The following is a 144,179-nucleotide window of genomic DNA, read 5'->3' as shown; positions in this document are numbered from 1 at the left end:
TGTAGCCTTCAGAGTAGGTCTCATCTTCTTTTGCTAATAAGTCTTTGCATTACTAGATTCTACAAGTATGACAAGATACATTATTATATAAGTGTACTGCACTCATCCTAGTTGGATGATTGGAAGACCTTCTATTAGACTGGTTCAATCTTCTTATCAGAGCCATGCTTGTTGGTCTTGTAGGAGCATCTCTCCTTTGGGCATAGCTATTATGCCAACTACAATATGCATGAAATATCTTCTTCCTACACTCATTACTTCTATGGACAAATCCATTGTAGTTATAACATATATAATTTACATTTCTTGAGATAGCAAGTGGACTTTGGTTAGCATAACTGGGGGTGGGCTTATGCATGTTTCTACATTTTGATGTTCTATTCCCAATTGCATTACATCTTCTACAAACAAAATCGCTATTCCTAGTAAGAACACCTTTTCTATTCATAGGCATCTTTTTGCATTCCTCTGCCCTATGTCCATATCCTTTATTTGCAAAACAATAACCAAAAAATGGAGACATATTACTTACAAATTCATTTTGCCAAACATGATGTAATCTAACCGGTTTGGCTTCTCCACTTCTACTTCTTTGGGGTGTTGCATCTCTTTGTCTTCCACCAGTGGGGATTCTCCTGGGCTACCTTCTTGCATTCTTGTTTTTGGTGAACTTATCTTCTACCAGCATCCTTTTTCCTTGAGGATCTACATTATTTCTTCTTGTTGCATCGGTCTTCATTTTTAGCCTTAAGTCCTCACTGGTTGTAGCTAGGTCAACCTTCTTTCTTGGTACACTTCATACTGTGAAGATCTGACCCTTGTTATCTCCATTAGAGGAGACAAACTAAGTGTCCTTGTGAGAGACATCCTCACTTGTGGAGCATTCACCGACAACATATCCTAATCCTTCGGTATCCTTGGTGTGTTTTTGTTTACTCAACATTTTCTCCAAGCCCTCAGTGCTTCCTATTGGCATTGTGTTGTCACTTATGTCAACCGGTATAGAAGAATGCCACTAGTATGATAGATTGTTGGTGCTACTATCATTTTTGTCAATTGGTGTAGTAGGATAACTAGTATAGAAAGAAGAGTTGATGTGTTGTCATTGGTGATCATCGGTATGTAGAAGGATGAATTGATATGCTAGTGGTGCAGTTAAGAGACTAGTGAGTAAAAGTTTGTTGACATAGTGATGCATACAAGTGACATGAAAGATAAGGCATACTGGGAGGTTAATTGTGATGAAGAGGTGGAATTTTATTTGCATCACATCAACACCAAAGGTGATTTGTGCAGGCCACTAGATTGCTAGTATGATGTTAACTAGCATAACTCCCACTAGATGAAGAAGCTATCATAGGTTATGTGATAGGTTGATAGAGTACGATGCTTCTATGAGAAAGATAACATATGGAAAGATACTAAGATATATGTCAAGTTGAAGATGTATCCTCCCCTCATTGAAGTCATACTTGTACCAGAAGAATGATTCCTTGAGATAGGCTGGTGATTGAATCTAGTGACTGGATGAACAAGTGGAAGATGAGAAAGCCTCCAGAGCATGAGATTAGAAATACACACTAGAAAAGAAAGTAAAAACAAAGTATGCTACTAGGACAATGGAGGAAGAATTAGGATTTGAGATGGTGTGTTTGTCATCTTCACAAACCAGTTGAGAGGAGAACTAGTTAGATGAACAAGGACACTAGTGAGTCTATAGGAACATACATGGTGATACTAGGATGCAAATGAAGGCTAGTGCAGACATAAAGGTTTCACTGACATGAAGGAAAGGATATGTTGTCAATTAGGAGAAGATGTGCATGATGTTGCTACAAAAATGAACATAGGTATACATTGGCAGGATAGAAAAGATGATGGCATGAAGGTTAGTCGATAAAGTATGATATACCAACAGGGTTATAGTATAGGCAGGTTTGGAGAATCGGTAGATCTACACTAGTAATGCATGAAGATCGGTGATATTGTCTGAACTGATCCAGATGAATCAGCTAAGGTGGATACCAATAGTGATTCTACATGCACGTGAAGTGGTGAACTTTCATAGGTCAGTGTAGAGTGATGATGAGGTAGTTGGTAGTTCATCCAACATTAATGGTGAGTGTGAATCTCGAGGGATGATTGCAGAGGGGTTGCTACTCGAGGCAAGATGAATCTGACCATATCCATGGCATGCACTAATCAATGCAGATTTTCTAGATATAGATCAAAGTTATTGAAACAATCCATCGAGCCATTAATGGTGATTGACCAAGAGGTGTGCCAATATATTGATTGTAGGTTGCTGAAAAAGGAAGGTGTGTTCTGAAAGCGTGAAGATAGCAGAAATGTGTAGGCTGACCATCATTGAGTCAAGATCCAATTAGATCTCATTAGATTATGTGTATCTCATTATCTATGAAGAAAATCCTAAGGCACCAAGCTTGAATATAGCTTTTGGTGAGAAGACGGGGCTATAAATATGGAAACCAAAGATATTGTTAAGTGCTCCTGGATGGGAGAAAATATAGCTGATGCATGAGAGAGTTATATCAGTCAGAGTGAAAATAGCAGAAGAAAATAGGGACTGAATGAGTGAAAGCTAAATTGATGATAGGGTTTAACAGAGGGTTTAACCAGTAGGTGGTTGTATTGGCAGGAAGACAACAGAGTGTGATGAAGTGCAGAATAGTGAAGAAGAGATCTGGCAAAGGAGACATAGAGCAAGGTAACCGGTACAGTGTAAACTAGTAAAGAAGTAGTAGAGAGAGGTGAACCAGTGTAGTAGAGAAGGTGTCTCACCAATAGAGTGAAGGATATGAAATGGTTACAAGATTCACTTTTAATAGTATGAATACTTTTCTATTTGATGCTATCATTGTGATTATAGAGATGTAGCTTATTGTAGGGGTTGTAGCTCCTTTAGGTTGATGCCCATAAACTAGAAGGGGTTGTATCTCCTTTGGGTTATAGCCCATAAATCAGTTAGGGGTTGGTGCTCTTTGGGTTGGTGTTCTTTGGGTTGGTGCTCTTTGGGTTGGTGCCCTAAATCAAGGGTTGTAGCTCCTTAGGTTGGTGCCCTAAACTTTGTAATAGATTTCACTATGAGGCTGGATTGGAGCAGTATACTCCAACAACATTGCTCACCGATGGCTTTCTCATCTTGGGTTTTCCTCATACATATTGGTGTTATGTGATGTCCCTTTGTGTGTGTTTGCATTTTTGTCATGCCCTTCTCTAACCAATAAGTATACATTGAGTTAGATCTATTAATCGGTATACAGACACAGGGATAATTAAAGGGAAAAATTTTAGAACCATTGATTCACCCCCACTCTCAGTGGTGCATTATGTCTAGCAATTGGTATCAGAGCCTAGGTAACCTATTTTTCAAGCTTTCTCTCACTTGGGTAGATCCTGTATAGGACACAATAGTTTGTTTAGTATCAATCCTTATTCTAGTTTTTGATGGTTCAAACTATTCCATCTGGAGTTATAAAATGGAAGTCTACTTGTCCTCTCTAGGGTTTGGTGTATCAATGTCAGTAGTTAATTGTCTCCCAAGGAATGTCTATCCTCCCACCAGCTCAAAAGAAGAAATAAGATGCATATGCAATGAAGAAGCCATGAAGGCTATATTCAATGGGATCACCGATGATGTCTCCTCATAGGTGGATAAGTGCAGATCGACAAAAAGTCTATGGGATAGACTACAAAAGCTTTATGGAAATGACCCATGCACTGCTAAATTGGATTGTGGAAGCATGAAGAACAACAGAGTAGACACATGTGGAAGTGTTGATAGCAGATTAGTCAAGTGTTGCGATGAAGAGGAAAATCATCTCTTCATGGCTCAAGAATTAGAAGATGGATCAGGGATCATTGAAGTAACTCCGTAGCCTAGATGGATGAGTTTATGTCTTAGATGATATTGGAAAGGACCTAAATGACATGTGTTGGTCTGGTAGCTGACCTTATGTGCATACATATTTATGGTTCAACCGGTTGGATATGTGACCTGCAATTGGCATTTTGATCATGATGGTAGATGTCACAGGTATAGATATGAGTCCTAGTTTAAAGCCTAACTGAATAGATGAAGATCAAAGGTTTGTGTTTTAGGGGTAGTTCAGGGTCATATTTTCAGATTGATATCGGATATACTGAACACAAAAGAAGATCAAGAATATTCTTGATAATACTAGAAAATAAACTGCTCGTCTGACTATTGGTCATCTGTTGAAAGTAAGAGAAGTCTGCCAAACCAATAGGACCACATGCACAAGAGAAAAAATTCATTTCCTCAACTCATTCTGAGAAAAAGTAGGAGAGAGACTGGTGTATGTTGTTAAGGGTTGTTTGGTACCTAAGCTTTCCATCTCAAGTGTTGATGATACAGATGATGTTGTGCATAATCTTCAAAAAGGGAGATGCACCCTATAAAAAGGGGGAGAAAGAAAGTTGTATCATACTCGATGTCATAGATGCTTTGTCATTATTGTGAAAGGGGGAGAAGGATACTATAGTATACCAGATACTATATGTGTTGACATCAATGCCAAAGGCAAATATTGTTGGCATTGTTTTGTCATTGATGTCAACTGGTATAGAAGAATGCAATTGGTATGATATATTGTTGGTATTGCTATCATTAATTTCAACTAGTATAGGAAGAAGAGTTGATGTGTTGTCATTGGTGATCATTGGTATGCAGAGGGATGAACCTATATACTAGTGGTGCAATTAAGAGAGCAGTGAGTAAAAGGTTGTTGAAATAGTCATGCATAGAATCAGCATGAAAGAGAAGGCATATTGGGAGGTTAATTATGATGAAGAGGTAGAATGTCATTTTCATCACATCAACACTGGGGGTGATTTGTGCAGGTCACTAGATTGTTAGTATGATGTTAACTAGCAAAACTCCCACCGAATGAAGAAGCTATCACATGTTATGTGATAGGTTGACAGAGTATGATGCTTCTGTGAGCAAGATGACATATGGAATGATACCAGGGAATATGTCAAGTTGAAGATGTATCCTCCCCTCGGTGAATTCACACTTGTACCAATATAATGATTCTCTGAGGTAGGCAGGTGATTGAATGCAGAGACTAGATGAACAAGTAGAAGATGAGAAAGGATAAAGAGCATGAGATCATAAATACACACTAGAAAAGAAAGTAAAAACAAGGTGTTCTACCAAGACAGTGAAGGAAGAATTAGGAGTTGAGATGGTGTGTTTGTCATCTTGACAAACCAATTGAGAGGAGAACCAGCTAGATGAAGAAGGATACTAGTGAGTTTGCAGGAATATACATGGTGATACTAGGATGCAGATGAAGGTTAGTGCAAACATAAAGGTTTCGCCGACATGAAGGAAAGGATATGTTGTTGATCAAGAGAAGATGTGCATGATGCTTCTATAAAAATGAACAAAGGTATACACTGGTAGGATAGAAAAGGTGATGGCATGAAGGTCAACTAGTAAAGTATGATATACCGGTAGGGTTATTGTACTAGTGGGTTTGGTGAACCAGTAGATTTGCATCGATAATGCATGAAGGTCAAAAATCTTGTTTGAATTGATGTAGATGACTCAGCAAAGGTGGATACCAATAGTGATGCCATGTGGAGGTAAAGTGGTGAACTTGCATAGGTCAAAGTAGAGTGATGATGAGATACTTGGGAGTTGGTTTGACATTAATGGTGACTGCGAAGCTCGAGGGATGATAGTAGAGGGGTTGCGGATCAACGCTACACAAATCTGATAATATCCATGTTGTGCACTGATTGATGCAAATTGTCTGGATGTAGATCAAATTTGTTGATGCAATCCATTGAACCATTAATGGTGATTGACTAAGAGGTGTGTCGATAGATTGATTGTAGGGTGCTGAAAAAGGAAGGCAAGTTTTGAAAGATGTGAAGATGGAAGAAATGTGTAGGCTAGCCATCATTGAGTCAAGATCCAATTAGATCTGATTGGATTCTGTGTGTCTCATGATATATGAAGAAAATCCTAAGGTGCCAAGTTTGAATATAGCTTTTGGTGGGAAGACTAGGCTATAAATTTGGAAACCAAAGATATTGGTAAGTGCTACTAGATGGGAGAAAATATAGCTAATGCATGAGAGAGTTAGATCAGTCAGAGTGAAAATAGAAAAAGATAATAGGGACTAAGTGAGTGAAAGTTAAACTGGTGATAGGGTTTAACAAAGGGTTTAACTGGTTGGTGATTGTACTAGCCAGAAGACAACAAAGTGTGCTGAAGTGCAAAACAATGATGGAGAGATCCAATGAAGCAGATGTAGAGCAAGGTAACTAGTAGAGTGAAAATCGGTAAAGAAGAAACAAAGAGAGGTGAACTAGTGTAGCAGAGAAGGTGTCTCACTGATAGAGTTAAGTATATGCATGGTTACAATATTCACTTGTAACAGTATGACTACTTTTGTATTTGATGCTATCATTCTGATCACTGAGTTGTAGCTCGGTGCAAGGGTTGTAGCTCATTTTGGTTGATGCGTATAAACTAGCAAAGGTTGTATATCCTTTGGGTTCTAGCCCATAAATTAGTTAGGGGTTGGGTCTCCTTGGGTTGGTTCCCTAAATTAGGGGTTGTAGCTCATTGGGTTAGTGCCCTAAACTTTGTAATAGATTTTGTTATGAGGTTGGATTGGAGCAATAGACTCCACTAGCATTGAGCTCACTGAGGTTTTTCCCATCTTGGGTTTTCCTTGTACATACTAGTGTTATGCGATGTCCCTTTGTGTGTGTTTTCATTTGTGGTGGTCTCTTATCTAGCCAGTAAGTCTGCATTGAGTTAGATCTATTAATCAGTATACTCACATAAGGATAGTTAAAGGGAAAAGTTTGAAAACTATTGATTCATGCCCCCTCTCAATGGTGAATTGTGTCTAACACTGCCATCATACCATATCGTTACCTTGAGCTCATTTTGACACTTCTCAAGATATTTCCTAATGTTTTGCATTTCTCCTTTTAGGTTCTAACATTATTTGTCCTCTATCTCCACTTCTAGTTGGAGTTCCTCACATCTTCTTTCCTTAGCATCAAGGATTGATTTCAATCCACCAGTTAATCCTTTTTCCTCTTCTAGTTGAGATGTCAATATGCAGATATTATTATTTGATTCTTCAAGGCATATTCTCAACCGACTGCTTTCTTCATGAACTGAATCTTTGTATCTCTTAAATTCATTTCTAACATCTGGCATCTCTTCTAGTGCACTTACCAGGTCACATTCAAGATCAACTTCAGCTTCATCTTTATCATCACTCCCAAACACATCTTGACGATAAGAGTGATCTACATGATTACTCTTTGATGTGTGGCTCTCATCTTTTGATTCTTGAGCCATAAAGAGGTGAGTTTCCTCTTCATCATTTATGTCAATGCTAATGGATCTACCTTCATCATCTACAAACACACGTGCTACATTCCTTTTCTTGTTTCCACAATCCAATTTTGTAGTGCAAGGTTCATTGCCATAAAATTTTTTCAATCTATCCTATAGTTTTAGCAGATCTGCATCTGCCCACCTATGAGGAGACATTATCGAATAGCCCATTGAGTATGTCCTCCACAACTTCATCATTACATTTTTTTCTCCTTTCTTCTTTAGGACTAGTGGGAGGACTGAATTTACTAGGGAATCCATTTAATAATGACATCCATACATCAAACCCTAGGGAGGACAAGTAGACTTCCATTCTATGACTCCAGATGGAGTAATTTGACCCATCAAATACTAAACCTAGGATTGACACTAAACAAACCATTGTGTCCTAATACCATAATCTACCCAAGCTAGAGAAAGCTTGTCTAATTAGGAACCTATACTCAAAAACTAATTGTTAGACACAATGTACCATTGAGAGGGTGGTGAATTAGTTGTTTTCAATCCTTTTCCCTTTTAACCCCAAAAGAAGATACCAGTAAGTAACTCAAGTACTAAATAATATACTAGTAGGATAAGGAAAAGTGACATAATGCAATCACATAAAGACACATCACATAACACCAGTATATACGAGGAAAACCCAAGATGGGAAATTCTCTGATGAGAAAATTTGTTGGAGTCTACTGCTCCAATCTAGCCTCATAATGAAATTGATTACAAAGTTTAGGGCATGAACCCAAGGAGCACCAACCCCTGATTTAGGGCACCAACCCAAGAAGCACCAACTCCTAATTTAGGGAACCTACCCAAGGAGTACAAACCCCTGCACTGAGCTACAACTCAGTGATCTATAATGTATATCATCAATTACAAAAGTAATATTTTTTTACAAGTGAATCTTGCAACCACTTCATACATTTGGCCTTGCCAATATAACTCCTTTTCTTCTTTACCAAATCTTTCCTCTTCCTATCACTTTGCCTCTCTACAACTCTCTACCCATTCTCTATCTTTTGTAATCTTCTACACTCTTCTGCTGCTCCCTTACTGGTTCTTCTCTACTGGTTACTTTCACTTTGTTTCTTCTCTACTAGTTCACCTTTATCTCATCAACTTCCATCTTTCACTATCGGTTCACTACCTTTTCTTCTTCACCATTCAACTGGCATTCATGCTGAAATACTTTTTTACTTGTAGCCTTGACCTTACCGGTTAGTTCCCTCTCACTAGTTACATATACAACACACAGTTTATATGATCTTGTTGGTATTTTGGTATGGTTTTGTCATTGATGTCAACACCTACTAAAACTCTAGCACTTTAGAGATCCAACAACATTCACCAGCAAGAAAGTGACTTTTGCATAGTCACCGGTATATGGTACACTGGTAGGATGTAATGATCACTGACACTTGTAGTGGCATGGAAAACACTTGGTAATGTCAAAGACATTGTTTGGACATCTTATCTTGGAGAATTGTTTATTAGCATATTCATATTTGCATATTTGCCTGTTACCAGCAAATAGGTCCAGGTTACACCGGTAGGTTTATCTTTTCTAGATCAGCACAACATGCTATGGAGATGATTATTTATTATTGTAAATGCATTAAGCCGACATGTTGAATCGGTTATTACATCGGATATTGTATTGTTTGTAAAATGTTTTTATTGTAATATCTTGTAGAGATGACCTACTAAAATTGGTCTTAGGTTATGGTATAAATGTAAGGTCTTAATTGTAAGACTAGGTGTGGAATGCAAAAAAGGAATTGTGTGAAGGTATATGCAAGATTAAGTAGAGCTATACACGCAAACATCATTTGAAGGTGAAGCTAGGTTTTTGTGAAAGCATATCATAACTACACCAGTACTGAATCCAGCATATGAAGATGCTATTTTTAATAGTACATTCTTATTGGATTTAACCATCCAATTGTAGTTAGTGTGACTCCCATTGTGTTTGAGTAGTGAGCTCTAGGCGCTTGGCCTTTTTGCATGTGGAGACCCCATTTATGTACACTTACTATCTGTAGTAGTATCATTTGATTGTGGGTAAGCTTTCCCACTATGGTTTTTCCCCTTATAGGGTTTCCACGCAAAAATATTGGTGTTATGTGTTATGGATGACTTTGTCTTTTTGTTTCACACGTTAATCTTTATCAGTATTGCAATTATCTGTTAATCTGTCCACCAGTATAACAAACTGGTTCATTGGTATTAAGCAATAAAATTGTTAAGTTGTTTTTGGTTTAAGTTTATGTGACAACTGATTCACCCCCCCTTCTCAGTTGCCTTAAGGACCTAACAGGTCTTTGATGAAGTCACTAAATGGTTGGCTCTCTGCTACTATTTCACACTCCACTCTTCAACATTTGACATGCAGTAGCATCATCTCCTGGTCTCTGGTCTGCATACATATATCCAAGTTTTCCTGCCAAAACACAAATTCAAACACTAGCATGATTAGGGTTTCTTCTTTGACAAATGAGACATACCATAAGGGGATAAAATCTCCTCAAATTATGTGTTAGAGATGATTGCTTGTACATCACTACCAACATTGTGCCTTCCAGTGCATGCCTTCCATCTTTAGCAATCCATATTCAATCTCTTGGCTCATCTTTTGGTCAATCACCATAAATGGTTCGATGGGTTACTTCACCTACTTTTATCTATATCCATACATCTTGCATCATTTAGTGCACTCCATGGATCTGATCTGATACATGATGCCTTGAGCTACAACCCCTCTAAAACTCAACCCATAATAGTCATAGTCAATATTAAATGTCGAATAACTGCAACAATCTCATCATCACGACACTTCACAAACCTCTACAAGCTTTCCACTTCATCTACATGTGGTATCCTGTTGATAACTATCTTAGCTTAGACCTCTATGTCAGTTCAGATAGGATCACCGGCCAAATACTCAATTGGTACACATCTACTAGACATCTAACCCTACACGTTCTCTACTAGCCCTACTGGTACATCTTCTCTTATCACCTTTGTCGACATCCATCGTAGCTCACTATGTCGAACCAATATGGTCTCAGACCAATATCACACAAATGGTGTATGCTGTAGGTCCTAGAGACAACTGAGAGGGGGGGGGTGAATTAGTTGTCTAATAAGTTCAAACCAAAAACTTATTAACCAACTTAATGCTTAATACCGGTAAATTAGTTAAGTATGCCGGTAGACAGTGTTAATAGTAAATTGCTATACCGGTAAGAATTAATGCATGAAACATAAGCACAAAGTCACCCACAACACATGACACCAATATTTGTACATGGAAACCCTGTAAGAGAAAAACCATGGTGGGAAACCTTACCCACAATTAGATGATACTACTGCAGATAGTAAGTGTACAAGAGGGTTCTGCACATGCAAAAAGGCTAATAGCCTAGAGCTCACTGCTCAATCACAAATGGGAGTCACACTTACTATAGTTGGATGGTTAAATCCAATAAGAATGTATTGCACAAAATTGCATCTTCATATGCTGAATTCAGTACCGGTGTAATACTGATATGCTTCTAGAAAACCTAACTTCACCTTCAAATGATGTCTTCATGTATGCCTCTGCTTTATCTCACATATACTTTCACTTAAATCTTTTTCGCATTTCACACTTGATCTTACAAATAAGATCTTACATTTATACCATACCCTAAGACCAATTTTAGTAGGCCATCTCTACAAGATATTACAATAAAAACATTTTACAAACAATACAATATACAATGCAATAACTGATTGAACATGTCAGCTTAATGCATTTACAACAATAATAAATCATCTCCATAGCATGCCATGCTGATCTGGAAAAGATAAACCTACCGGTGTAACCCTAGATAACCTGGACCTATTTGCCGGTAAAAGAAAATATGCAAATAAGATTATACCAATGATTATTACTTCAAAATAAAGTGTCCACATGATGTCTTCGACATTACCAAGTGTCTTCCATGTCATTCTAGGTATTGGTGAATCATTATATCCTGCCAGTTAATCATATACCAGTAACTATTGCACAATTTACTATTTGTCGGTGAATGTTGTTGGATCTCCAAAGTAGGTGTATTTAGTAGGTGTTGGCATCAGTGACAAAACCATACCAAAATACCAACATATGCTTCATACTACTGGTCCCTCTTTGCCTATCAGTTAACCTTCTTGCCTTCTCCTTCCCTGTGTCGATGGATATTTTCGGCCTGGTCATCAACCATGCCGGTCTTCAACAAAAATCTTGGATGACGCATCATGTGCATCTTCATCAGATTGAGAGAACTTCACCTTTGTCTCTTTGTCCACTTGGTTGTATGTCAGTATCCTCCTTGTTTACCAATTTGCATATTTTTGCCTTCATAATAGTAGTGTGCATGATATCTTCATGCCAACTATCTCCATCTATTATCCATCTATGGCAACACCACTTTCCATCTACAAACTAGTAACTCTATGTGTGCAACTTTAGAGCCTCATTTTCATTTGACTGGTTCTCTTGTCAACTGGTTTGCCAAGGCAAACTCACCATCTTAACACTTATTTCTCTACCTTCGGAGCACATCATGTCTTCACATGCTGACTTGGTTAACATCTCCAATCTCAACCTCAAAGGGTTTCCTCATCTTCTACATTAGTCATCCACTCTATGCATCCAATTACCTCTCTTTTCTTTCTCTATATTATCTCGGAGAGTCATAATGCATTCCATGTATGTTAGGAGATAAGCCAAATAATTACCACTTACCCATAGAAGTGAATCCTTGTCTCCTGCAGGCCAATGATAGAAGAGAATTAGTTATCAACATATTGTGCTCATCTTCCAGTGTTGCACTAATATGACCTCATTGTGTGAGTAGCTACATCTCCTACACATAATCTGATAGACATCCCCTTTGTCTACTTTACTAACTTGTAGCAGTCCAAACTCTGTTGATCATGTCACTATCCTTTTATGACCTAGTCTTCCAGTGGGAATCCTATAGTTTCACATCCAACATACCAATTTTGCACTTTATCATTAGCTCACCATACTAGCTTTCTAGACACATTCGTACCATTTGGCAACATCTCAAATCCAACATATTACTTTACCGGTTATCATACCATATGGTCTTCAATACTTGTCATCAACACAAGTCAACACTAACTTGTGTACCGATGATCTGCAATACACTTCAACCTCCCATACCGATTACCATATAGTATCGGCTCACATCAATGAAAACACAATACCAACAAGACATCAATAGAAAAGGAACATATTTGAAGCACAAAACTCACATCTAAACAACTAAACCACAATACTAACTACTTGTTCTAAGTAGCGGCCACCACTCATCAATCTGCATCACAAAATAGATCTATGAAATCCATCAGACTGATGCAAATCCATGAATATTAGTTCTTATCATGAGGGGAAGTCACACTTGAATTTTCTCTAAGATACTCAAAAGTATCATTAGGCAAAGGCTTTGTGAAGATATCTGCAATTTATTCCTTTGTGGATACATACTCCAATCTAGTGTCCTTCTCATTAACCTTGTCTCTAAGAAAATGAAACTTGATAGATATATGCCTAGTCCTAGAAAGTGTAATGTGGGGGAAACGTGAATGATGGGGAGATCATGAGGAAATGTTTTCTTCCCTCCAAGGAGAGATGAAAGTTTCACTATGGAATTCCCTTCAATCACATCATGCACATTACATTTAAAAGAGGAGAGAGAATTCACTAGATCCAATCTTTTAGGAAAGAGACTAAATACTAATTGAATTGATAATGGTGTGAAAATGACAAGCTAGCCCCTCTTTTAGAATGGAAATATTGTTGTTTTTGTTAAGTGTTTGAAGACTAAGCATAAAAGTAACAAATAATTTATTATAACTTGGGATGGAAGTGTGGGATGAAGTTGTGCACCGCGATCTAGTTATAATATGTTGAGATGAAGCTGCCCTACAAATTTGAGGAAAAGTTGTCGGGACCGTGTTGAAAGTGTGCATGGTCCTCTAAAAAATCCATGAAACAAAAAGGGTTTTTTTCACCTATGCAAATGGAGTCCAAATCTTTAAGAACAATTGGACACTTGCAACATACACATAGAAAAGAGAGGGAAAGGGGTTGGGATTGGGGGTTTACCTTCAAGTCAAACCCCAGTTTTAGAATTAACCAAATGATGAAAGAAAGTACTTGCAAGTAAATATAAATGAAAGACTGAAATGTAAAACACCTCAAGGGAGGATGCAATAGAGATGTAGGTAGATTTTCTTGCGTGAAATTGAATGCTGAAAGAGATCTCCTCTTCAATGGTTGAATCCTTGACTTGAATGAAACACCTAGCCTTGAAGGGAGACTTTAGGATGCTCAATTAGTAGAAGGATGCTTGAATTCTTGAAATTATCCCCACTTTTCACTTTTTTGAACTTCTCTAAATGAGAGGACAAATGCAACTTATATATTTGTCAATTAAGGTTATTGGACTGATTTTTTGCCATAGGCTGGCATAAGGAAGGTTTCCCACTTTAATTGCAAAGCTCAATGCAAAGAAAGGATAGAGGTTGCCCCAAATAGGGTAGGGACAAGGGTGCCACACCCCTCACCTACCCTTATACATAAAGAAAGTTTTGGGTAGTGAAAAGTGTGGAAAATGTTTAGTTTTGAGTCTTCGATTAGGCTTGGGGATTTGATCGATAAATGTGAAGACGCTAATGTGGTTGAAAATTACAAGGGTCACAAATTTATGACACTGTATTTAGCCCCGACTTTAGTAGGAGTATAAGTGTATGCCAATACTATTGATAAAGTACAAGGAAACAAGATTGAAAGACTTCCACCACATCAAGGAGGAAAGATGCACCATGCCCCCAGTGGACCAATGATCTTACGAATTCGATTGACAAAGTAAAAGGGAAGATCAAGAAGGGAGAACCATGACTGCAAGTAGCAAGGTTTCCCTCAATATCATTCATGAAAAGAAAGGATACCAAAATTACAAAGCAAATCCAAGTTCACTAAGTAACTTTAAATATCCAGAAGGAAAATATGAGTGGAGTGTATACCCCCACATTAAAGCAATCATGCATGCCTTATCGAGAGCGATTGCTTTAAGGTAGGATACACCCAAGAGAGAGAAAGAGAGGGAGCATGTTATTGCAAGCATTTCTCCCCCAGTCGAGGAATAAACCCAAGGCTAATGAACACAAAACATGAGCTAGTTTCTCTTTCCTCGAGCTCAGTATGTTGTATGATAACTCATGTATATCATATATGTATGCATATAATAATCATCATTCCCTATAGAAAGGAAACTTCCTTGCAAAAAAGGGAACACAAGTGTCTTTTGAGGTAACATGAAAGAGACCAAAAGAGATCTCAATGCTTTGTATCATCCTCAAGTAGACATTAAGGGAAAAATAGAAGAATAGGGATATACATAGAAGCATGGTCACAAGAGAGGAAGAAATGAGAGAGGGAGAAGATCTATGGTGCTAATGTTACTAATCTTGCATGACATCCACCTCCTGATCTTGCTGATCACTATTTTAGGAAGGTGGGAAACACACTAGAGGAGAGACATTGAGCAAACAATATGGAGCTATCACACAATCCAAACAAGGACTATGCACATGTGGTAAGTCACTTTGTTCGACTCTAGGAGCTAGGATTAGGGCTTTTGAAAATTCAGCTGATAAATGCTTGTCAACATCAACATATTCATATTCACTATCAAAAGAATTAGGAGTTGTATTATAGCATGAATAACATTTTCACCTATTTCTTCTTCAATATTTATAGAAAGAGGACATCACATAGGAATAAAAGTAAAACCATCGCATGTTTTTTGCAATTTACGATTTGGAGATTTAGGTTCAACATCTTTCTTAGGAGAAAATGGAATCATGTCAACTATTGGAGTTCTAGGAGATTGAATATTTTAAGGAAATACTTCATGAGCTCAAGCACAACATCTTCGTTAGTGGTGTCTCGCATGACAATTTTAACATCTTAGTGGAAGGCTAAGAAGAAGGAGGAATATTTGTTGAAGGATGAATATTCTCTTCTTTGATAGTTGAAGGTTTAGGTTGAGGTCTTCTAGGTTGAACAAGAGATGCAGGCCTCTTCTCTCTATAAGAAGAAGGAGGTGGAACTGCACCATATAAAAGGGGAATATTAGGTGTAGGAAGGAGACTAGGTCCATCAAGAGGAGGTGGTACATGTCTAACCTTAGAAGGAATATTGTTGTTCTTCTTAGGAGAAAGCATAGCTACATACATAGGAATAGGGTGAAGATCTTCCTTAGGAGGAAGATTAGTTCTATCCATTAGGAGAAGAACTTCATCTTCAAGAATGATAGGAATGTCAAGTGTTGGGGATCTAGGTTGACTTAAGGATAAGATCATATCTCTCTTACATTTTTTGATAAAATTGGAACCGAGCATCACTTCTTGGTGGAAGATATTGAAATTATTTAGGCCAAAAGAAATCAATAGGAATACCTAGGCTTCTTTCAGATGGTCGAAATAAGCTATGGTTAACATTTATAATTTCTCCATTGTGGGGAAATTTTAAACAGTTATGAATTGGAGAAGCAATAGCCAAGGGTAGGCCAACTTCACATAGAATTTCTCAAAAGAAGGAATGATAAAAAAATTGACATCCATTGATTTAGTGTGAACTTCAATAGGAAGGATGATAAAACCAATGGTAGGACAAGAGAATCAATCAAATAACTTCACAACCACATTGGTATTATCATAAATTGGTTTATGCAAATGTAAAGTTAAAAGATACTCCTCAGTGATGATATTAACCATGCAAGAGCGATGAACAAGAACACCACGGCAAGGTATGTCCTTAACCTTCACAACTATGTATAAAAGGCTTTCGGGTGCTTTAATGGTCTCACTAGGGTCAAATGTAATACAAGGATCCTTAGGTGTCTCTTGTTTCTCTACCATATTTACTAAATTCAAAGTTGTGGTAGTAAGATCAAAAGGAGAGAAAGAGGTATGTTCATTCTAAATCACATTAGAGGTATGAGAAGGAAAAGGATGACTGAAAATATTAAGATTTTGATTAGGAGGAGCTAATGATTTGTTTCCCTTATCATTCACACTATCCACAGATATAGTATTATTATCAATCAAATCTTGACTCTTACTTTCTAATGCAAAACATTTCCCAGTATCATGATCAAGATAATAATGAAATTGACAAAAGGAATTGTTATCAAAATAAGGGGATGCTAGCTTAGACAGATCAATTGGTTTTATAGCAGGAAGTTTGATAACATTTCTTTATAATAACTAAGACATAATACTATGTAAAGATTCATTCATAGGAGTAAATTGTCTTTCTTTTTAAAAAAAATTATATATAGGAGGTACACCTATTGTAGCATTCACCTTGTTGTTGTTGATTGTATCATTGAACTTGATGAAGCCTTTTATTGGTTTTATCTTCACAAATGGTTTTTTAACACTCTCTCCCTTATCACTTGGAGCCATAGGAGTGGATTTCTCCATTTGACTCACATCGAGTTGATAATTGTGGAGTGTTGCGCAGAACTATGGAAAGGAAGTAAACTCGGATAAAAGAAGATTTTTCCTAATTGTTTTTGCAGTTTAGAAATGAAAATTCTTTGAATATCATTATCAGGTACACAAAAAGAAAATTGAGCACACAAATTCTTATATCTACCAATGAAATCAGTCACTTTTTCTTTAACACCTTGTTACAATGCATTAAATCAGTCAAAGTGATTTTAGGATCAATGTTGTTTTGAATTTGTTGAATGAAAGTGTATGTTAATTGTTGAAAAGAAGTGATAGAATAAGAAGGCAAAGAGAAATACCATTGTAAATCCTTATCTCTTAATGTTCTTGTAAACAGTTTTGCAAGCAATCTTTAATCATAAGCAAAATCAATACACAAGGTTTGAAATGTTTTGACATGCGTTAGAGGATCACCTTTTCTATTATAGATTTCCAATTGAGGGACCTCAACATGCTTAGGTGGCACGACTTTAACAATAACAAGAGAAAGTGGGCTCACAACATCAAATGTGGGCACACTAAACTTGGATTCACTCATGGAAGCAATTTGTTGTTGCAAGGAAGACACAGTTTGAGCAAGATTGTTAATGGTCACTTTGGTATAAGAATTGATGTTAGAGATGATTGATTGAGAAGGTGGTGTGATATTATTGAAGGAAGGCATGGATTGAGAATATGGTGGTGGGAACAAAGTTTTCAAAATTTGAATAATGCAAAAATTTAAACAAATAATGATTAGACAATTTGAACTTTGTTGAAAGGAAAAATGACACAATTTCCAAAAAATATTTTATGATGAATGAAAGGAAATTGGAATTTTAAAATTAGGGCCAATGGGATACCACTTAATTTTAAAATTGACAAAATTAGAATTTTTTAAATTAGGGCAGATTATAACTAGCCACTTAATTTTAAAAAAAGTCTTGAAATTTGAAATGTTAAATTTTGAAGGTATTTTTTTGTTTTAGAGGGATCAAAAATTGACAAAATTGGCCAATTTTCTCGATTTAAGCTATTAAATGAAATCATAACAGTATCTCAAAATTTTGAGAAAAAAGTTGTGGACCGTGTTGAAAGTGCACACGGTCCTCCCAAATTTTTTGGAAATTTTCAGGGATGAAAGTTTTGATGATTTTAAAGCTGACCCATTGATTTTACGATCTCTAGATATGCAAAATAAAGGTTTGAATGTGAAAATAGGACCCTATTAGGGTTTTAAGAAAAAAAAGGAATTAAATTGCAAATTTCAAAAGGGTCCAACCTAATGGATAGGGACTCCTTGAAAAATGTTTAGAAAGATAAAATTCATTTAAATTGATTGAAATTTACACAAAATCCAATTAAATTTGAAAATTAGGGTTTTAGGACCTAACCACTTAATTTTTGAAATTTTGAATTTTGAAAAATGAGGGAAATTGAAAATTTGAATTTTAGGAAAGAGGATAAATCTGAAAATAGTCATAAATTTGAAAATTAAATGGAAATTCAATGTTTGCACAATTTCAAGATGATTTTTGAAAATTAGGGTTTTGACAATTAACAACTTAATTTTATGAATTTGATTTGCAAATTGAATGTTAGACACAATGTACCATTGTGAGGGGGAGGGGGTGAATCAATGGTTCTTAAAATTTTCCTTCAAGCTATCCTATGTAAGCATATCAGTTAGTGAGGAGATCAACTAAAAAACAACCACATACATAGAGGCATCTCATAACATGAGGATGTACAAGGAAAACCCAAGATGGGAAAAATCTCGGTGAACAATGTTGCTGGAGACTACTGCTCCAATCCAGCCTCACAATGAAACTCTATTACAATGTTTAGGACACCAACCCAAGGAGGTATTGTTGACCTTAAAATTTGCTCTGGAAACAAACAACCTTATGGGAAATTCAGTGTTGGGGGACCAATTTGTGTAGGAGACACTGAATGACCTCTAGGATTACGAAGCTGACTCTTCTTTGGGTTTTGAGGAAAGGGGAAGGAAACAAATACCTTTTAAAAGTGATGCTAAAATACTTAGGTGATACACCAGATCATTAAGAGATAATGAACTAATAGAAATTAAGAAACATATATAACTTTTGTAAGTCCATTCAGCAATCTACAAATCCGGATCGAGAACATAATCAAAAGCTACAACCAAATTTGCTTGAAAACATAAGGGAAACATTCATCATGCACTCACTAGATAACAAGTATAGAAACATAGTTTAATCAGTGAAGTCTTGGATAAAATACTCCCAAAGTAGGCCAAAAGAGACATCATAAAGGCCATGGGCACAATCTGAATAATCTTCTTATAGCAAGACCAAAATAGTTTTTTAAGGGTGGAAACAAAAGAAAACTCCTACTTAGTAAACTAGACTGTTCTTTTTTTTTCTGTGTTCTCCAAACTTTTCTCCTTTTTTGGGCAGAAAAGAACACTGCATTTAAATAGGCCACAACCCCTAAAATTAGCTTCCCAAAATGCCAAAATGGTAGAACCCCCATTGAATAGAAAACATGGCGTGTCACTATGGAGGCCGCACCCAGCAAAACAAACCCTGCAACTCAACTTTTTACCCACAATGGACTAGAGGTTACCAAGAACTAAAAAGATTTTGCCAAAAGAGAACGGACTATGGAAAAGGGCACAACCACAAGAAACTACTTGCATACTGCACTAATGAGTGTGCCCACCAAGAAGAATAGTCGCCAAGCATTGCCATTTGTCACCCCTATGCTGCTTCAAAAACTGGATGCCAAAGACAAAATGAGGGAGCAACGTCGGGCCACCAAGTGTTCCACACGCTCTGCCCTGCTAGCAAAAAAAAGGTGATCACAACCAGGCCTGCCGAAAATCTTAAATCAGGGGAAAATAAAGGTGAACATTTCCTAGAAACTAACAAGGGTGATTCTGCCTGCGGAATAGAAGAACCCAAAATTACTGGTTTCATAGACCAGACTTCAAGCCACAATAGGATGGAAAATATCAAAAGCTTGTTGCAAAGGCAGCCACTCATCTTCAGAGAGCGTAACTTGCGCTTACAAATCTTGGAAATATTTCTCTAGGAAAATTACTTCATCCAAGGGTAGAGGTATAGGCTCTTCTTGGACCTGGTTCAGGAGGGCGAAGAGCTAGGCTAGAGGATGCAAAAGACATTCCACCTCATTTACTGAAATAGGGCTTCCCAACCATGATAGGAAAATTCTATCCTGCTACACGTTCTTGATCTACTACAATACTTTATCAATCTGTAGCATAGAACCATCCATAGGGAAAGAAGAAGGTAAGCCTAGAGAAACAAATTTCTTGACACGTTGTTTAATATCTGGTACTAAAAATTGCAAAAGCGATAGAGTAGCTAACACTTGCATAATTATTCTGTGGTAGTTTATGACGACATTAGTCTTTTTGATTAATTGTCAGTGATCTGCAATCCCTCTATCCCTAAGCTCCTCCTCTTGAGTGGAATAAAGCAACTGAATAAGATTCTGGGCTATTGGGAACTTCGGACCAATGATAAGCATAGAATTATTAATAAGGTGCCCAGCTTCGACATAGAGGGACTACACATCACTAAGAAATCTTAACACCAGCTACAAGGATGAGCAGTACTATTTTACTTTTTCCCAATGGGAAACATATAGCTCTGTCAGCATGGTAGAAAAGTTTGGAGCAATTGGCTGTGGGGGTGGGAGAGTCATCAATCGAGATATCTCATTATCTTTCTCAATTGTCTCTTACTGGAGCTACTGGATTTTGCTTTGCTCAATAGCCACTTGATTTTCCAAGGCTAAGATTTTTGCTTCCCCAGTCTTGATGGCCTATTGCAACTGCAATGTATGATTCTGCTCCTACTGCAGAAGAGTCTCCAATTCTAAAACACGTTTGCTAGATTGTTCAAGGCTAGTTTCTCTTGCTTTTAGTTTGGCTCCAAAATTCATCTTCTTGTCTGACCGTGATACCTGGGCTTCACTCAGTTGATAGGCATAACCTTCTTTGAGAAGGATTTCTTTGCGCAATTGCATTTGAACCTGGGCAACATCCCTAGAAGTAGCTTTCAATCATTGTATCTCAAAGTCTTTATCTTGTAATTCCTTCAGGGTTACATTTCTTGTCACTTCTTGACCTTTTAGCTAGGAACCTACGCTATTAAGGGCCAACTACAACTTTCCTTTCTCTGAATTAGCTTGAGTTAGCAGGCTCTATAGATGATTGATCTCTAATACCTGAGCCTTATCTTCCTTCCTTTGCTAGGAAAAGGAATCATGGAGGCTAACGTTTTCTGCTTGGAGCTTTTCTAAATGACGACTCTTCTTAATAAAGTCCATGGACACTGCTTTAGAAGTTTCTTCCATCATTCTGACCTTGTTAGATGTCGTGGTGCTTGGGAGACTAATGCCCATTGCCTGTAGCTCATAATCATCAGGTCTCATCTAAGATTTGGGCTTGTCAACCTTGGGAACTAGATTTTCAAAGTAAAGGCAATTTCTTTGCTTGCTGAAATGGGTCTGTAGGTGAGTGTGAGCATGATGAGCACCTTCTTTCTCCTTCCGCTTATTGGCTTTATTTGAATTGATGGTTCTATCATAAACAACCTACTGCTAGAAATTATCCAGATGATCAATGGCTTGACCTATAAAAACTGCACTAGGAGGGATAGCAAAAGGGAAATGCGAAAAAGGGGCAGCGAAAGAAGATTGGATCAGATGAGTCACTGCCAATGAGAAAAATAACGGGACAAAAAGGGAGCCCACTAATGGGAAGGAACTGGCAAACGCTGTAGCCATACTCTGGGGGTAAGACTCTTCAAAACCTAGCCTATGTGACATAAGGACTATTTCTAATGTGGGCAACTAAAAAGTTGTAGATATGGGGATCGCGCTCGAGAAAGGAACAGAAGCCTGTGTGAGTATGTCTTGGGGATTAACTGTCATACCTGTCGGGGCCAAAGTAAGAGCAGTAGGGACTGAGGTTTGCATGATGGGTGCAAGGGTAGTTGTAAGAACATCTAGAGAATGAGAAGAGGGGAAAAGGGGTGTACCTGATGAGTCGAAGGATGCAGCGGTTCAAGATCTGTAGATGTTGTCGTTGATGTATTAGGTGCAACCTCTTCTGACCCACTGAGATATGACTTCTTCTTCGGGGGGCCCTCAGAAGACTGCTTCTCAGACTGCCTCTTACTAGACTTCAAATGAGGTCTGTAGGTTGCACTATCTAAAGAAAGAGGGATTTTTGGCTCTGGCTCATGCCCTTCGATATTTATAATCCCAACTTCCTGCTGAGCAGCTATCTTGGGAGATGAGTCCTTGCATGAGGAACTATCACCTGTCTTATCATTAGATTTATTTATCTTACTTCATTCCTGCTTGAAACACTCATCCAAGGGTGCATTCCCAAGGCTAGCTCTAAGCTAATTTACTTCCTGATGATAGACCCAAAAAAATTTCCTTTTCCTTCTAGGTCAGGATAAAGTTTTCATGCTCTCCAACAATGCTCGAGGAATAGGCTTCATAGGGTTGAACCTTTGTACTGGGGTATAAAATTTTAACCACGAGGGGCGATCCAAAATAGGAAAATTATCAGGACCCACATATTTGCTTGGGTCATCAACCTGGGGGTTTGTATGTTCCACCCATGAGTCTCGAGGCTCATGCCTCATAGCATTTTTCCTTTTGCTTAAGAAACCATCAAGGTCATAACTCCAAGAGTCATCAATTACCATGAAACCCAGTTGCACCATCTTTGAAGTCAAGGTTTCCTCAGCTACTTTTCTTTTTATTAGGGTAATTGGGCCAATGGCCTTGTTATCTTCTGTAATGGAGGTATCATGCTTCCCAACACCAATCGCTTGCTCAAATCTTGCCAACTACCTTGTCATTTTCAGAGCTAAGATTCTGTTAGTCATGTAAGTAGGTAGCCAGAACGGCTCCTCAGAGAAACCATGCATGTAGATGAAAGAGAAATTAGGGCCCACGAACTAGTCACAAGGAGGGCATTCATTCTACATCCAGCTCATTTGAACCTATGAGAAACGGGCTAGAGGTTCGTAGGGAATCACTCAAAATCCTTGAGCACGGGAGCCAAGAACAAATCTGAAAACTGGTAAGAATCATAAGAGGCCAGTAACAGAGGCATTCAACAAGACACTAGCATTACATCTCCCGCCTCATCGAAAGTGGCCAAGCACATGAACTATGCAAAGAAAGCTTCATTTTGATGCAGAAGCAGATGCACCAATATTGAAGAGAACCTAAAACATTGCAACTATTGAAACTTGGATAACTGCTTGACCATGGCCTTTGCTTCCTGCATTTAAAAGGAAAGCCCATCATGGAAGCTATGATATCCTAGTCATTATCATGACCACACAGCCATGCCAGGGTAGATGAGATATCTCTAAGCTCATCTTGTTTTAGATCATTGTAAGACAAAGGGAACCTTGGAAACCTTGCTGACAAACTTCAATTGAAAGCATTTTGACAAAAAGTTAATGCATCTCTCCTAGTGCTCCAGAATTCCTCCATGGATTTTTCTAAGAAAACCTCAGTATTTTCAAAGATTGGGGAGCATAGCATTTCCCTAATGGCCTCTAGAGATATGATCAATTTCAGGTGCGAGCCACTGATAGAAAATAAGATGGGGTCAAAAACCTCCACACAGGTGGCCATGAGCTCAGGACAGTAGGGGACTACGGGGACCAAAGATTGGAGAGCATCACTCTTCTAGAAACGCACCGCAACAGAATGAGGATCATTTTTGTGATACAACATCCTTGAACAAGCAGCCTCTCTAAGGTTTTTGGGCTGCTTTCGGACCTCAGGCTCATAGATATTTTCTAAGGAATCCAAAACAACCGATGAGTTCCGGGTTGTCATTTTCTTTATGGCCTTCATCTTTGGATACTCCTTCTTTGGTGGAATGGCATGAGAGGAGTAAGATAGTTCCTCAAAAATATTAAACTAGAAACCTTTGGGAGCAGCTTTTGTGGACGAAGCCTTAGAATGCATCAAGACAGACAATCGTCATTCCCTGTTTTGCTAGCAAACTAGAGATAACAGATGGAAACCTGCACATCTTCCTTTGGCCTCACTCCTTGGCAACAAAATGAACAAATTGATGGCCAGGAGAACCTTTGAACTTTTAAATGCATGACATGCCTTGTTTCTCACAAAAGCTAAGGCTCGGCTTGCACACGTGGCAACTCAAAATGCTGCAGTGATCAACCTCCACAAATGAGGGGAGCCGTCATTCCCACTTTCCTAAAAAACTACTTGGTTGATTTGGCATTCCTCAGGAAAAGTTCTTTAGGCAAAATATTTCTTTAATTGAGAAGATTAGTTAGGAATAATGGCCACGTGAGCTGAAACAAGCTGGTGGAGCTTTCACATTTAAGGGTGACGTACCTGAAAGTATGTATGGCTCTTTGTTTCCATCCATTCCTCTTTTCGAGGTGACTGACAAGATGTTGATATCTTGAAAATAACCTCATTCACGTGACTCAAATTAATAGAGGTGTGACAGAGACATTGAAATGAGAAAAGGGTAAGCTCAAGTTGCCAATTGCTTACCTGCCAAGATTTTTGCTATAAATATGTCTTTTTAGACATTCTTTTATCACTACGCGAGCTATAACGGTGAAGTTTCTAAAGAAATGGATACTCCAGTTTGGCTCGTCAGCAGAAGGGTGCAAGTCACTTTCCTGGGGAACATATTAGACTGGAGGCTGCAAGGGATGACATAAAGGAAGAATCCATTAATAATTTTTGCTATCAAATGGATACTTGGGGAAGATTTCATTGGCAATCCAGACCGATACTGGGTGAATACAGATATTTGCTCATGCTTCGTGGCTTCTCTGCTAGATTGCAGCTAGTCTAGGTTATTGACAATGCAACTGACTGAAGCACTCTTTCCTTTAGACTACCTAGGAGGCCTTGAAGATGTAGTCATGTATCATGTACCTTTCCTAGGACTCCCTATGGCATCTAACTTAGAGCGTTTCATCTTACAAAATGAAGAAGTGAAGTGGCATCCACTTATCAATGGCTTGAAAACCATGTCATTGTCTTACCATAGGTACCACGCTGAGCTAGCTGCAGTGTTTCTCCTGCAAGTACATATGATGGTCCCCATTCTGGAAGGCACGGACTGGTGCACTGGGTTCAAGGACTATATCTTCCCAAGCATCTTGATGCCAAATCAGCCTCCTAACCTGGTGGTTATATTCATGCATGGGGAGCCTGAGATTTATTCTTATTTGAAATGGCTAGGAGAAGAAGGGGACTCCAACATTGAGGAGGAAGATACTGAAGCCAGCCTCTGAAAAGGGTGGCAAAGCATGACTTGCACTTGAAACTATAAGATGTAAACAAGAGAGAGGCCGAGGGCCTACACATTTTGTAACAACATATGAGAAAGACTTAATATAATGATTTTACTTTTGTCTTTATCTAGTCTCTCTTTCTTGATGCTTGTTGAGCTAGAAATAATTAAAATAAATACACACCACACATATGCACATAGTATACACTATTTACATGGAAAAGGGGAAGGAGGTCTTAATAATAAGGCTTAACATGAAAACCATTAACCGGGATGGAGAAGGATTCTCCATTCATGTCCTCTAACTCAAAAGCATTGAAATCCTTACATCATATGATGTGGAAAGGACCCTCCCATAGGCAGTCAAACTTGGTGTGCTGACCTGGCTTTGCCATCCTCTCATTGTACTTTAGAACAAGGTCTCTGAGGGCGAATATCACATCAAAACTCTTTTTACTATCAAACCACCTTTCTACGATTTCTTGCCTATCCTAGAGAGTTGTGAAGGCGGCCTCTCTTGCTTCTTCTAACTCCATAATCTCCACTAGCCTTATGACCATTGGGCCATTTTTGGTGATATCCATAGATTTTAGCAACCATAACATTGGAATTTCTAGTGACAGAGGAAAAAATGCATCTTTCCCGTATACCAGCTTGTATGGGGAGGTTTTGAGAATCTTCTTGGGTGTCATGTGGTCAGCCCATAATGCACTCCTTAGGTGATGGTGCCACTCCCTCTTATATTCTATGCCTATCCTCTTTATAAGTTGGACCAGGTTCTTGTTAGTAGATTCTGCCAGACCATTCCCTTGGGGGTAGTAGTTAGAGGAGGTTTTGAGATAAATACCTCTGCTAAGAGAGAACTATGTGATTCGCAAGCCCGTGAAGGCATACATGCTATCTGATATAATGGTTTTTGGGGGGCCGTACCAACAAGTCAGTTCTTCTAGGAAAGCTAGCACTTCATTTTCAGATGAATTCCATAGGGGAATGACTTCAAACCATCCGGTGAAATAGTCAGTGGTGGTCAGGATCCATTTATGTTTGGTTGAACTTGGAGGGTTGATCATCCCAACAAAATCGAGGCCCCATTGAGAAAAGGGCTTTTCCACTGACACAGGCCTGAGCAGCATGGCCACTTTCTTACCCCTCCCCATATAATATTGGCATTCTTTACATCCTCTTACTAGAGCATGTACATCTTTGAACATGGATGGCCAAAAGTATCCAACTTGAGTAATTTTGATCGTGGTTGTAGGTGCGGAGAAATGGCCTCCTGAGGGGCTGTAGTGAAATTCTTGGAGAATTTTATCAGCCTAGCCTCAGTCCACACATCAAAGTAGAACTCCATCGAAATTTCTTTTAAAAATAATTTTATTTATGAGGTGAAAACCATTGTTTTGGAGTCGATAGAATCTCCTCTTGGCTGAGGGAAGATTTTTGGGAAAGGTCCCTGTCTTCAAAACAAAATTTATTTTGTCAATCCAACTTTCGTTGGAGGTGTCGGGCATAAACATAACCATTTCTTCTGAGGTGGCTTCAAAACTATGGGGTTCACTATCCTACACTATATACTCACATAAACCTCTCCCGCAAACTAGCTTTGTGGGCTTGATGTCAACATCATATTCTAGGATCTTGGTGATCCAATTCACTCTTTTTTCTGTGATGTCGCCCTCCATGATGTACTCTCTTACTGTGGGATGAGCTACATACACTGTGGTCTTGTTGCAGGCAATGAAATGTCTGAATTTCTTCAGTCCTTTTATAGCAGCTAAGGCTTGCTTTTCTAAAAAGTTATAGCGGAGCTCATAATCTTTGAGAGTTTTTGAATGGAAAGCTATAGGGTGCTCTCCTCCCTTTTGGGTGTCCTTTTGAGTTAACACCATGGTGATACTATGCTAATCGGAATAGACATACATTATGAAATCCTTTAACATGTCTGGATTAGATAACACTAGAGCTAAGTAGATGGCATGCTTTATTTGGTCGAAGGCATTTTTGGCTTCAGCAGTCCATTTAAAATGTATATATTTCTTAAGCATGAGGGTGATAGGTCTTATTATCCTAGCGAAGTCGAAGATGAAACGACTGACAAAATTGACCTATCCCAAGAAAGATTGCACTCCCTTTTTGTTGACTAGAAGGGGGAGCTCTTTAATAGCCTTGACTCAGTTTGGATCAATAGAGATGCCTTCTTTAGAAACTATTTGCCCCAGCAGCTTCCCCTAAGGAACCCCAAAAATACATTTTTTTGGGTTCAAGGAGATCTCAAATTCAAGACATTTTTGTAGGACTAACTCAAGATGATCAAAATGATCCTCCCAGTGTTTAGAAAACATGGTTAGGTCATCTAAATATATCAAGATAATCTTATTTATTAGCTCTTTGAAAGCCAAATCCATGTCCCTTTGGAAAGTGGCCCCAGCATTTAACAAGCCTAAAGGCATCTTTTGATACGCAAATGTTCCCCACTTGGTGGTGAAAGTGGTCTTGTGTTGATCCTCCATTTTGACACTTACCTGATTATATCTTGAGAAACCATCGAACATAGGGAACATTTTTGATCCAGCTACAGTGTTAATAATTGCTCCATTGATGGCAAGGGATAATGATCTTTGAGCGATGCTCGATTTAGGTCTCGGAAGTTGACACAGAGTCGAATATCTCCATTCTTTTTTCTCACAAGGACCAAATTTGACACCCATGTATTGTGCTTTAAAGGGTAAATAATCCTTGACTTGATCAGTTTCTTCAACTCCTGAGCCATGAGGGATTCGATTTTGGGATTAACAAGTCTCTATTTTTGTCAGACTAGCTTAGCTTCATTTGTGAACTCGATGGTGTGTTGAATGATGCTAGGATCATAACCTTTTAAATCATCATAAGACCAAGCCATGACACCTCCATACTTATCATAGTATTGAGCCAATTTCTCCTTGCCTTCAGAGGAAACACCTTTACCCACCTTGAGGATTCTTCTTCTTCCGACTGACATTTTCGTGTAATCTCCTTTGTCTACCATGAGCTTCCTCTTATCCTTCTTAACATCCTCATGATCAAAAAAATTCTCTAAGGTGATCAAACCATTAGGGAGCTTGTTGGATTTTAACTGAATAATCTAGTTTCTGTAAGCTTCTTTAACCTTGGGTTGCAGGTGGTCGGCAAACTCTCCCAAGCTTCGAATAAATAGAGCAATCTGCTCATCACTTTCAAAAACTTACCAATATGTATCATTATCAAAACAGTCAGATGGACCACCATGCTGACTGCTAGGTGACCGACTAAGAGGTCTACAGCTGGATCAAAATGAGCTTCTATGGTCGCCATGTGATCTGCTTCAGTATTTAGTGTTTGGGGAATGCTTGTGATATTGAAGGCATCAAAACTTTCTATTAAATCCCAAACTCTGGAGCGGTAGGATCTCATACGGACATGTTTGGCATTGGATATTCCTCAAACTTGGTGTACTACCAATTCAGAATCACCAAAGACTTTAAGCTTCTTGATGCCCATTTTTTCTACCATGTTCAGACCTTGAATTAGCCCTTCATACTCTACTTCATTATTCAAACACGTGAACTACAGTTGGAAAGACCTTCGTATTTGATCGTCCATAGGAGGGGTGAGACAAACTCTAGCTCTAGAGCCCATTTTGCATTTGGCACCATCGAAGTGTAGGGTCCATAGTGTCGAAGATAACTGATCTTTGGAGAACGGATCCTTGGCGATTTTTAGGATCAACTAATCCTCTTCAAAAATGCAATAAGTTCCTAGGCTAGTGGCATGGTAATTAGGGAAGGGATCAGAGTCTATGAACTCATTTAGGAAAGCTTCTTGTTCGGGTGGGATTTCCCTGGTTACTTCTTCATCTTCTAAAAGTTCTACCATGTTTCGCTCATCATGGGTTATAGAGGTGTGAGTAGGCTCAAAATTGATTAAGGCTTCATTAGCTATATGCTCAGCGTGAAGGGGTTCTGAAAGGATCTTCATCTTAACGCTGTGTCGGGTATGGAGAATCAGGTGGGACCAATCCAGGGACATATATCCTCCTATTTTAGCGGTGAATTCTCAGGACAGACAGAGCCCAAAGACGGGAGGGATGTCGATGACCACTACTTCTTGGGATACCGTTATACTTGGATATGAAAATAAGGTCAAAGGGAGGCTTTTGATGAGACCTATCATCTAGACTTTATTCCCATTGAGCTGCATTACCCCCTTACTTAAAGGGTCACACTTAATGTTTAATACTTCAGCAATTTGCTTGGGCATGATCATGGTACTAGCACCAGAATCTATCATGGAGTTATGCAAAAGTTTATTTCCAACCATAAGGGTAAGGTAAAAAGGATTCGGCTTAGGTTTACCTTATCCTTGTGTAGTGGAGGGTGAGCCTTCATTCATCAAAGTAGCAAAGGGATGTGCCTTGCTAACTACTGGGTGGTGATCCATTCCATTCGTCTGAGAGAGTGGTGGAGCTACCGCACTTGTATCCTTTTGATCATGGGACAATACCTCCCTTAGCCAGCTTTTCTATTCTGGTATACTCAAGAGATCCTAGAGAGAGACATGAGCTGGAGCTTTCTTCAATTGCTCTACTACATCCAGCACTGAGGGCATGAAAACCTTAGGCTCTTTCAGTTTGTAAGGGATGAACTCCTTCCTAGGATAGGCAGAAATGATGACTGGTGGTTCTGAGGGCCTATTCATGGGTACTAACCTTATATTGCTGGCATCCTCCCCAGTCAAACGCCTTTTAGAGTGAAGGTTGTAGTCTGAATGCACCATAGAGGCTCCATCTTTCAGAGTTCCTCCACCAATAGTTAGCACTGTATCATCATCCTCCATCCATGAAAAAAGCATTTGATTAGGGATAATTTTTGCTTCTTGTTGTAATGGCATTCCTTGCATGTGAGCAACAAAAGTCGCATTATCCATGCCTGAGGATATATACACGGATTCATCCGCTATTATACCTGAGTTCCTTTGTTCCATGACCTTTTATTGCAAATTCCCCCTTAGAAAATTCCTTGGGGCATGAGCATTGTTGCATGGAAAACACCAAGAATTGGTATCATCCGCCAAATTATTCTGACCTACAGTCAATTCTCTACCACCGTTTGTGTGGATGGCCTGTAATGGATTAGGGACGGGGACTATTTGGCTATTCGGCGGGGGATTTTTCTCAACCCGATAATTAGGATGTTGATAGGGAGGTCGATTTCCTTGGAAGTTTTGCTAAAAAGGAGGCTTGGTAGGAGAGACCTTGGCCCTTTTTAGGTTGACAATTTCATTAGAGAAGGAACTTAAGAGATTTTTCATATCATTGACCTTAGCAGCCAGAGAGGTGGTTTGGGGAGTAGCTTGAGGAGTGGGGAATGAATACATAGACTATGGAGAAGAGGTCCTTGGGGTGGCTTCCTCCATTACTTGGGTAGATATTTTAGGGAACACTAGCATTGTAGGGTGAGGTGCGAGCTTTCCAGCATCGATAAGGTTATTTTCAACTTGAACAGCTAAGTCAAACGCTTTTGGAAGAGTGGTACCCCCTAAGGATTGAATCATTACTGATATGTCAGAATTGAAAGATTTTAGATAAAATACGAAAGCCATATTCGTCAGGGGGTGGGCGGACAATGGTATCCTTTGCCAGGTTCACTGGAATCTTAGGTTGAAATTAGTTAATGCCTCTATAGGAGCTCTTTTGATCATAATGAGTTGGTGCATTAGGGATGATCTATCAGCTTTGTCTGAGAATCTCTAAAGAAAGTGGTCTCCCAACTGATCCCAGTCCCCTATAGTACTAGGGCCTAGTAATCCAAACCAATCCAGAGCTTTTCCTTTGAAAAATGCTATGAGTAACTGCAAAGCCACATTCTGCTCGGTGATGCCATGTACAGTACAAACACTAGCCACGTCCTGTAGATGTTCTCTAGGGGTTTTATGACAATCTCCCATGAATTTAGGAATGGCCTTTAGCACAGTTGGCAGAATGGCTCCCCAAACTACGGGTGGAACTAGAGGAATGAGAAGGCTACCATTGTCCCATGTCACAAAAATTTGTGGAGGGACTTGTGCTATTCCAGCGTGTATGATAGTGGGGAGACCCTGTGGAGGTGAAACTAAGGTACAATGGATGGTCACCAATGGAGGAAAAAGAAGATGAGGATGTAGGGCCGTTTGACTCCTGGTAACGGGCCTATGACTCATAAACTAGCTGGGATGTGGTTTTTTTTTTTTAAAATAATGTCCCACTGAGCGTGCCACAAAAAGAATTGTTGACCTTAAAATTTTCTTTGGAAACAAACAGCCTTATGGGAAATTCAGTGTTGGGGGACCAATTTGCGCAAGAGACATTGAATAACCTCTGAGATTAAGAAGTCGACTCTTCTTTGGGTTTTGAGGAAAGGGGAAGGAAACACATACCTTTTAAAAGTGATGCTAAAATACATAGGTGATATGCCAGATCATTAAGAGATAATTAACTAACATAAATTAAGAGACGTATATAGCTTCTATAAGTCCATTCATCAATCTACAAATCCGGATTGAGAACATAATCAAAAGCTACAAACAAATTTGCTTGAAAACATAAGGGAAACATTCATCACGCATTCACTAGATAACAAGTATAAAAACATAGTTTAATCAGTGAAGTCTTGGATAAAATACTCCCAAAGTTTATCAGAATTTTCAACAACAATAGCACAAAAAACACTATTAATAGTAGGCCAAAAGAGACATCATAAAGGCTATAGGCACAATCTGAATAATCTTCTTATAGCAAGACCAAAATAGTTTTTTAAGGCTGGAAATAAAAGAAAACTCCTACTTAGTAAACTGGACTGTTCTTTTTTTTTCTGTGTTCTCCAAACTTTTCTCCTTTTTTGCGTAGAAAAGAACACTGCATTTAAATAGGCCACTACCCCTAAAAACAGCTTCCCAAAATGCCAAAATGGCACAACCCTCATTGAACAGAGAACATGGCGTGTTGCTATAGAGGCTGCACCCAGCAAAACAAACCCTATAACTCAACTTTTTACCTGCAACAGACTAGAGGTTACCAAGAACTGAAAAGATTCTGCCGAAAGAGAACGGATTGTAGAAAAGGGCACAACCACAAGAAACCACTCGCATATTGTGCTAACGAGTGGGCCTACCAAAAAAAATAGTCAACAAGCATTTCCATTTCTCACCCCCATGCTGCTTCAAAAACTAGATGCCAAAGATGAAACGAGGGAGCAACGCTGGGCCACCAATTGTCCCATTCACTCTGCCCTGCTGGCAAAAAAAGGCGATCACAACCAGGCCCATTGAAAAACTTAAATTGGGGGAAAGTAAAGTTGAACAGGTACAACCCCTACCTTGTTTATGGGCTACAATCCAAAGGAACTACAATCCTTGATTTAGGGAACCAAGCCAAGGAGCTACAACTCAGTGGTCACAATGAAAACATTAAATACATAAGTAGTAATCTAGTTACAAGTGAATCTTGTAACAACTCAAAACAAACTTTCTTACTGGTAAGGTATCTCCTCAGCCTTACTAGTTCTTTGCTCACTCTGACTAAATCTCTCTTCTCACTACTACTACTTACTGGTTCATCTTCCACTCTATTGGTTTTCACTTCCTTCAGCTACTTAGCTACACTCCATCGATACTACACTCAATCGGTTCTATGTGTGCCTTCTCTGCAATGCATTTTTTCTTCTCTACCAGTATGAACACTACCAGTTCTTCATTTCTACTAGTTGAACTTGTCAACCTGGTCCTCCCTCACACTTGGCCTTTTCTCTATCTTCTTGATGAGCACTTCTCTGATCTGTATTTAGTGACACAATCTTCTTTTGTTCAGTAGCAACATAACTATGTCTTTGGCCTTCATGTTTATAACTTTTTTTTCCTACCAAAAGTCCATTCAAATTATAGGTGGTTAGGATTTTCTCCACTGATCATGAGGCACACCAAATCCAATCAAATTTGATCAGATCACAACTCAGGGATGTCTATTTGTACATATCCATCATTTTTGTGCCTTCCAAAATATGCCTTCCTACTTCAACAACCTGTAATCAATCTTTTGACTTTTCTCATTCAATCGCCATAAATGACATCATGGATTTCTTCAACTACAACAAACTACCCAATTAGTGTATCCTTGATCCTCTTTTGTCCATTTTAATCTCGATTCACGCACCTCTGCAACTCCACCTCAAGCTTTGTAGTCACCAGTAAGGTCAGACCAGTCACAACTACCTCACCAACCTCACACCACCAAATCGTGCATGTTTCATCTACCACTTCATGCAAGTTTTCCACTTCATCTTCATGTAGAATCACTATCCATATCCACCTCATCACAATACTCTGCCGGTTCAGCATGGTCACCATCCTCACACATAGTCAGTACACCCATACCGGTTTACTAACCCCTACCGACACTAACCACTTTACTGATTATCCTTCCTTCCATGACCTTTTCTAATCTATCAGTGTAACCCTTTCTCTATACTTCATTGCTCTTCTGATGTCTCACACTCTACCGGTTTTCTCCTCATGTCTGGTCTGCACTAAACTACTAGTGGAACACTCAAACCGGTCTTCAAACATGTCAATCCAAAACATGCACATTCTTATCACATAGAGGTCTTCTGCACCTACACCTTGTCCATATTACCAGTTGACTTACATACTAGTAGCCACTCTTGATGACACCATGTCATCAACCTTCAACAAAATCTATCTTTATTAGGTGAGAATCTTATCTTCCTTGTCTCCTCTCTGAAGTTTCACCGGTTGACATAACATCTCAACAATCACCAATGCAGATTCAAGTACATGTGTCTACCAGTGGAAAACATACTTTCCTTCTTTTCGATGAGACACATTGATGACACCAAGTCATCACGCTCCAACTGCACTGCATCAAACTTCCTTCAACATCCTGGTATCCCATGTATATTTCTATAGACATACAACATTTTTCTTCCATCAAGTGGTTCTCCTTTCATCTAGTTTGTCAAGATAACAAACACACCATCTCAACTCTTCAATCTTCCTTCACTATCCTAGCAGCACACCTTGCTTATCTGATGTGTATTTTTGATCTCATACTCTAGAGGCTTCCTTATCTTCCACTTGTACAACCAGTCTCTTCATTCAAACATCTTCCTATCTCAAGAAATTATTCTTTCGGTACAAGTGTGACTTTGCTAAGTGGAGGATACATCATCCACATGATATATGTCATACTACACATACTTTATCAAACTATCACCAAGCCTATGATAGCTTCTTCATCTAGTTTACCAGACAGTATTCTACCACTTTAGCATGACCAATGTTCATCATGTAATCTCTTCATCCCAGTTGTATGCAACACCATAACAATATTCCTTTTTTAGAATGGTCACATTATTGCCCATCAATCATATCGGTACATGTCGGTTCTTCCTTGTGCATGAGGATGATCACCTGGTTGTCACCAATGACAACATATCAACACTTTTCCCATATCGGTCCATCTTCTATTCCAGTTGTATGCCAACAACCTCATGTTTATTATTTGACATCAATGTTAGTGATACTGATAACATCAATGACAACACAATGCCAACAATCTCTCCCTTTGGCATTGATGTCAACACATGTAGTATGTCAAATATTATAGTAACTTTCTCCCCCTTTGACAACAATGGCAAAGGGCACTATCAGGATAACTTTTCTTTGTGTATATACCTAGCACTGATAGGAATTGTTCTCTCCTTATTACCGGGTGCATTTCCCTCTTTGAAGATTATGCACAACATCATCTCAATCACCAACATTTGAGATGGAAAGATCTAGTGCATAGCAACCCTTATCAGCATACATCGGTCTCTCTCCTGTTGTTCACCAAATCTGGGTCACCCAAGTACACCTATGATCCTTCTATGAAATGGCCAATTTCAGTCTATGAAACACATCAGGACTTAGACAACATAACATAGGACCCTAATTGATCCTCCTGCACTTTAGGTTCTACTAGACCTAGGTGGGGACACCCTTTTGATGCATAGAATTAACTCATTACACACTTATGACAACATCAAACAATAAGCAGATAGATCATTTCACAGGCTCAACAAGTTAGGAAACACTACAGATTGGCTAGATCTATACAAACAATAGATGAAATAGAGCTTAGAATGAATGGAATACAACCCCTAAACATAAAGGGAAAATAGATTTTTCTTTAAATTTGTAAATCTGAAAGTATCCCCAAATCCTTCAAAGACTAGTGCCTTCTTCATTGGGCAACAGAGTCACACACAGAATTGCAAAATGCAAATCATAGCTGCAAATTTTTTTTCCTTACAAGATATTCCTGCATCAATACCTTATACTAATGCATTACTCAATTCCTTCACAAAATTATCAGATCTTGGATACATATTCCATTATTTATGACTGATTGCAAAATTTAAAACCTTCAATGAAAGATACATACAAACAGTCATAACAATCTCCTAGAAATTGGCAAATTCCATCATCCTTAAGGATTCAATTTATAACAATGAAGTACATGCCTGACACAAGTAAAACTTGCAAGTAGAAAACAATCTACATTACTACAATGAAACCATGAAATCTGGAGCACTTCCTCCAAAATTCTGGAACCCTTACAATTGAGAATAAAATGAGAATAAGAAGGAGGAGGGAAAATGATTAGGTTTGTAACAGAAATTGCCAAGTGCATTCCTTCCCCAACTAAAAAATATTCCTTCTTCTTTCCCATTGAAACTTCTCTCAAAATATTAGAGATCCTCTAAAACAAACTTCATGACTACATTCCTCATTCCGAGGGCTTTCTAACGGTATACAATACTTGTCATATCGGCTAAAAAATACCCTCTAGGCGAATTAATCTTGAATATGTGCCCCATCATTTAAATTTTTTGATTTTTCTCTATAGTCAAGACTATGCAATTAACTTTGAATTTTCATCATTTTACTCCTGATGCCCTACCATGTGGCGACTTGCAATTTGCTAACAGGGTCCACTTTTCACCACCTCACTCATCTGCCACTTGTCCACCTCGTCACTGCCACTGGACTGCCACTTGTCGACCACATCATTGCCACCTCAACAGGACCTGTAAGATCACCTGCCACTGGACCTACTACGTCACTTTTCGCCATTTCGTGATGGTTAATGGGTGAGCAAATTTGGATGGCGAAACAATGCCGACTGTTTGATCTCCTCAACTTGCACGATCTTTACCATTTCACCATTTCGTGAAGACTATCTTTCGAGCATCTTTGGCTTGTGAAACTGCGATGATCGTTGGATCTTCTTCAACCTGCGCAATCTTTACCATTTTTCCATTTCGCAAAGGCTATCTTTTGATCATCTTTGGCTTGTGAAACAACACTAGTCATCCGATCATGATGAACCTACTCACTCGTTAATCCGTTCTTTCTCTGCAAAACCCGCTTACCTTGGGATTCATGTATACGCAAGGTCCACCTAGTCACTTGCTATCTCTTCAGCCACCTTGGGAGTCATGCATGCATGTGTGGGGTCCACTGGGCACCCAACCGACACCTTGCATCAAAAGCCTTCAAGGCTTAGACACTATGGCTATGTGGGCCTTTGCTTTTAAATATCAAAATTTTCCCACACCTAGCCAATGTGGGATAATGTCTTTATACCTGGAACTGTATTTTTCTTAAGGTTTTAATGGCGCCTTTGTTGCATTGAAACCTTTTGTTTCCTTCTTCAAAACACCATGCAGGGGGATTGCAATTGCTTTGCTTGATAATTTACCCATTACATTTGCCACGCCAAAGGAAAGAAACACCTGAAGGTTGCATTTTCTTTAAAAGTTTAATAACCACCTGTGTCTGCAACGTTGCCTCCTAGGAGGGATGAAGTTTGCTTTAAACCTGCAACTGCATTTACTTAAGACTTTTCAATGCCCCCCTTTCATTACTACTACATAGGAGAGGATGTTGGCATTTCAATTGCTAAATTTTTTAATGAAAAACCTTCCCCATTTCCATGCACAACAGGGAGAATTGGCAAAGGTTGTGGAATTGCGTTTACATCTGCCAAGTGCATTTGCTTAATGGTTTCTATTGCCTCCCAAACACCACGCAGAGGAATTTGACCTGCAGATTCCATTTGTTTGAAGGTTAATAAAAAATTTTCAGTCCTCACATGGTAGGGACTTTTGGCATTACACCTGCCAATTGCAATTTGTTGTTGAAAGTTATAAATGCCCCCTACTAGGCATGTTGTAGATCTAGAATTCTCTCTACCTTTAACAATGTTTCACATGAAGATGAGGGGAAATCATTTTGCAATTGGTTTTAGCAAGCAAGGGAAGATTGGTGTTATGCATTTGCCAATTTGCATTTGATTTCTACGATCTCTTCAATCACCATGTTGCCTACACCTTCCAGTTCGCCTTCTGCTCAAAGCTTTAATGCCCTTGCATTAGCTTTAAGTTTCTTTGTCTCCTCTCAAACTCCATGCCATCTACCAGGGAGAAGGAACTGGCTTTATCCCTACTAATACACTTTCTTGGGGTTTAAATTCCTTTCCTTTATAGTTAAATCATATAAAAATATGATTGCAAAATAACAATTTAAACTTTCCCTGAAAAGACACATGAAGTGGCAAGTCAGGTCGGGCCCCAAAGTGGTTCTGGCTAAAAAAAAAATCATTTTCATGCAATTGACCTTCAAAATACCTCAAGAACTTTAAACATACCTCTGGAATCGATCGACACCATTTTCAGATCACCAAACTGAGTTTCGCAACTTTCAGGCGCTTGCGCCACATTTTCGCATTTAATTGCAAAGATGTAATTTTCAAACTGGTCAAAACACCTTTTTGGACTTCGCCAACTAACAAGTATGTACTCTAATATACAAACATGAACACTACCAAGTGGTATCTCAAGATGAATCCCGACTGACGAAATTTTAATGGTCAAAGATTACCAACTGACTTTGTCAGCACTACGGACCTGATAAAGTCAATGCGCATTGGAACTCATGATGCCTTTCTTAAAAATATCAAATGATCTCCGTAGACCCTCAAATTTGAGGCATAGGTACCTTGAAGTATAGATCAAATCTTAGAATAATCAGTTTGATTGGGAAGCTTATAGGGTACAAATAGTGTGCTTATGAAAATAGCCACTTTAACTGATGTAGCAATGAAAATACTAAACACTAAAAAAGGTGGCTCAAGAAATCCTTTTGAAAACTGATCAAACGGATTGGCGGGAGCTTGAAATTTGAAACATAGCTTTTCTTTTATACTAGAAATAGCTCAAAAGAAAAACTCCGACATGACATTCACCTAGGCAACTTTTAGACTTATGCAAAGCGAGGCTTTGACTAGCTGTCGAAATAGGGAATTGTGCAAACCATACAAACTACAAATGGATTGAGCTTACCAAACTGAGCAAATCAATTCATAGGGATGTGAAATTTTGCATGTTGACTCACACTTATGCATATAATTTAGTGCACTTATAATTTCACCATGAAGATCAACAGGACAAAAGATATAGGCGCTCAAAGTAGGCCACTGAATAAAATCTGCATATGTGCCTAAAATGCACTTTCAGCTCACCCCTTGAAATGGGTACTTGATAAACTGATCCAAACTGAAATCTGAAAGTTGTAACACACTTCATAGGCCAAATGAAAGGTGTAGGAAACATTTCAAAGATTTACCTCTTGATGATTAACTGAGTCCATTTTACCCTCTCTCTAACTAGGCCATTCAAACTGACTCATTCAATGATAATTTGGAAATGTAGAGAAAATTTTTGTAATGGGCCTCTCAAATTCACTCAAATTTAATGAGTCCCAACATATCCTTCTTTGAGAATCTATTTGATCTACTTCTGTGTACATTATATCTGATATCAATCTGAGGATATAGCTCTGAACTCCCCCTGAACCTTAGATCTCTGGTCTTCATTTCTCATCTTCCATGTTTCAAAATAGTACTCACCTTAGTACCTGTAACTTCTACCATCATGATCACAATGCCAACTATAGATCATCTATCCAACTGGTTGACTCATAAAGATGCGTCTACAAGTGATCAGCTACCGGGCCACCATGAGTCATTCAGTTCCTTTTCAATATCACTTGAGATGTAACCTCATCTATCCAGGCTATTGGAGTTTCTGCAATGATCCCTCAACATCATTGACTTACATAACCTGCAACACTGATCAACATCCATGCCGGTAATATGCTTCGCATGCTAGTCTCTTGTCTATATTGGGTCACTTTCCTGTTTACCTTTGTTTCCCGATTTCATTTTCCTCTGCTACCATTCATTTCACCTATAGCAGTAGACCATCTTCCATGTGTAGTCAAGGCAGTAACTACACACACACACACTGCCATCTTATATTCTTCCTCTTACCAGTAGCAACTTGTTCATCTCCTTGACTACTTTCAACTAAGGGGTGAATGATCTAATCAATATGTAACTCTCCCTAAGTCCTACATCTCCCTTAAACTATAGGAGATATAATTTGTGCATTAAATTCACAATGTTGATCCATGTTCCTCTTTTCCTTCTTCTTCCTCCGTGCTTGTTTGGTCTCACTCTTCTTCCCCTTTTCAGCCTAGGGAGCAAGTTTCATCTTCTCCTACTGATCAACACTTACATGTCTATATTCAACACCAAGATAGGAGGTAGTGTTGTAGAAGCACATAATGTCCATGCGAACCTCATGACATGGGAACCTTCTATTGTACTAGTTCTCTCTTCTTCTTCTTCTTATCATGTCATTGTAGCCATTTGTCAATCTTCGTGGATACCCTACTTGAGTAAGAACACCACTCACCTTGTTCCAAGCTGGTCTATGCTGCTCATATCCCCTGTAACTGCTCCCATACTAAGCATGATTGATCCTCTAGTTTCCATAGGAATGCATATACTTTTTCCTGCATTCATAACTTCTATGTCTGAGTCTATTGTAGTTATGACATACAACATTAACAATATCAAGAGAGGGGGTATGCATTCTTCTACTCCTAGATAAATTATGCTCATATGCATACAATCTATTGCCATCTGATTTATTATGCCTAGGAAGAACACTCTTTCTATTCCTAGACCTCATTTTACACTCTTCTTCCCTATGGCCATAAAATTTACAACCAAAACAATAACCTAAGAAAGGAGGCTTATTACTTATATATTTATTCTACCAAACATGAGACAATCTTACGAGTTTGGTCTCTCCATTTCTCCTTCTCTGGGGATGGACTCTATGTTATCCATTCTCTGTAGATTTTCCATCTAATCTCCTCTTCTGCCATGCTTGGTTTTTGTCGGTATGAAGACTTTTCCTATGTCGTCTTCTCATGTTCTTGCTTCCAATGAAGCTGTCTTCTCTTATTTTCCCTTTTCCTTTCAGATTTGCATTGTTTCTCCATGCAACACCATTCTTTATTCTTAGCTTCATGTCCTCACCAGTTGTAGTCAAATCTAACCTTTTCTTTTGAGCATTTCTGACTGTGAGGGTCTGGCTTTTTCCAATTTCATTTGAGGAGATAGATTGGATATAATTGTGGGAGGTCTCCTTGCTTGTAGATCTTATGATTAATGAAAGTCCCAAAGATACTAAGGGGGAGGTGGTGAATCAGTATCTAATTGGTTTACTGAATATTCAACCTTATTAAGTATTTTGCATTCCAAAATAGTGTACTAGTAAATAAGAGTTAATGCAATAAATAGAAACAATAAAGACAACATAGAAAACACACCATAACACAAGATATTTAATGAGGAAACTCAGTGTGGGAAAAATATTGGTGGGATTTGTGATGCATAATATTTACTCACTGGCCAATGAATGTATATTACTTACAATGTGGTGCCCGCACATGCAGGAAGGCCAATTTCCTATAGCTCACTGCTCAAACATAAAAGTCTCACTGACTTACAAAATGGATTATGAGAATCCAATATAATGTACTGCCTTAATTCAGCATATGCTATGCTAGGTTCAGTACTGGTTTAAGCTCATACTATAACCATAAACTTTACACAAAATCTGCCTTATTCATTCACATATATCGTCCTTAATATTCACTCATTCCATCTATATATCTCATATATAAAATGATTCACAAGATCTCATACATATATGAGTCTATTACAATATGTCATGCCAACTTTACAAAAGATAATTACAATTTAATACAATAAATAAAAGTTTGTTCTTGGTGGTTGGGGTGCCGGTATGCATAGTTTCTGTTGTCGGTGAAGTGCCTGTTGGTGGTTTACCAAATGAATGCCACAAGGTTTCCTGAAGGTTGCCACAAGGTTGCCATCAATAAAAAAGCCATCAATTCTCATTAGAGTGTATAATGTCAACAATCTCCCCCTTTGGCATTGATGGCAACACTTATGAGAAAAATCCAAAACTGTTCCAAAAAGTGAAGTCCAAAAATTTACCAAAAATATGTATCAAAAATATGTGCTCCCCCTGAGTAGATGATTTCCTCTAAATAGCCATTTTTCTCTGACCACTACTCCCTCTTTGACATCAATGACAAAGGTTGTCAAAAATTGTCAAATGAGTACATAATTTCACCTTGAAGTTTGTAACTAGTGGGTTTCAATCTGAAATATATCAACAAAAACCAAGTTTAAACTCTATATGAATCTATTGTTGTCCTTCATGGCTACCTCAGTTTGTTGGATCGTGTCAGTGAGATGATGCATATGCTCCTCCAGTGACCTTTCTCCTTGAATTAATGCCTCAAATATCTCTTTTCTCAAAGAGATAAGGTTATCCAATTTAGGACTGAGTTTATACTTAAGCTCTCTGGCATTTGCCTTGATCCTTGCTTTTGCTTTCTTTAATTTCTCCAACTTTTCCTCAAATCCTACTATTTCTTGCTCAATAACTGATATAGGTTCAAACGAACCAATAATATTATCAGCTATATCATCTATCTCCTTTTGTACTCTACTTATTTCCTTTTCAATGTCTCATGTCAATAGATGTGGCTTGCATGTATCCTTGTATAGTTCATTGTATTCCAAAATTGTTGTGTTTAGTGTCGGTAAAAGTGTGTCAATGTGTTCAGTGCACTTCTTTATTGTTTCCTCAAAGAAGTTTTCTTTTTCTTTTTCCATTTTCTCTTTGAATGTTTCCTCATTTATTTGATCAACCATTATTACATTTCCAGCAATAAATTTAGACAATATGTCTAAGCGACGTAAATAATCCTTTATATGATCTATATTGCATTTAGGTGAAATTGATGTAGAGGTATGGTTCAAATAACTTGGAAATGCTCCAAGTTATTTGATCCATACCTCTACATCAATTGGTATTAGAACAAGTGTGATCCTTAGGAGAAGGATTGTTTCAATTTAGCCATGTCAGGGGAAGAAGATGAGGGTGACTTGTCCTCAAGGATGACTAATACACAGATAGTAATGTTTTTGAAGGATCAAAACATGGTTCACAAGATTGATTCCTTGCAAAAGGAGGTTGATAGACTTAATGGGGAACTTCATAAGAAAAGTGGTGGAAACTATGATGTTGTTGAAGAGGGGAGTGATGAGGAACCCCTTGAGCAGAGTGATAAAGAAGAAGTGCCTACTGATCAGAGACTACTTGTGAAGACCCTGAAGGCCATGAAGAGAAGGACCATGGATGTTAGGTTGGACCTACCTTCCTATGATGGAAACTTGAATCCAAATGTTGTTGTGGATTGGATTGATGTCCTCACAAGCTTCTTTGAATGTGAAGACATACCTAAATGTTAGAGAGTTAAGATTTATAAGTCCAAGTTGAAGGGATCAACCCTTACATGGTGGAATTTCAATCAAGATGATAGGGTGAAGGAGAAGAAGAATCCAATGACCACTTGGAAGAAGATGGTTGCATTGATTAGGGATGCATATGTTCTTGATGATTATGAAGTCCAACTTCATAAGAGGATAATGAGTTAGAGACAAAAGGAGATGAGTGTCTCAGATTATACTCAAGAGTTCCATAAATTAGTGATGAAGTCCAATGTAGTGGAGCCTGAATGTGTGAAGCTTTCAAGATACTTGCAAGGGTTGAGAGTTACCATTCAAGATGAACTCTATCTAAGTATCCCTCCCACAGTCCAAAAAATTTTTCAACTTGCTTTGAAGGGTGAAGAAAAACTCAAGAGAAAGAGTGATCAAGGTGGAAGAGGGAGAGGACAAAAAGACTTTGGAAATAGGGGTAGAAGTATGCCTCAAGGAAGAGGAAAAGGTTCCAAAGACCTTGGTGAATCAAGCCAAGGAAGTGAACAAGGGGAAGGAAGCTCTAGAGGATCTTTCAGAGGAAAGAGAGGAAACTTTAGAGGAAGAGGTGGTGGAAGAGGCCTAGAAGGCATAAAATGCTATAGGTGTCATCAAATGGGGCATGTTGCATCCAAATGTCCAAAGAAGGCAAACAAACAAGGTGAAAGGAGAGAAAATTTGGTGATAGATGTAGACACACAGAGTGTTCACTCTCATGGATCCTTTGTGTAGCCTAAACAAGGAGAGATCATGATGATGAGAAGGACATTGATCAAAGCAACTAGTCCACTAGAGCCACCCCAAAGGAAGGCACTTTTCAAGACTACTTGTAGAAGTGGTGACAAAGTATGTATTATTGTGATTGATTTAGGTTCTACTGATAATTTGTTGTCAATTAAGGTAGTAGAGAAACTAAAATTGAAGAGGATTAAACATCTGAGACCCTACAAGATATCATGGCTCAAAAAGGGGTAGCATATCGTCATAGAAGAGCAAGCATGGGTGGAGTTTTCTATTAGCAAGTACAAGGACAAGGTACGTTCTGACATTGTGCCAATGGATACATGCCATTTGCTGCTTGGAAGGGCATGGCAATATGGCATGAAGTCAAAACATGATGGTGAGAAGAACACATACATCATTTGGTACAAAGGTGAGAAAGTAGCACTACTACCCCTCCCTCATAATGGTGAAGAAGAAAAAGACTCTAAGTTTTTGTTTGTATGAGAGAAAGAGTTTTTAGAATGTTTGAAGAAGAAGGATACTCCTTATTATGCTTTGGTTGTATTGTGAAAATAGGAAGAAAGAAAGGTGCACAAGAAAAAGGAAGAACCTAGGAGGATAGGACCAAAAGAGTTGGTAGATTTGCTTGAGACCTATAAGGACATTGTAACCAAAGAGTTGCTTGATACCCTACCTCCAATCAGAGAGATTAGCCATAATATTTATCTAATCCCAGGGGTTACACTCCCAAATAAGGCTGCCTATAAGTTAACACCCCAACAAAATGAGGAAATGGCAAGACAAATCTAGGAACTCTTAGATAAGGGTTTGATTTCTAAAAGTTTGAGTCTATGTGTTGTTCCTGCCATGCTAGCACCTAAGAAAGAAGGTACATGGAGGTTATGTATGGACTCAAGGGCCATTAACAGGATCACTATCAACTATAGGTTCCTTATACCTAGGATTGAGGACTTGTTGGATCATCTAGGGGTGCAAGGTGGTATTCAAAGGTGGATTTGAAGAGTTGGTACCATCAAATCAGAATAAGGGCTGAAGATGAATGGAAGATGGTCTTTAAGACTAATGAAGGCATTTATGAGTGTAGAGTGATGCCATTTGGCTTGCCCAATGCACCTAGTACATTCATGAGACTTGTGAATGAAGTTCTAAAACCTTTCCTTGGTAAATTTTTTATTGTTTAATTGGATGATATTCTTAGTTTTAGTAAGAATAGAGATGAACATATGCAACATTTGAATTTGGTCCTTAAGAGATTGTAGGAAGAAAAGCTCCTAATCAATGTGGACAAGTGTCTTTTTATGCAGGAAGAATTGGTGTATCTTGGTTTTATAGTTTTAGGTGCAAGCATCAAGATGGATCTTGAGAAGGTGGAAAAAATCTTGAATTGGCCTTCTCCAAGGTCAATGATTGAAGTTAGAAGCTTTCATGGCTAGGCTTCCTTTTACAGGAAATTTATAAGAGGTTTTAGCCAAGTTTGTACACCTATCTTGGAAACAATCAAAGGGGGGAAGAAGTGCAAGTTTGTGTTGACCAAGGAGGCTGAGGAGGATTTTCAAAGTCTCAAACAAAATATAGAAAAGCAACCTATACTTATTTTTCCAGATTTCCAAAAGGTTTTTACAATTGAGTGTGATGCATCTAATGTTGCAATAGGAGTTGTTTTGAGCCAAGAGAGTAGGCCCATTGCATTTTTTAGTGATAAACTCAATGAGGAAAAGAGAAAGTATTCCTCATATGATTTGGAAATGTATGCCTTAGTTCAAGCTTTGAAAAAGTGGAGGCATTGTCTCCTTCCAAAAGAATTTGTTGTTTTTACTAACAATCAGGCACTTAGCTTCTTGAATAGCCAGGAGAAGTTGAGTCACAAGCATATGAAATGGGTAGAATCTATCCAAGCATATACCTTTAAAATAAAACACAAAAAGGGAGTTGAAAACAAGGTGGCAGATGCCTTGAGTAGAAGATCCTTGACAGTGCAAGAGGTGAAGTTGCAAAGTGTGCGGATTGACTCCTTGAAAGGTATGTATGAAGGTGATGAAGACTTTCATGAAATTTATAAAGTTTGTTCTAACTTTTTTGAAGCATACCATGTTGAATATGTTGATTACTTGATCCAAGATGGTTTATTATTCAAAGCACATCAACTATGCATTCCTAGGTGTTCAATGAGGGAGACTATTGTGAAAGAAAAGCATTGTGGAAGCATGAGTGGACATTTTAGGTTGGATAAAACCTTTGAGTAGGTAACAAGACACTACTATTGGCATAAGATTCAAAGTGATGTGAGAAGATTTGTTGAAACATGCACTATTTGTCAAAAGGCCAAAGGTACTTCCACCAATGCAGGTTTGTATCAACCATTACCCATACCTACAAGGCCTTGGGAAAGTTGTAGTATGGATTTTGTAATGGGATTTCCTAGGACTCAAAAAGTATTTGATAGCATCTTTGTTATTGTAGATAGGTTTAGTAAGATGGCACATTTATTTCCATGTAAGAGTACAAGTGATGCAACCTATGTACCAAATTTGTTTTTCAAAGATATTGTAAGGATACATGGACTTCCTCTAACAATTGTGTCTGATAGGGATGTGAAATTCATTGGCCATTTTTGGAGAACCTTATGGAAGAGGTTGGGAACAAACTTGAACTTTAGTTCAGCCTACCATCAACAAACAGATGGGAAAACTAAAGTTGTGAATAGGTCCTTGGGAAACCTATTGAGATGCTTGACAAAGAAATATGTAGAGAAGTGGGATGTTGTACTTCCACAAGCTAAATTTGCATTCAATGATTCTGTGAATAGGAGTACAAGAAGGAGTCCATTTCAGATTATGTATGGGTAGAATCCAAGAGGCATCTTGGATTTGAGAGACCTTCCACATGATGGGCAAACAAGTGCTCATGGTGAAAAATTTGTTGATAGCATGAAAGAAGTGCATGATCAAGTAAGGCTAGCCCTCCAAAAGAGTTCACAAAAGTACAAGGAACTTGCTGAAAAGAAGAGGAGGGATGTACAATTTTAGATTGGTAATATGGTGTGGGTGTACCTAAGGAAAGAAATATTACCAAAGGGGAAGCATACAAAGTTACTCATGAAGAAAGTGGATCCTTGCAAGGTTTTGAAGAAACATGGGTTGAATGCCTATGAGATATCTCTTCCCTCTAACCTTGGTATTTATCCTATCTTTAATTTATGTGATCTAATACCCTATAAAGGGTATGTTGTTGCAGGTACACACTTTCATGTTGAGGAGATTCAAGAGGACATTGTTGATAGACCTCCTCATGCACCAAAGAAGCCTGAAAAGATCATTGATGAAAGGGTCATCAAGAAGACCAAAAATAGAGAATACAAAAAATACCTTGTGAAATGGGTAGGACACCCTGTTGAAGAGGTAGTATGGATGGATGATGCAAAAATTCTGAAGCATGGCACTTCATTGGACTAACTTATCTCATGTGGAAATGAGATCAGCACACCTTGGGAGTATGGTGTAGGGGCACAAGACTCAATTTCATAATTTATTGATTGAAAACTTCATATTTTTTATAAAAAGGTGTTGGTAAGGATCAAAGAATCCTTTGTTTATGTTTTGTTTTGTAATAAGGTCCTAATTTTCCATTTTGTAAGCCCTAGTGGCCTAGGGTGCATTATAAACCCTATGGTCAACTATGGTCAAAGGGACTTAGGATGAGTATAATTACAAAGTCAAGGTTTTTTTGGTATATATAGATCCATTTCAATGTGTTTAGGTCCCTAGGTTGATAATAAAATTAGTTTGAATGGCAAAATGCAAAAAATGTCAAAAATTGACAAAGTTGTCAATTTGTAAAGCAACTTTTCAAAAAGTTGTTGTAATTGGTTTCCCAATGTTCATAACCATATAAAATAAGTTTTAACATGTTTGGAAAAATATAAAATGCCTCAAAAAACTCATGTGGGGGTTGTTCGGGTGGAATTTGTAAACTTGATATTTGAAATCAATAAAATACTACATTTTTCCAGAAAATTCGTTGTTCTTTCGGTTGGTACGGAATTTAACGACCTCAAAAATGAAAAATTATTTTATTGGGAGTTAGAGGGGTGAAATAAATTTATTTTTAATCCAAAAAAAGGTCTATAGGTGGAGTATTTAGGGAGAAAAGTTGTAACAGATCCAAACAACCCGTGAAAGTGCCCTTTCCTAGGGTTTCAACTTCAATTTCCCATTTCCTCCAAATTCACAATGGGAAAATTATAAAACTTAGTTAAATGGAGGATTTTGGAGTGTATTTTAATATATGAAAGGTTTTAGACCAAAAGGATGTAGTTTGGGTGAGATTTTGTTAAAATTTGGCCAGGCATCTCTATGTGACTGGTTGTGGGAATTGAATAAAATTCATGAACAATCCCCATTACTTTAGTTTTAATGAAAAATAGAAGCTATAACTTGGTATTTGGTGATTATTTGGATACCCCAAGGTGATACAATAGTTAATTTCATGGAGTTGCAGGTTTGGGGGGTAGTTCCTTTGTTAAGTGCTTAAATTAGCCTTATTAGCCTAGATGAGGGTTTAATAGAAATGGTACTTGCAAGAAGTTTCAGAACTTTTCCTTTCATAGAAAGTACTACCCCAGGTTGGTGTTCAATAAAATAAAACAATATTGGCATGTCCTTTGGATTTTTTTGGTGGGAAGCCAAAAAGTGAGTTTTGTGGGCTATTAGGTCTAAAGAACCACATTGCACTTTGTGACTTTTGGGACTTGAACAACCAAATCAGAGGGATTTTTGGCATCATTTGAGTTTTTAGGAACCTATTTAACCTATATTGAGCCTTTTTAGGCCTATTAAATCATTTGGGGGGGTTGTGAGCAATTTGAGCCATTTTGAGCATTTTTGCCTGTGGGGTTTGAAACCAAATATTGATAACCTTGCATACTATCCCATTGTGGAGTTATGGGGATGGAAATCAGAGATATGTGATGTTTAATTAATTCTCTTAAAGGTGTGAGGCTTGGTTGGAGTGAATCCTTGAATGGAGGGTTTTGTTGCTTGGTTGAGCAAGTGAGCAACTTGGAGCATTTTCAAGTTGTTTGAACCATACCTCTACAATGGAGGGTTTTGTTGCTTGGTTGAGCAAGTGAGAAACTTGGATAATTTTCAATTTGTTTGAACCATACCTCTACATCAGAAATAATCTTAAGAATAGGTATAGTATCATGAATTGCCTTATAGGCCAATGCATTACAATCAGTTATCTTCTTAATTGAGTCCAGAAGTACCTGTGTCACATTTGTAGGTCTGAATTCACTTAGTGAAGTATTAGATGTTTGACCAATTGCCTTTACTATCTCAATGCTTCCAGTATTAGTAACCAATTTGTTTGTATCGACCTCTAGTGGATCAATCTATGTTTGCATTTCAACTAGCAATGGTTTGGGTTTCTCAATGATTACCAATTTCACTAACTCAACATGTACCTATTCCTCTATCAGTTTCTCTATTAGTTTCTCTGTGTTATCTACTGCTGGTATCTCTGTCACTATCTATGTGGGTTTTTTAGTGCCAACATTAATACTATCAGTATTCATTCCACTATCCAAGGGTTGTTTTGAATGCTCTTTTTTCTCTGTTTGTATTTCAACCTCAACATTTTTTATCAGTTGTTCAACAATGTTTCCAATGTTAGCAATATCTTTCATTGCCTTAGTGTTATCCCTATCCACAACAATGTTCACTTCTTAAGTGTCAATATTCATGGTGAATAAATTTTTTGATTCAGGATTAGTGTCATCATGTGTTGTGTCTACATTTTCAATTGTCGGTATGTCATCAGTCTATGCCAGTGTAGTATCCAAGAGTGGTGGTAAGCTATCAGTTATTTTTATGTTTGGTATTCCACCAACTTTACCTTTCCCTTTGTCTTTGTCCTTCTGATATACTTTGAAATTTTTCTTGGGTTTGTTCAATTCTTCCTATTTTTCCTTTTCTACAAAAAATATATCCCATTTGTCAGTTGTTTCCTTTGCAATTTCATTAACTCTTCTAGCCATTAAGCTTACATGTCAGTGACCACTAGCAAAAACTGATCTATTAGCTTCACTAATTAGTTCATCAATCTCTTCTTTAGAGCCAACTGGATGTACAACTAGAAGTTTTTCAATCTTAAGTTTCTTATCTGGCTTCATTACTACAATCCTTTTTGCATCTAACCTTCTATACAATTCATTTGGTAAGTCATCTACAACTTCTATTAACACTTTCTTGTAAATGTCGAGATGTAGAATTATGGTGTTCTTAATACTTTCCTTCTTAGAATCAGTGAATGTATTATACAGTTTGCTCACATTTGCTAAGTTACCATCATCAGTGATTTCACTCGGTAAGTTATCCAAAGGTGGTATAACCTATTTTTGTTTCTTCTTTGGTGTTAACTTCTTTGTCGGTTGTCTTACTACATGTTGCTTCTTTCTTGTTTTCTTGGGTGAAGGAGAGGGTATCAGTGAGGGTTTTCTCTTCCTATCAACTCTCTTGAATTCAGCAGGTAAGTCACTATCAGATGATGTACCAACTGGTGAAATGTGTGCCTTCGATTGTAATCCTTCCAATTCACTTTCCTTAATTCCAATAATGTTCGCGATATTTTCTTTGATTTCCTTTACTTGTTTTGTTGCACTCCTTATGTACTTTTCTCTTTTTTTTCTTTGTTTCATTGTCTGTACATTGCTCTCAATTGTTTTTGCATTCCCAAAAACCTCTTTTGTGGGTTCTCTAGGTGCTTCTAACAGGGCTTTAGCATAAGTTTCAATAATATTTACATCTTCCTCATACCCCATTTCAGTTACCCGTATAGTTCTAGGAAGAACTGCATCCATCTATATTTCATCCTTTTTAATCACAAAACATATTTCTTTGTCATATTTGTCTACCATACTCTATGCTAGCCTCTCTTTGGTTTTCATTTTAGCTTGGAAGGCTTTGAAATACTCTGTTATATTGTCTTCTTTAGCAGTACCCATGCCAGTGAAAGCTTCTTGCAGTTGCTTGCCTACCAGTATGTCATACTCCAAAATCTTTTCTTCTAATACCAGAAATTTATTTTAAGAAATACAACATAAGGGATACCAAAAGGTTACCAAAATGAAATGTCCCTTTATTATCACCTTTTATCTTTTTCAGGTTGTCTATTATTTCATCCTTTAGCCATTCACACACATCTATTTTTGCATCATTATTTACCATATCATAAGCACTTTTAATGCAAATACTAGAAACTAAATTAAGTCAGTTCGCATGTGTGGTTTTGTAGCCTAAAATCATACTTATGAATTTGACATTGATATCCTTGATGTCATTTACTCTCAGAGATCTACTATCAGATGTTGCTCTAGTTAAGGTCATGATTATGTTGTTAGGTACCTTCTTTGTCTTGTCTAGCCTGCTACTAGTTGAGGGTAAACTAGTCACTGCCCTAATTGCTTCCTTGGCCAGTTTCCAAACTCAATCTAGCCAAAGAAATTCTCCATGTACCCTGCTAAGGACGATTCTCACTACCTCTGGAAATTCAGGGATATCCAAGATTTCCATAAAACCTAAAGTCTCAATAATTTTGTGCTCAGGTTTAACATTACCATTTTCATCACACATTATGGTTCTAAACATCTTTAATAGTTCATCAGAACCTAATTCTTCAATATTGCCGTGAATATAAATTCTAGGGTCTTCAGCATAAGCTACACCTTTAGGAATTTTTGAAAATGCGCCACAACAACCACATGAAAAACACACCATAACACAATATTTTAACGAGGAAACCTAGTGTGGGAAAAACCTTGGTGGGATTTGTGACCCACAATATTCACTTACTAGCCAATAAGAGAATATTACTACTACAAAAGGGGCCTGCACATGCAGGAAGGCCAAGTGCCTAGAGCTCACTGCTCAATTACAAAAATGGAAAGTCTCACTGACTTACAAAATGGATTATATAAATCCAATGTCTTGTACTGCTTCAAAATAACATCTACTATGCCAGATCTAGTACCAGTTTATAGCTCTGCTTCTTACATAAACCCTTAACCTATAATTCACATAATAGGTTTGCCTTGTTTCACCTATATTTTTCCTTTTATCTATTACATAAATGTTCTACAATGATCTCTTATATATGTGAGTCATTTTACAACTTGCCAAGTTAGCTTTCAATGATTTTACAATAATTAACAAAATTCATTACAAACAAAATTCCTATTAGCTTTTGTGTCAGTATGGTTCCTTTCACTGTCGGTGGTCTCTGTGCTGGTGTAGAGTCTGTCTTTGCTGGTGCTGGTAAATTGTCTTGCCGGTGTCATAGGATTGCAAGGTTTCCATCAATGAAAAAACCTTCAATCACCTACAATGTCTCATTGGAGTGTGCATTTGCCAACAATCTCCCCCTTTGGCATTGATGGCAACACTCATGAGAAAAATCCAAAAACTATTATCCAAAAAGAATCTGTTAGGATTACCAAAATTTGTGTACCAAAAGAATATGTGCTCCCCTTGAGCTGATAAGCCAATTGTTGATTATTTTTCTCATACCACTACTCCCCCTTTGGCATCAATGAGAAAGGTTGTCAAAGTGTTGATAAGTGTGGTTTCCTATTTCATCCTTGTAACCGGTTGGTTACAATCTGAAATAGATATGCCAAAATCAGATTCAGACACTCAATGAACTTTTTGTTGTCTTCTATTGCAGCCTCAGTCCTCTAAACTGTACCAGTTAGGTGTTGCATTTTCTCTACCGATGTTTTTTGTCCTCGAATCAAGGCATCAGATATTTATTTTCTTAAGGAGGCGAGGTAGTCCAATTTTTGACTGTCTCCATTTAAGATCTTTAGCCTTACCTTTTATTCTTTTTTTTTGTCTTTCCAACTTTAATAGTTCTTCCTCAAAACCTGTTATCTTCTTCTAAAAAACTAATAATGAATCAGATGAATTAATGAAACTATCTGCTAGTTGATTTATTTCATCTTGTATCTTGTTGATCTTCTTGTCTATATCAACTGTCAAAAAGTTAGTTTTACAAGTATCCCTGTACAAAATTTTGAATTCCTTCAGTGTACTACACAGTTCCGGTAAAAGAGTGTCAAATTTCCTTGTACACTTCTTTATTTCTTCCTCAAAGAATTTGTGCTTTTCTTTCTCTAATCTCTCCTTGAGTGCTTCCTCTTTTATTTGTTCAACTGTCACACTGTTGTCAGTAATATACTTCGACAAAGTGTCAAGTTGACCTAAAGAATCTTTATTGTCCACATTACATTTAGGGGCTATCATTTTCAAAATTGGAATTGTGTCGTCAATTGCCTTGTAAGCTTGTGAGCTACACTCTGTTATCTTCTTGATAGAATCTAGAAGAACTTCTGTCACATTATTTGATGAACCAACAATCTGTATTCCGCCAATGGGAGCAATTTCCTTGCTTGTGGTGACCTTTGGTAGGTCAGTTTGTGTTTCGATTTCTTTAAGAAAATGTTTGGATTGCTTGGCTAATGCCAGTGGCACTATCTCTATGTGAACCTGTTGCTGTGATGGAGCCTATTGCTCTGTCTGTTGTTCAATGTTATCATCTATCAATTTACCTTTTGTACCATCTATTACCGATGGCTCATTAGCCATATCTATTTTTCATGTTGAGTCCTTATCTACTACAATATTGACCTTCTGAGTGTCAATGTCAACTGTATATAACACCTTAGAATTTGGGTTTGAGTCCTCTTGTGGTATGTCCATACTCTCACTAGCCGGTTGACTGTCTGTGGTAACTACCAGTGGAGTATCTAGGGATGGTGGGGATAAGTTATCTCTTATTTTTATGCTAGGTGGTCAACCAACCTTTCCTTTACCCTTATCCTTATCCTTCTGATATACTTTGATGGGTTTAGGGTTTCTATATTCTTCCTTCTTTTCCTTCTGTACAAGGAATATGTCCCATGCATTAGTTGTTTCCTCTGCAACCTCATTTACTCTACCAACCATAAGTGCTACATACTGGTGTGCAGTTGAAAATACTGACTGGTTAGCCTCAAAGATCAGATCATCTATCTCTTTTGGTGAGTTAACTAGAAATACAACAAGAAGTTTTTCAATTTTTATTTTCTTGTCAAGCTCTACAACAACTTGCCTTCTAGCTTCAAGTCTTTTGAACAGTTCTGCCGGTAATTCATCTACAACTTGCATTAGAAATTTCTTTTAGATGTCCAAGTGTAGGATTACACTATTTTCAACCTTTTCCTTGTCATCAATTGATAATGAATCATACAATTTATTGATATTTTTCAACTTTTTGTCCTCTATTATTTCATCTAGTAGTTCGTCAATTGGAGCAATGTTTTGTTGAGTCTTCTTCTTGGGTGTTAACTTCTTCTTTGGAGTTAACTTCCTAGTTGAGGGCTTTACTACCTATTGTTTCTATGTGGTTTTTCTAGGTGAAGGTGTAGATATTGGTGAAGGTTTCCTTTTTCTCACAACTCTTTTAAATTCTGCCGGTATATCACTTTCAGAAGAAGTTGCAACTGGTGAAAGGTGAGTTTCCAATTGGAGTGCTTCTAACTCATCTTTTGTAATACTAGTTCTCTTGAGTACATCTTCCTTTATAGATTTTGCTTACCGAGATCCTCTTCTTACTGTTGCTTCAACCTTTTTGACATTTTTCTTAGATTGGATTTGTTTTTCAATGGTCTCAGCACTACCAAATACCTCTTCTTTAGGTTCCTTGGGTGCTTCTAGGAGGGCATTTGCATATGTTTCAATTATGTGATCATCAGTTTCATACCCCATTTCAGTAACCCAAATAGTTCTTGGGATAGCTACCTCCATCCAAATTTCATCCTTTTTAATAACAAAGCATATTTCTTCTTTATACTTATCAACAATTGCTTGTGATAATCTGACTCTTGTCTTCATCTGAGCCTTTAATGCTTGAAAGTACTCATTTATATTCTTTTCTCTATTTCCTCCCATGTTACTTAGTAAATTAGACAGTTGATTTCCTACCGGTATATCAAAACCTAGATTTTTGTTACCGATATTGGGCACCTGTGTTGTTATGTGCAGTATTAAACAGACAAGTAGGTTTCCAAATCTAAATGTCCCCTTTTTGTCTTTCTTAATCTTTCCCAAGTTGTCAATTAGCTCATCTTTCAACCATTCACACACATTTATTTTTGCATTTTCATTAACCATGTCATGGGCACTCTTTATGCATAGGCTAGAGACTGAGTTTAACCTATTTACATGTGTGGTTTTGTAGCCTAAAATCATGCTAATGAATCTGACATTGATGTCAGTTACATCATTTACTCTCAAGGATCTTTTATCAGATGTTGCACCCGTTAGATTAATCACTAGGTCGTTTGAGACCTTCTTTGTCTTATCAGGTCTATTACCAGTGGAAGGTAACCCCGTCACAGCTTTTACTGCCTCTTTAGTTATTTTGTGGATTGAGTCCAACCAGAAAATTTCACCATGTACCCTGCTTCATACTATCCTTATAACATCTTTAGGAAAATCCAATATACTGAGAATTTCAGTGAAACCTAGGGTTTCCACTATCTTGTGTTCAGCCTTAACATTATCGGTTTCATCATAGATTACCGATTGATACATGTTCTTGATTTCCTCATCACCTAATTCTTCTATGTGACAATGTATGTACATTCTAGGGTCTTCAGCAAAAACTACTCCTTTGGGAATTTGAGAAAACGCACCAACATTATCATCTTTCTTGGTGATCTCGGGAACTAACTGGAATATGAGTCTAGGGTGTTTAATCACTTCAACTATAGTAGGGTTTGCTATGAATTCAGGAATAGATGAAGAAGCCATGGATATAAATAACTTTATCTGCCTTAGGGATGATTTGCTTGATGAATTTATTTTCTTCTTTGCTTGGAATGCCTTTGCTCAAGAATTTGCATGCTCTCAAAGATTTGAATGCTTAGTGAAATGAAATTGGAGCCAAAACACTTGTTTTATAATGTCAAATTTGCCAACTACCACATTTAATGCTTGCTGATTAAGTAATGGCTTAACTTATCTGTCTGTATAGAAGTAATTTCAACTTCTCACCATCAACTGAGGGAATAATAGCATGTTTCACATTTGATTTCAAAACCCTCAAATGAATTTTCTTCAGTTAGATGAAGAGTCTCCTGTCGGTGGGGTGTTACTCTATTTTGCTAGTGGAGGAGTATTCCTATCAACATTTAGATCTGACTTTTTGATCCATTATTTTGAGAATTCTTACTTTACCTCTTCAACCTTTTCTTTACCTTTCAAACTAGCACCATTGTTACTTGTCGGTGAGGACTTGCTTCTACAAAATTTTGCAGTATGTCCAATCCTGTTATAGGCATAACAAGTCACATTATTTTTTTGAATAACTTTCCCATATCCTATGCCGGTTTGTGTTCTGTATTGATTAGATAAGTGTCCAAATATTCCACAAACATAACATCTTACATTCATTATGCAATTCTCTGAATTATGACCAACTTTGTTGCATTTAGAACATTGACTGGTGGGTGTATTGGTATTCTGGTAATTTCTAGATCTACATTGATTTTCTCTATGACCATACTTGTTACAATTAAAGTATTTGCCATTGAATTTATAAGTATTTGGTTGTCTTACCGATTTTCTATGATCATGTGTGTTTGCAGTACCAAAGCTTTCACCAACTTCAAAGCCAAGGCCATTAGTGTCACCATTTGGTTTTTGATTCTTCAGCAAGTCACCAAGTTCTTCTGAGCTTTTCTTGATTTTTTCTTTATGTTGATTTGCAGCAGCCATTTCTCCTTCCAAGATACCATTTTGTCTCATGAGTTCATTTGAGTGATTCTGTGCAGCCTTTAGATCATCTTCAAGTTTGATATTTTTCAATTTCTCTGCATCATAGTCTAAGAGAGATCCTTCTAATTGCTTCATCAGGTTTTCCATGTCTACCAGTGTCAAGATCTTCCTCAAGCTATTAGGCTTTTGAAATAGAGGACCAGGCTCTAATACCAATTGTTAGGATTCCCACAGATACTGAGAGGGGTGGGTGAATTAGTATCTAACCGGTTATAAGATTTTCTTAACTTAAAACATGTAAATCATATCAATACTGTATACCGGTAAACAGAAAGTAATGCAATAAATAGAGATAACAACAACCACATGAAAAACACACCATAACATAGTAGTTTAACGAGGAAACCCGATGTGGGAAAAACCTTAGTGGGATTTGTGACCCACAATATTCACTTACTGGCCAATAAGAGAATATTACTTCTACAAAAGAGGCCTGCACATGCAGGAAGGCCAAGTGCCTAGAGCTTACTACTCAATTACAAAAATGGGAAGTCTCACTGACTTACAAAATGGATTATATAAATCCAATATCTTGTACTACTTCAAAATAGCATCTACTATGCCAGATCAAGTACCGGTTTATAGCTCTACTTTGTACACAAACCCTTAACCTATAATTCACATAATAGGTCTACCTTATTTTGCCTATATTTTTCCTTTTATCTATTACATAAATGTTCTACAATGATCTCTTATATATATGATTCATTTTACAACTTGCCAAGTCGGCTTTCAATGATTTTACAATAATTAACAGAATTCATTACAAACAAAATTCTTGTTGGCTTCTATTCTGATATACTTCCTTTCACTACTGGTGGTCTCTATGCCAGTGTAGAGTCTGTCTTTGCTGGTGCTGGTAAATTGTCTTGCCAGTGTCACAAGATTGCAAGGTTGCCATCAATGACAAAACCTTCAATCACCTACAATGTCTCATTGGAGTGTGCATTTGCCAACAAATCTGCCTTATGCATTCGCATATATCTTCCTTAATATTCACTCATTCCATCTATATATCTCCTATATAAAATTATTCACAAGATCTCATACATATATGAGTCTATTACAATATCCCATGTCAGCTTTACAAAAGATAATTACAATTAAAAACAAGAAACAAAAGTTTGTTACTGTCGGTTGGGGTGTTGGTATGCATAGTTGTCATTGTTGGTGAAATGCTTATCGGTGCCAATGCCTATCGGTGGTTTACAAAATGAATGCCACAAAGGTTTCTTGAAGGTTTCCACAAGGTTGCCAACAATGACAACACCATCAATTCTTATTAGAGTATATAATGCCAACAGTAGAGCATTCATCGGTAGCATATCGTAATCCTCTGGTATCCTTGGTGTGTTTTTGTTTGCTTAACATTTTGTCCAAGGCATCAGTACTACTACCATACCGAATCCTTACCTTGATTTCATTTTTGCACTTCTCGAGATCTTTCCTTAGATTCTGCATCTCTTCTTTCATCTTCTGACATTCTTTGTCCTTTGTTTCCACTTCTAGCTAGAGATCCTTACATATTCTCTCCTTATCATCAAAGAATGACTTCAACTCACTAGTCAATCCTTTTGCCTCTTCAAGTTGAGATTTGAATATGCAAAATTTGTTATTTGACTCCTCAAGACATATTCTCAACTAGCAACATTCATCATGAACTAAATCTTTGTAATTTTAAAAATACTTTCTAACACTTTGCAGCTCATCTAGTGCGCTTACCTGTTCACATTCAAGATCTACTTCAGCTTCATCTTCATCATCACTCCCAAGCACATCTTTCTAGTGGGATCTATCAGCCTTGTCACACTCTAATGTGTGTGCATCACTTTGTGTCTCTTGTGCCATGAAGAGATGAGTTTCCTCTTCATCAAAACTACAATAGTGACTGATCTATTGTCAACACTTCCACATCTATCTACATTGTTTTCCATCATGCTTCCATAATCCAATTTAGGAGTGCATGACTCATTTCCATAAAGCTTCTTCAGCCTAACACATAGACTCTTTGTTGTTTTTCACTTTTCCACCTATGGGAGAACATCACTAGTGAGCCCACTGAATATAGCCTTCATGGCTTCTTCATTGCATATACATCTTCTTTCTTCTTCAGTGCCATCAGAAGAACATATATTTCTAGGGAGACCATTACCAATTGTCATCCATACATCATATCCTAGGGAGGACAGAAAGACTTCCATTCTGTAACTCTAAATAAGATAGTTTAATCCATTAAACACTAGAGCAGGGATTGACACTAAACATACCACTGTGTCCTTAATCTAGAATCTACCAAAGTTGGAGAAATCTCATCTAACTGGGAACCTAGGCTCTAATACAAATTGCTAGACACAATGCACCACTAAGAGGGGGAGGGGGTGAATCAGTGGTTCTTAAAGTTTTCCTTCAAGCTATCCTATGTGAGCATACCGAGTAGTGAGGAGATCAAATAAAAAACTACACACATAGAGGCATCTCATAACACCAAGATGTACAAGGAAAACCAAAGATGGGAAAAACCTCGGTGAGCAATGTTGTTGGAGACTACTACTCCAATCCAGCCTCACAATCAAAGTTTGTTACAATGTTTAGGGCACCAACTTAAGGAGCTACAACCCCTACCTTGTTTATGTGATACAACCCAAAGGAACTATAATCCCTAATTTAGGGCACCTACCAAAGGAGCTACAACCCCAACACTGAGCTACAACTTAGTGATCACAATGAAAACATTAAATACACAAGTAGTAACCTAGTTACAAGTGAATCTTGTAATAAATCAAATCAAACTTCCTTGTCGGTAAGGTATCTCCTCAACCTTACCAGTTCTTTGCTCGCTCTAACTAAATCTCTCTTCTCACTACTGTTGCTTACTAGTTCATCTTCCACTCTGTTGGTTTTCACTTCGTTCGATTGCTCTGCTACACTCCACCGGTATTGCACTTAGTTGGTTGTATGCCTACCTTCTCTGCAATTCTTTTCTTCTTCTCGACCGGTTCTGCACTTCTACCAGTTGAACTCCTCAACCTGGTCCTCCCTCACACTCAGTATTTTTTCTATCTTCTTGATGAGCACTTCTTTGATCTATATGAAATGATACAATCTTCTCTTGTTCAGCATCGACATAACTAAGTCTTTGGCCTTCATATTTATAGATTCATTTTCCCACCAAAATCACATTCAAATCATAGGTGGTTAGGGTTTTCTCCACTGATCACGAGCCACACTGAATCTAATAAAATATGATCGGATGACAACTTAGGAATATCTATCTGTACATATCCACCATTTTTCATGCCTTCTAGAACATGCCTTCCTACTTTAGCAACTTGTGATTAATCTTTCAACTTTACCCAGTCAATCACCATAAATGGCATGATGGATTTCTTCAACTACTTTGAACTACTCGATTAGTCTATCCTTGAGCCTCTCTTGTCCATTGTAATCTCAAGCTGCACACCTCTACAACTACACCTTAAGCTTTGCAGTCATCAATAAGGTTGGACCAACCACAACTACCTCACCAATCTCACATCACCGACCTGTAGATGTTTCATCTACCAGTTGATGCAAGTTTTCCACTTCATCTTCATGTGGCATCACTATCAATATCCACCTCATCACACTACTCTATCGGTTCAGCATGGTCACCATCCTCACATATAGTCAATACCCCCACACTGATTTACTAACTCCTACTAGCACTAACCACTTTGTCAGTTATCCTTCCTATCATGATCTTTTCTAATTTGTCAGTGTAACCCTTTGTCTATACTTCACTGCTCTGCCAGTGTCTCACACTCTACCAGTTTTCTCCTCATGTCTACTTTATGCTAAACTACTAGTGGAACACTCTAACCGGTATTCAAACATGTCAATCCAAAATGTGCACATTCTTATCACGTAGAGGTCTTCTGTACCTACACCTTGTCCATATTACTAGTTGACTTACGTACTGGTAACCACTCTTGATGACACCATGTCATTAGTCTTCAACAAACTCCATCTTTATCAGGTGAGAACCTTATCTTCCTTGTCTCCTCTTTGAAGTTTCACCGGTTGACATAACATGTCAATAATCATCAATGTAGATTCAGGTAGGTGTGTCTATTGGTGGAAAACATACTTTCCTTCTTTCCGGTGAGACACATTGATGACACCAAGTCATCACGCTCCAACTGCTCTGCATCTACCTTCCTTCAGCATCCTGATATCCCATGTATATTTTTGTAGACATACAACATTTTTCTTTCATCAACTAATTCTCCTTTCATCTAGTTTGTCAAGATGACAAACACACCATCTCAACTCCTCAATCTTCCTTCATTGTCATGGTAGCACACCTTGCTTATCCGGTGTGTATTTTTGATCTGATACTTTGGAGCCTTCCTTATCTTCTACTTGCACAATCGACCGCTTCATTCAAACATCTGCCTATCTCAGGAAATTATTATTTTGGTACAAGTGTGACTTTACTGAGTGGAGGATACATCATCCACATGATATATGTCATACTGCACATACTTTGTCAACCTATTGCGAAGCCTGTGATAGCTTCTTCATCTGGTGTACCAAACAGTATTCTACCACTTTAGCATGACCAATGTTCATCATGTAATTTATTCATCTTAGTTGTATGCAACACCATAACAATAGTCCTTTTTTAGAATGGTCGCATAATTGCCCATCAATCATATTGGTACATGTCAGTTCTTCCTTCTACATGAGGATGATCACCTGGTTGTCACCAATGACAACATATCAACACTTTTACGATATCGATCCATCCTCTATTGTAGTTGTATGTCAACAACCTCATGTTTATTATTTGACATCAATGTCAGTGATACTGATAACATCCTATATTGGTTGACATCAATGACAACACAATGCCAACATTGAACAAGACAATGAGGAAATTGAATTTGACAAACAAAGAAATTTTTACAAAACACAAGTTCAATTTTAATTTTAAAAACTAGGGTTTATAATGAATTAACTGTAGATCCTGGGGACAACTGAGAGTGGGGGGGGGGGGGGGGGGTGAATCAATTGTCTAATAAATTCAAACCAAAATCTTATTAACCAACTTATTGCTTAATACCAATAAGACAGTTAATTGTACCGGTAAACACTGTTAACAAGAAATGCTATACTGGTAAGAATTAATGCATGAAACATAAGCACAAAGTCAACCACAACACATGACACAAATATTTGTACGTGGAAACCCTGTAAGGGGAAAAACCATGGTCAGAAACCTTACCCACAATCAGATGATACTACTACAGATAGTAAGTGTACAAAGAGGGGACTGAACATGTAAGAAGGCCAACAGCTTAGAGCTCACTGCTCCAACACAAATGGGAGTCACACTGACTACAGTTGGATGGTTAAATCCAATGAGAATGTACTGCACAAAATAACATCTTCATATGCTAGATTCAGTACCGCTGTAATGCTGATATGCTTCTACGAAAACCTAACTTCACCTTCAAATGATGTCTTCGTGTATATCTCTACTTGATCTCACCTATATCCTTCCTTAAATCTTTTTCGCATTCGACATTTGATCTTACAAATAAGATCTTACATTTATACCATACCCTAAGACCAATTTTAGTAGGTTGGCTCTACAAGCTATTACAATAAAACATTTTACAAATAATACAATATCTGATGCAATAACTAATTGAACATGTCGGCTTAATGCTTTTATAACAATAATAAATCATGTCCATAGCGTGCCATGCTGATCTGGAAAAGATAAACCTGCTCGTGTAACCCTAGATAACTTGGACCTATTTGCTGATAAAAGCAAATATGCAATAAGAATATACCAATGATATTACTTCAAGGAAAAATGTCCACATGATGTCTTCGACATTACCAAGTGTCTTCCATGTCATTACAGGTACCGGTGAACATTATATCCTATCGGTTAACCATATATCGGTGATTGTTTGAACAGTTTATTGATTGCAAGTGAATGTTGCTGGATCTCCAAAGTAGGTGTATTTAGTAGGTGTTGACATTAATGACAAAACCATACCAAAATACCAACAATCTCCCCCTTTGGCATTGATGGCAACACAAGATGGAAAAATGATCAAAGTGACAAAATAGAAATGCCAAGTACAAAAACCAATTCTCCCCCTGGGAGTAATATGTGTTTATACAAAGATTTATTTACAATACCAATCTCTCCTCAAAAAGATAATACATGTTTCCATATATTTTTCTTAATGTTTTTTCATATATCTCTCCCCCTTTGACATCAAATGCCAAAGTCACAAAAAGGTCAAGTTCATACAAAATACCGACCAATTCAATATACCAACTACTCCCCCTGAGAAGTAGCTTCCTCATCAAATACCAGAATAAAAGTTTTGTCCATTTAATTATGCCAGTTGATGACAATCATCAACTGTCTAAGTCTCTACAGGTGGAGGTAAGACTCCGAGCTGATCTCTGAGATACTCAAAAGTTTCCTTAGGCAAAGGTTTTGTAAAAATATCTGCAAGCTATTCTTTAGTATTCACATAAACTAGTTTTATTTCCTTTTCTTCAACTTTTTCCCTTAGAAAATTCAGTTTGATAGAAACATGTTTTGTTTTAGAATGTAATACTGGATTCTTAGCTATATCAATTGCTATAGTGTTATCACAATATATAGTAATAGGTTCCTTGCATTTTACCTTTATGTCTTTCAACATTTGCTTAAGCCAAAGTACCTGTGTACAGTTTGTTGTCGTTGCAACCTATTCTGATTTTGTTATTGATAAAGATGTACAACTCTATTTCTTACTTAACAAAGAAACTAATCTCTTTCCAAGAAAGAATGCTCCTCCAATGGTGCTCTTTCTATCATCCACATCTCCTGCCCAATTTGCATCTGTGTATGCATATAGATCAAAATTTTCATCTTTAAGATACCATAATCCAAGATTTGTTGTGCCTTGTAAGTATCGAAAAATCCTTTTTACTGCTAATTCATGATTTTCCTTGGGATTACTCTGAAATCTAGAAACTATACATACTACATTCATAATATCAGGTCTAGTTTGTGTCAAATACAGTAAACCTACTATCATAGATTTGTATCTAGTTGGATTAACAAGTGTAGATTAATCCCTTTGAGATAATTTGTCATTTGTAGTCATAGGTGTGTTTACTGGTTTAGAGTTCTCCATCCCAAATTTCTTGAGTAGTTCTTTCAAGTACTTAGATTGACTCAAAAATATGCCTTTATCAGTTTGTAAAATCTGCAATCCTAAAAAGAATTTTATTTCTCCAATCATAGACATTTCAAATTCATGTTGCATTTTAAGAGAAAATTCTTTGCATAATCCATCTTCTCCTCCAAAGATTATATCATCAACAAATACTTCCATAATCAAAATGTCATCATTAGTTACTTTGCAATATAAATTGCTATCTGCATTTCCTTTAGTAAAACCAATTTTTAAAAGATACTTATCCAATCTTGCATACCAGGCTCTTGGAGCTTGTTTTAGTCCATACAGAGCTTTTCTTAATCTACAAACCATATCATTATTATCTATCAAAGAGAATCATTCAAGTTGTTCAATATAGACTTCCTCTTCAAGATCTCCATTAAAAAATGCACATTTAATATCAATTTGATAAACTTTGTAATCCTTGTGAGTTACAAAGGCCAAGAATAATCTAACTACCTCAATTCTGGCTACCGGTGCAAAGGTTTCATTGTAATCAACTCCTCCATTCTAAGAATATCCCTTACACACTAGTCTTGCTTTATTCCTGACAACCTTACCATCTTCATTGAGTTTATTTCTAAATACCCATTTGGTTCCAATTACATTTTTATTTTCAGGCCGAGGAACTAATGTCCAAGTATTATTTTTCTCAAATTGTCCTAATTCTTCTTCCATAGCTTTAATCCAAAATTTATCTTCACATGCCTCATTGATGGATAATGGTTCAATTTGAGAAATAAGACATACCTCTTCATTTTCCAATCTTCCTCTTGTCATGACTCCTTTAAATTTGCTTCCAATTATCTGATCTTCAGAATGATTCAGTCTTATATACCAGGGTCTCTTAGTCTATTGTTTTTCTTCAGTTACTATGGTATCATTTGATGATACCGGAGTAACTGGATCATCATTCTGTACCGATGGATTTGCTGTTGGTTCATTTGTTATAATTTCTGTTACCAGTTCAGAGCCTATATATCTTGAAGCTCCTCTAAATTTTTCATCAATCTTTACATTTGTACTCTCAACAATTTTCTGTAATCTTTTATTAAAGCATCTATAAGATTTACTCTTAGAGGAATAACCAAGAAATATTCCTTCATCACTGCTAGGATCAAACTTGACAATATACTCATCTCTTCTAATATAACATTTACTTCCAAAAATTCTGAAATACTTAAGAGTAGGAGTATTACCAAACCATAGTTCATGAGGGGTCTTACTAGTTTCACCTTTGATGTGAACTTTGTTGAATGTATAGACAACAGTGCTTACTGCCTCTCTCTAGTACACATGTGGTAGATTTTCTTCTGATAACATACCTCTTGTTGCATCCAAAATAGTTCTATTTTTCCTTTCAACAACTCCATTCTGTTGTGGTGTTCGAGGTGCTGATAACTGTCTTTTGATTCCATTTACTTCACAAAATGTATCAAAATCTCTAGGTGTGAATTCTCCTCCTTGATCCGATCTTAAACATTTAATTTTCTTACCGGTTTCATTTTCAACCATTGCTTTGAATAGCTTGAACTTCCCAAGTGCTTCTGATTTTTCTCCGAGAAAAGTAACCTAACACATTCTAGAATAATCATCAATAATTAACATGAAATATCTATCACCTTGTAAGCTTTTAGTTCTAGCTGGACCACATAAATCAGTGTGAATTAAATCAAGAGCATTATTGGATTTTTCTGGAATACTTTTGAAACTAGTTCTAACTTGTTTTCCTAATTGACATTCCTTGCAAATTGTATTCTGAGGTTTCACAATTTTAGGTAGATCTCTAACTTCCTTAGAAGTACTAATTTTTACCATGCAATCAAAATTTACATGACATAGTCTTTTATGGCATAGCCAACTTTCATCTATATGTGCAATTAAGCATGTCTTTTCACTTTTATTCAAATGAAAGATATTACCTCTAGTATAATTACCGGTTGCAATTTCAAAACCAGTTCTATTCATGATTTTACATTTTCCATTTTTAAATTGTAATTGAAAACCTTTCTCAACTAATTGACCAACACTTAAAAGATTATGTTTTAATCCTTCAACATAGTAAACATTGTCAATGTTATGTTTACCATCAAGAGATATTGAACCCTTACCTTTGATTGAACAGGGTTTGTCATCTCCAAATCTTACTAAAACTCCATTGTATTCTTGAAAGTTCAAGAATTTGCCTTTATCTCCAGTCATGTGATGTGAGCATCCTGAGTCAATAATCCATTTGTAGCGTCGTAAATTGTACGCACTCGCTAGGGTGGTACAATTTCGCACCTAGTTTAGCACCCGCCTTAGTGCATTTTGCATTCTGCATTGCATTTCTCCTTAAGCACTTAATTAATCAAATTAATTAGGTCTAAGGCCCTATTTCATCATTTTCTACATCATAAAGTTGGGCCCTTTCACTAAAGTGTGCCCTTCGCATTTTATTCTTCCAATACACCACTTAATCAAAAACCCTAATTAAGTCCTATTTCAAACTTGGGGGCTTGGTTTTGGGGTCTAAACATCTCGAAATCACCTGTAACTTCGGGATTCTCTCTAAAATCATCATATCCGACGGCCCTGAAAATTTGGTGAAAAGTTGTCGGGACCATGGCGCCCGTGCAACATGGTCCCGGACATTTTTCCCAAAATTTTGGGAGCACGATCCAATCATAAAATAAAGCTTAACCCCAAGAAATTGGCGGGATATTCAATCTCTAGGTCGGCCAAAATACGAATTTACGACCTAGGGTTTCATACATAAGAGCTCTCTTTCCTCATTTGGAAGGATCGGATTTTTGTTTCCAGGAACTTCATATGCAGCGAAAGAGCATATCTTTGAGGACTTCAACAACACTCAACATCATTTTATCAAGCATCTATCAAATTCATTCATCCACTTAGGGCTTGGAAGACATTGAAGAACAATAGGAGATTACCGACTGAAGATTGGCTTGTACTCCTCCCTTGAGGGTTGGGTATGATTTCATATTGTTTTCATGTCTTTGCATAAGCTTTGATACATCATTTATTCATGCTTTAGATCACATTGCATCTTGATTTAGAGCATTTACATTATCATTTACAAGCAATTAGGGTTTACTTTCTAGGTTGCTCTAGTTTGCTTTCTTGCATTTTGGACCTTGCACACACACTAGGTCTGCACACACAATACATTTTACAAAACAACTTGGCTATTCATGGAGGTGGAAATCACCGAAGCGGGGGTTTGACTAAGGCAAAACCCTATATAGCCGCCCCTCCCCCTTTTTAGATATTATTGCAGGTTTCGGGATTCGGACGACGCCGCGGGACACAGATCCGGAGAGAGAAGGCTGAGGCAGAACCCTGTGTGAAATTGCAGCTCAGAAGACCGGGACAGGGGCACTGGGTGCCCTATTCTTGCCAGGACAGGGGCATTGGGCGCCCTGGTCCCTGGGACAGAGGCGCTGGGCGCCCTGGTCCTCCGGATAGATAGTTTTCCGACAACTTTCCGGTAGTGTTTCAGGGTGCAGAACAGTGGTGTCTGGTGCAGTTTTCAGGACAGTGGCGCCCGCACCCCCGTCCTGAACATTTTCAGTCTGATTTCGACTCCAGGTACATATCTGTATTCTTATTTTATCCTTACACTTACAGGTGTTCATTGTTTAATCTCAATTCTGCAATCTTGTTATTAGTTCATACTTGCATTTTGAGATTAGGGTTTGAACTTGCATTACTTGATCTTACAATTTCAACAAGGGAATAGAAATCCTAATAGATATCCCATGGTTCTCTCTTTCACCAAAATAAGTAGCCAATTGTGCAATATCTCTAGGCTCTTTCATATTCCGTAATGTGTGTCAAAAGGTAGGATTAGGGCATGATTAACCTAGTCTCACTTTTTTCCCCTACACATTTTGGTGAACCCGACGTGAATCTATCATTGCTTCCTCTTGCATTGCATGTGTTAGATCTAGATCTAGATTTAGTGTGTTTTCATTTCATTTCATTAAAAGAGAAAAAGAAAAAAAAAAGAGAGAGAGAACTTGTGTTTCTTTGCATTGTGTGTTTAAATTTTATGCAATCTTTTCAAAATGTCAGATTTTTATTTGCAAAATGTTCATGCATTTGATGATTATTATGAGTATATCCAAGATGAATTAGATGAAGCTTTAGATGAGTTTTTAAACCCTAAGGATGCTAAACCTTCATTTTACCAAAAACTCATAAACCTTGTTACTATGCCATTTAGGTGTGATGAGAAAGATAAGTCGAATGATTCCTCTCAAGGATACATTCCTATCCACTCTTCCCCTAAATCTAGTAACATGGTTGTTTTCAATAATCCCCTCTATGAGGAGATGTCTCCTTTTGAATCAAAAGACAAACCTTTTAATCGATATGATCATGCTTTCTTGGATGATGCTCTTAATGACTTTGTGGCTTTGTCGAAACCTTTAAACAAAAACAAGACCTCTAAATTGGTTAACATGATAAATTTGAATGAATATAACAAACCTCTCTTTGAAGTCCAAGGTGCTTATCCTTCTCCCACCTTTCAAATTCCTAAGACTCCTCTCCTTACTATCCAAGGGAGGTATGATCATGATTCCTTTTGTACTCCGAATAAACCAATCATCACCGTACAAGGAAGAAAACCTATAAGTCCTTACAATTATGCTAAGCAAATAACTAGAGAGAGTTATCATGTGGTTGCCCATACCTACCATACCAGAAATAATAGGCAACCTAATCCTCCTCCTGTTATTCTAGTCTCTCTTCCTAATCCTCAACCAATTCTCCCTCAAGCTCCCCGTATTTCGCAAGTTATGGGTAAGGAATATGATCTCATAGAACAACTCAAAGCTACCCCTGCTAAGATATCCCTTTGGGATTTGATTCAAACTTCTTCCGCTTATCATGGAATGTTACAAGATGCCTTGGAAGATTTGAATGTTCCTCCACCGAATACATCTAGTAATATAGCATCTTTTGTTAACTCCGTGATGAATCCTAAACCTCAAATTGTGTTTACGCAAGATGAGTTGCCTATTGGTGAAGTCCAACAACAATATGATCCCTTGATGATTGTGGTTGTCATGAAAGACACTGCTATAAGACGAACACTAGTAGATAATGGCTCTGGCCTTAATGTATGTAGCATCAATCTATTGCATAAGATGAATGTGGATACATCTCTTATGGAGCCTGACTCTCGTTCCATTCGTGGCTTTGATAATGTGGCTAAGACTTCATTGGGTATCATCACCTTACCTCTCACAATAGGACCTGTTACTTTGCCTACTCCTATCCATGTTATGCCAGGAAATTTAACATACAACTTGTTATTAGGGAGGCCTTGGATTCACAGCATGCAAGCTGTCCCCTCTACATTGCATAGACAAGTTAAATTCATTTATAACAATAAGACATATACTTTGATGGGAGATACTAATTTTCAAGCTTGTCTACAAACATCTAATTCCAGAGGAGATTCTTCTAAGCCATCCTCATCTAGTGATGACTCTTTAAACAAGAAACCTATCGATGAGTCTTCGCTTTCCGATGATCAAAATCCTTTGGATGAATTCGGATCTCCTGAAGAAAATCCTTCTCGACTTGAAACTACACATAAAAAGGATTTTGATCCTGAGAAGGTTCTCGCAGAAGATGATTGGGGATCTCTTGATTTTAATCCTACCTTTGTGGGTGAATATAAGATTCCTTCTAGAGAACTTAAAGTTGAAAAGAAGGAAGAAGCTAAAAATCACAAAGTTGAAAAGAAAGAAGAAACTAAAAAACAATCAACCTTACCTGAATCTATGAGTAATAATTTTGTGGCCGCTTCTCAAACTTCTTCTCCTCACATCTATAATTATGAAGAGTTTGATTCTTTGTCTTATGAAAAACCACCTTCTCTTCCTGAAATGGCTGATCATTATGGTCGTGGTTTTCGCATTTTTGCTAAGCATGGGTATCATGGAAAAGGTTGTGGTGCTAATGAACAAGGGATTAGAGTTCCCCTAGAGATGAATTTTCAACATTATGCCTTTGGACTTGGTTATAATCCCTGCAGACGTACTAAAGCCTCTAAAAGACCATGCATTAGTGTTAATGCTATCTCTACATCTTTATCAATACAACACCCTGAGTATATTGATGAGGATTCTTCGAGTGATTATGCTCTAGATATCTTCCCTACCGACGATGCTTTAGCTAAGTTCTTGGGAGCCTATGACACTCTTCCTCGTTATCATCACAATAGGGGACTTCCTTATTGTTTGAACACTGAAGCCTATTTTGGAAAAGAGATTGATAATGACGAGATTGTGAAAGAATTCCCTTAGTTAAAGGATACTCCTCAACAAAGTAATCTCCTCATAAGTGACACCACTGATGTTAAGATGGATCCTTGCAATAAAGAGAAAGTCATTAAAATTGGAAAATGTTTGGATGAAGAGGAACAGAAACAATATGAAGAATTATTGCATGAATTCCCTGAGATCTTTGCTTGGGCATATTCTGACATGTCTGGTATAGATCCTAAGATCGTTACTCATAATATTGTCTTAGTTCCTGATGCTAAGCCTGTGAAACAAAAGATTCAAAAAATGAATCCTAAGATAGCTCTGCTTGTTAAAGCTGAGATTGAAAAATTATTGGAGGCTGGATTTATCCGCCCTATTGACTATTTCCCATGGATTTCAAACATTGTCACTGTGGCTAAACTAGATAACAAAATAAGAATGTGTACCGACTTTCGGGATCTAAATAAGGCTTCTTTAAAAGATGATTTCCCTCTTCCAAACATTGACATGATAGTTGATTCTACGGCAGGACATGCCCTCTTATCCTTCATGGATGGTTTTTCAGGCTACAATCAAATTTTCATTAACCCTCAAGATCAATTCAAAACCGCTTTTACCACTCCTTGGGGTACGTTTTGTTGGATAATGATGCCTTTTGGACTTAAAAACGTTGGTGCAACTTATCAACGAGCGATGACCCTTATCTTTCATGATTATATGCATAAGATTTTAGAGGATTATGTTGATGATATTCTAGCCAAATCTTTTCTTCGCATGGATCATGTTAAAATCCTTCGACAAATTTTTGAAAGAATTCGTAAATATCACATGCGCTTGAATCCCCGAAAATGTGTTTTTGGTGTGGATAGTGGAAAACTATTAGGATTTATAGTTTCGCATCGTGGGATTGAGGTGGATACTAAGAAAATAGATGCTATTGTTAACATGCCACCTCCTCGAAATGTATCTCAACTTAAAAGCTTACAAGGAAAGATTCAAGCTATTCGTAGGTTTGTGTCTCAACTTGCGGATCGTACCTTTCCTTTTACTCAACTTCTTAAAAAGGATATCACTTTTCAGTGGAATGAGGATTGCCAGCAAGCATTTGAAGATTTAAAAGTGTATTTGGCTAGTCCTCCTATTCTTCAACCTGCCGAACCTTCTAAACCCTTTATCCTGTATACAGCTGCTTCTTCTCATGCTCTCGCAGCATTGTTAGCACAACATGATAAAGATGGTAAGGAGTGTCTGGTGTATTACATAAGTCGTACTTTACTCGATTATGAGACCCGATATTCTGTGATAGAAAGACAATGCTTGGCCGTGGTGTTTGCGACTCAGAAATTGAGACATTATCTTTTAAATTCAGAAGTCCACGTCATGGTTAAGTTTGATCCATTGAAGCATCTTTTCTCTAAAACTGATTTATCAGGATGTCTCGCTAAGTGGGTTATGATGTTAACTGAATTTGACCTTAAATTTGTTTCACAAAGAGCAATTAAAGGACAAGCGTTGACCGATCACTTAGTTGAGGCCCCTTCACCTTTTTCATTCCCTAACCCTAAGTCCTTTCCTGATGACTTCATTCTTTCTATAGAGAAAGATGAAACTTGGGAGTTATACTTTGATGGCTCTAAGTGTTGTACGGGATCGGGGGCAGGTGTTGTTCTAGTTTCTCCTACAAAGAAACCTATTCCCTTGTCATATCGTCTAAATTTCCTGTGTACCAATAACATTGCTGAGTATGAGGCTCTTATAGCAGGAATAAAAGCAGCCTTAGCTCTTAATATAAAACACATACATATCTATGGAGATTCGCAATTGATTGTAAGACAAGTAACAGGAATATATCAAGCAAAACAGGACAAATTATCACAATATAAAGACCTAGCTATCTCTTTATTACAAAATTTCGATTCTTATACCATGGAACCTGTTCCTCGAAAAGATAATCGACATGCGGATGCGATGGCATGTGTGGCTTCGTTAGTATCTTTAGAGGACCCTATGGTCGATCTTAACTTCGTTATTCACAATCTTATTTCTGTAGCTATTGAAGATGATTCTAGCTTGGTAACATGTTGTGACTTTGTAGACTCAGATGAATGGTTCTCGCATATTGTAAGATATTTGACCAATGGTACCTTCCCTAATTCTGCTAATAGGAACACTAGGGCTAGAATCCGCAAGTTGTCTGCTAGATATATCATCCTTTCTAATGTCCTTTATCGAAGGGGTTATGATGGTCTTCTCCTTCGTTGTCTTAACAAGTCAGAAATCCCTATTGCCCTTGAAGAGGCACATTCAGGTGCCTGTGGGGGGCATTTTGGGGGCAAATCCCTGGTTCATAGGTTGCTTCGTATGGGATACTATTGGCAAACTATGCAGAAGGATTCATTTTCATTTGTTAAAAAATGTCATCAATGTCAACAACACAATAACCTGATTCATGCTCCTGCCCAAGAACTCCGCTCTCAAGTAGCTTCTTGGCCCTTCTCCGTATGGGGTTTGGATCTTATTGGAAAAATATCTCCTCCTTCATCTCAAGGGCACACCTTCATTATAACTGCAATAGATTACTTTACGAAGTGGGTAGAAGCTATTCCTCTTCGCTCTACTACTGCTGAAGTGATTTGTCAATTTCTTCTAGAAAACATTATTTCTCGATTTGGGATACCTTCCACTATTATCTCAAATAATGGAACTTCGTTTAAGAACAAGGACGTGAAGAAATTCCTCGAGAAGTATCATATCAAACATTGATTTTCTACACCGTATTACCCTCAGTCAAATGGTCAAGCCGAATCATCCAATAAGATAATTGAGCAAATTCTTCGTAAAACCGTAAATAAGCATGGTAAGGATTGGAGTAACCAGCTAATCTACGCTCTTTGGGCCTACCGAATGAGTGTACGAATTGCTACGGGAACTACTCCTTATAATCTTGTTTATGGTGCTGATGCTATTATGCCCTTAGAGTTAGAAATTCCATCACTTAGGGTTTCTCTTAAAGGTATAATAGATGATAACTCTTATAGAGAACAACGACTTCAACAGCTTGAGATGCTTGATGAACAACGTATAAACGCTCTTTAGCATATCCAAGCATATCACAAAACTCTACAGCGAAGCTATAATGATAAGGTTATTCAACATTCCTTCTCAGTAGGTGATTTAGTCCTTTATGAGAATCAGCGCAATGTGAATGCCTTGCCGGCCGAAAAGGGAAAATTTAGTCCTAATTGGCTTGGACCATATATCGTCATTGAGGATTATGGATCAGGTGCTTACAAAATAGCGGATGTAGACGGTACACCTCTTAAAGAACCTATCAATGCTATGCACTTGCATAGATATTATGCTTAAATTCTTCATTTCTTATCTATCTTCTTTTCAAATTTGAACATTGGATAGTATGTTAGTGTTTCTTAATTAAAGAAAAATAGAATTCAATGTTATATTGTTTAATCTATATTGCTTCGTTCCTGACAAGCGTGCCTTCTTACTTTATAGTTTGTCTTGAATTCATTTATGTAAATTGTGAAAGATTTACATTTCCATTATGCTAGCATATTATACAGTGTTTTTATGTGTGTTAAGTAGAATCGTATCATGTTGTGTTTAAGTTCAAAATTAAATCACATTAGTTATATGATTCTTAGACTTAATGCATATTTCTTCCTTATCATCAATGTTGTACTTGATTAAAAATTTTAATTAAGTCACACATGTATCAGTTTAATCATGGAGCATTGAGAAATCAATCACATAGAAATTAAATCCTGAACATACATGTACATTTACCAAATGTATTAGATTTAACCAAAACAAAATATACATTGTTTTAGGCATTAAAGATAACACATTTGAGACAAAAACAAGAAGCATGTATATATACATATATATGTGTGGATCGTATACAAACATAGGTCACTGTATATCCAAAATGTGATCTCTCTCCTACATCATACAATCATCTCCTATCCCTAGGGCTAGTGGCTGGAGAGTGTCGACTAGATGCTCCCTCCTGATCTGGCCGCGGAGGTGGACCCATGGGTGTGTAGCGTGATATAGATCGTGAGTGACTCCGAGAGGAACTCCTACGATCCCTATCCATAAGGATTGCACGATAGGTGGTAGCCTCGGTCTGGGCTACTACTAGATCTCGCCGCACCTGCTGGAGGTCCTCTGATAGGACTCTCTCTCTCTGCCGCGCTTTCTGGAGGTCCTCTGATAGGACTCTCTCTCTCTGTCGTGCCTGCTGGAGGTCCTCTGATAGGACTCTCTCTCTCTCCCTTCCTATATCTACCTGTAATCGGAATGGGAAAAACAAATCCTCATGCCGACCTGCATTCCCCTGAGGCTTGTAGGTAATCTGTGAGGAACTAGGGATCTGTGCTATCATGGAGACGTCTGTCATTGCCTGCTGAATCAAGGAACGCCATTCCTGCACATTAGCTGTGGCAGTAGAACAGATTTTTGTTAGTACCATTCTATATCATCAAAGCATTAACTAATCAATATAAACCTACTATACCTGGATCTCCCTCACGCCAATAGGGATCATGATATGGTAGCATCTGTGACTGGGAACTGCTCGACTCCCCTCGCTCACATACTCTATCCACGATGGGTGTAGGCTGGACGGTACTAGTGACAGGTCTCCGTATCGCCTCCTGTTCCCCCTGTTGGGGAATAAGAGGTGGATCCAGAGCTATGGTATCATCTCCTGAATGGTGGGGAGCTGCATCTGACTCCTCCTCATCATCTCTATCATCCTCCTCGTCGTCCTCCTCATGGCGAGGGGTTACAAGGCGAGCATACGATCACAAGAAAGTCAACATGCGAAAAATCAAAAGTCAAACATTCAGTCAACTCACCTCGTCCAGTGGCTCGTCGTCGATCACAGCCTAGCGCAGGATCTCGATCCTCATGGGATGCTCTGGTCGTCGTGAAGGCATGGTGATGGCTAGGTGGGCTCCGCTGCACTGAATAGTATCCTGAAATCGACAAAGTGATGAATACAAGTGTCACTTTCGAAGTATATACTCTCGTTTGTTTATTATTACTTCTTGAAACCCTAATTTTTCTTCTATCATTCATTTTATCATAACTTGAGTTTGGGAGATGCGATTTTTGAGCCATTTGTTGCGTTGGAATCATACTTTCCTTCTCCTACTCTCAGGATGTTCCAAAAAGTGCTCTGATGAAGCCTATTTAGTGAACACCCCTCATCAATACTCTATTACACAATTTGTCGCAAGTAAACATGCTACCTTGTTTCACCTCCCTAAATAAGCAAGTCGAAACAGGGGGGGCATATAGCTACTCACATATTTCATCACTTTCCCTAGTAAGAATTAGGTGATTTTGTGATCTAACGTTTGTTTTGTAGGGTGCGGTTCCTAACTGTGTATTGCAGATACCGCTGGGGGCTTCGTCCGACGACTTATGGATATATCCTTTTTCATATAATGTTTACTTTTCTGTACCTTAGCTTGCATATGCACGTAGAACTCATATGACCACTAAAGTGAGGGCTAAATGTAGCATCGTAAATTGTACGCACTCGCTAGGGTGGTACAATTTCGCACCTAGTTTAGCACCCGCCTTAGTGCATTTTGCATTCTGCATTGCATTTCTCCTTAAGCACTTAATTAATCAAATTAATTAGGTCTAAGGCCCTATTTCATCATTTTCTACATCATAAAGTTGGGCCCTTTCACTAAAGCGTGCCCTTCGCATTTTATTCTTCCAATACACCACTTAATCAAAAACCCTAATTAAGTCCTATTTCAATCTTGGGGGCTTGGTTTTGGGGTCTAAACATCTTGAAATCACCTGTAACTTCGGGATTCTCTCTAAAATCATCATATCCGATGGCCCTGAAAATTTGGTGAAAAGTTGTCGAGACCATGGCGCCCGTGCAACATGGTCTCGGACATTTTTCCCGAAATTTTGGGAGCATGATCCAATCATAAAATAAAGCTTAACCCCAAGAAATTGGCGGGATATTCAATCTCTAGGTCGGCCAAAATACGAATTTACGACCTAGGGTTTCATACATAAGAGCTCTCTTTCCTCATTTGGAAGGATCGGATTTTTGTTTCCAGGAACTTCATATGCAGCGAAAGAGCAGATCTTTGAGGACTTCAACAACACTCAACATCATTTTATCAAGCATCTATCAAATTCATTCATCCACTTAGGGCTTGGAAGACATTGAAGAACAATAGGAGATTACCGACTGAAGATTGGCTTGTACTCCTCCCTTGAGGGTTGGGTATGATTTCATATTGTTTTCATGTCTTTGCATAAGCTTTGATACATCATTTATTCATGCTTTAGATCACATTGCATCTTGATTTAGAGCATTTACATTATCATTTACAAGCAATTAGGGTTTACTTTCTAGGTTGCTCTAGTTTGCTTCCTTGCATTTTGGACCTTGCACACACACTAGGTCTGCACACACAATACATTTTACAAAACAACTTGGCTATTCATGGAGGTGGAAATCACTGAAGCGGGGGTTTGACTAAGGAAAAACCCTATATAGCCGCCCCTCCCCCTTTTCCGATATTATTGTAGGTTTCAGGATTCGGACGACGTCGCGGGACACAGATCCGGAGAGAGAAGGCTGAGGCAGAACCCTGTGTGAAATTGCAGCTCAGAAGACCGGGACAGGGGCGCTGGGCGCCCTGGTCCTGCTAGGACAGGGGCGCTGGGTGCCCTGGTCCTTGGGACAGAGGCGCTGGGTGCCCTGGTCCTCCGGACAGACAGTTTTCTGACAACTTTCTAACAGTGTTTCAAGGTGCAGAACAGTGGTGTCTGGTGCAGTTTTCAGGACAGTGGCGCCCGCGCCCCTGTCCCGAACATTTTCAGTCCGATTTCAACTCCGGGTACATATCTGCATTCTTATTTTATCCTTACACTTACAGCTGTTCATTGTTTAATCTCAATTCTGCAATCTTGTTATTAGTTCATACTTGCATTTTGAGATTAGGGTTTGAACTTGCATTACTTGATCTTACAATTTCAACAAGGGAATAGAAATCCTAATAGATATCCCGTGGCTCTCTCTTTCACCAAAAGAAGTAGCCAATTGTGCGATATCTCTAGGCTCTTTCGTATTCCGTAATGTGTGTCAAAAGGTAGGATTAGGGCATGATTAACCTAGTCTCGCTTTTTTCCCCTACACACCATTCATCCTTTGATTCAACTTTAGCTACTAGGGCTTGTTCTACTGGTGGAGAAATAGGTACCAGTTGATCTCAACTCATTAATAGCAGTAACCTTCATTTTATATGCCAGTGGCAAACCTCTTAAGATTTTTGAAACAATCTCATCTTCACTCAAGGTTCCTCCACAACATTTGATACCTAAAACAATTTCATTTACTCTTTCCATAAAAGCAGAAATTCTTTCATCTTCTTCCATTTTTAGATGTTCATACCTGACTCGGAAGCTTTCAAGTTTTGCAATTTTGACTGTGGAATCCACTTCATTCAGTGTTTCCAAATGATCCCAAATAGCTTTTGTAGTAGATCTATCTGATAATCCCATGATTTGTTGATCTGATAATGCGCTCAAAAGTGCTTCTCTTGCTTTGCAATCATTTTCTTCATCTTTAGCTAAAGTAATAGGAGCAGGCTGACCAACTATAGCAGTAGTATAACCATTCTTAGTAACTTCCCAGATGTCTTTACCAATGCAATTTAGATGTGTCTCCATTCTGATTTTCCATATTCCATAGTTGGTTCCATCAAGTTTAGGACTATCCTTTCTAAAATAATTAGTAGACATTGGATCTCCTCAAGTTGTTAAACTTTCACAAAAAGAGGACTAGGCTCTGATACCAATTGTAGGTCCTGAGGACAACTAAGAAGGGGGGGGGGGTGAATCAGTTATCTAATAATTTCAAACCAAAATTTTATTAACCAACTTATTGCTTAATACTGGTAAGATAGTTAATTGTGTCGGTAAATAGCATTAATAGGAAATGTTGTACTGGTAAGAATTAATGCATGAAACATAAGCACAAAGTCAACCACAACACATGATAGAAATATTTGTACATGGAAACCCTTTAAGGGGAAAAACCACGGTCAGAAACCTTACCCACAGTCAGATGATACTACTGCAGATAGTAAGTGTACAAAGAGGGGTCTGCACATGCAGAAAGGCCAACAGCCTAGAGCTCACTACTCCAACACAAATGGAAGTCACACTGACTATATTTGGATGGTTAAATCCAATGAGAATGTATTGCACAAAATAACATCTTCATATGCTGGATTCAGTACCGGTGTAATGCTGATATGCTTCTACAAAAACCTAACTTCACCTTCAAATGATGTCTTCATGTATATCTCTGCGTGATCTCACATATATCCTTCCTTAAATCTTTTTTGCATTCCACATTTGATCTTACAAATAAGATCTTACATTTATACCATATGCTAAGACCAATTTTAGTAGGTCGGCTCTACAAGATATTACAATAAAACATTTTACAAATAATACAATATCCGATGCAATAACTGATTGAACATGTCAGCTTAATGCTTTTATAACAATAATAAATCATCTCCATAGCATGCCATGCTGATCTGGAAAAGATAAACCTACCAGCGTAACCCTAGATAACCTGGACCTATTTGTCGGTAAAAGCAAATATGCAAATAAGAATATACCAATGATATTACTTCAAGGAAAAGTGTCCACATGATGTCTTCGACATTACCAAGTGTCTTCCATGTCATTGCAAGTACTGGTGAACATTATATCCTACCGGTTAACCATATACCGATGATTGTTTGAACAGTTTACTAATTGCCGGTGAATGTTGCTGGATCTCCAAAGTAGGTGTATTTAGCAGGTGTTGACATCAATGAGAAAACCATACCAAAATATTGACATTAACCACTAAGTTTGTAGAATAATTAAACTTATAAATTAAAAATATGCAATGATTTTCAAAGGAAAGCATGTAAGAAGTCAAGTTCACCAAAATGTAATGTGGTGAAAAAGTGAATGATGGGAGATCAAGAGGAAAGATTTTATTTTCACTAAGGAGAGATGTAAGTTTCACTGTGGATTTCTCTTCAATCACCTCATGCACATTACATTTAAAAGAGGGGTGAAAATTCACTAGATCTAATATTTTAGGAAAGAGACTAAATACTAAATGAATTTATAATGGTTTGAAAATGACAAGCTAACCCCTCTTTTAGAATGAAAAGATTGTTGCTTGTGTTAAGTGTTTCAAGACTAAGTGTAATAGTAGCAAAGAACTGATTATAGCTTGGAATGGAAGCATGGGATGAAGTTGTGTACCTCAATCTAGTGATAATATGTCGAGACAAAGCTGCCCTGTGAATTTGAGGAAAAGTTGTCAGGACTGTGTTAAAAGTGCATGTGAATTTGAGGAAAAGTTGTCAGGACTATGTTAAAAGTGCACATGGTCCTCCAAAAAATCCGTGAAATAAAATGGATTTTTCCACCTCTGCAAATGGAGTCCAAATATGTAAGAATAGTTGTGCACCTAGAACCTACATACAAAAAAGAGAGGAAAGGAGGTTGGGATTGGGGGTTTGCCTTAAGGTCAAACCCCAGTTTTTGAATTAACCAAATGATGAAAGAAAGTACTTGCAAGTAAATGTAAATTAAAGACTAAAATTTAATCACCTCAAGGGAGGATACAATAGAGATGTACGTAGATTTTCTTGTGTCAAATTGAATGATGAAAGAGATCTCTTTTTCAATGGTTGAATCCTTGACTTGAATGCAACACCTAGCCTTGAAGGGAGACTTGAGAATGCTCAATTCTTAGAAGGATTCTTGAATGCTTGAAAGCTTGAATGCTTGAGCTTATGCCCACTTTTTTCTTTTTTGAACTTTCTCAAATGAGAGAACAAATGTGACTTATATATTCATCAACTAGGGTTATTGGACTGATTTTTCATCATAGGTTGACATAGGGAAGGTTTTCCCACTTCAATTTTAAAGCTCAATGCAAAGATAGGACATAGGGGGGCCCAAAATAGGGTAGGGACGGGGGCACCATGCCCTTTTCCTAGGAGGAGAGGGGCACCACGCCTCTTTCCTGCCCTTATCCAGGACAAAAAATAGATTCTAGTTACTAGAGAGTGCAAAAAAAGTGTTGGTTTTTGGGATTGAGCAAGTCTTGGGTCTCCAATTAGGCTTGGGGATTGGACCCACAAATGCGAAGACCCTAATGTGGTAAAAAATTGCAAGGGTTGTAGTTGTCTGACACTACAAAAAGTAACACCAAATTCTTAGAAATATTAATAGCACTTGAATTATAATAGTAGATAACAATAGGAGTATTATAAATAGCTCCAGTATCCTTCAACATATGCTTCATCCATACTACCTGAGTATAATTGCTAGAAGCATCAATGTATTATGCCTTTGCAGTAGATAAAGAAATGGAATTCTACTTTTTACTCAACTATGAAACGAACCTCTTGCCAAAGAAACATGCACCACCACTAGTACTCTTCTGGTCATCAACATCACCTACATACCCAATCAACATCTATAAACACACTCAAAGTAAAATCATCATCCGTAGGGTACTATAAACCAAAATCAATAGTCTCTTTCAAATATTTAGAAATCTTTTTCACAACGAAAACATGAGATTGCTTAGGATCAGCTTGAAATGTAGCAACAAGACACACAACATTCATAATATTACGTCTAGTCTAAGTCAAATACAACAATCCACCAATCATAGATCTATATCTAGTCTGATTTTCTTTTGGAGAGTAATCATCTTTTCTCAACTTAACATTTGGTCACCATAGGTGTACCAACTGGCTTTGCATCATCTAAACCAAATTTCTTTAACAATTCCTCCACATACTTGGACTGAGATATGAAAATCCCTTTTTCTGACTGTGTAATTTTCAATCCCAGAAAGAATTTCATTTACCAATCATAGACATCTCAAATTCATTCTGCATCTCTTCAGCAAATTTCTTACACAAACTCGGCATGGAGCTATGTCACACTTTGGACCAACTAAGGGTAGTCTAGTCAGACTACCCCCGGGCTGTGTGGTGCCTTCATGGCACTAGGAGTTCGATTGGATTGAGTTCGGCCAAACTCCCTTAGTTCAAATTCTTTCATTCAAAATTTTTATTTATTTTTAAATGTTAGAACTAAGGTTAGTCCGACTAGACTAAGTTTGCCTAGACTAGCCTATATGTCATGTGATGTGGCACAAAAAGGGTGAAAAACTCTGTATTTCTGAAACTTCTCATTTCTGCTCAATTTTTTTCAAGCAAAATATTTTTTACAAAAATAAAAAAAATACCCTTTTGTAGAGCTCGAAGTCACAAATCTAGACATATAATTTTTTAAGTATTTTGATTAATTTTAATATTTTTTATTAATTAAACATTGCAATTAGTTTTTTAAACTTAAAAAAGAGGTTGATTAGAAAATTAAAAAAAATAAAAAATGATATTAAAAAACAAATTTAAAAATATTTTTCACTAGATGAGAGAATCTTCTTAAAAAGGGTATTTTTACTTGTTTTGGTTAATGATAAATTCAATAGTCAAAAGGTGATGCCAAATGAAAATTGTTAAATTTAACTATGTTGGACTTCTATAACGAGAAAAATATAGATCAAAATTAATTTTATTTATTTAATACTGCATATATATGTTCTATATGGAAAAAAAATCATAAAAAATAAAGTTCGTTTGCATTTTTTTTGCTAACGCCGACTGAACCCCTGATTTTCAGGACTTTTCAACAATGAAAAAAATGTCTTCGAATTTATAAAAAAAAATATCAAACTTTTTTTTTTTAAATTAAAAAATAATAGACCTAAATTTCATGAATATTTCTACATTTGATCAATTTACACCATTTAAAAATTCAATTTAGAAAGGCCACTTTTATGCGGTTGAAGTTAAATAATTTTAGTTGTGTTGGTTGGCTTCTTTATAAAAGTGTGACACAGGTTTGTGCTTTTACCTATCATTTCTTCCAAAAAAAAATGTCATTAATATAAAAATCAACAATCAAAATGTTATCATTATCAATCTTGAAACACAAATTACTATTTAGCAGTATCTTTGTTGAATCCAGGATTCATTAAATACTTATCCAATCTGGCATACTAGGCTCTAGGTGCTTGCTTCAATCCATATAATGCTTTCCTCAACTTGCAAACCATATTCTTTTCATCACTCAATTGAAATCTATATGGTTGCTCAATGTATACTTCTTCCAACCTACCATGAAGAAAATATGTCTTCACATCCACTTGATAAACTTTGAAATCTTTGTAAGCAACATAAGAAAGAAATAATCTAACAACTCTAATTCTACCTACTAGAGAAAATTTTTCCTCATAGTCAATACCTTCCATCTATGAATATATTTTACAAATAAGTCTTGCTTTATTTCTAAAAACTTCACCTTGTTCATTCAACTTATTTTGGAAGACCCATTTAATTCTAATTATACTTTTATCCTTAGATCTAGGAATAAGATCCCATGTATTATTTTTTTCAATCTGATTCAATTCTTCTTCCATGGTTTTAATCCAATTTTCATCTTTACAAGCTTCATCAACATCTTTAGGTTCAATCTTAGAAATCAAATAATATTCTTCAATAATTATTCTCCTAGTAATCACACCATTATTCTTATCTCCTATAATCTGATTTTCTAAATTATGAAGAATCTCAGATACCTAGGAGTCTTAGGATTTTCTTGATTTTTAGGCTATTGATCCCTTTCAACTGCATTAGTCCCTCCTTTATTCTCTATCTTTTCCAGAATAGTATGAGTTTGATTTTGGGTCTGCACTTGCTTTCCTTTATTTGATCCGTCATCTTGATCATCAAACCCATATTCATGAGATCCGATCTATCTCACATTGCCTTCATTAACTCTCACATTTCCTTCATTAACTCTCACATTAAAACCTTTAACTATCTTCCTCAATCTCTTATTATAACATCGATAGGCCTTTCTCTTGTTAGAATAAGCAAGAAAGATTCCTTCATCACTTCTAGCATCAAACTTCTGTAGATCTTCACCTCTTTTGATATAGTATTTACTTCAAAAAATTCTAAACTACCTAACTGTAGTAACATGACCAAACCATAACTCATAAGGAGTCTTATTGGTATCATCTTTGATATGCACCCAGTTAAGAGTGTATACAAAAATACTCATAATATCTCTCCAATAGATATGTAGAACATTTACTTCTAACATCTTGGTTCTTGCAGCTTCCTAAACTATTCTATTCTTCCTCTCCACAACACTATTCTACTAAGGAGTTCTAGGTGTAGATAACCATCTCTTCACTCCATGCTCTTCAAAAAAAAGTATTAAACTCATCAGAAGTGAATTCATTAACTTTGTCAAATCTCAAGCATTTCAGCTTCAGACATGTTTCAGTCTTAGTCATAGCTTTGAAAATCTTGAACTTATCCAAGGCTATAGACTTATCACTTAAGAAAGTAACCCACATCATCCTTGAATAGTCATCAATCAGCAACATGAAACACTTATCTCCTTATAAACTTCTCACTCTAGAAGGACCACATAAAAAAATATTCACAAGATCCAATAATCCTTTAAAACTATATGATTTTCTTTTAAAAGTAACTCTTGTCTTCTTCCCTAACTAGCATTCCTTACATACCGGATGAGTAGGCTTTACCAACTTAGGAATATCTCTCACTTCTTGAGTAGAACTTATCTTAATCATGAAATCAAAATTCACATGACACATCCTTCTATGCCATAACCAACTTTCATCAATCTAAGCAATCAAACAACTTTTACAATTGACATTCAAGTGAAAGATATGACCTAAATTAGTCTTTTTACCTGATGCAATCTCGACTCTAGAGTTACTTACGATCTTACATTTTCCATTCTTGAATTGTAAATCATAACCCTTTTCAATCATCTATCTAACACTCAAAAGATTGTGCTTTAGACCTTCTACAAAGAAGACATCATTAGTATTATGCTTACCATCAAGAGAAATATAACCTCTACCATGGATTACACTAATTGTGTTATCACCAAATCTTACTACAAAACCATCATAATTTTCCATATTCACAAACTTACTCTTATAATCTATCATATGATGAGAGCAACCACTGTCAATAACCCATTCATTTTTTCTTCAACTTTAGCAGCCAAAGATTTCTCCTCATTAATGCAACTAGTAGAATCAATGGACAGTAGATCATATTCCTTAATAGCAATAAATACCCATTCATCATCTGTCACACTTTCATCAGCAACATAATAGCACTTCTTCTGATATTTAGGCTTGTAAGGTTTGTAAGGCTTCTTAGTATTAGGAACTCTTTACGAACACCTTGAAGAAAAATGTCCTAACTTAATAGAAGAAAAACATTTAAGAGGTAACTTTCCTTCATATTTATCGACATTTTTAGGTAATCTTCTGACAAAAAGTGCATTAAGCTCCTTGAGCTCTTTTTATCTTCAATCTTTGTCATCTCCTTTTCATATCTGGATACTATTCTTGTACTTTCTCTTGGATCGTATCTCTACTTCCTAGAAATAGTAGCTTTGAATGCATATTTTATCTTAGGAAGAGAGTCACCAAATTCACCCAATTAAAAACCAACAAGTTTACCAATTAGCATGTCTCTAGTCACATTTGTCATAGTTTGGATCTTCTTAATAGTAGCAACCTTATGCTTGTAAGTAGGAAGGAAGGATCTCAACACTTTAGAAACAATCTTTGGTTCATCCAATAGTACATCGACACGTATCATAAACAAGCTCATTTACTTTCTACATAAAAGAGGTAATGTTCTCATCTTCACCCATCTTCAATAATTCATACTTTTCCTTCAAACTCTAAAACTTACCAATCTTCACATGACTATCACCTTCATACAGATTTCTAACATCTTTGAGATCTCATGAGAAGTCTGCAAATCTAACACATTTTTCATTTCAAAATCATTCAAGGCACTCTGATGGACTTGAAAATAACTGAGAGGGGTGGGGAGGGGGGGTAAATTGGTGACACCAAGAATAAAACTACTTTAAACACTGACCGATAGATATACTTTAGAAGTTTGTTATAAACTATGCATGCAATCTAAAATGATATAAAAGCATCCACAACAAGTAAGACATCCACCATAACATAAGTGTTTATACATGGAAAACCCAAATGGAAAAAACCATGGTGAGATGGGAATCACAAGTTAACTATCTACAGAAATAGATAATTGACTGGTTAGGGTCTACAAAGTGCTTTGCAAGGAGTGAATCCTATTAAAGATTCCAAAGATTAGTTAAAAACTATACCCTGTAAAAGGTAGAACCCTGTTAGGAGTAACCTGGGTAGAGGATTTCAAAATCCAAACTAATGGATCTTCTTGTTAGAGGATTTGAATAGTGAAGCTTATTAGAGCTTACTTGGTTAGGGGATTTGACTGTTGCAGTGATTAGAAAACAACAGGTAGTGTGATCTAGTAATGGCACAACTTGCTTGTATAGATCCTCTTCTATGCACTGAACACTTCTTTACCAACATACTTTGTAACTTAATTCTTTTGCCTTCGTTCATAACATATCTCCTTCGCTTCTCATAAAATAATTCATTGTGATGTCAATATATAGACATTTAGATTTCATGTCAGCCTCTAGAAGTCATAACACAATTTCCTATGTGTAGTGTATCTAGTCAAATAATCATATCTCATCACAAAACACCACCAAAAATTCTCGGTGAGGATAACTCATCACGACTATTGATAACTCATCACATAATTAATGAGTACCGGTTGAAACAACAATACCAATCAGAGTTAAGCATATAAACTATTTAACCTTTGATGCTCCTATGAAAGTCTTTGTTGGATCCCTTCTTGGATATGTTGCCATCGATGTCGAGTTATGAATCTCCACTAGTTGTCTCCATGCATATACCAACTGTCACCATGTACTGGTTAGATATAAACCTTTAGTATACTGATTATAGTATAAACAACTTTGAAATCACACTGGTAGACAATATGTGTTAGGTCCCAGAGACAACTAAGAGGGGGGAGGGGGGGGGTGAATCAGTTGTCAAACAAATTCAAACCAAAAACAACTTAACCAACTTAATGCTTAATACCAGTAAATCAATTTTTTATACCGGTAGACAGTTTTATCAGTTAATTGCAATACCGGTAAAGATTAATGCATGAAACAAAAAGGAAAAGTCCTCCAAAACACATAACACCAATATTTGTACATGGAAACCCTATAAGGGCAAAAATCATTGTGGGAAACCTTGCCCACAATCAGATAATACTACTACAGATAGTAATTGTATACAAATGGGGTCTACACATGCAGAAAGGCCAATCGCCTAGAGGTCACTACTCAAACACAAAATAGGAGTCACACTGACTACAATTGGATGGTTAAATCCAATAAGGATGTACTACTCAAATTAGCATCTTTCTATGCTGGATTCAGTACTAGTGTAGTTCTGATTTATCTTCACAAAACCCTCTTTCAACCTTCAAATGATGTCTGCGTGTATTTCTTTGCTTATTCTCACATACACCTTCACACAATCCATTTTCGCATTCAACACATTTGATCTTACAAATAAGATCTTACATTTATACCATAACCTAAGACCAATTTTAGTAGGTCGACTCTAAAGGATATTACAATAAAATCAATTTACAATTAAAAAAATATCCGATGCAATAACTGATTCAACATGTCAGTTTGATTCATTTACAACAATAATAAAAACATCTCCATAGTGTCTCATGCTGATTTGGAAAAGATAAACCTGTAGGTGTGTAACCTGGACTTGTTTTCCAGTAACAACAAATATGCAAATACGAATATGCCAATAAACAAATATTCAATACAAAGTGTCCAAATGACATAACCAAGTGTTTTCCATGCCATTCCAAGTGCCGGTGAACATTATATCCTACCGGTGTACCAGATACCGATGACTTGTGCATAAGTCATTTGCTTGCCGGTGAATGTTGTTGATTCTCCAAAGTGCTAGAGTTGATAAGTGTTAGTAGGTGTTGACATCAATGACAAAACCATACAAAAATACCAATAATCTCCCCCTTTGGCATTGATGGCAACACAAGATGGAAAAACCATCAAAGTGCCAAAACAAAACTACCAAATACCAAAAGCCAACAATCTCCCAAAAGAGATCATAAGTAGAAATCAAAATTTAGATATAAATAATCTCTCCCCAAAGTAACAATCTCTCCCCCTGAGAGTGACATGTGTCTTTCTTGTGTTTTTCCATATACCAATCTCTCCCCCTTTGACATCAAATGCCAAAGTAGAATGAAAGACCATTTTTTTCAGATACAAAATACCAACCAATTTAGTATACCAACTTCTCCCCTGAGAAGTAGCTTCCTCATCAAAGTTGGAGTAAAAGATTTCTCTGTTAATTTTGCCTGTTGATGACAAACATCAACTTTCTAAGTCTCTACCGGTGGGGGTATGACCCCAAGCTGATCTCTGAGATATTTGAAAGTCTCCTTAGGTAGAGGTTTAATCAAAATATCTACAATCTGCTCTTTAATATTCACATAAACCAGTTTTATTTCTTTTGCTTCAACTTTTCCCCTTAGAAAATTCAGTTTGATAGAAACATGTTTGGTTTTAGAATGCAATTCCAGATTTTTAGATATATCATTTGCTGTAGTGTTATCACAATAGATAGTAATAGGTTCCTTGCACTTTACCTTTGTGTCCTTCAACATTTTCTTAAGCCATAATACCTGTGTACAGTTAGTTGCTGCTGCAACATATTCGGATTCTGCTATTGATAAAGATGTACAACTTTGTTTCTTACTCAACCAAGAAATTAATCTGCTTCTAAGAAAAAATGCTCCGCCGGTGGTGCTTTTTCTATCATCCAAAACTCCTACCCAATTTGCATCTGTATATGCACATAATTCAAAGTTTTCATTTCTAGGATACCATAATCCAAGATTTGTAGTTCCTTGTAAGTACCAGAAAATCCTTTTTACAGTTGATTCATGATTTTCTCTAGGATTACTCTAAAATATTGAAACAATACATACTACATTCATGATATCAGGTCTAGTTTGTGTCAAATACAATAAACCTCCTATCATAGATTTGTACCTAGTCGGATTAATAGGTGTAGATTCATCCCTTAGTGATAATTTGTCATTTGTAATCATAGGTGTACTTACCGGTTTAGAGTTCTCCATCCCAAATTTCTTTAGTGACTCTTTCAAGTACTTGGATTTACTCAAGAATATACCTTTATTAGTTTGAGAAATCTGCAATCCTAAAAAAGAATTTTATTTCTCCAATCATAGACATTTCAAATTCTTGTTGCATTTCAATAGAAAAGTCTTTACATAATCCATCTTCTCCTCCAAAGATTATATCATCGACAAAAACTTCTATAACTAAGATGTCATCATTAGTCACTTTATAATATAAGTTGTTGTCAGCATTACCTTTAGAAAAAACAATTTTCAAAAGATGCTTATCCAATCTTGCATACCAAGCTCTTGGGGCTTGCTTCAACCCATACAAAGCTTCCCTTAACCTGCAAACCATATATTTGTTATCTATCAAAGAAAATCCATCAGGTTGGTCAATGTAAACTTCTTCTTCAAGATCTCCATTCAAAAATGCACATTTAATATCTATTTGATATACTTTGTAATTCTTGTGCGCTGCAAAAGCCAAAAATAATCTAACTACCTTAATTATAGCTACCGATGCAAAGGTTTCATTGTAATCAATTCCTTCTTTCTGAGAATATCCCTTACACACTAGTCTTTCTTTATTTCTGATTACCTTGCCATCTTTATTAAGTTTGTTTCTGAATACCCATTTGGTTCCATTAACATTTTTGTCTTTAGGCCGGGGAACTAATGTCCAAGTGTTATTCCTCTCAATTTGCTCTAATTCTTCTTCCATACCTTTAATCTAGTGTTTATCTTCACATGCCTCATTAATAGATGATGGTTCAATTTGAGAAATAAGACATACCTTTTCATTTTCCAACCTTCCTCTTGTCATAACTCCTTTATACTTATTTTCAATTATCTAATCTTTAGAATGATTCAGTCTTGCATACCAAGGTGTCTTTGTTTCCTATTGTTCCTCAGTTACAATGGAATTTTTAGATGATACTGGGGTAAATGGATCTTCATTCTATACTGGTGGATTCAGTGTAGGTTCATTTGTTGGAATTTTTGTTGCCGGTTCAGAGTCTATATACTTTGAAGTTCCTCTAAATTGTTCATCAATCTTCACATTTGTACTTTCAACAATTTTCTGCAATCTTTTGTTAAAACATCTATATGCCTTACTCTTAGATAAATAACCAAGAAATATTCCTTAATCACTTCTAGGATCAAATTTACCAATATACTCATCTCTTCTGATATAACATTTGCTTCCAAATATTCTGAAATATTTAAGTGTAGGAGTAATACCAAACCATAGTTCATGAGGGGTCTTACCAGTTTCACCTTTGATGTGAACTTTTTTGAATGTATAGACTGATATACTTACTGCTTCTCTCCAATATACATGTGGTAGATTTTCTTTTGATAACATACTTCTGGCTGCATCCAAGATAGTTCTATTTTTCCTTTCTACAACTCCATTTTGCTGTGGTGTTTGAGGTGCTGATAGTTGTCTTCTGATTCCATTCACTTCACAGAATTCATTATATTCCTTAGATGTAAATTCTCCTCCTTGATCTGATCTTAGACATTTTATTTTCTTACCAGTTTCATTTTCTACCATTGCTTTGAATAGATTGAACTTCCCAAGTGCTTCTGATTTTTCTCTGAGAAAAGTAACCCAACACATTCTAGAATAGTCATCAATGTATAACATGAAATGTCTATCACCTTGTAAACTTTTAGTTCTAGCTAGACCACATAAATTAGTGTGAATTAAGTCAAGAGCATTATTGGATTTTTCTGGAATACTTTTGAAAGTAGCTCTAACTTTTTTTCTAAATTGACATTCCTTACATACCGAATTGTGAGGCTTAACAATCTTAGGTAGATCTCTAACTCCCTTAGTAGTAATGATTTTTACCATGCAATCAAAATTTACATGACAGAGTCTCTTATGCCATAGCCAACTTTCATCAATATGTGCAATCAAGCATGTCTTTTCACTGTTATTCAAATGAAAGATGCTACCTCTAGTTTGACTACTGGTTGCAATTTCCAAACCAGTTCTATTCATGATTTTGCATTTTCCATTTTTGAATTGTAACTGAAATCCTTCCTCAACTAATTGACCAACACTCAAAAGATTATGCTTTAAACCTTCAACATAGTAAACATTGTCAATCTTATTCTTACCATCAAGAGATATTGTACCTTTACCTTTGATCAAACAAGCTTTATCATCTCCAAATCTCACTAGACCTCCATTATATACTTGAAAAGTCAAGAATTTACTTTTATCACCAGTCGTATGATGTGAGCATCCTGAATCAATTATCCATTCATCCTTAACTTCAATTTTTCCTGCCAAGGCCTGTTCTACTGATTGAATAGTAGGTGTCGGTTGATATTCTATTATAGCAACAAAACCCCATCTATTGTCTACTAGATCCTCATCAGAATCATCAGTCACTCCTTCATCAGCAAGATAATAGGATTTGTCTTTATTCTTCTTAAACTTGTATCTCTGATATTTAGGGTTAGGCTTGTATGTTCTTCTATCTTCTTCTCTTAGTCTAGCATGTCTATTAGGGCATCTTGAAGCCATATGACCAATCTTATTATAGTTAAAACATTTAAAGGGTGCTTTACCTTCATACTTACTTCCAACTGGACCTTTAGGCATTTTTCTTGCAAATAGTTCTTCAAGTTCTTCAAGTTCTTCATCTCTCCCACTTTCTTCAAGTTCTCTTGCATAAAAGGCTTTCCAATTAGACTTGTCAAATGATGGTACAGATTATGTTGATGGTTTAAAAGATAAATCTATCTTTATAGTAGAAACAAGACCAAATTCCTTAATTTCAAAAGCTGGAAGTTTTCCAATCAATGTATCACTAGTTACTGATGTATTAGGCATTGTTCTTAACTCATTTATAGTAGTGAGTTTCATTTTATATGACGGTGGCAATCCTCTTAAAATTTTTGAAATAATTTCATCTACACTTAAATTTCCTCCACAATATTTAATACCCAAAATAATTTCATTTACTCTTTCCATAAAAGCAGAAATCCTTTCATCTTCTTCCATTTTGAGATTTTCATACTTGACCCGGAAGCTTTCAAGTTTTGCAATTTTGACTGTGGAATCTCCTTCATTCAGTGTTTCCAAATGATCCCAAATAGCTTTAGCTGTAGACCTATCTAATAATCCCATGATTTGCTGATCTGATAATGTGCTCAAAAGTGCTTCTCTTGCTTTGCAATCATTTTCCTCATCTTTAGTCAAGTTAGGTGGATTAGGCTGATTCTCAGTAGGAGCAGTATAGCCATTCTTTGTAACATCCCAGATGTCCTTTGCACTGCAATTTAAATGTGTCTCCATTCTAATCTTCCACATGCCACAGTTGGTTCCATCAAGTTTAGGATTGTCCTTCCTGAATTAGTTAGTAGACATTGGATCTCCTCAAGCTGTTAAATTTCTGCAAAAGAGGACTAGGCTCTGATACCAATTGTTAGGTCCCAGAGACAACTGAGATTGGGGGGGTGAATCAGTTGTCAAACAAATTCAAACCAAAAACAACTTAACCAACTTAGTGCTTAATACCGGTAAACCAATTTTTTTATACTGGTAGACAGTTTTATCAATTAATTGCAATATTGGTAAATATTAATACATGAAACAAAAAGGCAAAGTCCTCCACAACACATAACACCTATATTTGTACATGGAAACCCTGTAAGGGGAAAAACCATGGTGGGAAACCTTACCGACAATCAGATGATACTACTGCAGAGAGTAAATGCATACAAATGGGGTCTGCACATGCAGAAAGGCCAAGCGCTTAGAGCTCATTGCTCAAACATAAAATATGAATCACACTGACTACAATTGGATGGTTAAATCCAATAAGTATGTACTGCTCAAATTAGCATCTTTCTATGCTGGATTCAGTACTGGTGTAGTTCTAATTTGTCTTCACAAAACCCTCCTTCAACCTTCAAATGATGTCTGTGTGTATAGCTATGCTTATTCTCGCATATACCTTCACACAATCCTTTTTTGCATTCCACACATTCTATCTTACAAATAAGATCTTACATTTATACCATAACCTAAGACCAATTTTAGTAGGTCGGCTCTAAAGGATATTACAATAAAATCAATTTACAATAATATCCGATACAATAACCGATTCAACATGTCAGCTTGATGCATTTACAACAATAAAAAAAACATCTCCATAGTGTCTCGTGCTGATCTAGAAAAGATAAACCTCTCAGTGTGTAACTTGGACCTATTTGCCGGTAATAGCAAATATGCAAATACGAATATGCCAATAAACAAATCTTCAAGACAAAGTGTCCAAATGATGTCTTCGACATAACCAAGTGTTTTCCATGCCTTTCCAAGTGTTGATGAACATTGTATCCTATCGATGTACCAGATACCGGTGACTTGTGCATAAGTCATTTGTTTGCTAGTGAATGTTGCTGGTTCACCAAAGTGCCAGAGTTGATAAGTGTTAGTAGCTGTTGACATCAATGACAAAACCATACCAAAATAACAACAATATGAACATATGTGTGTTTATGTGTTTCATAAATGATAACATATGGTGAATATAATCATTACAATCACGATGAAACCAACAATCTCCCCCTTTAGCACTGATGGCAACACTTAGAAAATTTTATAGTAATACCGCTAAGTGTGCATACAAAAAAAATAATTATATACACATACTCCCCCTTACTACATACATCATATAAAATTTTCAAGACACACATACATATTTCTACTCCCCCTTTGACAACAATGCCAAATTGAAAAAGCAATATATATATATATAATTTGTAGCAAAGTGTTTTTCAGATACAACAACTTGAAAAAGTGAATTAGGATTCATGCATTTGCAATCCTTAGAAAAATGTTACTAAAATTCCTCTTCAACTGAGATAAAGCATGTTCCCATGTCTCCAATAAGTTCTCTGTGAACTCAAGTGTAGACATAATCAGAGTATGGAACTCTTCCATTGAATCAAGTGAATAGGTTTCTAGAGTATCCAAAATAGTTATTACATTCGTGTAGGCTCTTTTTAGTATGTCCACTTCGGATGTGAGTTGAGTCTTCAATTACTTCAATGACTGGAGTCTTTTTTCTTTCTCAAGATCATAGGTATCTAACCTATTGTGCAAATCATCCACAAACTTGCTAAAAGAAAAAACAAAGTCTTGAAGTGGTACATATGCATTGCATATCTTTTCTAGCTCCTACTCAGTTTCAGTTTGCCTATTATTGATATCAGAAAAAAATAATGAAACATTAGAAGTACATGCAAGGTATTTCCCTCCTATTTCAATAGCTTGCCTTAATAAATCTTTATTAAGAGATAGAGCAAGTTTTCCTGTATCAATCTCTTTCATAAGTTGCTCTCCATGCTTCTTACTATAACTCTTCTCAGCATAAATTTGCATTGCTTATTCAAGGGACTTAATTTGGTTAGATGCATTAACAACCAATTGACCAAGTTTTCTAAAAGGTGTTGTCAGATGCCTTGTAGTTGTTTCTAGTAGTAGACTTGTTAGAATATCTACAACATTCTGAATGGTTTCTGCTTCCATTCTTTGTTCTTTAAGTCTCTTCTTTTATGCCCTAGATTGCATGATAGTGGCAATCTTCATCATTTCAAATGAACTCATATTATCAACAATTAAAGGCCCTGAGATGCCTAGTGAGTCATCTTCATCTTCATCAGTCTACGATATGACTAATGATGTTACCGATTCAGAGGTTGTTACCTTAACAATCTTTCCTTTCTCTTGTTCTTTCTCCATTTCCTGCTCAGAAATATGTGTATCAAATTTTGCATCAGATTCCTTCTGAATGTCCTGTGAAATGGGTGGTAGTTGGGATTTCTATGGTTGTTCCTTTATAGGTGGAATATCCACTCCTAGTTGAGTTGTTGGTTTCTCATCTAAAGTAACTTGTGAGTCGGTGATTTCAGGTGGCTACATATCAGGTGCAGTTATGTCACTAGATAAGTCTATTGAGTCCTGAATATCATCATGAAGTATGACTCATTGGATAATAGTGTCATCCTTGACAGGATATACCATGTCAACTTGCACAATCTCTTCCTCATCCATTTCAGGTCAATCAACAATATCTTTCTCATTGTTGGAAGAATAAATAATGTCTTCCATCTGTTTGATGGTGCAAGCAATTTGATGAGTCTCAATCTCAACAATTTTCACCTTTCCACTTAGTAACTTCAATATTCTTGCTTTGAAAGCAAATTGAGCTTTGTACTTATCAACCAATACATTTATTTCATCCTTCAAAAAATTAGGAAAATATTGTACAAATATATCATCTGTAATTCCTTTTTCCTTCTTTACATCTTCCTCCCATTTATTCAAAACAATAGTATACAAGGAATTAGAGATATCTTTTACAAGATCATGAGGTAATCTATTGCAATTGCACAAATAATTGATTACCTGTTGAATAATTTGTTCCTTTTCATCTTCATTGAATGAATCAAAATGTTACTTGACATTATCAAATATGTTTCTTCCTAGTGTCCTCATTATTCTCTCAAAGATAGTCTTCAGTTTGGAGGTTGAAACATCAATAGGAATAGTTGCCTTTGGCACATTCTTTACTAGTTTGGCTATTTTACCAGCTACTTTCATCTTCTTGGGTTCCTCCTCAATATTAGTGCCTTCAAATTCTTCTTGGAGAATCAGTTTTCGACCTCTCTTCTTCGACGTTGTCTCCATTTTCATGTAATCCTTAGGTTTTGATTCCTTTTTGGTTTGGAAACTTCATGTCACTCTTGTACTTTTTATCATTGGAGGTGCTTGCTCAGCCTTCTTTTTCTTACCTTTACCACTTATGGTAGAAAAACTACTCATTTCAGCTTGTGCGGTCTGAACTTCAACTGTTTCCAATTTTTCCTTCTTTTTATCCACTAGAGATGCCAACAGGTTATTGGCATAACTAATCAATAATTCATAGTTGACTTCATCGCTCATATCCTTCATTTCTTATTCTTTAGGCTCAATGGACTTCATTAAATAAAAATTAGTGGTAACTGTAAAAATGAAGTCCTTAGCAGAGTGTTTTACCACATCCTCAGGCAATCTTACTCTCATACTAATTTTCTTCTGAAATCCATTGAACTATTTATTCATTGGAACAGATATGGTATTCCTCATAGCCTTGTGTTGGGACTCATTAAATTTGAGTCAAGTTTGGAGACCCATTTCAAATTTTTTCTCTGCATTTCCAAATGATCATAAAATCAGTCAGTTTGAATGGCCTAGTTAGAGAGAGGGTAAAATGGAGCCAGTTGATTTTCAAGGGGTAAGGCTCGAGAAAAATGTCCTACACCTTTCATTTGGCCTAGTTAGTGATGTGCAAATTTTAGAATTCAATTTGGATAAGTTTATCAAGTACCCATTTCAAGGGGTAAGCTGAAAGTGCATTTTAGGTGCAAATGCAAATTTTACTAAGTAGCCTACTTTGAGTGCTTATATCTTTTGCCCTGTTGATAAAATGAAGAAATTAAAAATGGATTGAATTGTATGCTTAAATGTGAGTTAGCATGAAAAATTTCAAGTCTTCATGAATCCATTTTCTCATTTTACCAAGCTCGAACTATTTGCAGTTTGTATGTTTTGACAAGTCCCTGTTTCAGGACCTAGTCGGAGCCCTGTTTTGCATAAGTGTAAAAGTTACCTTAGTGAATGTCATGTCAGAATTTTTTTTGGGCTATTACTAGTATAAATGAAAAACTATGTTTCAAATTTCAAGCCCCTGCCAATCCGTTTGATCGGTTCTGAAAAGGGTTTCTTGAGGCATCTTTTTCAAGGATCCATACTTTCATTGCCATATCAATTAAAATTGCTATTTTCATGAGCGTACCATTCGCACCCAGTCAGTATTTTGGTCAAATTGAGTGTTATAAGATTTGATATATACTTCAAGGTACCTATGTCTCAGATTTGAGGGTCTACGGAGGTCATTTGATATTTTTAGGAAAGGCATCATGTGTTGCGTGAGCATTGACTTCATCAGGTCCACAGTGCCGACAAAGCCAGTTGGGCATTTTTGAAAATTAATATCTCATCCCTCGGGATTTGTCTTGAAAAAAAATTTGGCAGAGTTTATCCTTGTATATCAGAGTACACGCCTGTCAGATGGCGAGGTCCAGAAAGGTGTTTTGGCCGGTTTGAAAATTACGTCTTCGCAATTAAATGCAAATATGTGGCGTAAGTGCCTGAAAGTTGCAAAACTCAGTCTGATGATCCGAAAATGGTGCCGATCGAATCGAGAGGTGTGTTTAAGGTTCCTAAAGCATTTCAAAGGTTAGTTTCATGAAAACAAAAAAAATTTTAGTCGGACCCAATTTGGGGCCAGACCTGGCTCATGCCTGTGCATCATTTTTATGGCAAAATGGTCAAAAAAGAAAAGCATGTATCTTCCAAAGCCAAGAGGGAAATAAGCTTTGACATTGAGGTCTAGTGTCCTAATAGTAAGGTTTCAAATAAAAAGAATCCTTCAAGTAACCAAATTGACAGCATTGAAAACCAATGGCAAATGTTCAGCAGTTGAAAATATTTAAAAGCAAATTGCAATTGGCATAAAAGCCAATCTTCCCTGCTGTGGCATGAGTGGTGGAGAAGTTTAATAAAGATTTCAATATAAATGCAGAATGGGCATGTATATTGCTGGTATCCTCCACGTATGAGTTGGAGTGGGAATTTTAAACTTCAACAAAATCCATGGCTGCCAAAGCCAATGTCCTCCACAGGCACGTAAAAATGAGATAATGGGCAACTTTGAAGTTTATACCAATGCAATTGATAGGAATTAAACCAAACTTAGTAGCCAATAAATGAATTTTTCTGGAGCTACATTGAAGATGGAGTGTAGTGTTGTGAAAGGCATTGAAACTTATCAAATTCCCTATGCAATGTGGCATGGTTGAATGCCATTTTAATTTTCAAGCAAATACAGAAAGTGATTATATTGCCCAGTCACCCCCACGTGGTTGAGCAGCAGCATAAAATTTCAAATCAATGCAGCCCCTGCATGGTCTATTGTTTGGAAGGGTCAAGGTAGAAACTCTCAAGCAAATGAATCTCTGCCAAACCCTCCCCTCCCCACGTGGTAGCAGTCAGCCCAGAAAATCAAAAATCAAGTGAATGCAAATTGGTAAATGTAGTTGCCAACATCTCTCCTCTGTCTTGTGTGGAAGTGGCTGGGCAAAGAGGCCATTTTAAAACTTTCAAAGAAAATTTAATTAGCAGGTGAATGCCAAATTCCCCCATTTTGGCATGGAGAAAGCCAATGCCCAAATTCCCCCACGTGGAAATCAGTAATGGCTGAATGCCATTCTAAACTCTCAAGCATAATGTAATTCATGAGCTTTTTAAAAAATGAATCCCTGTGTGTGGTGAATGAGGAAGAGGAGCCATGAAGTCTTAAAAATTGCTTCAAAAAATTGCAGTCCCAAGCTAAGCATTTATCCCACATTGGCTGGGGAATGGGAATATTTGACATTTAAAAGTAAAGCTCCACTCATTCATAGTGTCGAAAGCTTTGGGATTTTGATGCAAGGTGTCATTTGGGTGCCCAAGTGGACCCCATGCGTGTGGGTGCACTTCCCAAGGTGACCAAGGAGGCTGACAAGTGGCGTTCAGGTGGACCCCACGTAGGCACGGATCCCAAGGCAAGTGAAGTTTGCAGAGAAAGAGCGGATTAACTAGTGAGCAAGTTGTCAAAGATCTACGATGCACATGGATTCATGAAGGGAAGATGCATGCCAAATAACTATCGTGAAATGGCAAAAAGCACATGCTCAAATGGTGAAGGTTAAAGAGTGAGCAAGTTGAAATGATCCAACGACCCACGTGACTTTGTGACCTAAAGATGCTCGTGCATTAACCTCTGTGAAATGGTGAAAGAAAGGTGGCAGGTCCAGGTGGAAAGATAGCTCGTGGGTCCCGCTAACATGACAATGACGTGGCACTAAGGTGGCAACGATGTGGCCAACAAGCAAGCAGATGGGTGGTGTACAGTGGCAGTGACAAGGCGATCCATGTGGCTAATCATGCGAGGTGGCACCCATTGGACCCCATCAGCCAATCAAAGGTTGCCACATGGCAGGGCATGAAGAGCCAAAAATTGGTAAAAATTAAAGTTAAATATATAGCTGAAAACTATATAAAAAATTGAAAAATTTAAATGATTGTGCATACATGAAGAATTAATTCACCCAAAGGTCCATTTTTGCACAAAATGTCAGGAATTATATATTGCCGGAAAGCTCTCGGGATAAGGAATCCAATCAGGTAGTTATTTTTAACAAATTTTGGATATTTTGGGAGCAATTTCCATGGGAAAGAGTAAGGAAAGTGAAATTCAGTTGGAAAAAGAGAAGACACTTGGCAATTTCGGTTGCAGACCTAATGTTTTTCCCTCTCCTTCTTATTCCCATTTTCTTCTCATTGTAAGGGTTCCAGAATTTTGGAGGAAGTGCTCTAGAATTCATGGCTTCCAATTCTGATTATTCTTCAAGATTGTACAGGGCAGTGCTTCTCTTGCAGTAATAGAGTATCTTCTTGTTGTAAATGTTTTTGTTGCAGGTCATGTATGTGAAGGCATATACACAGTTTATTAGATTGTCTCTAAGAATTCTCTATTTTCAATAAATCTAGTCTTCAAGGGAGTTTGGGTTTGTCCTCTCAAAGTGGGAGTGTAAGGGTTGTTTTTAGGTACTCTTCAAGTAAGAGTTTAAATTCTATGAGCAATCCTTTTGGATTCAGGATAATGTTTGGATAATTATTATCCTTTGTATGAGTTTAGAATGTATTAATGTCAGGCGTTAATACAGGGATACCTTTATTAAATAAATTGGACTTGCAATAAGGGTTTTCATTTTCAGTTTAATGTATTACTCTCTTGCCCTTGGATAAGGCACTGATCTTATAGATTTTGGGGTTTTCTTGGGGATTTAAAATAAAAAATCAGAATATCTACCTTTAATTTTATGTTTCTAATATTAAGTTTGTTCTATCCATCTCATGATTCAAACAATGTTGAGTTGCAAGTTTGGATCTAGCCCATCTGCAACAACCTCCTAGTTTTTTGAACCTTTTGAGATCCATTTGCTTTTATTGATGTAGTCTTGTGTGTAATGGGTCTAATTAAATGCATCACGAGTACACCCACCTAGGTTTTGCAGATCCTGAAGAGTAGAAAGATTTAGGTCCTTGTTAGTTTGTCCAAGCCTTGAGGTTATTCATAGATTGAATTGGCTACTTCATAGATCAATTGCAGGTGTTCTTGGGTTAACCAGATTTGGCGAACAACAAAAATGGTGACTCTGCCAGGGAAGCTGAATAGAAATTGCCTAATTTCATCCAGTTAGTCAGTCCATTGTGTATGCACAAAGTTTGAAATTGATTTTATGATGAAGAGAATGTTCCTTATTCTGGATCTGTAGAATGATATGTTTGTCATGTCATATTTTATAAAAGAGTAATAGTAAATTCATGTTGCTGAGTTGTGAGCAAGTCCTCGTAGTTTTATGCAAACTTTTCCCCAATTCCTTATTGGGTGGTGACTCTATGGTTCATACCAGTGTTGAATGTCCTTGCAATTAGTATTGCACAAGGTTTTATGGTTTTATATATAGTGCAGAGATATGAGTTATCACTGCTAATGCTTAGACATGGTGCTTTCATCATAAAAGTTTTATAGAGAAGTCTAGTAAAAGATTTCAAATCATATATAAATCTGATGTATTTTTTCGATTTGTGTTTATAGCCTAGAGTGTTGGTTGTAGAGAGATTGAAGGAGAAACAAAGAATTAAATTTGTGTTGAATGGTATCCTACTATTCAAAATGTCCTCTATGCAAGAGGTGGCGACTCCGAGGTAAAAGACAGTGCTGAAAGTGGAAGTTAATCTTTAGATCTACATGAGTTTATAGCTGCAATCACCCAGGTATTTTCAGAAGTTTCAATGCAAGATGTTTGTTCTGAAAATTTGAGTGGGTAATGTAGTTTTCCCATTAAGTGAACAACACTAGTAAAGGGGGAAGAAAAAGGGATCACAAATTAATTTGCATATCCATTCTGCTAAAATGTCCAGTGTATATGTTCTTCCATAGTATGCAAATTTGGAAAAATTCATGTCAAGAAATGTTATGAAAAGATTTGAAAAGGATATGTGCTTGAAGTGTTTCATTCTTTTATCCAAGGTTGTATAATCATTTGTGGGAGTAAGAAGAAATGAGTAGTTAAGTTTTTCAGCCTTGTGTATTGCCATATATGACCATGTCCAGTAAATTAGAACAACCATGTAATAGGAAAAGTTTCAGTATGAACCATTATGCTACTCTAAATTTTGAAGATATTTTGGGTTACCCAAATCCCATACCCATAGAAATTAGAAAATATTTGTCAATATTCAGTGGGAAGAAATCAGAATCAACATGTCAACATGTGAAAAGATTTTCAGATTTGATGGGAGAGTTTGAAATTTGTCAAGAAGACGTGTGTATGAAGTTGTTTGTTCAATCACTGAAAGAAGATGCAAGGGATTGGTTTTCCTTCTTGCCGACATATTGTATTTCCTCATGGGAAGAATTAGTTTCAGATTTCATAGACCAATTTGCTAAAAGAGTTCACATATATACAAATCAGGGAAGATGAATTGGTACCAACATTTAATATCAGGTTTTCACAAGCATTGTCTAAAATTTTGAGGAAGTATAAGTTTGATGATAAAGTATGTCTGGATATTTATATGAGTGCTTTTGGTAAGAAGATAGGTTTCCTATTGAGAAACAAAGAACCCAAGACTTTGTATGAAGCTTTTAACACAACTAGGGACATTGAAAATAATTTGAAATTTCGGATAGACAAGAGGTTTGTGTCTGATGTTGTTTCTTGCCAAAATACCTTCAATGGTGAAATACCATGTGAAGCTGAACAAATCATTCCTTGTCCAAAGATGTTAAGCTTTACTTATCCTAGTAGTTTTGTTGATATATGTGATTCAAAGTTAAATGAGAGTCAAGAATCTATGCTGTCAATGTTGATTGTCTCTCACAATAATGATGGAATGATTAGTGGGAAATGTTGTGATAATGTTTTTTCAAAGATAGATATATATATAAAGGATATGTACCATTTGATTTGTATGTTAGTTATGCCGATTATGTGACTGCAAATTATGAAGTAAATCATGTATCTCCCAAGGGTAATAATAATGAAATTAATGAGGATGATGGCCATCAATTTTTAAATGATGCTGATGTATTTGATGTTGAAGTACCAAATACTAAGGGATGACCAAATGTTGCTGATTATGACAGTGAAGATGTGCAATATGATGTAAATCAGGTTTTGATTAAGTCTAATAAAACTGAAAATGAAATTGTGGATGATGTTGATAGTGTTTTCAATGCAAGTATACCCAGTGATGAATGTGTTTCAGAATGGAGCGGTGCTACTAATTATGAGGATACTGAGTTCGATTTTCAACACCTTGAAGGTATACAAATGAACAATGAAGATCATTTTCAGAATGAGAGTGATCTTGGCACGAGTTATTCACTTTCTTATGATCAGCAAATGAATGTCAGTTATGCAGTTGAGGATGGTTATGAGAATTCTTATTATTCATCTTGTGAAGACGATATAAGAAGAGACCAAGTTATATATTTCAGTCATGAATCTGAAAATGAAAGTGTTTTTGAAGATAAAAATGTATGTGATAGTGCGGATAATGTTTTATTTTCAGATTTAAATGAGCCCATATTTGAATGCTTTCAGAATTTGAACTACCATGAGGAGAATGTGAATGTTGATAGTATGCTTGAACCAGATATGGAGTTCTTTGCCTTTGATACTAATGTTCATGGTGTCAATTTCATTATGGAAAATGCTGAAGTTTCCCCCAGTGTTGAACAAGTTTGTAATGCTGATGTATTTCCAAACAGCAGTAGCATGTGTTGCAAAAATTTACTTCATGATGAAGATAAGAGGCATGGGTTGTGTGATGACTACTTCAGACCACAAGGAGAAAGACCTAGCTAAGGATTTGCTTCAGCTAGAGGTATGCATTCATTTCCATGAATGGGATATTGAGGACGCGGATGTATTGAGTGTGATCAGCATAGTGAAGTATCACATCTGAACCAAAGTATTTATGTTCCTTGTTTGCATCAATTGGTTATCAATGTCCCTCATTCTATGAATGAAAATGATAGAAAGGTGAGTGTTGATAAGAACTATAGTAGTGAGATTGAATGCTTTATTTTTGAAGTTCAGCATGATGATGCATTTGTGAATGATAGAATTGATTAGGATAGTGAAGTGTATTGCAGCTTGTGGGAAGGCCTCTATAGTGAGTTGTCTCATGGTTTTAATTTTGTTGAAGTAGTGTGTGATTACAAATCTTAAAATTAGGCCAAAGGTATGAACACCAGTTGTTATAGTAATGATTTGAAAGAGATTGATTATAAGGATTATGCTCTATTTTTGTTGAAAGGTTCCTCTGTTTTTGTTGAAAGGTTCCTTTGTGTGGATCATAACATCAGGTGATGAGAATCAGATTTTTGACAAAGGTAAATGTTAAAATTGTTTGGAGCAACTTATGATCACTTGTGAGTATGTTTTTATATATTGTGTAGTTGCTTTTCTTTAGTTGTGTGGTTTTAATTAAAGTGCCCTGCTATTTAGGTAGAATAAGGAAGCCCTGTTTTTGAGAAGAGAAGAGATGTGATTCATTTTTTTTGGGTGGTCTGCTTAACCATAGATTTTGGATTCTTGTGTTGATATTGCAATCAACCATCCCCAGTCAGAGCCACTGTTGGGACTCATTAAATTTGCATCAATTTTTGAGGCCTATTTCAAATCTTTGCTCTGCATTTCCAAATGATCATAAAATGAGTTAGTTTGAATGGCCTAGTTAGAGAGAGGGTAAAATGGAGCCAGTTGCTTTGCAAGGGGTAAGGCTCGGGAAACATATCCTACACCTTTCATTTGGCCTATTCAATGATGTGCAACTTTCAGAATTTAGTTTGGATAAGTTTATCAGGTACCCATTTCAAGGGGTGAGCTGAAAGTGCATTTTAGGTGCAAATGCAGATTTTACTAAGTAGCCTACTTTGAGTGCTTATATCTTTTTCCCTATTGATCGTCATGAAGAAATTGAAAACGGATTGAATTTTATGCATAAATGTGAGTCAGCATGAAAAATTTTAAGTCTTCATGAATCCATTTGCTCAGTTTACCAAGCTCAAACTGTTTACAGTTTGTATGTTTTGACAAGTCCCTATTTTAGGACCTAGTCGGAGCCTTGTTTTGCATAAGTGTAAAAGTTGCCTTAGTGAATGTCATGTCAGAATGTTTTTTTTGAGCTATTACTGGTATAAATGACAAGATATGTTTCAAATTTCAAACCCCTACCAATCCGTTTGATTGGTTTTCAAAAGCATTTCTTGAGGCATCTTTTTCAGGGATTTGTACTTTCATTGTTGTATCAGTTAAAATTGCTATTTTCATGAGCACACCATTTGCACTCAGTCAGTCTTTTGGTCAAATTGAGTGTTCTAAGATTTGATATATACTTCAAGGTACCTATGTCTCAGATTTAAGGGTCTACAAAGGTCGTTTGATATTTTTAAGAAAGGCATCATGTGTTGCCTGAGCATTGACTTCATCAGGACTGTATTGCTGACAAAGCCAGTTGGTCATTTTTGACAATTAATATCTCTTCGCTTGGGATTCATCTTGAAAAACCATTTGGTAGAGTTCATCCTTGTATATAAGAGTACACAGCTGTCAGATGGTGAGGTCCGAAAAGGTGTTTTGACCAGTTTGAAAATTATGTCTTCGCGATTAAATGCGAAAATGTGGCGTAAGTGCCTAAAAGTTGCAAAACTTAGTCTGATGATCCAAACATGGTACCAATCAATTCCAGAGGTGTGTTTAAGGTTCCTGAAGCATTTCAAAGGTCAGTAGCATGAAAACAAATTTTTTTTTAGTCGGACCCACTTTGGGGCCCAAACTGCCTCATGGCTGTGCATTATTTTTATGGAAAAATGGTCAAAAAAGAAAAGCATGTATCTTCCAAAGCCAAGAGGGAAATAAGATTTGACATTGAGTTCAAGTGTCCTAATAGTGAGGTTTCAAATAAAAAGAATCCTTCGGGTAACCAAATTGACAACATTGAAAACCAATGGCAAATGTTCAGTAGTTGAAAATACTTAAAAGCAAATTGCAATTGCCATAAAAGCCAATCTTCCCTGTTGTGGCATGAGTGATGGAGAATTTTAATAAAGATTTCAATATAAATGCAAAATGGGCATGTATATTGCTGGTATCCTCCACGTATGAGATGGAGTGGGAATTTTAAACTTCAACAAAAACCATGGCTGCCAAAGCCAATGTCCTCCACAAGCATGTAAAAATGAGATAATGGGCAGCTTTGAACTTTATACCAATGTAATTGATAGGCATTAAACCAAACTTAGCAGCTAATAAATGAAGTTTTCTGGAGCTACGTTGAAGATGAAGTGTAGTGTTGTGAAAGGCATTGAAACTTAGCAAATTCCCTGTGTAATGTGGCATGGTTGAATGCCATTTTAATTTTCAAACAAATACAAAAAATGATTATATTGCCCAGTCACCCCCACGTGGTTGAGCAGCAGTATAAAATTTCAAATCAATGTAGCCCCTACGTGGTCTGTTGTTTGAAAGGGTCAAGGTAGAAACTCTCAAGCAAATGAATCTCAGCCAAACCCTCCCCTCCCCACGTGGTAGTAGCTAGCACAAAAAATCAAAAATCAAGTGAATGCAAATTGGTAAATGTAGTTGCCAGCATCTCTCCTTTTTCCTACATGGAAGTGGCTGGGTAAAGAGGCCATTTTAAAACTTTCAAAGCAAATTTAATTGGCAGGTGAATGCCAAATTCCCCCATTTTGGCATGGAGAAAGCCAATGCCAAAATTTCCCCACATGGAAACCAGTAATGGCTAACTGCCATTCTAAACTCTCAAGCACAATGTAATTCATGAGGTTTTTAAAAAATGAAGCCCTGTGTGTGGTGAATGAGGAAGAGGAGCCATGAAGTCTCAGAAATTACTTCAAAAAATTGTAGTCCTAGGCTAAGCATTTATCCCACATTGGTTGGGGAGTGGGAATATTTGACATTTAAAAGTAAAGCTCCACTCATTCCTAGTGTCGAAAGCTTTGGGCTTTTGATGCAAGGTGTCGGTTGGGTGCCCAAGTAAACCCCACGCATGTGGGCATGCTTCTCAAGGCAACCAAGTGGACCCCACATAGGCACGGATCTTAAGGTAGGCGAATTTTGTAGAGAAAGAGAAGATTAACTAGTGAGCAAGTTGTTGAAGATCTACGGTGCGTGTGGATTCACGAAGGGAAGACGCACGTTGAATAACTATCATGAAATGGCAAAAAGCACGTGCTCAAATGGCAAAGGTTAAAGAGTGAGAAAGTTCAAATGATCCAACGGCCCGCATGACTTCGTGACCTGAAGATGCTCGCGCGTTAACCTCTATGAAATGGCAAAAGACAAGTGGCAGGTCTAGGTGGAAAGACAACTCGCGGGTCCCATGGACATGATAGTGATGTGGCACTGAGGTGGCAATGATGTGGCTGACAAGCAAGCAAGCGAGTGGTGTATAGTGGCAGTGACAAGGCAGTCCAGGTGGCTAATCATCTGCGTTGGCACCCAATGGACCTCATCAGCCAATCAGAGATTGCCATGTGGCAGGGCATCAAGAGCCAAAAATTGGTAAAATTAAAGTTAAATATATAGTTGAAAACTATATAAAAAATTGAAAAATTTAAATGATTGTGCACACATGAAGAAATAATTCACCCAAAGGTCCATTTTTGCCCAAAATGTCAAGTATTTTATATTGCTGGAAAGGTCTCGAGATAAGGAATCAAATTAGGTAGTTATTTTTAACAAATTTTGGATATTTTGGGAGGAGTTTCCATGGGAAAGAGTAAGGAAACTGAAATTCAGTTGGAAAAAGAGAACACTTGGCAATTTTGGTTGCAGACCTAATGTTTTTCCCTCTCCTTCCTATTCCCATTTTATTCTCATTGTAAGGGTTCTAGAATTTTGGAGGAAGTGCTCCAGAATTCATGGCTTCCAATTCTGAGTATGCTTCAAGATTGTACAGGGCAGTGCTTCTTTTTTAGTAATAGAGTATCTTCTTGCTATAAATGTTTTTGTTGTAGGTCATGTATGTGTAAGGCATATACATAGTTTATTGGATTGTCTCTAGGAATTCTCTATTTTCAATAAATCCAGTCTTCAAGGGAGTTTGGGTTTTTCCTCTCAAAGTGAGAGTGTGAGGGTTGTTTTCAGGTACTCTTCAAGTAAGAGTTTAAATTCTATGAGCAATCATTTTGGATTCATGATAATGTGTGGATAAGTATAATCCTTTGTATGAGTTTAGAATGTATTAATGTCAGGCATTAATACAGGGATACTTTTCTTAAATAAATTGGACTTGCAATAAGGGTTTTCATTTTCAGTTTGATGTATGACTTTATTGCCCTTGGATAAGGAACTAATCTTACAAATTTTGGGGTTTTCTCAGGGATTAAAAATAAAAAATCAAAATATCTACTTTTAATTTTATGTTGGTAATGTTAAGTTTGCTCCATCCATCTCATGATTCAAACAATGTTGAGTTGCAAGTGTGGAATTAGCCCATCTGTAGCAATCTCCTAGTTTTTTTAACCTTTTGAGATCCATCTGCTTTTATTGATGCAGTCTTGTGTGTAATGGGTCTGATTAAATTCATCACGGGTACACCCACCTAGGTTTTGCAGAGCCTAAAGAGTAGAAGGATTTAGGTCCTTGTTATGTTGTCCAAGCCCTGAGGTTATTCATAGATTGAATTGGCTACTTCATAGATCAATTGTAGGTGTTCTTGGGTTAACCAGATTTGGTGAACAACACCTTGATACTATTCTTAATCTGGGCAGATACTGGTAGATCCTTAGACCATTCAAGATCACCAATTCCCAGGAGGAAATTCTAGAACTAAAAGAATAGACCAATCAATAACTATCCAAATTAAAAATTTTGACTACTATCCTTGTTGATAGACTGAAGATTCAACAAGAATTGGCTCCTTATGGCCTCACATAGGTCATAATTAACATTTTCAGCTATCATCTCTTAAGCATTATGCATCGCTGTAGATGGAACACTATTCAATCTACTAGAATAAAATACCCAGTAACCTATAACCATAGCTACCAACTTTACTATTAGGTCCTTGATGTTATTGATAGAAAAAACATGCCCATTAGAGGTTGATCCTGTTATAATGTTTATTGTCTCTTTTGAAATATGCCTCAGCTTAGGTGCTTCACCGATTGAGTAAAAACTAGTTATAGCTTGAATATCTTCCTTGGTTATAGTATGATTCCTTTCCAAATACATGTTTTCCCCATGAACATGACTCAATATTATTCATATATGTTCCTCTCCAAAATCTTCAAGAAAGTAAGTTGTGTTATGGAAAGCTTTCTCATAAACCCTAATATATTTTGTTTAAATCTTTCCATTTTCATCACAAAGGGATTTCAACTAAGAATATATTGACAATGATCCTAAATCCTCAATTTTGCAATCAATGTAGCTAGACAAATCTCCTTTCACTATGACACCACTAGAAACTTGTGATAAAGCATTATAAGACACAATCTTTTCTACCTTTATAACTTCCATAGGTTCAAATGTAATCATCAATTTCTCTATTGATTTAGAAGATGATGCCATTCTAGATAAACTAGATTTCAAAGCAATATTTTCAAAGAGATACCTTATTTCACGTGCACTGCCTAATTTACTGGTTGAGTATTCAAGTGCACACTAGCTCGATCTTCACCAACTTTCAAATCAACTTGATCAATCAAATCACAAAACAACTTCAACTAAAATCAACTAATATTCTTTTCTTAACTCTGCAAGTGCTCAAAAATTCTTTCTTGAAAGCGTTAGGATAAAAATGAAGTGAAAACTCACTTTTATCCTTTTTACCTACTGCAATAAATGCTCACCCGTTAGGGTTACAAACCTGAATTGCATCGCTCAAAGATACATAGATGTAAAAAATGGTTGATAACTAATTGACATAAAGTTATCAAAATTTCATGCAATCAAATTCTCTTTTCACTCATTCATTTTAAGGGGTCTAGAGGTAGATTTACCATTATGCTCTCCATAGCCTTATTGAAAAGACTTAATTCACCGGTGCAAGATTCTCCACACTTGGTGAAGGAATAGTTTCTTCTCTAGGTGAATCATCACTCTTCTTTTTCCATATTTGATTCATTTCTTCTTTGGTTTATTCAATATTGACCTTCTAGTTTCCTTTCTGATCTTTAGAACAGTTAATCGGTTTACTCTTTCTGGATCTACAAAATTTTGCCATGTGTCCTGGTTTATGACAATGATAGCAGGCCATACCATATGATCTCCAAGTTCCTACATTACCTCTCACAGTTCTTCTTTTGCAATTCATAGCCACATGACCAAAGTTGTTACAGATCGTGCAAATGACATTTGTTACCTTTTCCATCTCAAATGGACTAAACCGGTTATTGTAGGGTCTTTGCCAGTTCATGTTACCCCGGTTATCATAATTTCTCATCTAGTTGCCATTTGGTCTTGGATGCATGTGACATACATGATTATTTACTCCATATATGCATTTAACTAATCTATGTCCATACATTTTTCATGTAAATCAACAACCTTTAAATTTCTTGGATACATACCTAGCATTAGTATTGCGGATTGCATTTACATTGGGTTTGCCTCTACACACATTTGCAATGTCACCAGGTTTAAGAAAAAAAAAGAAAACAGGTTTGAAAACCTTCTTACCAGTAGGATTTTTAGCCTTATCAATGTTTCTCTTTGTACTAGAAGATTCTCCTTTCTTAGATGTGTTAAAACCAAGTCTGGATGTATCACCTTTCATCCTTTGTGATTAGATTTGTTCATCTAGCAAGGTATAACTTTTGTTGAACTTTTCCAGTTTCTCATTAGTTTGGGTGAGCTGCCTGGTAAGATCTTCATTATGTTTTGACAAGTTCTCTCTCGGAGATGATGCTAATTCAAGATCTAGTTATAAGTTCTCTTTTTCTTCTCTTTTTGCATTCAAATGCTCATGCATAGTGACATTTTCTCACTTGATCTTGGCAATCTCATGATCTCTTTCCTTGATAAGATCTTTAGTTGTCCTCTTGGCTTCTAGTTCTTGGCTCATGTAGATGGTTAACTTTTCTAGCTCTCTCCTTAGATTTAGCTTTTCAACTTCCTCGGCTAAAGCATCAATATTGGCCTCATCTGAAGAACTACTATTAGATATTTCCAATATTTTCTTAGTTAGCTCTCTCCTTTTGACTTGTGAAGCTTTCAGTTTGACCCTTAGGGTTTCAAGCTCATTTCTACTAGCTTCAAGCTCTCTAGCCATCTCAAAGTAGCTCATATCTGCCATGGTGGCTTCAAGGCTTCCTTCCAAGTGATTAGGCTTTAAGGAAGTTAGGCTTTGATACCAATTGATGGAATTGAAAAGTACTAAGAGGGGGGGTGAATCAGTGACACCAAAAATAAAACTACTTTAAACATAGACTAGTAGATATACTTAATAAGTTTGTTAAACACTATGCATGCAATCCAAAATGATATAAAAGAATCCCCAACAAGTAATACATCCACCATAACACAAGTGTTTATTTGTGGAAAACACAAATGGAAAAAACCACAGTGAGATGGACACACAAGTTAACTATCTACAAAAATAGATAACTAACCGGTTAGGGTCTACAAAGTGGTCTGCTACGAGCGAGTCCTATTAAAGATCACAAAGCTTAGTTAAAATCTATACCCTGTAAAAGGTAGTACCCTTTTAGGAGTAACCTGGGTAGAGGATTTCTAAATCCAAACTAATGGATCACCTTGTTAGAGGATTTGAATAGTGAAGCTTGTTAGAGCTTACCCAGTTAGGGGATTTGACTATTGCAATGATTAGAAAACAATAGGTAGTGTGATCTAGTAATAGCACAACTTGCTTGTATAGATCTTGTTTTGCACACTCAACACTTCTTTACCAACATACTCTACAAATTAATTCTTTTGTCTTCTCTCATAACATATCTCCTTCTCTTTGCATAAAATAATTCATTGCGATGTTAATATATAGACATTTAGATTTCATGTCAGCCTCTAGAAATCATAACACAATTTCCTAGGTGTAGTGTATCTAGTCAAAAAATCATAACTCATCACAAAAAAACTGCCAAAAATTGTCGGTGAGGATAACTCATCATGACTAGTGATAAATCATCACATAATCAATGAGTACAGCCTAGAGTTAAGCATATAAACCATTTAACCTTTGATGCTCCTATGAAAGTCTCTGCTAGATCTTCAGGTCGATGTCGAGTTATGAATCTGCACTAGTTGTCTCCATGCATATACCGGTTGTCACCATGTACTGGTTAGATATAAACATCTAGTATACCGATTGTACTATAAACAACTTAGAAATCACACCGGTAGACAATATGAACATATGTGTTTATATGTTTCATCAATTACAACATATGATAAAGTTAATCATTAGAATCATCATCAAGCCAACACACTCAACAATTCTTCCTTAGCTCTAACATTGTATTCAACTTCACTAATCTCATCCATAGTTGTAGGACCATTCTAAGGAATAGTATGTTCGTTATTAGTAATATTCTAGTAGTCTACACCAATGCATCTCAAATGACATTCCATCTGGATTTTCCAAGGAGTACAATTAGTTCCATCAAATCTCAGACTATCCTTCTTATAAGCATGGGTTGTCATCTCAAATCACCTCAAGTGGTCAAGCTCCTTTCATAATATCTATCTCTGATAGAAATTGTTGGAAATAATGCAGAAAATTGAGAGGGGGGGTGAATTAATTTTATCAAAAAACTTATCTCAACTCAAACATAAATTCAGATCCGATACTTAATAGTAAAAGCATAAATAAACACCACATCAATAACACACAATACTATTTTTTCTGAAGTAGAAAATTTGGTTAAGGGAAAAACCACGATGGGAACCTACCCACAATAAGATGATACCTTGTTAGGAGTAAATGAAATATTACAATAGGGAATGCACATGCATTAAGGAACACTTCCTAGAGATCCCTACTCAAATCACAAAACAAGAAGGGCTACAACCCTCAAGAAGGCTTATTGTCTTACAAAAAATTTTGGATTACATCTGGAGAATCATGAACTAATAGAATAGTATCACCTCATGCCTGATTAAAGTTCTGGTTAAGAACACAATCTTAACTTTCATACTTATTTTCACTTCTTCTCTACTACCAAAGGATCATTATATTATTCTCTCAAAACATGCTTCATTCAATGATTATTATATTCATTTATACACATCATTGACCTATCTTTCAAGGTCGGCTCAACACATATTACAAATTACAAAGATACAACCATACACTCTACAATATTACATGAAGAACAAACCAATGACATCTAAGACTTAATTTGGTCCTAAACCACCACCTATAACATGAAACACCTCCAAGAATTATACCTTGAAACACTACAATAATCATATCATCCATGAACATGAAGAACACCACTGGACTAGGAAAATTATCCATAACATGCTTAATGATTAATGCGGACCACCAACACGAATAACATGCAATATAGAAACATCCAAAAGTAATGTGAATCACACTACAATAGGCACATGAACTCGAATTACTAGAATCAACATCATCTCTCTATTAGAGCCTAAGAACATTCACTGAACTGACTATCAAACTGAAAGATTCACTTGCAGACCTCCAGATCATGAACCATCTAAATTAAGGACACACATCAATGTCCAAAATACATCTCACACATTAACAAATAAATATATAATAATTCTAGATCTCTACAGATCAAAACACCAAATACTGACAACACTGAACAATACAAAATGAACGGCAATACCGGATCTCATAACTTGATCAATTCTTCCTGTGGACCACTACAACACTAGCTAAATCAACTAGTGATAAGTATCTAAAAACACTTTAATCCACATTAGCTCATCTACAACATATTAGACAAACCACCTTACTTAATCTGATTGCAACACTCGAATACACAGAGGAATATGTTGACATCAATGACAACACATCACTCTTCACATATTTACACATTATCCCAACAAGATCTTAGTGGGTAGATAATTTAGTTCTTTAGAGTTTGGGGATATTATTCCTTGGGGTCCAAATCCAAAAGACAAGCTCTCAGTTGCATCTAGATACCTAGAGTTAAATAGATAGTTGCATGGTAATGAGGGTGTTTCTTAGTGGAAGTAGGTATCGAATAGATTCTCTTGGTGTAAGTGTAATGTTTTCATTTGGTTGATCATCCAAAATAAGTGTCTCACTTGGGATAAATTTCATAGGCATGGTTTTTTATATCCTTCTATTTGTGTTTTGTGTAAGAGAAATAGAGAGTGCATTTCTCATCACTTCTTTCAATACTAGTATTCAAGAAAGGCTTGACATTTCTAGTGGGTAGCATGGAATTGTTCTTTGGACTATGCCACCTCTCATGTTGAGTTTTTGGAAAGGTTTGGTAGACCGCCAAGACTATTTTCCTTTATGTTTCTTAGGATATTGGTCCCACTCTCATCATCTAGAATATTTTGTTGGAGAGGAATTCTCATATTTTTTAGGAGTCTCACTTAGGTAGCACTTACTTGTGGAGAAGGATTATTAGAAAGCTCCAAGAGACCATCTCTACTAAATGTGATCATTTAGATGCAATGGATTTTAGTGATTTGGATATGGCCAAGAATTTCTTCTTAGTTGGTAATGGACTGGTCCACTCGACTACTAGGAGACAAAGGCAGGCAAAGCTAAAGACTCATAGGGAGGGGTGATGGTTCCCTTTTCTTGAAGGGGTTTTGAAAGTAAATATAGATGGTTCTTCCAAGGGTAACCTTGGGCATGCAGGAACTAGAGTAATTGGGCATGATAGTAGTGGTGGTGTGGTCTTCCTCTTTTCCACCTATATGGGCTAGTTTTCTAACAATCTTATGGAGGCTATTGCCATTAAGGAAATTGTTAGGACTGTTGGCAATTGACACTATATTGGTTAGGTTTCGTTATGTTGTCATTGATGGCAACATGATTTTAGGTTCCGACTTCATATGGTGTACCAGTAGGCTCTTCACAAACTCTACAGAGGCAGTGACACCGACAATGTAGGCCAACATGGTATGGTAAAGGATATCAGTATTGGAGGCCAACACATCTTGGATATGGCATCGACAACTTGGTTTCATGCTTATTCATTTATGTTATATGTCTGACATGTAATATAATATTTTATATATCCTTGTAAGCCAACATAAGGCATAAGTTTGTATAGAGTATATAGGGGAGATTGATTAGATCACTTTTGATAATGGATGGATAAGGTTATGGATGTAATGTAATGCGAACTATATCAAAGAGACTATGTATGTGAGGAATTCATTGTAAGGGTTATTCTGGTACTAAGGTTTAGTGTTTTAACCTGAATGGACAAAGGTTAAATTGGAATTGTATTCTAGCATAGGAGATGCTATAATGAGCAGTTCACACTTCTCCTAATTGTAGCCTGGATTTGTATGTAGTCAGTGAGACTCCTTTTGTAATGAGAAGTGTGCTCTAGGCTGTAAGCCTTCCTACAAGTATAGACCCATCATATATAGTAATATCTCTTCACATGGTCAGTGAATTTATATCATGGGTCACAAATCCCACAATGGTTTTTTCTCATTAAGGTTTTTCACATATAAATCTGTGTGTTATGTTTATCATTTATGTGTTTGGCTTATTGGTTTCATTACTTCTTTCAATTATATTTATACTAGTATACTGGTTGTTGTATGAATATTTTGTTAAAGCTAAAATCTTCTATTTTTGTATAACGTTGATTCACCCCTGCCCCCCCCTCTTAGTGTTATTGGTTTCCAATACTTGGTATCAGAGCCTTGTGCCTCAGATGAATTTTAACAGCTTGAGGAAGATCCTGAAACTAGAATAATTGAATATGGCTTTAGAGAAGCAGCTTGAGATGGAACTTGAAGATTATCATGCGAAAAGATTGAAGAACTTAAAGCTACAAGATGAGTTGAATTCTACTAAAGAATTTATTCTTTTCTTCAAGAAATACTATCATCTATTCAAGATAGGAGGAAGGAACTTTTGCAAAATCAGGATGATGAAGAGAAAAATGTACTTAAGGAACAATGTCAGAAATTGAGTCAGGAGAACATGGTTATAAAGAATGAAATGCAAACTATGAATATGAGGTTGTCTAAGGATATTGAGGATATAAATAAAAAGGAATCTAATGTTTTTGTATCCCTGCAGAACAAATTTGAAGAAAGTGGTAGGTTGACTCATGAAAATGAGATATTAAGGTCTAATCTAGTACAATCCTGGAGCAATGAGAAAGAGCTTGAGAGACAAATTACATTACTAAGAGATGACTTAACTACTACAAGTCAGTACAAAGAAAAAATCAAGATCAGCTTAGCACAACTTGATGAGTTACTAAAGAGATAGAGGCATATTAGAGATTCCAGTGGACTTGGATTTGAGCAAGGATAGAGTTCTAATAGTGCTAATGAAGATCAAAACCATAAGGCACTAATAAGGCAATTCAATGCTTATAAATTCAATGATAGATGTTTTGTTTGCAATAAATTTGGTCACGTGGCTAGGCAATGTAGAAACAGAGCAAATCAGAACCCTCATTCTACTCTTGGTAAATGTTCTAAATGCAATAAAATTGGTCATAAGATAGAAGATTGCTGAATGAATGTAAAATGCTATTCTTGTGGAAAATTTGGACATATGGCTAATCAGTGCAGGTCAAGCAATTTCATCGGTTTTAGTAAGGCAATTCAAAAGAGCAATGTTACATATTATGCATGAAATGAAGTTGGACATATTGCTAAATTCTGTAGAAGAAGAAATTCATTGGTTGGCAATGGAGGATCAAATGATAAAGGCAAAGAGAAGGTAAATGAAATCCAGCAAGATCATACTTAGAGATGGGTTAGGAAGACTAAAGAGCAATCATTAGATGGGAATGTCTCAGTTACCTATCCTATAGAAGAGGCTTCTTCTGCATCAACAGTGAGCTCATCCAGTAACTAAGGTAGATACCTTAGGGGTAGGCAAATTTCATGGAAGATGATGCATATGCCCCTAAAAGAGATTCTGGAAGATGTTTAAGGTATTGGAGAGGATTATCTGGCATTGATATATTCAGAGTGAGATTTGGTATCATTCACTGACAGTCATTTATGTCAACAACAAATTAGGGTTTTCTCGATGGATTAAAGGTTGATTATAGTTCATTATTATTCACCCAGCATTCAGAGCGATATCAGAATGATTTAGAGGAAACTTAGTGCAATCAAAAGCTATTCAGAGGCAATCAAATTTCATCTTGAATGATCACAACGACATCTGGAAGGATTTGATAAGAGGTTTCCACCAACAACATTCTAAAGGTATTTTTCTTGAATCATGGAATCAAGATCATCTTCTACTCCTATTTTCACTACAAATCCAACTGTAGTAAAATTTAAGGACCGCCCAAGGCCAATTTTCAAATGGTATCCACATGTGGCTACCAAGGAAGATTTGGTTGGAGTATTTTCTCGTGTTCCGAAGGGAGTGGTATATGTGGAATATGTTAGGCCTATATCCATTGTCAAATAGAGGACTTAGGCACATTGGAGATCAATGGGATGTATATGGATGAACTCATGGGAGAATTTGGTAAAATCAAACTGGAATATAAACACATCAAAGATGTAGGGTTCACTGATATTTTGGATATTCCAGAGTTCAAGGATGAGATTGTCAGATATGTACTAAATAGAGTACATGGGGAATTCATATGGTTGGACTGACCCTACAAAATCACTAAGGAGGCCATTTGAGCAATTATTGTTTTGTGATCGGTAGGGAAACATCTAGATAAGAAAGTATCAAATTACTTTGTAAGGAAGATCACTGGCACCACATCAGACAAGAGATCGATGAAGGTGAGCACCATCACCGACAATATCAAGTGACTGGATACTTGAGGAGTTATTGATCAATTTAGGGAAGATTAAAGGTGAGAAGAAGGGCACCTTCGAGTATGGAAATCTATTAGTATGCTTAATGTTGTACTTTTTGAATGATAACCCTAGTTCTAGAAGGAAGCAATGGGATTTTGACATCCCGGTAGGAAGACAACTTAAGCAATCAATTGGTGCATTGGGAAATCTTAGAGTTGATAATGTATGGGGTTACTTCAAGGCTTTTCAGAAATATTTGAGGTCTATAATAAGGATACTTGAGCAAATAGTAGAGAAATACTCTACTGACATTTGTTTTATGGTTAAGAAGGATGTGGCTCTCATGGAGGAAGTCAAGCCCCAAAATATTTAGATAGAGGAAATGGGATATGGGGTGGATGCATTAATTCTTGATGCATATGCTAAAATTCTACTTGATGCAAAAATAGATAAAGAAGAAAAACCTTGTGGAATAGCACAACAAAAGAGTCTTCGGGTTGAAATTGAGTTCAACCGAAAGAAGAGGGAAAAACAAGAAGGTAAGGCAAGCAAGTTTGTATAGGAAGTTTCTAAGGAGATTAAGGCACTCATTGATGTTGTCCCAAAGAAAGGGAGAAAGAGGAAGGATCTGGTAGTTTATATTGAACCTATGACTGTAGATTCTAAGCCTGACGATGACACACCATTAGCATTCAAAAGGTTTGTGAGGAAGAAATTGGAAGAACCTAAAGTGGAAGCAAAGAAACAATGAGTTAGGAAGGTTACCATCAAATTACAGGCACAAACACAGGCACCCAAGGGTACACCATCAGTTGCATCTAGTACTACCAGAAGGAGGAAGAAAAGTGACATTGATTTGGCACTAGAGACTAGTAATGTAACAATTATTCCGCCTAAGACTTGTGCTGAAATCATAGATGAAATAACTAAGGATGGGATGCTGAATAATGTCAAGTCTTATTATGATACATTTGAAGATGATGAATAGAGAGAGGTAGAGGAAGCAATTCTTCTATATTTAGATATCTTTAAGAAATCATTAATTGAAATAGAAAATCAAATACTGATAGAGCTATACAACATGTTAGATGCTAGAAGGTTATCTGCAATTTAGGATGACAAACACATTAAGATGAACAAAATTTTAGATATTTGTGTTGCTATAACTCCAGATGAGATGGAGAAGATAATTGAGGTTGTAGATAGGAAAATATTCAACAACAAACATAGAATAACGAGCCTGATGTTAGGAAGGATGAATCAAATAATAAAGGAAACACAAAAGGGTTGGATAAATTTTTTGGGAGAGCATAGAGGTTTCTTCACTTCACCAGAGACAAAGACTAATACTGTAGATACACTGGTTGAAGGAAAAGGTAAAGGAATTATTGGTACTCCACCCTTAGTTTTGAAGAATATCAAGATAGTGGAAACTGAACCACCGGTTAACACAAATGCATAGATAGATACAGGGACACTGGTTAATACAAAGAACATTATATAGGATACTAACATTGAGGACACTTGTAAAAACAATGGGAGAAGCGGGAGGAGTGGGAGGAGCAGGAGGAGAGGGAGGAGCGGGAGCTCAAATTTCAAATTTTCATCAAGGAGGGAACTCTAATTCCAATGGTGAGAGTGGCCAAATCAATGATGTTGGTCCTATGGATGATAAGGACAAGCCCCCGGACCTCCTAGTTTCGGTTGCTGACTCATAGTCCGGTGGCACTCCGTTTGCCATGACAGTAGATTCTTCAGGACATTTGGGGGTTGGGCCCAATGGGGGGCCTATGCCACTTGTAGACTCCATGGATAACGGGAGGGAGGGAAAAAAATGGTCTTCCCTTTTTGGATCTAGACCAACTGGAAAATCCTCCCTTCCTCCTATTAAGAACATTTCTGACCCTTCTGGTGGTAAGTTTGCTATCTCCATCCTTGACCAAGTTCTAGACCATAATATCAATAGTATGTCAAACTCCTTGGTAGGGAAGTTTATGGGTCTGTGCCCAAACATTGAAGTTGTTAGGGCCTTTGTTAATCGAAAATGGGCACTTAAAGGAAATGTGGAGGTCTCGACTCTACCCAAAGGTCTTCTGTCTTTCTCTTTTTCATGTGAAGAAGATAAGGTTAAGATCTTGTGCGGGAGTCCCTGGATGGTGGGAAAGGCAGCCCTGGTTCTAAGAAAATGGCATCTGAAATTAAATACGAATGATTCTATTCTAGCACAGGTTCTAGTGTGGATAAAACTCCCAGGATTGCCTCTTGAGTATTGGGTAGAAAGCATATTCTCTGGAATTGCAAGTTCTTTTGGTGAGCTTCTCTTTATTGACCCAGACACTGCTTCAAAAAGAAGATTAACCCATGCAAGGTTCTATGTTGGAGTAGCCCCTGAGGTAGATATGCCGGAACAGATTGATCTAGTTTCAGAACTAGGAACCTGGAAGCAACATATAGAATATGAAACTATTACTTTTGCTTGTTTCCATTGTAAGAAGGTAGGTCATTGGGAAAAATCTTGTCCGAAAAGGCAAAAGGCGGAGCCTAATCAGCTAAAACCTCAGACTGAAAGCCAAAATATGCTAGAGAAAAGGGTGTGGCAAGTTAAAAACATAGAAAATAAGGAAAAAAATCCAAATCATTTTTCTCCTTTGGGGGAACAAAAGGAAGCCTCAAACTCTATCCTCAGTCCCACTATTCAGGAGGCAGATAGGAATGAAACAACCAAAGCTAGCCCCATGAAAATTATGTAGAAAATGGATTTGAACGATCAGAATGATCCTCCAAAATCAAAAGATGAAGTGGTGGATGACACATATGAAAATCAGGTAGTAGAAACTAGAGACTATCAACCAGAGGAAGGTGAGATCCCAGATCCACATGTTGAAAGGACAGATTCTTCTGTAGCCATACCTAGTTTTGAAATAAAAGAAGCCCAAAAGTGTGCAATTTTGGGATTGAGTCTTTTGGATTCAGGTCAGCATTCAAGAATAGCAAACATTATTTCAACTGAGTCTAGAACTCCTAAATGGGGTAATGAAGATGAAATTTCCAAAATCCCAACCAATCTGGAAGTGGCTCATGTGTCAGAAACGGAATGGAAGCAACCTAAACACAGGAGTAAGAAAGCAGCAACACCCTCAATATCCTTGATTAGGAAATCCAGTAGAATAGCTCAATTTGATGTGGGATACGTCTCCTCTTCCCCAGGGCGACCATCTAATCACAAAGTTAGAGACATGGAGGCTAGCAAGAACATAGCAGATGGAACTCAGAAAACTCTCAAGGAGCTGGGAATTGGTAAGTAACTATGAAGATAATCTCTTGGAATTTAAGGGGTCTAAACAATCCCCATAAACATGATATTATTAGGAATATGATAAGAGATAGCAATCCTGACATTTTTCTCATTCAAGAAACCAAAATGAGTAGAGAAAAAGTTGAATCTTTGAAGTTTTCCAAAAATGGTAAAATTAGTGGGGGAAGTTTTGAGGGTGCTTCTGGAGGCATTGCAACCATTTAGAATCTTAACATTGTTAAAGGCCAGGTCATTATTCAAGAAGGTAATTTTTCTTGTATTAAATTTGAGCATCTTAAAGATGGTTTTTCATGGGTTCTCACAAACATTTATGCTCCTAACACTTTAAAGGCTAGAAACTCTTTTTGGAAAAGGATAAAATAGGCTAGGGAAAGTTTCAAAAATCTAAGTTGGATGGTTATGGGAGATTTTAATACACCTTTAAAAGAGGAGGAAAAATTTGGAGGTAGCCTACCTCAGTTGGAAAGTAGAATGGCTCTCATGGATTTTATTAATTCTCTAGCTCTTAATGATTTGGAGATATAGGGTTGTAAATTCACATGGACTAATAGAAGAAATGGTAATGACCTTATTCAAGTGTGCCTTGACCGAACTCTTATTTCTGATGATTGGTACAATCAGTATTTCTATTCTTTATCTACACATACTCGGGTTGGTTCCGATCACTTTCCAATTACTTTTAATGCTGATTTGATCAACAGAAGAAAACACTATCCTTTTAAATTTGAAAAAATGTGGACTCTTCACCCTGATATTAAAAAGTATACTCAAAAATGGTGGAGTATCCAAGTTGAGGGAACAACAATGTTCAAAGTGGTTAAGAAGCTCAAAAGTGTGAAGGACAACATCCGAATCTGGAATAAGAATAGCTTTGGGAATATATTTGAGGCTAAGAGTAAAATTTAGGAAAACCTAAAAGAGATATAGGACCAGATCCAGAAGGATGGTTTTAGTACTGTTTCTATTGCTGAGGAGAATGAGATTCTTAAGAAATACCATGATATTATTACTAAAGAGGAAATGTTCTAGAAGCAGAGATCGAGATGCAAATAGCTCAAGGAAGGAGACAGGAATACAAAATTCTTCCATATGTCAACTATCAAACATAAAGCTGCCAACAGGATGAACAAGTTAGTTGTGGACAGTGGGAAGTTGGTCAAGGTAGATGAAATAAGGAATGAAGCTAAGAGGTATTTCTCGAACCTCCTTTTGAGGGATCAAATTCTAGATGCTGAAGCTCAGTCCTCTTTTCTTCAGAACATTCCTCATCTCATTGATGCCCATAATAATGTTTATCTCTCTTCCATTCCTTCCACCTTAGAAATTAAAAATCCTATTTTCTCCTTTGATGGAAACAAAGCTCCTGGTCCTGACGGCTTCCCAATGCTCTTTTTTCAGGAGTTTTGGGACATTATCGGGACTGATGTTGCTAATGGGGCTAAGGAATTCTTTGGGGCTAGAAAACTCTTGAAGGAAATAAATGGTACTTTTATTGCTCTTATCCCCAAGATTCAAGGTGTTGATTCTCTAGACAAGTTCAAACCTATTAGCCTCTGCAATTCCTTTTATAAGATCATATCTAAGGTCCTGACCTCTAGACTCTTGTCTATTCTCCCAACTTTTATTAAACACCAGCAGAATGGGTTTGTTCCTAGAAGACAAATTCTTGATTCCATTATTACTATTCATGAGAATATTCACTCTCTTGTTAAAGCAAAGAAGCAGGGTCTCATCCTTAAGCTAGATCTCTCCAAAGCCTATTATAGGGTGGACTGGTCTCTTCTTCAGAAAGTCCTCTCTGCTTTTGAGTTTGCCCCAAGAGTTGTGGATCTTTTCTCCCAACTTACCACTACTGTGTCCTTTGTTGTTCTTGTCAATGGTTCTCCTTCAACCTTTTTCCAAGCTTCAAGGGGTCTTAGGCAAGGAGATCCTATCTCCCCCATCCTATTCATTATTATGGTAGAATGCTTTGGATGGACCATGGAAAATTTGGTGTAGATAGGATCTTTTAAGGGTCTCCAACCTTCTTCTACTAACCTTATTTGTTCACACCAGCAATTTGTTGATGATACAATAATTATGGGGGAGTCAAGCATCTCAGAAGCTAAAGTTCTGAAGAATACCTTGTGTACATATGCTTCTGCAATGGGTCAGCTTATTAACTGGGCCAAAAGTGATGTCTTTTTCATTAACACTCCGGAGAGAAGACAACAAAGGATCAGTAGAATTTTGGAGTGTAAGATTGCTGACCTTCCTGCTACCTACCTTGGTCTCCCCATGGGGATTGCCCCTCTTGACTCCTATTGGAGTTCGCTGGTTGATAAATTTCACAAAAAACTTGCCAGTTGGAAAGGGGCTCTATTAAGTCAAGCTGGTAAGCTCATTCTTCTTAAGGCTACTCTTCAAAGTATCCCCATTTATGCTCTTAGCCTATTCAAAATTCTAGTCAAGTATGCTGAAGCTATAGAGAAAATTCAAAGAAGATTCCTATGGTCTAGGGTGGAGGAAAAGCAAAGAATGTCCTTGGTGGCATGGGATCAGATCTGCAAACCAAAAAGCAAAGGTGGTCTGGGGCTTAGGAGGATTCACACTTTAAATGAAGCTCTCTTGTCAAAACAAGTTTGGAGATGGTTTAACTTTGATTTTGAATGGTGCAAAATTTGGAGAAGTAAGTATTCTCTTCTGTCCTCTTCTCTATCTTCTTTTCTTAATTCGGATCTTAGTATAAATGGATCTAATATCTAGAACCATGTTTCTAAATGTAAAGAGGTGATTGCTAAAGGTGTGACATGGAAACTTGGAAATGGTAGAAAAGTGAGATTCTGGGAGGTTCCCTGGCTTTTTGACAAACCCCTAATTGATTTCAATGAGTGGGCTTCCCATGCCTCCTCCTGTATTGGCTCTTTTGGTACCTTAGTGGCAGATTACTAGGATGGGAACAACTGGTAGAACATTGATAGAATTCATCCCAGTCTCTCCAAGCTCAAAACCCAACTGTCTACTATCTGGCTGAATAAGGAAGAGGACTCCCTGATCTAGAGATATAACCCCAAAGGTACCTTTACTATATCTTTGATGTATTGTATCCTCTCCCCCTCCCCTCCTATGAATCCTTTCTGGTCTAAAGCTTGGTTAAAAGGGCTAACTCATATAATCAATATGTTCTTCTAGACTATTCTCCAAAATAAGATCCTTACTATTGACAACCTTAAATGTAGAGGTTTTTCCCTTCCAAATAGGTGTGTGTTGTGCTTTCAAGAGGAAGAGTCAGTGGACCATCTTTCCCTCCACTGTTCTTTCTCAACCTCTATTTGGGAAAGCTTCCTCAAAATCTTTAGTCTTGCTTGGGTGTTTCCTAGTAACATCAGAGATTTGTTCTCTTCCTGGCAAATTCATTGGACCAACTCTTTTCTAAGGTGCATGTGACAGCTCTCTCTGCCTCACATTTTCTAGGGTCTCTGGAAGGAAAGAAACAACCAAATTTTCAGGGATGTGTCCTTAAATCAAGACATTATTTTTCAGAAAATTCAAAGGGCTATTCAGGAAAATATGGGAACTATGGAGGTCTCTTGTTAATCAAACAACTCTTTGGAGTAAAATATTTTAAGAGCCTAGAATATGAAGATCACTGACGGTCATAATATCAACCATAATAAAAGGCTTGAAGTTAAATGGCAAACCCCTCCCCATGGTTGGCTCAAAATCAATTTTGATGGAGCAGCCAAAGGAAATCTAGGTCCTTCAGGTTGTGGAGCTATTCTCAGAGACGATAAAGGCATTTGCAAAGGTATGGTTGCTGTCCCTATTGGCATTCAAACCAATCATAAGGCGGAAGCTATGGCAGCCCTTCAAGGCATTATTCTTGCCAAAAAATGGAACTATACCCATCTCTGGATCGAAGGGGATTCCAATAATATTATTAAGTGTCTCAATGGGACCTCTCAACCCTCTTGATCGATCCACAATATAATTTTTTTGCTATTGACATCATTAGAACCTTCAAAAAATGCCACATATCCCATATATATTGGGAGGCCAACTGTTCTGCTGATTGGGCTGCAAACGTGGCAGTGAAGAATAATACAATTACCACGTGGACAAGTGAGAGTGGTCTTCCGAGAGACATAAGACAAATCATAATAAATGAAAGATATCAAAGTACCCCAAAGAATCTTGATTGACAAGGCAATTATGATATGTACTGATGCAAGCACTTCGAGTTACTTTGATAATGAGGGAATTACTCATTATAACATCAAATTTAGCAGAACGTGCATTATAACTTGTCAAATCATTAATGTTATGCACGCTTTCTAGCCTTTTGTTTTACTTTCGAAAAGCTTTCTGTTTCACCAGCTCTGTAACCTGAACTTGACTATGAGAAATGACACCATGGGCAGAAATAGGAGAAGATATGAACCAGGAAGTTGCAAGGAGTGGAAACAGAAAGAAGAGGTGTGGGAAATTTTGCAGAAGGGTGGTCTTTCGAGCTTCCTTGAGAGACTTCATGGCCATGATGGAAAGATAACCAGCTTCTTCTACAAAAATTGGAAGAAGGGTAAGCTTAAGATGGGCGACCAACTGGTGGAAATTGATGAAGAGTTAATAGCTAAAGTTACGAGACTCAAAAGGGAGGGCTGCAATTTCTACAAAGATAGGAAGGTCAGCAGGGAAGCCATTGAAAGGTACCCGGTCACAGAGAAAGAGAAGAAAAAAATGGTAAAGTTGAGCAAAACCTATTACCCACCTAGGGCTTTTGCAAAGCCCTGGCGGGAAATTCTCTTTGTTTTAATGAGGTATATAACTCTAGATGGCAGGTTTATGAAAGTATATGGATATCACTTTGTCCTCTTAAATCATTTTAGGCATAACGATAAGGTGAATTTCCCTTATTTCTTTCTCTATTCTATGAATGCATCCCTAAAAGCATATAAATAAAATCTTCGGGGTGACACCGCAATGCACCAGGGACTTATGGTCCTCATTTATGATCATCTAAAGGCTAGTAAAATCAATCGAATGCAACTCCTTGTGGATTTGGAAGAAGATATGTCTGATTCTAATTTCTCAGAGGAGGAGGATTCAGATAATGATTCCTCGACTGATAATGAGGAGAGCTCTGATGACTCAAAGTATGAGAGGAACAAGAAGAGGAAATCAAAACCCTCTTCTTCTAAGAGCAAAAAATCCCAAAGCAAACCCTTGATTAGTATCTCTTCGGAAGAAGAGGACTCTGATTTCCCTAAGGAGAAGAAGAACCCTAAGGGAGTGCTAAAGGGAAAAAGTAAAATCCAAGCCCAACCTTGGAAGAAGAAAAAGAAAATAGAGGAGATTGGGAAAGATCCGGAAGGCATAGGCAAGTAACTGGAAGAGGACAAGCAAACAAGAACCCTGGAAGCTAAACAAAGCCTGGAGATGGAGACTATGGAGGAGACCCTCAAGGCCGCTGACACTATTTCTGCCCTCCATATTGCTAAAGATGAACAGATAACCCCTGGTAAAGCTACTCCTTCTCCTGGTCCTTACCCCGAGGCCTTGAAGGGTTTTATGAAAACCATAGAATGGCTTATTGATGGGAATAAGAATACTGTGGATGATTACAAAAAACTCTACAATAGAGTCATGATCCTAGAAACCATTAACATTGGAGAGGGGAATACTATAGCCAATTATATCGAAGATTTGAAGAACACAATTGCCAAAGTGAAAGACATCAGAGATGCCTTTAATCCCCGGTTTGAGAAAATTGAAAAGGAGATATAGGACAGAAAAACTCTAGAGGAAACTAGCGAAAAAAAGCTCTTGGATACAGTTACCAAAGTGGACAAGATAGAGGAGTGACTCAAGAACATTGCAGAGTAGAGTCTTAGCATTCTGAAAATCTCAGCCAACAACACCCATGCCCTCATCAACAAGCTCAATGATGAAAAGGAAACCCAGGAAATTGACTTGGATGCAGAAGGAACCGAGGAAGTCCAAGGTCCCAGAACTCGCACTCATGGAAAGAGGAAGGAAAAGAAAGTGAATAAGGACCTGGAGGAGCTAAAAGCAGTTGGGGTGACTTATGATGAGCTAGTGACTAAGGCAGAGGAGCTGCTGAAGAAAATCACTATGTAGTGTCTCCTTGGGTTCTTTGCTATTTTTTTTTGTTTAGCTGTTTTTTCTGTTCACTAGTTTTTTGGACCAGTCGCTTTGTATGTGGACTCTATTTTCTCTGCTGTTTCTTTTAACTATGTTGTAATGGTTTCAGGTCCTTAAAACCTATTTTAGGTTAGAAAATAGGAAATCATCACAAACAAGTCAAAAACATTAGTCATTAGCTCAATCACAAAAAGCACAACTGCAATGATCTATCCTAAACAACATCCAATAGAGACATGAAAACAAAGCATACAAAACTAAATATTATGCAAACCGAATGACGATTTGAATGCTCCTTCCATGCGACTCCATTGTTTTTCTTTCCTCTTCAAATGGTTTGGTTGTGGATCTCACCTACAAGTGCATACACATAATTGAAAGCAAGTAGACAAGATTATTGATCAAGAGTACTAGAAATTCGATAGTCTGATTACCAATTAGCGGCTAGGGATTTGATTGAAGAAAGTCATCCAATTTATAGAGAAATTGGAGAAATGGATCAAATTAGCATGATTCAATTCGAATGGAAATTGCAAATCAATTGTGTCAATTATGACAAATTATGACAAATTATGCACTTTCTATGCACAATTTGTTGATTGATAATTCATGACAAATTATGACAAATTTCTATGTCAAAATTGATTGATTGTCAATTATGACAAATTATGACAAATTGAAATGTCATTCCCATGAAATTAGGAGATGAAAAAGGAGAGAAAAGAAATTAGAAAATAAGAAATTAGAAAATTGAAATTGATGAAAATTAGGAATTAGAAATTAGGTAAATTAATTAATAATTTGTCATTTATTAATTAATTCACAAAAAGAGGAATAATTAACCAATTAAATGAACATTTAATTGCGATGAGAAGACTTAGGATAAATAATTTATTTATTAATCCTAGAGGAAGAAATGACGCACAAGGTTAAATGATTAAATCATGAAACCCTAGAAGGTGAATTAACAATGCAAAGATGACAATTAGGTCTTGACAAAGGATAGTTGATATCGATTCGATCATGATTTTGAATTGATAAATGACCAGTGTTGATAAATGATTTGATTAAGATTGGTTGACAAAAATCAATGACAAATTGACCAAATTGACATGATTGAAAAGGACAAGGATCGATGACGAATCGATCGCAATATGACAAGATTGACAAGGACAAAGATCGACCAAAATCATGATTGAAGATTGTTGTTGACAAGACCAAATTCGAAAGTGAGATAGATGAAGAATGTAGAAGAATGACTCAATGCTCACAAATGATAAAAACCAAGTGCGTGACATAGGAGAAATGTTAATGTGACGCAAAAACCTAAAATGAGGCAATGCACAATTGTTAAAGTATGACCTCGCAAGCGTTGACCATTTTTAGGTGTCTACATTTTGCCCCTCTTTGAGACAATGCGATTTTAAGCATTGTTTCAAAGAATAGTAATGAAAATGCCCCAGACAATAATAATGACATATGCATGCCCCCTTGAGGAATTGGCCGGAAACATACAGAAAAGAGGCCAATTGATCGATAAAAATGATAGGATCGAACAGACTGACAATCGGAGATCGGATGCATGAAGGACAAGCAATGTAAGGTGCACAAGAACATGACCAAAATAAGATGGAGAGGACAGATGTCCATCTATACAATGACAAAGAGCTATAAATGAGACCAAGAGAGTGAAAATTGCTCATTTGCACTAGCTAAAGAGGAGGATTTGTTGCTCTGGAAAAGGACACTTGCAGACAGATGGTGAACATTCCAAGGGTAGATCACCTCAGAGAATGTGTACACACATTCAGACGATCAGATGACGTAGGAGCAGCAGTATGGATCTCAAAAACCCATGTTTGCAATTTCGTGAATTTTGAATGTTTGCGGGACATTGCGGGGCCCACGAAAATTGCAAAAATGGACTCCTGCGCTTGTGCAGGGCGAATCCTATGCTTGTGTTAGGTGTTCAACACTTTTGTAGGAAGACACAAGTGTAGGTTACCTGACACAGGTGCAGGTTCCTTGACACAGGCGCAAGTGTGCAATATAAACCCTAAATTTGGTCAAAATGACATGCAAATGATCCAAAAAGGGGGGATATGGGTAGGATAGGTTAGATTAGATGAAAAACACCCTGATTTGGACATGAAAATGAGGAAATGCAACCCATAGGAGAAAACCCTAAAACTGACAAAAAGATGCCCCAATTGTGATGCAGAGTCGACAGTATCCATTGATCACGCGGGAGAACCGACCAGACTACTTCATGCTACGACATAGACTCAGGAGCACGGACAGAGACACATTAGCAGGACTTGGCATATATTACATCACATACATGCCTGAGATTAGGGCAAACACAGGATTGCTTACCGCATTGGCAGAGCGATGGCACTCGGAGACCTCCTCATTCCATTTGGCGACTGGCGAGGTGACAGTGACTCTAGAGGACGTATGGCGCATCCTCCGCATTCCGATACATGGGGAGATGATAGAGTATGACCCAGTGACAGGGAGAGACACATTATGTAGGCTATTTGAGTGTGATACAGATGATCTGGACATCATCGAGAGGGAGATTGGTTGGGAGAGCATGGCATCTGAGTATGATCGATGATATGTGGTGATAGCAGTTGTGATAGCATGTCTTCTAGCAGGGGACAGACGAGGACATGGATTCCCTATTGGATGGGGAAGAGTGCTAGAGTGGATGGTGATAGAGGGGGTAGTGTATGCGTGGGGACCATGTGTACTAGCTATGCTATATTTTCAGCTGCATCAGATAGCATATCAGGGGGTTCAGACTCTGAGCTGTGGAGTCACATTACTACAGGTATGGGCATTTGAGCACATTGCCATATGTCGACCGATTACAGAGACACAGGTTGTACCACACTGACCATATGTGTATTGCTATGGTGGAGCACTGAGATAGGGTCCATTTGGATATATATTATACTGGTGACATGAGCTAGACAGACTGAGAGAGTTCACATGGAGGCCATATCGAGATTGCCCCGGATAGTCAGATGATCATGATGAGCTACCATACTACAGATAGGAGAGGTACTTGATTGGGCGACCAGTGAATCAACAAAGAGTGATTGAGATGTACCTGCTAGAGAGAGTCAGACAACAGTTTGGAGAGACGCAGGATGTACCTAGGAGGACTGCATGCTTTGCCCGATCTCATAGAGGGACGAGTCAGTGGGGGAGTATGATTCAGCCACACATAGCATATGTTGACTTTGCATAGCTACAGCAGAGACAGTGGGATTGGAGGTCAAATGTGGTAGATACTGGGATGACAGATGAGTATGAGATATGGTTTGCACAGCGACGGCCAGTGCCTTTGACCGATCTTGATATTCTAGTACCTAGGAGACAGGAGGACTTCCCACTCACAGGAGAGGAGGGAGATGATGAGGATGAGGAGGATGATGAGGGTGATGAGGGAGATGATGGTGGGGAGGATGAGGATGGAGATGATGATGGGAAGGATGATGATGAGCCAGACTCAGCTGATTAGGAGACAGTGCAGGATATTCCCATAGAGTCAGAGACAGCTAGGATAGAGGAGATGGAGATGTGCAGGGCTACCACAGCAAGTCAGCAGGATTATATTGCAACATTGGAGAGACAGAATGCCATCTTGAGGATAGAATGAGATACAGCAATAGCTCAGGCATAGCGAGAGGGACAGAGAGTCACTGAGTTCATTGGGTCGATTAGGGATGCCAGTGCATGGGAGATGGCACAGATGCTAGTAGAGACCAGAGAGGAGAGACTGTATTGGAGGACACTATATGAGAGTGTAGTTCCACCAGAGTGGAGAGCACCTTCATATCGGGCATGATCAAGGATAGAGAGCAGGTCATGCTCTCGAAGGTCATTGAGCAGCATAGGAGTGAGTGGACCTATGAGACCACCACAGCCAGGACTAGGAGGGACATCATCTGCAAGACATGCCAGGGACGAGGAGGACAGAGGGAGCACCCAGTGACAGAGGCACATGCTCCTTAGGACAGACAGTGGACATTATGTAGTTTGACATGTTGTAGTCAGCCTGCGGGCCATACTTAGGACAGACAGTCTGATTTTGTACTCTGATATTATTATGATATGTGATATGAAATGCATCGATATGATGGGATGCAATGTGTTATGACTTGTGTTTATTTTTTCATGTATGGATGACTTATGCACCATTTATGTATGGATGCAAATTGAAATGGATAAAATGCTTGATGTAATGCATGAGATGATATTTGATATAAATGCAAATGTACTAACCAATGAATGCAGGATGCAATATATGTGTGTGGAGATCAGAGCACTAGACCAAACTGACCATCCGACTTGATGGAAGAAATGTTAGTAAGAAGAAATAAAACAGAGGATAGTTAGAGACGAAGAAAAACTTGCTTTCAGTAATGCACTTTGTAGGTGAGAACCTTTATTTTTATGTAGCAAAATGGATGCGTAGCATCATGGCATTGAAGGCCAGAGTTGAAATGCAACCCTTTTTGCAAAAGACAGACACATCACAGACAAACAACAATCACAATCAAAAAAGAAAGAGACCATGAGCCATCCCGGTCACTCTAAATCACTCAGTGACATCATCGAGCAACATAGGAACATGATCGAAGCCAAAGATAAATCAATAAAAAGATAAGATACACAAATTCAAGCAAATCAGACAAACATCTTGATCTTCATTGTCAAAAGTTGAAAGTGATGATAGGACAATCATGCTGTCTAGTTTCAGGACATGCGGTACCCCGTCTAAGATAGGACACAGTCTAGTTTCGAGTATACCACACCCTGTATAAGACCCATGATAGTAGGAACAAGGACAAATGATTTTGATACTAATATTCGATTGATATGACAGTTTGGATCAGTTTGAGTGTTTGATTTTGATTGAAAAAGTTCATCTGTTAAAGCATGATTTCATTAAAGCGCAGTGTTGAATTGATTGTCGTTGGAGGTATGCTCAGCGATTTGTCTATGCACAAAAGGGATAATTTATTGCAAAGTGCTTGTTTTTGTTTTTGGAGTTTTACAAATTTTTTTCTTTTTCATTTTTTCAGGACTTTATTTGATTTTTATGAATTATTTCAGGACATTATTCGATTTTTATGACTTTTTTCAAGACATTATTTGATTTTTTTTAGAATTTTTTCAAGACATTATTCGATTTTTATGACTTTTTTCAGGACATTATTTGATTTTTATGAGTTTCTTTAGGACATTTTGCAATTTTTTAGAATTTTTTCAGGACATTATTCAATTTTTTAAGACTTTTTTCAGGACATTATTCGATTTTTAAGACTTTTTTCAGGACATTATTTAATTTGTTTGGATTTTGATTTATTTCAATTTTTTTGGATTTTGCCCCCAGTGTCTAGCAAGGCAAGGAATATGAAAAGTGAATAAATAGGCTTGCTGAAATGATGGTGGATAGAGGGAAGAAAAAAGCCTTTTATTATGGAGACAACGCAGATGCAATTTCCAAGAGCTATTGCGTGATGGGACAAGAGACTGGATATGACAATGTATAGCGGTGACATGGCATGAGGGACATGTCAAGAGGTTTTTGAAACCATGTTTAAATTTTGCATCCTTATGTCAGATCAAGATCAAGGAATGAAAAAGAATGTATGGATAGTGATAAGATATGGATAGGATAAGCAAGACCAAGAATGGATAAGGGACATGGACTGAAGGTCGGGGTAGGCTAAGGGATAGTGGTAGAAAGTTGCAATAAGCTAGGGAATATGGATGAAAGATTATAATAAGAAAATGGATAAATGACCAAAAGCTATGATAGACTAAAAGCTGCAAACAAGATGCATGATGCTTATGAAGATCATCAGCCTTGTCAAGATCAAAGGTGGAAAGGGAAACTGGACATGAGGGACAATAGGATATGAAGGGTAATGACATGGTATGATAGGATAATGAAGGGCAATAGGATATGAAGGAAGAGATTTGCCCCCAAGTGTGGTGTGCAAGAAGTTCATAAATTATGCATGACACCTGTTTGCCAGGTTTTCATCATGGTACTTGCCCAAAGTGCCTGTTTGCCAGGTTTTCACCAGTGGACGAATTATTTTTCTTTACTTTTTTCCTTCTTTTTCTTTTTTTTTTTTATTTATTTTTTTTATTTTGACTTTTTCAATAGAAGATGGACACATGATAGGGGATGGAAGAAAGACTCAAGCATCTTTTTGTTTGGATAGTAGCCTTGAAAAAAATGGACCATGACCTTTAAAAGTATGCTCAAAGACGTTGGTAGGATAAGGACATGGAAAATGAGATGAAACTAAGGCGAGGATTTATGCAAAGGATTGGATCAAAGGGATCAAAGGATGGAAAATATGCATTGGATAATGGATAGGGTACTGGAAGAATTGGGCTTCACTGGATGGAAATGTTGGCAAGATCGACATTGGCACACACCTTGAGGGGTGATGGATTGATGGAGGAAAAATATATTTTGGATATTGAGATTTGAATGGAGGAAAGGATAGTGATTTTGGGACATAAGGGCCCAAAATGGATGAAGAAGGTGATGGAGGAACAGATTTGAGAGGTTTGGATGGAGGAATAGAAACTTTGGATGCCTAGTTGGATGTTTCTTTAGGCTTTTGTGCTTCAAGGAGCCGCTTAGGGATCCACATGGTTTTTGATTTTTCATGCTTTAGTGGTTCCTTGGAGTGCATTGCTTGCACAAGGGATTTAGGAACCCATATATATTTTGAATTTGCTTTATTTTGCTCACTGGGCCTTTGTGGCCTTTTGGATATTTCTTTTTCTTTATAGATCATATTGTTCTTTGTTTTGACATGTCAATTATATTGGACATGTTGATCTGTGAATACATGTGGACTTTTAGACTTATGACTTTTATACTTGGCATCCAAATTGCTTGGAGGAGGAAAGGAATGCATGGATGAATATGAATGAAATGGAGTTCTTTTGGATGGATGAAAGTTACTCAAGGATGTGTACCTTTGCTGACCTTGCATAGAGGATGAAGGGATATAGGGACCTAGAATGGATGGAAGTGATGATGGGGAAGGTGGACATTTGGATTTTGACTTTGAAGGGATACCAATGCCTTGAGAGTGAGTTCTGTAGCCATGACCATTAGTATACTCTTTGATATGGAAGGGTTCTTGCTTATGAAGGTCTACCCCTTTGCCTTTATCAATATTTTGACTAATAGGATACTCTTTGCTTTGGCAAGAAGATGCGAGCCCATTTTGAGGTGGATATGATATGAGAGAAATAATGAGATCTTGAAGTGGATCGGATTGCACCAAAATGGAAGAACCCATTATGCATGTCGAGGGTTCATGAACATCTTGCACTGACACGTTAGAATAATGAGGGGTATCGGGATCATGAGGGGGACTAGGATTGTGTAGTGGACATGGTTCAATGATAGGCTCTTCAAGAGATGGAATGGGAGAAATAATGGGATCATCAAAAGAAATGCAATCTTGGAGTGTATATGGAGGATTAGGATGTGGAGATGGAGGAACAAAAGGATCTTGTGGAGGATCTGAAGGAATAATTTGATCTTGACAAGGAGGAAGATCATTGGAATCCTCTTTAAAGGTTCTTTGCTCTTGACTTTCAATGGGATCATTGGAAAGGATGGAAAGGATATCTTGATCTTTCCCAGGAAGTGGAATGTCAATGGGATTTGAAAGGACATTGTGTTCATGAAATGGAAGGGGATCATTTGGGATTGGATGGACTAGGATATCTTGATCTTGCTCGGGGAATGGAGTGTCAATAGGACTTTGGATAGGATGGACAAGAATAGGGGAATCATTGTGAGTGTCTAGGAACATGGGGTCCTAGTTAACAATTGGATTGGATGATAAGGTTTCAGGATCTTGATCTTGATTTTCTTTAGGACTCATTTCTTCGTGCTCTAAATTATCCTCTTGACATGAGGTTGGACTTTGGATATGCATGGAGGATTCTGACAAGGGATCAATGTTTTGGCATGAAGGAAAGGCACTTTGAACATTTGTGATGGATTCTAGCAAGGAATCAATGCTTGAATATGAGGAAGAGGGACTTGGAATGGGGTCCTCTAAAATAGGTAATGGCAATAAAGTGCATGGTGGCATTGGGTCTTGTATTTCTAAAACATGACAAGGATGTGTATCATGAATTGGATTATCTAGGCAATCAATTATGGATAGCTCTTGGATAATTTCATCTTGGGGTGTATTGTTTGATGAGGACAATATAGAAGATTCTTGGGAAAATTCCAAAGGTGTAGGGATAGATGCCACTGGAGAGTCAATTTGTTTATGGGGGGATGAGGCATTGCTAGACATAAGTGTATTATTTTGATCTTCCTCAAAGAACTCACTTGTTAGTTTCCTTAAGATCCTTGCAATAAATCCACCTTTCTTTTTAGGTTTTGACATAGTTGTATCTGGAATTTGAACTTGTTTTTGGTTTGATGTCATGTTTTGATATTGGACTTGGTTCAATTGTTCTGACATGTTTGAAACTTGGCTTGGTGTGTGCTGCAACCTTTGTTTTTGAAAGTTTGGTTTGGTTGTTGATATTTATATGTTGATTGAGCTTGTTGATATTCCACCATTGGTTGAACCATTTGTTGACATTGTATAGTTGGTTGGACATATTGTTGAAATTGGACCATTGGTTGTATTGGTTGAATATGTTGGACCATTGGTTGTGATGGTTGAAAATCTGATTGATAGTAAACACCTTCTTGTTCTTGTTGTGATGGCACATAATGTTGTTGTCTCTTTTCTTGAAATTGTTTCATCATCTCTATTTGGGAGAGAAGAGCTGGTATGTCTGATTGTTCAAGAAGAGATCTTACATCAATTGGCTCAATCTTTAGATTTCAACCTGGAAATTTTCGAAACATTTTGGACATTTGTGATCTATTCTTCTCAATGTTTTTCACTCTTTGTTCCAATATCTCATTTTCTTGAGCTAGTTTCTCCTCTAGTTTTTGTATTTGGAGACTTGTTTCATCATAAAGAGTTTGATCGATATAGCCTTGTTGTTGGGTTGGATAGAAGTGTGATTGCATTGGCAGTTGGTATGTCAAACTTTTTTGCATCATTAGTGCTTGGAACCTTGTTTCAATAGACATGTCACTATGCAAATGCAATATTTTTGGAATTTTTTTGATTTTAAAAGGATGATGTATGATATGCAAATAAATGCAAACTAAATAGATGAAAATACAAATCTATGGCAAGAATGCAACCTATGTTTTTGGTTGTTTTGAAGATTTTGACAAACTTTTGAAATGCAAATCTAAAAGAGACCTTTAGAAAATTGAAATGATGTCTAGACCTCAAAGGACAAAAGGACCAAGTGACAAAAGGACAAGATGACAATGTCTCCCCTATATGCTTGGATACTAAGCTAGGTTTGACAAAATGATATTGATGACAAAAGGACAAAAGGTTTGATAAGGTCTAGACTTCTTAACAATGACTTAGGGTTTATTCAAAGATTTGGATTACTCAAGTATGACAAAACCTAGCTTTGACACTATATGCTAAGGGACAATTACTATGCAAATGACCTTAATATGATATGATAATGACCTAATCTTAATGAAAAGACCTAGGGTATGCAAATGCAAATGTATGACAATGGTATTACTCTAATGCAAGAGGACATATGCAAATGGATGACCCTTATTGATATGCAAAGGAATATGACTTAGATGAAACTTAAACTTGATAGTTGACAATGAATTTGTAAAATGCAAACCTAGGATGAACCTAAATCTAAGTGACATGAATGTTGAGACAAGATTTTGAACAATGTTTGACAACCATGTTTGAAGGTGTTTTGAACTTTGTTAGATGAATGTCTCTTTTGTATTAAACCTTGTTTTGAATCAATTTTCCTTGTTTTGAAATGAGATGCAATTCAACTTTTGACAATCAAAGAAGGCAAGATATTTCCACTTAGACTCAAGACAATCATGCTCATTCACACATTTCTTATGGTAGGCAAGGACATTAGGTACTTGAGAGGTAGACTCATTATGGGATTCAAGGAGAATACATAGATGCTTGACCCCACGGGCTCCCCTCCACGGCACTCACTTCTCAAGGTAGCCAAGCATCAGTCCCCATGGAAATCTTCCCATGGCAAACTTAGTATCTCTTCCAAGTATCTGAACTTGTCCTTCTCAAGCAACTAGAAAGGTTTTTGGCCTCTAAAAACAAGGTGTTTAGTAAGGATTTCTGTTAAGTGTTACTCCTTGATGTCACACAAGCGTGATTGAGACATTAAGCCCACCAAGATACCAAACAAATGTAGTCGCGCAAGCACGATTTAGACCCTGAGGTCCTACTTAGATGTTGATATGAGAAAGAGTCCAAGGGTCATCACTTCCCAAGTAACTGCAACTCCCACGTAACACTTCCTTCAAAGCTTTTGCTCATCGGGTATTTTTTTATAGTGAGTTAGAATGCCAAGGAATTATAGTTGTACTCACTTTGGGTCTTTCCCTTCTCACGATTATCACTTACTTACAAAAGCAAAGTGGTCAGGAAGGCAGGCCCTCTAAAGGAGACACTCAATCAAAGACATGAGCATGGTATCGAAGATCTGGATTTCTGATCACCCTAAAAAGGATGAGAGAATACTCTTCTACTCCAATGTCACACTCAACAATCAAAGCACAAACATGTTCATTCCAACCTATTTAGAAATCACTAAGTGCCTAATTAAAAATCACAAACACAAAAGTTTGGTTGTTTCTCCAAGACAACCTACAAAACCCAAGTTAGATGTTTGATTTGTTGTCTTTGACTATTGAATCTGCATAAAACATGTTAGTAGTTTGATTTGTAGTCTTTGCCATGCATATGCCAAGATTCTGCACAGATAATTAGTACCAAAATCCAAAGCATAGAAAACAGAATGTAAATACACAACAAACTTCAAGTAAACACTGCATTTTTTTACCTTTGTTCTGGACTTTACACAAGCACAGAACTCATGACACAGGCACAGAATGTCTGACACAAGTGCAGAATGTCCGCTACACAAGTGCAGAATGCTCAACACAGGCACAGAATGCTCAACACAGGCGCAAAAGTCTCCAGAATACCCTGCACGGCCTTGTTTTTGGGTTTTTGACCTACAAATCAACATCAAAGCACTCAAAAACATAGTAAAGGGATTAGAAGGTTAGTGTTCACATCGGTTTCACCAATTAATGTAGGTTAGGAAATAGGAAATCATCACAAACAAGTCAAAAACATTAGTCATTAGCTTAATCACAAAAAACACAACTGCAATGATCTATCCTAAACAACATCCAATAGAGACATGAAAACAAAGCATACAAAACTAAATATTATGCAAATCGAATGACGATTTGAATGCTCCTTCCATGTGGCTCCATTGTTCTTATTTCCTCTTCAAATGGTTTGGTTGTGGATCTCACCTACAAGTGCATACACATAATTGAAAGCAAGTAGACAAGATTATTGATCAAGAGTACTAGAAATTCGATAGTCTGATTACCAATTAGCGGCTAGGGATTTGATTGAAGAAAGTCATCCAATTTATAGAGAAATTGGAGAAATGGATCAAATTAGCATGATTCAATTCAAATGGAAATTGCAAATCAATTGTGTCAATTATGACAAATTATGACAAATTATGCACTTTCTATGCACAATTTGTTGATTGATAATTCATGACAAATTATGACAAATTTCTATGTCAAAATTGATTGATTGTCAATTATGAAAAATTATGACAAATTGAAATGTCATTCCCATGAAATTAGGAGATGAAAAAGGAGAGAAAAGAAATTAGAAAATAAGAAATTAGAAAATTGAAATTGATGAAAATTAGGAATTAGAAATTAGGTAAATTAATTAATAATTTGTCATTTATTAATTAATTCACAAAAAGAGGAATAATTAACCAATTAAATGAACATTTAATTGCGATGAGAAGACTTAGGATAAATAATTTATTTATTAATCCTAGAGGAAGAAATGACGCACAAGGTTAAATGATTAAATCATGAAACCCTAGAAGGTGAATTAGCAATGCAAAGATGACAATTAGGTCTTGACAAAGGATAGTTGATATTGATTTGATCATGATTTTGAATTGATAAATGACCAGTGTTGATAAATGATTTGATTAAGATTGGTTGACAAAAATCAATGACAAATTGACCAAATTGACATGATTGAAAAGGACAAGGATCGATGACGAATCAATCGCAATATGACAAGATTGACAAGGACAAAGATCGACCAAAATCATGATTGAAGATTGTTGTCGACAAGACCAAATTCGAAAGCGAGATAGATGAAGAATGTAGAAGAATGACTCAATGCTCACAAATGATAAAACCAAGTGCGTGACATAGGAGAAATGTTAATGCAACGCAAAAACCTAAAATGAGGCAATGCGCAATTGTTAAAGTATGACCTCGCAAGCGTTGACCATTTTTAGGTGTCTACACCTATTTTTCAATTAATCAGAACATTGAGGACACTTGTCCTCTAGATGCTAATGTATAGGTTGAGGATACTATTCCTATGGAGGAACCGATAATTGCATAGACTACACCAAGTGGCGAAGCCATCGCTACAAGTGAGGAGGTAGGAAAAGTTAAATCACCAAAGAAAACAAGGGAATCCGATAAAGAATCGGTTGCTAACACATCATTATTGACAATTGACACTTCTCTAGTTGAAAAGAAAAACATCATAGAGATGAGTCCCATAGAACTAATGATGATGGTTGCTCTAAAATGGATGAAGGAGGGAACCACTGACAAAGGGATTATAGATCAATCTATAAATATTTTTCATAGATTGGTACCAGAATGTAAGATATAGAATGAAGAAATCCCCTCCAAAAAGCTTAAGGCTATAAGAGAGCAGATCTCTAAATATTTTCAATCATTACTGCAGATCTCTAACCCACTAGCACTTGAAAAATTCAATTTGGCTAAGAGAGCTGCTTTTGATCAGATTATTGACAAAGAGAAGAAAAGATTGAGGAGAAGTTAATTCTGATAGAAAATTCTTTGAAAAAAGGTACTAACATATTAAGGGTATGTTGCAATACAAATATTCTTACAGAAAACATAGATGAAAAGATAAAAGAGGTGCAAGACAAAATTGCTAATTTATTGCTAACTCTTTTGATGGACTAGTTTCACTAGCAACATCTATTGATGGACAAATTTTGACTTTGGAGAATCAAATTTCTGGTCTTGAAAAGGAAATAGATAAGATCATTCGGAAAGCTAGAATTATTGGAGGTTTGGTGAGTCCGAGATTGGATTCACTTGGTGTTCATAAGAGGGAATGCATGGATATGCTTGGTAAGCCCACACCAATATAAGTTAATGAGAAGGAATCACTTGCATATTTATTTACTTGACTTGTATCTATCTCTGACATATTAAAAACCCATCGGGATACTTATGTGGAGTTATTGGAGAAATCTTACCTAGAAATATTGAAATTGGTCAAGCTCCGGTAAGATATTTTGGAGGTATTCAGTGTACAATTATCATTCTTTGACATTCTTTTTACATTTTTTTTTGGGCATTGATGTCAAACGGGGAGTAGTATACATGTGACAAATAATGAAGGGTTGCATACATTAGCAAGAGTTACAGAGTTTTTGGAATTTTGGAGTACTGGAGCATTTTGTATATTTAGTTCAAGGGGAGTAGCGCAGGATGAAACCAACAGTTGAAACCATGACCATTTTTCATATGAGTGTTGCCATCAATGACAAAGGTGGAGATTTTTGGAAATTGACACTCTATTGGTTAGGTTTCATTATGTTTTCATTGATGACAACATGATTTTGGGTTCTGGCTTCATATGGTGTACCAATAGGCACTTCACAGACTCTACATCAACACCAGCACCAATAGGACAAAAGATTTCTTTAGTCACTAACAATGCATGCCGACATGGTATGGTAAAGGATATCGATATTGGAGGCTGACATATCTTGGATCTGGCATCAAAAACTTGGTTTAATTCTTATTCATTTATGTTATATGGCCGACATGTAATATGTTTTTTTATATATCCTTGTAAGCTAACATAAGGCATAAATTTGTATAGGGTACATAGGGAAGATTGATTAGATCACTGGATGAATAAGGTTATGGATGTAATGTAATGCACAATATATCAGAGAGACTATGTATGTGAGGAATTCATTGTAAGGGTTATTCTGGCACTGAGGTTTAGGGTTTTAACCAGAATAGATAGAGCTTAAACCAGAACTGTATTTTGGCATAGGAGATTCTATATTGAGAAGTTCACACTTCTCTGTATTGTAGTCTAGATTTGTCTATAGTCAGTGAGACTCTTTTTGTGATGAGCAGTGTGCTCTAGGCTATAAGCCTCCCTATAAGTGCAGGCCCATCATATATTGTAATATCTCTTCACATGGCCAATGAATTGATATTGTGGGTCACAAATCCCACTGTGGTTTTTCCTCATTCAGGTTTTCCATGTATAAATCTGTGTGTTATGTTTCTCATTTATGTGTTTGGCTTATTGGTTGCATTACTTCTTTCAATTCTTTTTATATAGGTATCTCGGTTGGTGTATGAATGTTTTGTTAAAGCTAAAATCTTCTATTCAGGTATAACACTGATTCGCCCCCCCCCCCCCCCCCCCTCTCAGTGTTATTGGTTTCCAACAAGAGCTTGTTCTTTAGGATGGTGTAAAATTTTTTGTGAGTCTAACTCACAAATTGTGATTGATTTTGTTAATGACCATCATTTAGAAGGTGTTAGTTGGCAATTAGCTTTAGTTGTCAAGCAAAACTTGGATCTATGTGGATTGGTTGATCATATATCTTTTCATCATATTCCCCATGATTGGAATAGGGTGGCTAATTATTTGGCTAAATAGGCTTCTGAGGGCCTAGATAAGTGGGATGCAGATAATTGGGAGTTATTTCCTCTTGAGTACTCTGATAGTCTAGAAAGCTTAATTATGGAGAATAGTCCTTTTTAGGTTCTCTTTTTTTTGATCTTTGGTTGGGCCTAGGGCCCTTTTCTTTGTACATTCTATTTCTTTCTCAATAAATTTTTACCCCTTTTTTTAAATAATAAATAAATAATACATCATTTACTAAATAATAAATCATTTAAGAAATAACAAATAATTTAATAAATAAGAAGAATATTTTTATTAAATTTAAAATATAATTAAACCCACAATAAGCAATAATTAATTATTAATTATTATAACACGCATGTTATAATTAATATCAATAATTAAAATTACATAAATCCAACACACACAAATAAATCATAAAATAAATCCAACATCAAAACAAGACTTATCACTAATAGCTAGGCGATCAGATATTATCTAGATCACATATTAGATAGAATAAAAATAAAAAACTAGATAATTATCCCTACATTAGGACAACAGCCAGTGCTAGATACATTTTTGGTCCTTGTACTATCTCTTGTACCGTCATTGGGATTTAAAGACATGCTTAGACCTCTGAGACCAAATGGAGTTGATGTCTGGTACCTGCAATCTTGCACAAAAATATTTTGTATACATACATACATACATACATACATACATGCATGCATGCATGCATACATACACACATATATCTTTAATACCATGTAGTTAAAGGAAATCATGAGGTTGTATAGATATTGTAATGAGTTATATGAAATTATTCCTTTCACCCTGCTTTGAGAAAACAATATAATAAATATTTATTCTACACATAAAATCCATAAGTATCATTATCATCAAATAATAACATTTGATCATGGGTTGGCATCACATGAAACATCATAATAAATCACCAATATATAATCCAAGTCATCTATAAACTATCACAAACATCAATATATCTATCTAAAATAAAATATAATAGAAATCATGTCTTGAAACATATGAGCATCATAAAATAGTCTAATAACAAGAATCACATGAATGTACCCATACACACAAAACAATGAAATGAACCATACATAATGAGTTAGAAACAGTCCTACAAGTCAAAGTAACAAGTATCTGAAGAAAAGCATGGAGGGGCACTACATCCTATTGCAGCCTTGGATCATATATAGTATCTCCATAATCCTCTACTATAATTGAGTTGATTGTACCAGGGTATTAGACTTATTATCAACTCAGTTTTATTGAAGGATTATGCAAATAATATATATGATCCAAGGCTACAATAGAAGTCTAGACATATTTATGAAGGTCCCTTAAATCAGATATGGTAGGGAGAAGATGAAAAGAGATATGGGTCTACTAGAGTCCTCGTTTAATATTCTAGACTTCCATAGTTCATGGTTCCACTTCTTCACCCATGTCCTAAGTTGGTATGGGTTCATGCCCTATATTTTGATGCACATACAAAGATTATTCAAGGAGGTGATCTCCATGTTGTTATCAACACAGATTCCATCAAGGAGATATTGTGTATCCCTATCAGTATGGCTAAAATTCAAAGATTTGACTGAAATGGAATGGATTATTATTGTGAGCATAGAAGAGAGAGACTCACCTTATTCAATAAAGAACTAGAAAGTGAAAGTAATGTAACAGAATTCCCAATATTTCCCATAGCTCTAAAAAATGTTCTAGTAGATATGCAAGATACATTTTTTATGATGGCCTTTATTCATACTATGGACTTGAACGAAAATGTAGAATGATTCTAGGTAGCCATGGGCTACAAGCTCAAAACATAAAGAAATGTTTTTAAACTAGAATTTGAAGAAAATATGATAGAGCAACTACATGAGTACAAAAAGAAGTATTTATTTAGGTACTCCTCTTTTTGGCGCATATGTTTCTGTACCAAAATATTCTTTTATTTTAAAGATATGGTCAAATCCATTTAAATGGAATTGATTCATTGGGGAAGAAAAACCCTATAACTGTATGTCCACCCATGTAATATCTTCAACATATGATTATTATTATTTCTTAGACAAATATTTATTCCCTCTTCTCCAAGAATTTCAAAATCTCCCAACTCGAATCACAACCGAGAAAATGCAGTGGATGATAGAAATATTTTCCCATTATGATTGGTCTGTGCATTCAATTTCAATATGATCCATAGTCATGGATTCATGGATGAAACTTTTAGGTTGTCTACCTTTGTGACTAATAGAACCTTCTCCCTTGAGTTTTATAGACACTTATTAGTAGTTGATGCACATGTTGGAGAAGGAAGGAATAAATTTATGATATATAAGCCCCAAGTTGAATACAATGGACTTGCTTTATAAAAGAGAAAAGTGGAGTCCCTATTTTTAGAAGCTTGAGCTTGTATGGTTGTCACTAATGTCAAATTTGGTTATCTAGATGGATATTTGTCCTGATATGGTTTTTTAGGCCTTGGTTATTTGGATAGAGTTTATTTTAGATACTCTTTTAGTGTTGGTTATGTCATCCTATATTTAGGGTGGTTGAGACTGGATCATGTTCTTTAAGTTTGGATATATGTTGTAAAATGTGTTGGGGTAATTCCCTGGGTCTCACTTTGGTTTGTGGAGATCCACATGGAGTATTTGCATAGGAAGTGATCACATGGCTAAATAATTGATTATATCTACATGTTATATTTTTTAACATCATTTGAAATATGTCCTAGCATGTGTGGATTTTATAATTATTCATGGGATGTTGTATTATGATATTTTTTGGTTTCCTCTTTCTCCTAGAGTGGACCAATCTAATTATATTTTTGTCTAGGTGGCATTTTATTTAATATTGTCTTGGTCGACCCTTGTTTAGGATTTAAACATTTTATCCTATATATAAGATGTGTGGAAGGATTAATTGAGTATGCATGAGAATTTAATTGTGTGAGAAGTGTATGTTAATCATTTGCAAGAAGATTTGATAGTAATGCGAAAGTCAGTTTAGGAAGAACTTTGTAGATGATAT

This window comes from Cryptomeria japonica, chromosome 11 (assembly GCF_030272615.1).
Source record: "Cryptomeria japonica chromosome 11, Sugi_1.0, whole genome shotgun sequence".
NCBI lineage: Eukaryota > Viridiplantae > Streptophyta > Pinopsida > Cupressales > Cupressaceae > Cryptomeria > Cryptomeria japonica.
The sequence above is the reverse complement of the archived record's forward strand: the minus strand, read 5'-3'. Positions refer to the sequence as shown.